At 42.0% G+C, this 144179-nt stretch overlaps 2 protein-coding genes across 2 annotated transcripts; both read left to right on the forward strand.

Annotated features, from left to right (window-relative positions):
- Positions 1–52315: 52315 nt before the first annotated feature.
- On the forward strand, positions 52316–96087 carry LOC147461024 (uncharacterized). Its single transcript, XM_086504597.1, has 2 exons — positions 52316–53099; positions 96023–96087. Exons 1-2 carry the CDS (start codon positions 52316–52318, stop codon positions 96085–96087), a joined length of 849 nt encoding a protein of 282 aa, XP_086360723.1.
- A 6379-nt stretch (positions 96088–102466) lies between these two features.
- On the forward strand, positions 102467–103641 carry LOC147461025 (uncharacterized). The gene has a single exon (XM_086499984.1). It carries the CDS (start codon positions 102566–102568, stop codon positions 103436–103438), a length of 873 nt encoding a protein of 290 aa, XP_086356110.1. The 5' UTR covers positions 102467–102565; the 3' UTR covers positions 103439–103641.
- Positions 103642–144179: the final 40538 nt, after the last annotated feature.

Below are 144179 nucleotides of genomic sequence, written 5' to 3' on the forward strand. Positions count from 1 at the left end.
CCATTTTGGCATACCTCTAGCCTGCTCATTTTCAGCCCTTTCCTCATCAAGTACATCATGTACATGTGCATCAGTAATAGGCTGTTCTAAAACATTTTCAAAAACCCCCAGAGGCTGTACATTTGCCTCATTGGAACTTACATTCGTATTTCCACCACTGAAAAGAGGCAACAAAGTGTGATAAATGTCCTGTGAGCTTACATTACTGTCTCTAGTACATGACAGCAAGGGCTGAACAGAGTCTTCCACAAACACTACATCCCGTGAAACCAGAATACGTTTTGTTTGCGGATGATACAACCTGTAACCTTTGCTTTCAGCACTATAACCAACAAAAATACATTTGACAGCCTTATCATCCAATTTTCTGCGCTGCACTTGTGGCACCAAAGCATATGCCAAACAACCAAAAACACGCATGTGCTCAATAGAAGGTTTTCTATCATGCCATGCTTTATATGGAGTAATAGACAGCAAAGCTTTCGTAGGACACCTGTTAAGTACATAAGTGGCACACATGATGGCCTCAAGCCAAAAAGAATGCGGCAAAGCTTGACTTTTGACCATACATCGTGCCATTTCCGTTAGTGACCTATTTTTCCTCTCAGCAACACCATTTTGCTGAGGTGTATAAGGCACTGTACATTGGTGTTTTATCCCACGACTAGCCAGAAATGCATTAAATTCATGAGACATATACTCCCCCCCTCGATCGGAACGGAGGGTGCCCATAGTACATTTTGAGATATTTTCAGCCATAGCCAAAAATTGTTTGAAGCACATAAAAACTTCGGACTTCGCTTTAAGCGGAAATACCCATGCATGCCTGGAGTAATCATCAATGAAAGTCACGAAGTACAGGTAATTGCCCAAGGACGGAGTTTGCATGGGCCCACAAACATCACTATGCACAAGCTGCAACCTGCATGTGGCCCTAACTGAACCATCCTTTGGAAACTTAGAACGCTGCATTTTACCCAGAATACAGCCTTCACAAACATGTTTGACAGGTGCTTCAAGAGGCGGCAAAGAAGCAACCATATCAGATTTCTACAAACACAGCAAACTGGCAAAATTCAGATGACCAAAACGTGCATGCCAAAGTTTTGCATATGAAATAGCCCTTGAATCTACAACAGCATTTGCAAAATTTTGTCCACACTTGTCATACAAAGTGAGCTTATACAGCCCACGGCACAAAAGCCCAGATGCAACAATTTCATCACCAAAACTGAGATCATGAACTGTTCATCTGTTATCCACAAATTTGACTACAAGTCCAAGTTTAGCAAGTGCGGATACAGACAAGAGATTCTTCTTGATCCCAGGTACATAAAGTGCATCAACAAGTGTGAAGGAACTGCCATTAGCAGCAGTGAGCACAATCTTTCCAACTCCCTGAACTGGATAAGAGGCGTTGTTGGCACAAGTGACTGAATTCCCATGAGGGACAGACTCGAGAGAGGTAAACAATTCACGATGTGAGGTAATGTGCTTTGTAGCACCACTGTCGAAATACCACACATGTGAATCTGCAGCAACTGACAAGCATGCATCATGGACAGCAGGATTGTAAGTGCACTCTGCGCTAAAAGCCCATTCTGCATCAACATCAGCATCACAATCTCCTTTCACAGAAGACTCAACAATGGCTGCATTTGTAGTGGAACCAGCATTTGCAGTGGAACCACCCTCTTTCTTCTTAGCCTCTTTGGCCTTCAACTTAGGACACGACTTGATCAAGTGATCATTGGCTTTACAATAATGGCAACGCATCTTCTTTTTGCCCTTATCACCAGAATTGCCAGACGAAGTGCTGCCAGCAGAAGCATTAGGAACAGAATTTTTGCCACTCGCAGCAGAACCATAAGAAGTGGCTGCATTACTGTTACCACCCTTTCTTTGAGAAGCAATAAAAGCCTGTTCAACTGCATGCTGCCTAGTCCTGTTTTTTCTAGAAAGTGACTCTTGCAACAGCAATGTGCATAATGCATCAAACTTGACAACATCAGGATTTCCTTGGGTCATCAGTCTCCAAGTACTAGCAAAAGTCTGGTAGGAATCTGGTAAGGCATCAAGAACAGTCTGCACAAGGGAACTGTCCAAAATGACTTCACCTGCAGAAATGAGTTGCTCATTGATATCCTTGACACTAGCAAGGAAAGTGTCCATATCATCTTCCTCATGCATAATCTTCGACTCTAGCTCTTTACGCAGCAAAGCAATTTTAGCCTCATTGCGGCTTGCATAAAGACCTGCTAGAATATCCCAAGCCTGTTTTGCAGATTTTGCTGAACGGATGTGAGGAATAATGGTGCGCTTCACAGACAATGAAATCAATGCATGAGCCTGCGCATCCTTAACATCCCAACGAGCTTGTTCTGCCGTAGGCAAAACAACTCTAACAGCTACAATCCTTGCAGCAAGACCTGCAACATCCTCAACATCGCCTACATCTTCAGAACCAGGACGTACATCAATGCCCTGCACAATGTTCCAGACACCTTTTGACACAAGAACATGTTGCATCATATAAGCCCACATAGGGTAGTTGTCCCCATCCAACCTGTCCTCAGCAGCAAACATCTTGAACACATCTGTGTTGTTGTTGTCAGCCATGGTAAATGCTGCACCTGATGTGAAAACTGCCCGAAAATAGGAGAAATGGAGCGGGAACAACTTGTGCTATATAGCACAAACCGTAGAAGACTATAAGGCACCTGTTATGCAGAAAACGGCACTGACAGAAAATCTGCACAAAATGACGAAATAGCTTGTGCAGTACTGCCCGTAGTGGAAATGGAGGCCGAAATGAGCCCAAATCAAAATTCTGAGCAGACCGAGCTCTTCGAGCAATCCCAAAATATTTGTCGACCTGCGAACGCTCGCCAAAGCTCACTGAAATCGGAGAAAGTGAGCAGGCGTGTGCTGGAGCAGCTGGCGACTAAGCCCATAAGGACGTGACCTGCTCTGATACCAATAGTTGGAATTAGGGTTGCAGAGAAACACACACAGCTTGGAGAAGACGAAGGAAGCTCGAGGCACAAAATAGAGAGTGTGTTACTTAGTGTGCAATGGAAAGATAGATAGCCCTAGAGTGATGGGCGTATATATAATGCACGAGGGAAAAAACCTCCTAAAGAGTGAAAAAATGCCCCGGCGGTCCTAGTGTGTTCACACACATCACTACCACATGTATATGGTAACAAGCCCCCGGAAAACAAGGGTTCCAATGAGCCTAAGGGGAAGGATAATGTCCAAAAGTCTCCTAAGGGCAACTCCAACAAAGCTAAAGAGAAGGGAGTTTACAAAGGTAAGAATAAACTCTCTCCTGAAGAGCTTGAGCGTTATCGTAAGGATAACCGGTGTTTCAAGTGCGGCGAACAAGGACATGCGTACCACGCTTGTCCCCAAAAGAACAACCGCCAAGATCCTCCTAGAGCTTCCTTGGTTGAAATCCAAGAGGAGGAGACTCACCAAACTCACCACAAAGGATCTCCTCTATGCCATGCTTGGGGAAAGGTAAGAGAACATGATGCTTTTATTCTCTTTGACCCTGGTTCTACTCACAATTTTATATCTATAGAGTTGGCCACCAAGCTAGGAATACAATCCTACGAGATGGGAGATGTCCTACCCGCAGACAGTGCCTTCAAGGGCAAGAAGCTTCAATCACTCTCTTAATCGGGAAATTGAGGCTTCATGTCCAAGGCTCTGTGGACAAAGAGGACTTCTTTATCTCTCCTCTCAAGCATGAGGATGTAATCCTAGGGGCACCATGGTTTGACCGCCTGGCTGCCGATGTTAAATTTCCTGAAAGGAGAATCTCCTTTAAGTTCAGGGAAAAAGACATGTATATAGATGCTAAGGAAATGGGTAACACCATCCCCATTGTACATACACTAGCTTTCAACAAGTCAATAAAGAGCTCTATTTTCGTGTACATGATTTTTGTTAAAGACTCTCAAAATGAACCTAATGCTTTAGCAAAAGAAAATAAAAGCAACCAAAAGGAATTAGAGTTATCCAATTTTCTCAAGGGGTTTCAAGATGTTTTTATTGACGACATCCCTTGTGAGCTAGCTCCTAAACGAGGTAATGATGACCATGCAATTGAACTTCTGAAGTTCACCGCCTAATAAACCTCCTTATAGAGTTTCTCAAGCTCAACAAGAGGAGATTATGTGGCAAGTGCATGAGTTAGTTGAGAATGGTATGGTTAGGCCAAGCTCATCTCCATTTTGCTCAACCTGTGCTATTAGTGCAAAAGAAAGACGGCACATATCGTATGTGTGTCAACTATAGAGCACTAAATAGGATCACTATCAAGAATAGGTTTCCCGTTCCACGGGTAGAAGACCTATTTGATAAGCTACAAGGATCGACCTACTTCAGTAGGGTTGACCTAAAAAGTGGCTATCATCAAATAAGGATAGTTGATCAAGACATTGTAAAGACCGCATTTCGTACTACATTTGGTCTTTACGAATACATTGTCATGCCTTTTGGCTTGACCAATGCACCAGCCACATTCAACCGCTTGATGGAGAAGCTGTTCAGGCCTCATCGAACCTTCACTGGAGTGTTCTTTGATGATATTATCATCTACTCTAATTCATTGGAGGAACACAAGCAACACCTCCAGGTAATATTTCAAGTTTTAAGTGAGAATAAACTTTATGTTAATCGAAAGAAAAGTGAATTTTTCTTGCAAGAGATTCAATATTTAGGTCACATTATCTCTCAAGATGGCATCCAAATGGATCCATCCAAGTTAGAGGTAATAAAAGGATGGCCTAAACCAAGGAATCTTCATGAACTGAGAAGCTTCATAGGTATGTGTGCATACTATAGACGCTTCATAGAAAAGTTCTCACAAATTGCGGGACCATTACATGACCTAACAAAGAAAAGCGTTAGGTATACATGGTCTACTAAGGAGAACAATGCTTTCAAAAATCTTAAAGAAAAGCTTATCTCTCAACCTGTGCTTACACTACCGGATCTCTCAAAATTATTTGAGGTCCAATGCAATGCTTGTGGTGATTGCCTTGGAGCTATTTTGCTCCAAGAAGGGCACGCCATAGGCTATGAGAGTCGAAGGCTCAACCCTGTTGAGCAACCTCTAGGCATATACGAAAAGGAACTCCTTGCAGTTCTACATGCCGTAGACTCATGGAAGCACTATTTATTGGGGACTCCTTTCATTCTGCGAACGGATCACCAAAGTCTTAAGTACTTCATGACGCAGACCAAGCTCTCCGACAAACAAATGAGGTGGGCAAATTTCCTTTCGCAATTTCATTTTCATATTGCTCACATTGCTGGCAAGCATAATCAAGTAGCTGATGCACTCTCAAGACGGCCGAGAGTGAATGCGGTTTCCATAGCAACTCACAATGATCTATCTTCAATGATAGATGAGTATGCTATTGATCCCGATTTTAGAGATGTGATTTCAGCCCTTGCATTAGGGAAGAAAGAAGAACCATTTACTTTACAAGATGGTTATCTTCTCTATGGCAATAGACTATGCGTTACTAACTCACTACGTGAGAAAGTAATGTATGAATCTCATGCTCCACCTTATGCGGGGCATAGAGGGATTCAGTCTACCTTAAAGGGAATTGAAACATATTTCTATTGGCCTACCATGAAAGTGAACATACAAGAGTATGTTTCCAAATGTGTGGTATTCCAAAAGACAAAATTTGATAGAGGGAAGCAACTTGGATTGCTTCAACCCTTGCCAATCCCTAATTCACCATGGGAGAGCATATCCATGGATTTTATCTTTGGATTGCCTAAGTCTATCCAGGGGAATACGGGAATATGGACGATAGTAGAAAGGTTTAGTAAACAAGCTTATTTTATACCTGTCAAAAACACTATCAAAGCCCATCAAATGGCAACCCTCTTTATTTCACAAATTTTCAAGTACCATGGCTTGCCCATGTCCATAGTGTCGGATAGAGATCCTAGAATGACCAGTAATTTCTGGAAGGGTCTCTTTGAGAATTTAGGAACAAGGCTAAACTTCTCTTCGGCCTATCATCCACAAACTGATGGCCAAAGTGAAATAGCTAACCTAACCATTCTCGATCTACTAAAAGCCTATGTAACGGAAGTAGATCAAAGATCCCAATGGGAGAAGTACTCACCCTTAGTGGAGTATGCTTACAATAACATTGTACATACTTCCACGGGAAAAGCACCTTTCGAGGTAATTGAGGGAAGATCAAAGAGTCCCTTGCTACTTAAGGTACATGGGAAGATCTTCGCTGCAGATGAGTATAGCTGAGACCTACAAGAATCTTTCCAAAAGATTAAGGATGCTATCTCTATCTCACAACAAAGGCAAAAGGCTGCTGTTGACAAGCACAGAAGAGCCCAAGCCTTTAAAGAAAACGATTGGGTCTTGTTAAAGTTTCCCAAGGCTTGATTAAGGTACACAACGGGCAAGAATCCTACGGGTCACCAAAAGTACTATGCTAAACTAGCAAAAAGGTACTATGGTCCCTTTCAGATTCTTACGCAAATCAATGAGATGGCCTATCAACTCAAGTTGCCCAATCATTGGCTCATACACAATGCTTTTCATGTGAGCCTATTAAAGCCTTACAAAGGAGAGCCACCTCAAGAACCAACTATTGAAGACCCACCGGAGATCGAGGACCAAGAAGAGGTGGTGCAGCCCGAGTCCATTCTCCGACATGAAGACAAGGTACTAAGAGGCGGTAAGACTATCCGACGATATCTTATTAAGTTTAAGAATTATCCTTTTGAAGATGCTAGATGGATGCAAGGCATACAATTAAAGGATAACCTAAACCTTGTAAATGCTTACAATGCTTCCCAAGAGTAAGCAAATGTACAAAATGTTAAAAATGATCAAATTTTTTGTCTTATAAGACTCTCTTTTTCTTTATTTGTGCACAAAACTGAAGTAGTATGCATGCTTAGATCAAGTTTGCGGAGACGACGTCTCCCAAACACCAAGTAGAGCTTGTCACTCTACTATGGAAGACTGATAGGACTAATGTGCAGACATGCTTGTGGCAGCCTCAGGCTCTCAAGCGCCAAATGGACTAGTCATCCATTGTGGAATGATGTCGTAGGGTAACATAGGGATCCTCTACCCGCTAAGAAAAGGACTCATGAACATGCTTTATCTTCTCTACACCATAGTCGAGGACGACTATGATTTCAAGAGAGAGGTAATGTCATAATAATCAATATCTAATTCTCCTAAATGATTTTCTCATATTAAACTGATCATTTAATGTGGGGAAGGCCAGGGGAGAAAAAGCTAGAATATTGGTTAAGCTAGCAGACCGGCCACAGTAGGGATCCAAAGGAGGGAAATTAGGGATCCAAAGGGGGGGTCATCTGCAAAAGAGCCATGTGCAACAATGGGCTAAAAAGACCCTAAGGTTCAGTCCATTAAGAATTCCAAAATGCTAAGGTTCCAAAATTCAAAGGTTGTGTCCAAAGGTCAGCCCTAGGGAAAATTGGATGCTTTGTGTGTGCCCTAAAAGTCTTTGCACATCCCTACATGGGAGGGGGCAAGCCCTAAAGGTAGGGGATGAGAGATAAAGCCACACACATACACACAGGCTCCCTTTACACAAAGGGAATGAGGGACACATGTCAGCTCCCTAGGCCAGATGCCCACAAGGTGTGCCCAATTTCTATTGGATGACCCTTGAAGTGGACCAATGAGAATTAAGCTAGAGTAAATCTAGTTTAATTAATTTAAAAACATTTAATAAAAGAAACCAATGAGAATTAAGTCTCTTAGAAGACTATTGGGCAGTCTCCCAAGGGGTCCAATGAGCATTCAGGAGCCCCATGGCTTGCCTGATTCCTATTGGCCAGGAGGCAAAGGGGTCCAATGAGAGTTTAGTTTAATTATTTAATTACCTAAAGCTCTCACAAAACATGAAAGGGGGACACATGTCAGAAGGCTATCACTTATGTTGCTTAATTGTAATTGGCTTGACTTGGGGAGGGCCAATGAGACTTCAGCAAGAGCAATTAGCAAGAGGGCTCACCCAAGAGAGAGAGGGGGCTGATTTTTGCAAGGCATTATCACACACACACACACACACACACACACACACACACACACACACACACACACACACACACACACACACACACACACACACTCAAACAAGCTCATGTGTGAAGAAAGAGAAGACTATCTCTACCAAGCTTTAAACGAGAACTCATCACCTACTCCAAGCTTGTGAGATAGAAGCCTACATCAACACTCTCTTGGCATGTGGATGCAAATCCAACCAAGATCCAAGCTTCAATGCATGCTCATCTCCTCTACCAAGCTAATTACTAAGCTAAGCTATGCTACATATGAGTGATTATGTGAGGAGATGTACATATTTCTCGTAAGATACTCCTTCTTCCTCTCAATCTACTCTCATACCCTGCTAGCTCTCACCATCTTCGAAGGTGTGTGAGGTCTTGGGTCTGAGAAAGAGGATAATTCAAGTTGTGTTTGTTAAGTGTTTTGCTTAGTGGATGAAGTTTCCATCTTCATTGCACTATCTAGTCTTGAAGGAACACAAAGAATTGTATTGTACAATGTCTCTCTTGATGGGAGAAACCATAATACAAAGCCTTTTGGAGGGGGGACCGGCTCCATGAAAATCCGGTCCTCAACTGTTGTCAATAGATTAATTTCTCTCTCTTTTGAAAGTATTGTCGATGCTATCTAACTAGGTGTTATGCTTTTTGTTGCTCTCTCCACCCAAGCACTCTTGTAATTCTCATTAGGAATCTATTCTAATGAAATGCCCACTATGTTTATGCTAATTTTGCTACACATAAGTTATTAGGCCATTAAATGTTACACGGACAACACCAAAACTTGTCAAATTTGAGACTATTTAGAAAACATTTGGTGATATATAGATTTGAGACTATTCACCATGAAACATCTGGCTCTATAAAGGACTATTTCCATATTTGGTACTGTCTTTAGGATTTGGGTATTATGTACAACGAATGGCCTATAGGAGAGTACCAAATTGAGTAGTTTACAGGGGTTTGAGTACTATACAAAGACCTGTGGTACAATGTTGGACCATTCCCATACAACAAAAAGTTAGATTTGGTACTGTCTTTTGCTCGACTCATAGTACTAGAACTCTATGCATGCATAAGAGTACCTACTACCGATATGGGTACTTTGCAAATGATTTGATGATAAACAAGAATGCTTTAGTGCTATACATGGAGTAGGTTTGGTAGTGCACCAAAACTTTGGTACTACACAATTATGATTTGGTACAATAGAGTGAGGCTTTGGTATTCTATAGATATAATATTTCCATATTTGGTATTGTCAATTTAGGCTTTTGGTACTATGTACAACCAATGGCATGCAGGAGAGTACCAAATTGGTTGTTTAGAGAGGCTTATGGACTATACAAAGACCTTTGGTATTATGAAGGACCATTGCCATAAAACAAAATGTAAGATTTGGTACTATCCTCTACTTTTGACTCATAGTAGAACTCCATGTAGAAGAGTACCCATATGGGTACTTTGCAAACTCTTTGGGGATAGACAAGTATGATTTGGTACTATACAGGGAGTAGGTTTGGTATTGCACAAAGACTTTGTTACCACACAATTAGGCTTTGAAAAGATAGAGTGAGGCTTTGGTACTCTATAGATAAAATATTATTTCCATATTTGGTACTCTATAGGCTTTGGTACTCTATAGATAAAATATTATTTCCATATTTGGTACTGTCATTAGGATTTTGGTACTATGTACAACCATTGGCATGCAAGAGAGTACCAAATTGGGTAATTTATAGAGGCTTGGGTACTAAACAAAGACCTTTGGTACTGTGGAGGACCATTTCCATATAACAAAAAGTCAGATTTGGTACTCTTTTTGTGTTTTTGACTCATTGTAGAACTCTATGCAGAAGAGTATTATATGGGTACTTTCCAAATGCTTTGGTGATTATCAAGAATGCTTTGGTACTATACATGGAGTAGGTAGGTACTGTACAAAGACTTTGGTACTATACATGGAGTAGGTAGGTACTGTACAAAGACTTTGGTTCTCCACAATTAGGCTTTGGTAAAATTGAGAGAGGCTTTAGTACTCTATAGATACGCTTTGGTGTCCCTAGGGAAGGAAAAGGTATTATACAAAGGCTTTGGTACTCTATAGATAGGCTGTGGAATTACTAGTAAACGATTGAACACCAAATTTGGTACTACACAGGGGCTTTGGTTCTATGCAGGACAGCTTTGGAACTACATAGGAATTAAGTGGTACTGTATATAACCTTTGTAAGGTACTGCACACACCCATTTCCATATAGTACACTACCAAATTTGGTACTGTGTTGACCAAATCAGCCATAAGTATTGTCAAACAAATTACAATTGCTAAGAGTTGTTGGTACCTGATAGTCATTGAGTAGATGCACAAGATGTTTGACAACACGTTTCCTTCCATTTCTGTTATTGCATATGTCCTTCTTGTTAGGTGAAACTCTGGTCTCTGATTTCCAAAAGGCATGCACCAAACCTCTTGTTTCATTGATGATAGTGGTTCCTTGAGGCAATTGTCTCTCACAAGCACTCAATGGAAACACTTCATCTTGATCTTTATTCTCCACCCAGCCTTGAACTTGCTGCAACTATATTCCTTCAATGGATACCTAAACACTAGCAAATTTAGGTTGGTTTATTGAGATCTTACCTGTACTGTTGTTCAAGATCATTGTCAAAGAGGTTCTCTTCACAAAAAGCTCGTTTGCTGAGTGCGAGACCTTAATTTGAGTCAAAGTGTCGTGCACACCCAACAGAATGGTGTCTTCGACATTGCTTTTTTTTTTTTTTGCACCTCAAAAAATGTCTGGTGGTGCAAGAGTTGATGGAAATCCTTGATAGACCTAGTGTTTGCTTGTGCTAGCATTGTGCCACCAGTGTGCAAATGTTCTTCCTTGTCCCTGGATTTTGGTAATCCAAGAGCAGAAGAAGGATGTCTTTCTTTGATTCTCTTCTCGCGTTTCTTTGCAACCCAATAATTACGAAGAAAATCTTGACTGAATGAAATTACTAATGGAATTGCTTTGTGTCTGTTCATTCGTGCTTGGACCACCTTCCAACTCATCGAAAGAGAGAAGTTGTGGATCACCCTGAGAGTAGTAATCTCCTGCAGTACTGTCCATTGGCAAGGAGAAAGTGCAAGAGGGAGAGAGACAAAGGGGGGAGGGGGAGAGGGAACAATCTGTGAAATGAGGCTTCACTGTGTAGAGAGAGAGAGAGAGAGAGAGAGAGAGAGAGAGAGAGAGAGAGAGAGAGAGAGAGAGAGAGAGAGAGAGAGAGAGAGAGAGAGAGAGAGAGAGAGAGAGAGAGAGCATGACAACTTTGGTGTCTATGGAGCAAGCAAGGTGCAGGATGCCAAACTCTATGTGTGTGTGTGTGTGTGTGTGTGTGTGTGTGTGTGAGTGAGTGAGTGAGTGAGAGAGAGAGAGAGAGAGAGAGAGAGAGAGAGGGAGAGAGGGCGTCAAAGCACCGAACCATAAACCCCCCTGGTCCTGCCCTCAACCCCCACCTCTTATCAAGAGTGGCCAATTTCAAAAGATAAAAACATCTTCAAAAACAAAGAAAAATAAATATATGGCCCCTCCCCAATTCCAATTAAAAGGTCCTCTCTTTGTACACACATGAACCACCAAGCCTATGTTGTGTCAAGGACAATCCTTTTTGTACCACCAAACCATGCTTTCAGTCATTGACAAAATAATGAAGTTTGAAAATGCGGCGGTTTTCAAGAGTGTAGTGATAAATGACTTTTTGCCATTTTGGCACGTTCGAGGGTCATCTTAAAATGCGGTGAGGTATTTGGAAGTCCGTAGAGAGGGCTCAGGGCTCTTGATTTTTAGACAACTTTGGAGCCAACGAGAGCACCAACAATTACAGGTTTTCTCGTAGCTCTCAACGAGGAGAGCAACATGGAAGTGAGCCCAAGAACTGTTTGAGCTGTTTTTTTGTGCTTGTCATGGTCACGCCGATGAAGCCAATGGTAGCAGGTTGTATGGTCATTGTAAGAGGAGTTTTTTCCATAATTGGAGCAAACTGTAATCAAATCTTGTGCTGTTTCTTCCCCCTTTTCCCCCTTCTCATCTTTGCTATGTTCCAAGTGATTGGTGCCAGTGTCGTGCAGCTCCGCTACCATGATAAGAAATATACCAGGAAAAGGCACGTCGAGCTTATTTGAAGCTTACTTGATTAATGGTCAGTGTTCAGTGCTTGCTAACAAGCTAGTTTACGATTAATGTACTCTAGATGCGGCTTTAAAGGGCCAACAAATGCCTTGATGATGCTAAAAATGAGTATGATTGAAGTGAGTATAGATAGGAGATTATGATCTAGAACTGTAGTGCTTGAAGTGCTCTACCGGCTTGCCTTTACGACTCATCGATTGGAGCTACGGTGAAGAGGTTATGGCAATTTGAAGTTTAAGTTGATTGCAGATCCGTATCGGATTGGGCAATTGCAGCTGAGGTGAAAGAATTGAAATGAATGGGATTAAAGTGCTCACTTTGTGGAGCACATCGGTCTTTTTAGATCAGCGACGATCGGAGTTCCGGTTGCCAAGTTATTGGCCGTTAAAGATTCACCGGGAGCCGGTTCCGTACCAGTCCGGTTGACTCGATCGAAGTGCCATCTGGGAATTTTTGAGCTTCATCCAGGTTTTGAAATGTGGGAGTAGTAAGTGCTTGAGGAGTATCATGTCCGGAATGTCGTCTCTTGGAATGCAATGATTGCAGGGAATGCCTAACACGACTGTTGGTAAGAAGCTTTGGGCTATTTTCATCGAATGCGAAGGGAATGATTTCCAAAAAATGGAGTCACTTATGTTTGCATCTTGATGGCCTGTGGCACTTTCCAAGACAAGGGCCGCTAAAAATTAAAGGATGTGCTATAGGTTTTTATGTACGCCAAATTTGGTGCCTACTGCATTGCCTTGGCCGGCATGTATGCCCAAATGTGGTGCCCTTACAAAGGCCAAGGGCATGGCCGCCCGCCTAAGCCAATTCAATGGCCGCCCAATTGTTAAAAAATAGGGCTTAAGTGTGGAGGAAAAGGAAAAAGGGGGGCATGGTGTCGTGCAACAGAAAATGACAGCGTGGAGGGAGACTCTTTTGCTCGCGACGGCCAGGGAACTACTTGGACAAACTCGGCCATGTGACAAAAACTCCTCAGCTTGCCATGGTGCACTGTTTTGGCATCAGCAGGGTCGAATTCCGTGCTAGCCATCATACCCGCTACCACATCATCACCCTCATTCCCATAACAATGGCGCCGTCGTTGTGAAAAAGAGGGGAAGCTAATAATAGGGAGATATATAGTGGGGCTCAGCAAGGTGAAGAAAACATAAGAAGAAGAAAGGGAATTGCATGCAAAGGAGGGTAGTTGTGTGGAACGTAGAGAAGGTATCAAGGGTTGTGAGCTCGGAGGAGGAAGGGGCAAAGAAATGTGCTCTCTCTCTCTTGAGCTTGCACCAGAAGCGTTCTCTCTCTCTCTCTCTCTCTCTCTCTCTCTCTCTCTCTCTCTCTCTCTCTCTCTCTCTCTCTCTCTCGGGTTAGAAAAGCAAAGCAAAGCCTTGGCAAAGGGGAGAGACGAGCAAGCAGTCGACTCGGCAAGCTTGCTCTCTCTCTTGTCCTTGGCTAACAAAGGAAAACAAATTCTCTCTCTCTCTCTCTCATGCTTGAGAAGGAGAGGATCTCGGAGTTGCTGCATGAAGGTGGCATGAGCTCGGAAGAGGAAAACACAAGGCAGGCCAAGCAAGTGTAGCGGCCAAGCAAGGGAGAAAGCCTCAGATAGCAATTAAAGAGCAGGAGGAAGTTAAAACTAGAGAGAAACAATTAAGCCAGTGCAAAGCATAAAGAGCAGGAAATTGCAGCACAGTTAGTAATAATTGAAGCATGATGATCGACAGAGTGATCTTACATGAGGTTTGCAGAATCTTGAAAGTAGAAGAAGTAGATAAAGCAATAGGAGGGAATTTCCATCACCGTCATCAACTAAAGATTGATTAAACATTATGTTAAGCCCCAGTGTCGTTAATGGCATGGTTAGTCCTGTAAAGTGGGAGCTTAAACTCCTAGTTAGCAGATGATCCTAGTGATGGTGCTATTAACAGCTTGCCTTGGCTAAGGATTAAATTGGACTCAAAGCATTAATCAATTAATTGAAGACTACGGTGATTGCCGAATCCATATGTATCTGTTTTTCTTGTTCTCTCGCACACCTCTCACAGCGAGAGGCCCGACGCATGCCCGACCCACATTTCGAATACGTATCCCCCGACATCTTTGGTGAACCCCACATGAAACGAGCCGGGGTGGGAGGTAAAGATGGAGAATTAGAGCAGATGATGAAGATGATTGCAGAGTTAAGTGCAAACGGTTTTGATGATAAGTGAATAGTTCCAGATTCTTTGAAGATGCTTCAATTGGTTCAAAGATCTCTGCTTAAAATGGAGACCATAAAGAAGAAAAATCAAATGGATGAATATTTGGATGCAGCTTTAGATGCGGTATATGACGAGAGACGAGTCTTTGATGGATATGCTCCAGAGGGCTACCTAGAGTGTTATGAGCTGGAAACCAAATTAAGAGGGATACCTGAAGAGTTAATGGTCAAATCTTTTGAGTAGTTAGTGAGTTCAGATTTGAAGGAACAGATTCAAGAGGTTACCAAAGCATGCAACGACGACTGGGAATATTTCAAAGAAGCTATTACATGTAAGTTATGAGCATTATGAAAGCTATCAAGAACAAAGTTCAAGTCTACCAAACTACACAGATATTCAAGGACAAGTACAATCAAAGTTAGAAGCTGTGTGATTGATGAGTGTATTGTACAAGATGCTACCTTCTTACATGCTAATGATGACAACATAGTTAAAGCTGTGTATGAAAAGTTGGGTTTTGCAGATGCCTTGCATGAAGTAGAAGTTGCCAACAAAGGGGATGATAATGAGGGCTCGTGACAGAAAGATAGTAGACACTTTCACCAAGGAGACTATTGCAGCAACCTTTGCTGATCTCATCCAAAAGCAAGTGGAAGAACCAGCACGGTTATATCATCAACACCTCCATTTTTTAGCAAAGAGACCGCCAAGGTACACAACACCTAATCATGCAGTTGCGACTACATTCACACAAGTGTTGAAGTCGACAACCAAGCAACCCATTGATCACGCGCAGTATGTGCTATCAATGATGAAGGGTATCAAGAAAGACGATAAGATCACGTATCTGGGTGCACCTGAGGTACTAACAAGAATAGCATACCATGCTATCGGCATGGCACACAATTTGCCACATGCCCCAAATCAAAACACATGGATTGTGTCAGCACAACCATCTCCTCGAACCACAAGGTCGACAAAAAGAGTTTATAAATCCGATGAAGAATCTGCTAAAAGCTCTCATGAAGCACATAGCAATAAAAGCTCAGATAACGAGGAAAGAAGAGCAAGAATAGAAGAGATGAAGAGAAAATCAGTGGCTGCACACCAAGAAGAGCCTCAACAGAAAAAGATGAGGTTTGAAAGAGAGAAGCACACTTACGAAAGAAGCCGCCAAGCTGCAGGAGAGGACCCGAAAAAGTGGGTTCCTAAAGAGATAAAGGGACCTAGAACAAAGAACCCTGCAAGGAAAGAAGCAGAGGACCCCACCGATTTTCTTGAAAGGATGTATGCAGAGGTAGAAGCACTAAAGCTAAAAGAAGCTCAAGAGGCTGAAAGAAAAGCACAAGAAGAGGCAGCGGAGCAACAAACTCAATTGCACAAAGCAAGGCACAACAGTATCAGGAGGAGATGTTTCCAAAGCCTACCTCACCTGCTATGGAACAACAAGATCACCTGATGCCAAGACCTCCATCTTCAACACTTAGACACACTGAGGGCGAGCAAGCCAGAGGAAAAGAGCCTGAACGAGAGGAGGCAGCAAATTTTGAGCAACCAAGAACAACTAAACAAAGAGATACCACACCTTCTACCACCACCCAACAGGAAACGGTAGAGGCATCCACAAAGCCTCAAGAAAATGAAGCAGCAGAGGCAACCGCACAGCCTCAAGGAGAGATACAAACCCCACTGCAACCGCTAGTAACTGCCAACAGAACCACCTAGAGACCTGCAAGCTGAAACTGTTGAAACTTCCACAGAGCCTTTAGAGCCTGAATTCTGAAAAACAAATGATGAAGTTATTCTACAAGTAAACAAATATTCCAAGCAGATGCAGGAGATGACAAAGAAAATGTGAACATCAGCACTTACCCACAGTGCTAAGGCTACAGAGCTGGAGATGGTCATCGACGCTCTCCAAGGAGGGCTAGAGGACAGAATGAATGTCATCTCAGATCTTCAAAGACAAATCCAAGATCTGAGAGCTGAAGCTAAACAACACCAACTAGCAAAAGAGAAACAACAAAAGGAAATGAAGGAACTGGGTGAACTTCTCGCAAAGTTATCAGATGCCTGCAAGACCAAAGACGAACAACTGATAGAGGTTACCAATGAGCTCTTAACTACAACTCTATCTGTACAAAAGATCCAAATACAGCTCGACATAGCGAATGCTTCACTGTAATACTCAGAGCAAAGGATCAACAATGAGGCAACCTTCTTGCGACAGATAAGGGAAAATCCCGCAATTGCCTCGATCAAAGGTACAGACGAAGTATATAAGGCACTAGAAAAGAAGAACAAGGATCTTGAACTCGAGCTAAAGCTAAATCAGTCACAACAACGCAGAGACCTTGCCATTGATACGGGTACAAAGAGAAGAACATCTGCTCAAGGAGATAGCAGAGCTCAAGCGAGTCAATCAGCTGCTGCAAGATGGCCAGCCAGAGATGCAAGAAGAAGCTGGTACCTCAGAGAAACCAAGCATTAAAATCCCCTCAGTCTCTTTCATTGAGATAGAAACACAGCCAGAAGAAGGTCTGGGACAAGAAGAAGATTTCCATGTACCACTAATAGATGTGGAGCAAGTGCCAATGGTCCAACTGTCAAAAGCTAAAGAAGATGCACTTAAGGAGCAGGTTGCTCAAGAGACATATGAACAATGGAAAGCAGCAATGGATTGGGAATTGAGAGTTCTCCATTCAGTCAACGTCACTCAACTCACTCCCAACCAAATCAATGCACAATGGCATCAACAATCATTGCCATATCCCTTGATCAAGGTAGAGCTTTTACAGGTCAAAGAAAGGTTATACAAAGACATCCAGGCAGAAGGCGCAAAGGAAGTCCAACCCAAGTGGAGAAAGAGCTGGCTGAACAAGAATCCCAGATACTTGATTCTATTTACAAAAGCACCTGCAGCACTGCAAAAAGACCCGACATTTTGTCTTGTACCAAGGGTAAGGACATGGCAAGCCCATGAATCAATGGCCTACCTAGCTCAACTATCCAAGATTTCCAGCTCCAAAAAAGGAAACGCCGATAGAGGAATACATGGTGAAAGGAATACATGGTGAAAACCCTAATGTGCGCCATGGCATTCTTCAAAAGTCTCCCTAATCTCTCATGTGCTATGCTCTACAAAATTTTCCGAATGCTGCTTACATGCATTGAAGCTTTTCACGAGCCAGAGCAAGCAAGAGCACAACGGATGTCATTCCGCGAGGGCAATAAAGGTAGTCAACCTTCCGAAGAAGTCCTTTATGGATTCTACGTCCGCTGCATATCCTTGCCATCTCACAATATGTTGGCATTTGAGGAAGCATTCTATACAGGGTTCTTCACTTGACGAACAAAGATTTTTGGGCCAGTGATCAACAACCTAACCTCCAGATTCGTAGGCTACTCAACCATCGAGCTCAAAAAACAAGGTCACCATGCAATTTTTGCAGGTTCCAGACAAATAAAGAAAGACCAGATATGAGAAAGCTTTACATGCACTTAAAGGCCACCTCGCTAGCAGTCGTCAACCCGAAGATTACTTCAGCCCATAAAGTTGTGTCAAGGGATGACAAAGACAAGGAGAGGGGGAATGTTAGGAGCAAGCTAACTCGGATACCATTTTTTAGAGCTCTCATTATAAAAACATTTATTACTTTGATGAATCGAGAATATTGTAACTCCTATTTCCGGATGAACTTTGTATTTGATGAGCCGAGGCTACAAGCTTTCAAATTGTATCAACCTATCTTTAGTTAGAGCCCTAGATTATTAGTTTTGACCACCAAAAACCTTGGCTAAGGTATAAAAGCCAATTTTGTAAAGTTTATTTATAAGTTCACAGCGTGAGCTAACGGCGCTCACTTCTCTCCTTCTCGCGCTTCCTGAGTCCCTCCGCAGTTGTCACATTGTAGTCGCGTTTGTTGCGTTGCAACCGCATATAAGAGCTCTATGCATTGACGTAAGCATTTCGCGATATTTCGTAGCTTTTGGCGTTGCCGATCCGCGGCCTAATTTCATCATAAGTTAGAATTTACGCTTTAAAATTAAAAAAACTAAGTATAGGCGGGGTATTCGGGCATCATTGCTAAGCAGTTAGATGCATTCTCGGTCGAAAACGACTAGGTCAAAAACTCATTGCTGTTAATAATCACAATTTTTGCACTTGACCTAAAGTGAGGTTTGAAATCATAAGCATGTGTGCTTAGGTTTTATAAACATGTCCTAGAAGTTTCATAACTTTTGGATGTCATTTGATGTTGTAACCAATGTGATTTGTTTGCCGATGCTCGATTAGCTTTTGGTGATTTCAGTCATTTGAGTGTAGCTTGAGTTAGATGTGAGTTGTTTGTTGTTTTCCAAGAGATTGACATTAGGGAAAATTTGGACTCACAAAGGGGCCTTATAAAGAGTTTGACTTCCTCTCTCATGTCCAAAATGAGCGTACAGTAAAAATTTTGCAAATCAACTCTAAACTTGGCGTAGATTCGACAGTTAGAATCTAATCTTCAAGCTCTTTCTATTGATATATAGCACACCACGAGATTCCTCATATTTTGAAAGATTCTATTTTTGAAAGTTTGACTAGCTTTTCAAATCTTATGGTTGGCAACTGTCTAGGAAAGCTCACAAATGCTTCAAGACTGGTTTGAGATGCTAGAAGGATGTCTACAAAGAAAAGGAATGGTTATCAAAAGAGCAGATGGTGATGCTACAATATCAAACCTCATAGGGGTGTGCGGAGTTGGTATGGAGGAAGATCCAAATTGTTCAGAATTTGCTTCAAAGCATTATTAGGGGCCATCATTTATTCCTTTCTATAGTTTGCAAGGACACTTATGACTCTAAAGGATCAATAGGCATAATGGACCCTCACCCGATCGGTGAGGTCAATAGCAGATGGAGGCTATCTTGGAATGACAACTAATGATCTTATAGATTCCAATGTGTATGGGGCTTTCCTCCATACATCACGCAGAGCATATTAATGTGGCTTATCACTCATCAAGGTTTAAGGTCAGGCTCCAAGGAAAAGAGATTAGGGATTTCTGATGGGACATGTAGCAGATGTAATGTGCATGAAGAGACCTTGGCTCATCTTTTCATAAATTGCAAGTATAATATTTTTTCAAGAAGAAGCTGCAGAATGTCGGCTCTGTTGATCAATCAAAGCTCACTTGGAGATCCATTTTATTAGGGAAATGTAGCGTTATTAATATCCCACTTTGGACCTCTTTAAGGGAGGCCTATTTATGGCAAATATGGCTAGAAAGAAACAAAGCTCTATTTGGATGTTGTTTCTCTTCATCTGCTTGTCCCCTCATTATAAGTTTTAGAGCTATTACGTTGGAATTTTCCAATCAAGTTTTTAAGGCATATCAAATTGGAGATAAGGATATGCAAAAACATTTGAGATGCAAAGATGGAGAGAGTCTATCTTGTCCCAATATGATTCCTTGAGATTGTACGCCATTGCTAATTATCTCTCCCTGTTTCACTCCTTTTGATGTATTCTTTGTTCCCAGGCTACTCCTCTACTTGCTAGGATGGCCCGTATCCTTCGTGAGGGGAACATGTAACTTCTTTCCTTTTCATTTGATATGATTCTGTTGTTTCTCAAAACAAAATGAACAATTCAACTAGGCGAATCAAAGTTTTTTTCAAAAGTGAAAGGACAGTTTAATGTCTTGTTAGGTTAACAGCCTAGTGGTATGGGACCTTGTAAAGTCCATAATGCCACAATTAAGTTAGAATTGACTGAATGAGCTTTTTGGAGAACTTTTGAAAGTCTTTGAAGAAATGACGTTTGTCACACCAACCCACAATTTAAATAAAACTATGCTCACGGCTTGAATGGAATAAGGAAAGGTGACCGAGAAAAGTATGCAATTAACAAATATAAAATGATAGTGTTGATTTTTTTACCAATGTTGGATGCAATATGTAGAATTGATAGATCCAAAGCTCTATTTTTCTTCTACCTTCTTGTAGTTTCCTTTAATGCTAATTTTTAAAAGAATTATGGTTTCAATTGACAAACGGTTTGATTAAACATAAAGAAATCCATCCAATCAAGGTATTTGAAATTTGAGGCTTTTGAAGAAGCAAACAAGAGAAACTTTCTCGCAATCACTCATTTAAAAGGTTTCTAGTCAACCAATCAGCCATAGTACTAGAAGTGACCAAGGCCCACTTAATTTATTATAGCTTTCCAAAAAGTTTTCTTTCCGGACGAAGACACTCTGAAGAATGGACTTTGGAGCATCCATAACTTGGCCCTATCCTATCAACGATGAAGTTTCTCTGGTGGGTTTCTTAGTAATTATTCAAGAAAGCAAAGAATTGATATATACGATAAGTAAAAGTCATGACTCGAATGATTGGATTTGGGCAACACAAGCCATTCGATCAAAGCTTTTATGGTTGTAAAGTCTGATGTAATATCCGTCTCTCAAGGCTCGATCTGGGCTTGAGATTGATCTATAATTTTCTGTTCTCTTTTTTATACAATCACTCACAATTGTGAGTTTTGCCAAAAAAAAAAAAAAAGAATGGACTCTGGAACAGTGTTCGGGAAAAATGTGTCTCAGCTTAATATCGTGTCGTTTTCAATTTCAAAAATGTCGGTTGAGGGCAAAGGGGAAAGGGAGAAATTCCGCCCCAAAATAGAAAAAAAAAGTGTAAAAACTCAAAGAAATTACCTAAATTTAAAATTTAATTTTCCTCTTTACAAATTCAAGGAAAGGAATTTTGCATGTTTGGAAAATTGAATTTTTCCGAGCACTGCTCTGGAGCAATGTCAGCCACATGCATGACGTCTATAATATCAACTTATTCTTGTAAATTATACTTTTTCACACTATATCACATAATAGAGTAAATACAACTATTTCAATAGAATATTCTGTTTGAAGAGCAATGAGTTTTTGACCTTAAAGGATGGCATAGGAAGAAAGAGAGATTTCCATCATAAACTTGCCATGTGGCACTATTCCCCCAAGGTTCAATGCTTTACTAAGGCCTTGTGTAGAAAGAGTAAAAAGCACAAAATTGAAAGAAAAAATCTAACCATGGACTTGGGCAAACGGCTTGTTCTCGATTGTGGATTCTGAGAGTGTTTGCGAAAGGTTTGCCTCAGCTTAACCTTGAGCCAGTTGAAAATCAAGAGTAGCCCGTCGTAAACCATATTAAAGGGAAGAAAAACCGGTAAGATTTACGTGAAAATAGTTCAAAAATTTTACAATTTTGAAAAATTCTTGACAAGGAGGAAACCCAACAGTCTATGGAATAGGACTTTGTCCGAACACTGTTGTGAAAGAACGAACCAAAGAAAATTTTAATTGTGATGTGCTTTTATGTAGTTTTTCTTCTTTCGAAACATAGCCATAAGTACACAAGAAGATTTAGAAATTTTCTCATGTAGAAAAACAGAGTCTTTTCCAGTGTTTTTCACACAATGAATACAATCATGAGCTTCTGCTCGAGAGGCACCGCATATCTAGCTAGGTACGATTGGGGGCAGGGGACCACCGCCCCCCCCACCGGGCCCTGCCCCCAATCGTACCTAGCTAGGTATGCGGTGCCTCCCTCACATAAGCTCATGATGTTGAGGTAAGTCACAATGTGGGAATTATTGTGCGAATTTGTCCAAAACTTCTTGTGGTAGTGATGAGTTTTCAAGGACTCAAGGAGGCTTCACTAACATAATACAATGAGGTAACAAATTCCACTTTATATTTAAAATCTCACAATATAATTCCCTTAGAGTTCTTAGCGATCTCATTTATCACGTAGCACAAAGCTTTCACGTAATTATTCTTTTGCCATACTCACAATTACAATTGTAAGTGGATGTGTTATATTAAACCAAGAAGGAATGTACACTCACCTCAAGCACGTCGGGTGCCTTGAGGGATCAACAGAGAGCTACAAGATAGATACATTTTGTGGATTGGATGATACCAAAATTGAAATCGCTTGAGTCCATTCTTCAGAGTTCTTGTGGTTTTCAATAGAGACGATCACTTCCCTACTTTCTTGAATAATCTCTTTGAAATTGTCCATTGAGTGGTTCTTTTCAAAGACACACCGGTTCCTAGATTTCCAAATGTGCTCGAAGTAGGAGAAGCGGACAATTTGTGTCCAAATCAGAATCGCTTGTTTTTTCCAAGTCTTTTCTCCCACGAGTAAATTGTTCTTGAAGAATAGAATCTTCCAAGCCTTTTGTATCCATCTACATAATTTACCCACGAGGATTGCACAGTGCAAGAACAGGTGTAGGGGATTCTTGCTATGAGTTTTGCATCATGAGCATCTATCAAAGCCAGTCCCTCTCGCTTTTATTTTGACCCCCCTAGGTATGCCCCCCCTAGAACCTTCCATATGAATATTTTCATATCTAAGGGCCAGTAAGGGTCCAAAATAAGTTTTTTCTACCAATGCCCATTTGGATTCTAGCCATTGCCTCCCCCATTGCTTGTAAAGTGGGGAGAACCAATCTGCTTTGAACATAAGTTTGCAGTAGATAGACTTGGTTTGTGGTTTGGTGAAGTTTTTGTGCTCATGCCACTGCCCATAGGCGTAATCATGTAAATCAATATGTTATCCTCTCCCAAGGAAAAACATAATTTTGTAATTAGAGAGAGAGAGAGAGAGAGAGGGAGAGAGATCATGCATGCTAATGAGTCACGACTTCAATTTTGTAGCACCGCCTTCAATTTACCATAATCATTGAAACATTTGCAAAGATAAATAACTAAGGAATTTCTTTTCTTTTTTGTTCATTGCCATCAGGTTTTCATGTGCCAATGGCACTTGAATATACCTATAAAGAATCTATGCCATATAGTACCAACTTGCATATGCATTGTTGTGATTGGATGCTAATGTATATTATTGTTATATCTTTCATACACGGCACAAAACATAGATACAGATACAATTGTTTGGGGAATCTAAAAAGCATAGTAGGTGGACGAACCAATTACCTTTGAGACACTCTTAGAAAAAAAACCCGGGGTCCACTCTATTTTAACCGACTGAAATCCTAAAATCCCGGTTAGATTTTGAGCATGCCTTGAAGAAAACCGGGTAATTTTCACAAGTTTTAGTGTAATTATCGACAAAAGCTTCAAATTTTGACCTAAAAACCGGGAGAATTCCAAGTGTGCCCTTATTTTTTTCGGTTAGGAAAAATGTTTTTTTCTAGCCCTTCAAGTTTGAGATACCAAAAGAAACCCAACTCATCGATTAGCCCTCATCTTTTGATATCTTGCTAACGTAGTTGATTCTTACCGCCAAGATTTGTAGCATTGTGATCCCAAGGTAGACCAAGGAGAGGATGACCTCTTTGATTATCACTTTCAATAATGCAATAAGATATATATATATATATATATATATGTATGTATAAAGCATTGATTATTTTATACCTGGGCGAGAAGATAGCATTATAAGAATATAAGTCGTGTATTTTTTGGCCACAGTAACGTGCGGGCCACATACTAGTCATAATAGAAACTCATGCTCACAAACTAATGGGTTATCAAATGTTCTATAAAAAAAACGTATAAACCGTATTTAATGCTTGTCCTATATTATCTTCACAAAAATAAAAGGGTACTTCACTTTTTATAGAAGTCATAAATCTAATTGGTAACCCGACAATTTGTAGCAACCTCTAACATGCATTCAAGCTTAGTGAAAATTTGTTGTTGTTTGTATTGCTGCAAGGATGATGCAAGTTAGAGCCAACCTTCCTTGAAGCTTGGATTCTGTTATTGAAATTCAGAAGGGACACAAATACCTTCTATATATCCAATCATTGAAGAATAAGTTTGTACGTATATTTCTCTATCTTTAATTAAGTGTATCTTAGACTTGTAAGTTTGTTTGTGGTATGTAGAATATTTTATACAGAGAAAAAAAAAACACACACACACACACACATAGATAATATTTTTTTATCATCTAGATATTATATGGCTCATCTATTGGCTTCATGGTAGATATCTTGTATGAGACAAAAATTACATTATCTAACCTTGTGAGCTACTAAGCCTAGTGTGTTGCTTTGTGAGCATTGGAATGTTATGCATTTAGTACACTTGCAAGCCTTCCATACAAGTAAAAGGCAAACTAGAGTGCTTCGTTAGGCTGTATAACCGGAAGTGGATAACAAACTGGTATAAAGGTACAAGCCTTCAAGGCGATTGCAATTAGAGAGAGGAAGCACTGAACAAGAGTATAGATCCGTAAAGAAGATTATAGAAATGAAAGGTGAGAGAGAGAGAGAGAGAAAGAGAGAGAGAGCACTTATTATTTGTTTTGCACAAATCTTCTTACGCCAAGTGAGTGTAAGTGACTGAAACGATTTGATGAAAATAGTATGCCAAAAAGTTGATGAATTAAGAACGGAACTTTGAATGTAACATGGAATGATTTCTTTACAATGAAATTGACAAATCTTCTGTGGAGAAGAGGAGGAGGACTATATTGGTAAGATGCTCTTCAAAGTTGCGCATGTGGGTAACTGGTTGATAGAGAAATAGCGCGAAACGAATTGTTTAGCTGACTGAAGGTGGTTGGGGACCACATTAGAGTAATTTAATTCTATAGTCTCGAGTAGGCCAAGCACGTCCGCAATCTGCACGAACAACATACAGTGGTGTTTTGTGGAGCAACTAGCCAGCACGGCGATGTCGATGGTGATTTGTCGACTGAGTGTATTCCAAGTGATGTAATGAGGATGCCATGGGATAGGTGGTTGAACTGGCCATGGAATGAACTCACTCCATTTATGCATGTAGTGTTTGAGCATCCGCTCTTGCAAATTTGGGTAAAGACAGTATTGCAACTTGTACATTGCAGTCTCAAATTTTGACTGTTGCTCAATCAGATCAGCTGGAATTGGCCTACCCATTCTAAACTGAAAAGAAAAAGCATTTAAATCAAAGCAGTTGATAAGTTGTCATGTTTGTCATAGTTTGAATGGAAACAAAAAGACATTGTTGTAGGCAATGACCAAAGTTATGTGAGAAAGACAGTGAGCAAAAAATGAAATAAAGACGGCAGTAGTTCGTAGCTATATTTTCTTGTGATTTTTAAAAAAATAATATATTCTCAACCTTGGTGGATGTCCGAAACAAACGTTATAACGTAATGCAGTTGTTGTTTTGTGTTGTTTAATATAGAAATGTTCTAAGTTTTTAGGATTATGTATATTGGTACTAGTTGCTAAAGTGGTAATTTCAAAATTGTCCACAAAAAGACATTGTTGTAGGCAATGATCAAAGTTATGTGACAAAGACAGTGAGCAAAACAATGAAATAAAGACGACAGTAGTTCGTAGCTATATTTTCTTGTGATTTTTCAAAAAATAATATATTCTCAACCTTGGTGGATGTCCGGAACAAACGTTATAACCTAATGGAGTTGTTGTCTTGTATTGTTTAATATAGAAATGTTCTAAGTTTCTAGCTTTATGTATATTGGTACTAGTTGCTAAAGTGGTAATTTCAAAATTGTCCTCGAAAGGAATATGTGTCTGCATGTCCGCTCGCATTCTCTTCGAAGGATTGCGCTTGTGCTGGCCAATGCGTTTATGGATGTTATTCGTAACTCCGATATATCTCCTATCGTTTTTCGTGCATCGTAGACTGTAGACTATGTATTCTTGCCGCGACGTTGCTTTTTCTGGGGTGGAAGGACGATGCTTGTCTCTGGTTGTTGATGAGTGTCTAAATCTGTAGTCCATACAGATTGGTTAGGTAAATAAAAAAATGACGGCGCTACGGAGAAATGAATGGAAGCTAGTGATACTTGTTATCCATACTTGCCTTGGTCTGTTGCAACTAGCTTTTATGGGGAGGCTGGTTGGCCGTAATTTACTACCTTGTGTTCATTGTAGTGCCATGCTACCTTCTGGATTGTGATAAGTGGATTAGTTACATTGTGCGTGTGGTTTGCCGAAATCATGAAATTTGTCAATATAGCGGCACATTTTTCTTGAGTAGCTTTTGAAAGTTCATCCAAATCAATGTTGTAACCAAACTGCAGCTGCTCCATCATTGCGTACAATGTAATTCCTTCAGTTTTTGCGTCGAGGAGTTGTTGTGCTTCAACATTACACAACATACTCTCATCATCCTCATACTGGATATCAAGCTCTTTAAGTATTTGCGTCATGAGACCTGCAGGATGTAGGAGCAAGTTGGTTAGCACAACAGATAGAAGGAATTATATTTTCCTTTTCTAATAGTACCTGTTTTCATCCTGTCTGTGTTTGGTGTGGCCATCGTTTGGGCTAGAGCTTTACATCTTGCGTCGCACTTATTCATGAAGTTGCGACTCTCTTGAAAAGTATGGAACCCCTCAATATACACATGGGGTTTCTCGCCTGCTGAGTTTGCCCATCTCATTTGCTTAGTCGTGAGGTAAAATCTCTTAGGTTATATCATTGGTTGTGTTTCCTTTGCGTTGTTCGTGATTGCTTGAAGAGCTGCACAGTAAGATGAGTGATTGATTCGCATGTGTATACACAGGCAGATGCAAGATCAGAGAAGCGTGCAAAATGTATCGTGTTGTGATCCATTGTTTGATTTAGTTTCCTGCATGTAAAAAAAATTATTTTGATGACTTCTTACAGTATTTTTGAAGCATAAGATCCGACAAACGGTTAAACACAAATGAATGAAGTGAGGAAAGCAAGAGTAGTAAATTTACAAAAGGTGGATCAGAGTGAGCAGGGGTGATAGGGAAGGTGTCTCAGCAGTGCAACATATTGAACATGACAAGTCGATAGAAGAGAAGATGAGCAGTTGAACAAAAATTCTTGCTTTGTGTAGAAGGCAGTTACAAGGTGATTCAATTTGTTTAATAGAAAGAGGAATTGATGCTGAAGAGGGGGAAGGAAACTTTCACGTTTAGATGGTCAAAAATCTAGATGGTGTGAACATCTCTGGCGTAGGGAGCTCTAGTAAATGTAGCCGGGTTCGCTCAGTGACGCGTGACAACATCACGTATAGAAGGTCAGGGGCGAAAACTTCTTTCACAATGAGCAAAACGTTGGTGTTGATTGTTGCGCCTTGGGACTTGTGTCTAGTCATAGCATAGGCAAGAGCTATTGGGAATGTGGATTTATGGTACCAGTTCCCATTGAATGTCCGCCTGCTATGCTTAGACCGTCGAAGTGTAAGTTCCTGTTTGGATGTTTTCAGTGTGACTTTGATTGCTTTGACGCCACCTTCTTCATCTTGGAGGATTTTGTCTATGCGACATATTGATCCATTGGCTGCTCCAATTGTTAAGTCTATGTTCTCTGTTATCAGTGCCTTTGCTCCGTCTATTATTCTGCCAATTTTGTGCAAGTCGGGATCTTCAAGCCATGCTTGGAGCTCAGGGACGTTGTGTGCATTCGTTTTGAGGCCCATTTGGATGATGTGACTATGCCGATGGAAGCGTTCCAAGAGAAGGTTATTATAATATCGAACGTCACTCTTGTGTGTGCAAATGATTGTCATATTCCTATCCATGTGTTGCTCTATTTGATCCTGCTTTATGATGCGGTCACCGAGCGCATCGTGGATCTCTTTCTTTGTGGGGAGCCTGACTCTTATTGTATTGAGGAACTCTATGAAAGAGATATCTTTTGCATGGTGCACTGAGCAAGACATAATGTACGTAGTAGCACTGGACCAATAAGTGGAGCTTGTGATGTGGCATGAGTGGCACTGATCACTTTTATGCTTGCATACTGGTGGCAATTGTGCGAAATCACCGAACAAGAAGACCTTTTTATCTTTGAATGGGTCTAGCAGTGTGCCATCAGTGACATTCACAATTTGTCGTACTATGAGATCAAAAGTTTGCTTTGTCAACATAGAAATATCTTCTATGATAATCGTGTCTGCCTCTTTAATACTGACGTATCTGTCATCATTTTCGGAGATTGACAGGGGATATTGTTGTGTGTGCACTGGTATCTTGAATTGGTAATGGACAGTTGTTTCCATGCTGCTTAACCTCGTGGCTGCTGCATGAGTCGAAGCAGCGACTGTGACAGTTTCCCTTGCATTATGAGTTGGCTAGTGATATATCTTATGAGGAAGCTTTTGCCACTCCCAGGAGTGCCTGTGATCACATGCAATCCACCCTTTGCCGCTTTGAGCTTCTTATAGATCTCTGCTTGTGAGTCAGATGTCAGTGACGCATTTCGGACGTTTTAAAGCTCGTTTAGAAGGGCAGAGATATGAGTTGATGTGTCCTATTGCTCGTAGTCTGTTTGCACATCTGGAGATTGAAATGAGGCAGCCTTTGTTGCGGATGTCTTCTGTAGTATCATGTTGTGAAATTGGTGTGTTTGGTCTGTCGTGAGCATATTTCGTTGTGTGTACTCTGTGATGTACATCTCAAGATCCTCATCTGGCAGTATCAAATTTGTAAGTTTGCACTCAAGATAGTATGACCTGGACGTGTTCTCTGGTGAGAGCATCTGGGATTCGTTTCTGAAGGTGATGCTCTTTAGAAGCATGTTGTAAAAGAAAGCCTCTGGATGATGCCCTGGGTGAAAGTCTGTGAAACGGACTAGTCGGTGTTGCCGCTGCCGCGATTGGCCGTAGGGATTCTCCTCTGAAATATTTTTTTTTCCTTTCTTTTCCCTTTGTTACTATGTAATTCTTGTGGAAGTCGTAGAATGTAAGCTTCTCCTGAGTTTGTGGTCGTGCGCAATACAGATCAACAGGGTGCATGACGACATCATCGTTGTGAGAAATGATTCGTTGTCGTAGGGCCGGGGGTGATGAGTCAATGTATTGGACGCTATCGCTCTTTGAAATGATTGGGATTTGCGAACAATTTAATGTCACTTCTATTGTTGAGATAGGTTTCGACAGTAAAGAGGCTGAGATCACTTTCAATTTTACAGTGTCAAGGCCACCTAGGCCTAAGCGCTCTGCATCTTCTGAGCGGATGTTGAGACGGCCCATTGGTTCAGTTTTGAGTGCATACTTCAAGAGGTAGTAGGACATCAATGAATTGGTGACCCGCTGTATATTCATATGTGCACCCCATAGCAAGAGCAGTGTAGGGTGGTACGGTACGACATTTTTGTCTTCATGCCGGGGCCTGAAGTATTGCCATCTATGATTTTGTTCGTTGAAGACTGGGTTTGGATTTGGCTGTGCATGAAATGGAAACCCGTGTTTACATACTCCATCTCTTTGACCATGGTAACAACTTGTACGACACTTGTGAAGTTGTTTCCTAAGTACGAGTTCTCGAAGCCTGCTTACTTCTGGTAAAACCACAGATATATGCAGCTATTTCAGCAGATAGTTGCTCTTTGTCTTCTTCATGGATCCACAATATGACATGATCATGCAATGATCCTCTATTTTGGACCTCATATCTAACCAAGTGGTCTTGCACACGGCCCAACACACCTTTCGCAAGTATATATCTAGACAGAAGCATTTGGAACTTAGAGTGGAAGGTGATGGCGCATTCAACTGGGCAGTCTGTCCAAGTGAAGGAGGCGTTCAACTAACGTGCAATTAGCTTGATTGTGTCAATCTCAGGCCATCTTGTGTCTGTGACCTAATCGGCAGTGAAAGTCAAGAAGAAATTAGGCATTCCCCATTCGTCCACCATTGCTATCAAGTCCTTTAGGTTCTTGGGTTGCCACGATCAGGAACCTGGCATGCTGGAAGGGGTGCTGTATCGAAGCACATGTCTCACAGTATCTTCGTCAGATGTTGTACGATTGGCCCTCTTGTAGTTGTCAATGTCCTTTTGCAACAAGCTCGTGTGTGTATTGTTAGCCAACATAAGTGCCTGCTTTAGTTGGTACATTATGAGCAGGTATGGCTTGTACAGGTTGTAAATGGAGAACAGAGTCGATGCATGTATCTTTACATATATACCGAAGTTGATTTTACCATCATACTGGCCTTTCCCGAAAGGGAACAGGAATGGAAACGCTGCGTCTCTATTGTGATGTCGTTCACAGAGCTTGATGCGGCAGGCATGCCATTGGGATTGAAAGTAATTGTTCTCTCAAGCAATTGTTGACGGCCACGGAGCTGGAGAGAAGCAAATTCGTAAGTATCGCTAGCGGTGAATGCTCTTCTCTTGGCTGGTTCAATGATGTTTTCGATGATACCAAACATCAAACTTGTGTCAAGCTGCGCCATCAGTGCAAACGGTGCATTGTCTTGTTGTTGCTGAATGATCTTGCTCACACTATCTTGACTTAGTATGCAGAGGCCAAGCTTCTTATTCGGTCGTTCACCCATCGACATGTACTTCTGTAGTACGAAGTTGTTCTCAAGATTGAATGCAAGTATGTCTTCCACTTGTGATGTAGCTAGGTCTTGCTCTGTGAAGGTTGTTCTATGCTCTTTACTCCATGATAGCAAAGGGTTATCTAATATTGAACGTCTGTCTAGTGTACCACATGCAATTGTTGTCACTGTTGAGATGGCATTGATAGATATGTCAATGATGCTCAGTAGTTGTATGTGAAGCTGATTTCCGTTAAGTATTCTTCTTGTGTAGTCTGGAAGTAACGGCACACAATATCTGCGACGTGCACTTGAGTTCTCACAAGTGGAGCACTGCACCCATTGTGTTTCTATGTGTATAGCCTCTAAGCTGGATACCAGTAGACTGCTAGCAAACATTGCAACCGATGTCTCTTCTGGAGCTCGAGTACAATCAAAAGAGGCATTTCTTTGGATGAAAACTACACCACAAACAAAGCATATGCTTAAAGGTCTGAATACCGCTGCAACGTCTGAACTCCATCGGTATACTAAATTGACTAAATCAATCCATGATTGTGAGCATGGTAGAAATCTAGCCTTCTTCTTGATTGAAGTGTGATGTCTCGCTTTCGATCTGCTGAGGTGTATCCTACGCTTTCGGTGATGGTCCATTGAAGCCTTAAGTCGGACTCAATCTTAATGATTCAATGTGATGAGAACCTTGTGATATTTACTTACTAGTCATGTCTAAGCAACGGACAGTTCAAGCGTTTGAAACAACCATGTACCTGGTGCTAGATTGCGCTGTTGTAGGGTTTTGACCTAGGAAGAGGCAAGCGGTAGCTGATTTCCTGAATGTCCCTTGCACAGAATAAGTACGAAGCGTTAGAAAAGTAATAGCACAATATTTAAGGTTCTGAGAGTAATCTAATTATTTGTATGTGTTCTTTACTTCTTATGTTATAGAAAAAAAAACGTGTTGGTCTCCATGCACGGGGGAGTTTGCACAGTCCTCCCCAATTTTTATAATACGAGGGAACGTGCCATTCCCACGGCAACATGCAATTTTCGGTATGTTCCTTTGACTGTGTCCTCAGCGTTCAAGATTAAAATGTGGCACTTTGTACCCACCGCACGCTGCAATATGTCGTCGTTGCAAATGAAGAGGAGATTTGTCCATGTTTTTCTTGATCTGTTCGTAGTGAAACACGGTAGGGTTAGGCCATAAAAAGTTGCACCTGCAGAAACGAGCTGAGTAAATTAGAACAAAAAAAAAAGTAAACTAGAACACCTTTAAAATCGGATGGTCGAGATCCCATGACCGGGTCTTCATTTTAGTCGTGAGACAATGCGATGGTTGCAGCTCCAGACGGTGCAACATTAACTAGCCTATAGACAGAGGCTAAGCTGGAGAGAGACCATCGACTCGTAGCGCATTTGAGAGAGAGAGAGAGAGAGAGAGAGAGAGAGAGAGAGAGAGAGAGAGAGAGAGAGAGAGAGAGAGAGAGAGAGAGAGAGAGAGAGAGAGAGAGAGAGAGAGAGAGAGAGAGAGAGAGAGAGGGAGAGAGAGAGAGCACTTGCAATGGCGGACATCGCTACTGTACTGGGATTAATCTCTTCAATCATCCAAATTTGTGAAGCTCTCCAGTGTGCTTAACGCAGAACCATGAACGACTCTCAGCTATCACAAAAGCTTGAGAAAGTATGGCAGTATGCAAACTGGGTGCAAAAACTGCTAGACGAAAAACTCCAAAATGCACACGCCTCGGTGAAGAGGCATCAGGTATTGCCGTAAGTCTGCAATCTGTGAAGCAAACTCTACAAACCATTCATCCAGCGAATTCGACTTGGTCCCGTGTCTCATTCCCTTTCTATGGCCTTCTACACAATCACAGTCTTAATAAGGAGCTTGACGCTGTAGTCGCCGAGCTAAACTCTCTTGTAAATCGTATCACACTTATTTTTGCCTCCCTTTCCAAGCTCCCCTCTGATGCTATGTTCACTGATGAAGCTCCCATCACCAAAATAGGCTTGGATTGAGCTAGCGAGGTTTTGGAATTTATCACAGGATCAGCCAGTTATAGGGCACCACGGCTCTGTCTAGTGGGTATAGTGGGCCAAGGTGGGCTCGGAAAAGAGACGCTCTTGGCTCACATTTTAGAAGACCTGCAACAATTGCAATGTGCATTCAATCGTGTGGCACATGTGGAATTTGTGAATGAAAGCCCTGATAGTATGGGGATTAGAGAGACGCAATCATCCCTGCTGTGGCAATTAGGAGGTCAAGCCACAGACTTCCAAAGTGTGCTGGCAGGAAAGGAAAATTGAAAGAAAGGCTAGAAACTCTACAAACATTAGGAGCATATGCATGCATCACCATCGACAATGTCTGGAGAGCACAAGACTTGGAAGATCTGCTTCCTGCAAGATTTGCAACTCTTCTGCCATCACTCCATATTTGCATCATAATCACATCATGAGCGACGAGTACAGTGGACACGCTGAGTTCTCACTGTGGGGGAAATCCTCAGGTTCTAACATTCAAGCCACCACTTCTAACCGAGCCGGCTTCATGAGAGTTCCTTATGGCATATGCCAACCGGAGGGTGTACGACCCAGTAAAGCCACATGAATTGCCGCTTGTGGTGCTTCAGCCAGCGCGCACAGACCTGGCGCCAGCTCTGATGCGGAGAATGACGGTAATGGTGCCAAGAGGGAGGACGAGCTAGTAGTTATGGGCATGACAGAGACAGCTCTCCTCTTGGGATTTGACGTGAGGAAGATAGGAAGGCGCAGACGACAACTGGACATGGAGGGAAGCATGGTCACCATATGAAGCATGGTCACCATATGTAGATAAGGGAGAGAGAGAGAGAGAGAGAGAGAGAGAGAGAGAGAGAGAGAGAGAGAGAGAGAGAGAGAGAGAGAGAGAGAGAGAGAGAGAGAGAGAGAGAGAGAGAGAGAGAGAGAGAGAGAGAGAGAGAGAGAGAGAGAGAGAGAGAGGAGAGAGAGAGAGAGAGAGAGAGAGAGAGAGAGAGAACCTGAAGCTGCGTTGATTACAGATAACGCAGGGACTGAAGGTGATGTTGTTATTGAGAAGCCCAAGCGAACTGTGAAGTTGTTGTCAACCTGCGAACTGTGAAGCTGCTGCCTGTGGAGAAGATCGACGGAACTCCGAACTGCTCCGCTGTTTTTATTACTTCGTGCTTTTAACGGCTCGTGCTTTTGACAGCGCAGCTGTTGGCGGCTCATGCTTTTAGCTCAATAAAGCGTTGCCACGTGGTGAATGAGAGGAGAGGATGTGAAATTGCTTCCTACGCTAACGAAGTAAAGACTCGATCATTGACGCTAAGTATTCAATCTTTGGCCCTCAAGAATGACATAGTAGCTTTTTGGCCTAAGAAAGGCCATAGGGTTTGGGCTGCAAAGTTGTTGCAATTTTCTGGCCGTTCGATATATTCACTGGATCAGGGCCACGTGGCCCTAGGTTCACTAAAGGTTGTTTGAGACAACCTGCGACGTCTTTTCCTGCTGCGGCCTGCTCTTGGCAGGTCTCGTCGGTTTTTGCCCTGCTCCTAGCGGAGAAGGCGACGCGTGTAGGAGGTGTCGTCCTCCCGTGAAGGTGGCGCACAGCAGATACATGTGTTTTCGTGCTGCTCCTGCCAGAGGACGTGTGCAGTGGTGGGCGGTCTTTCACACGGTAGTGCGGTGTGTTCAATGCTGAAGGCGGGCGCTGTCTGGATGCTTTTCGAGGTTGTGGATTTGTGTGATTTTAGGGGCGCTTGCATTCAATGGTGTCAGCAAGTGTGGCCACAGGTGCTGAATGGCGTTCGTCTTCATTCTCTGTGCTTGAGAGCACGTGTTGGGATGGAATGCTTAGAATATATTAATCCAGATTCTCATTGTAGCTTGTATAAAAGATGAGAAAAATGCAGTGTCGTAAGAAGCCGTTTTGTACATGTAGCAAGAATTCTCAAGTTTCTTTTACTATTCGGGCTTTTGAGCTATCTATCTAGTGGAAAATTCTCTCTGTCCTGCCTCTGTAAATATGCCAGGAAGTCTTTTCTAAATATGCCAGCAAGTCTTTTTGTAGATGTAGCAACAAGTCTCAAGTCTTTTTTACTGCTTCAGATTTTGATGTATCTATCTACTGGAGGATTCTGTGTGTCCTGCTTTTGTAAATATGCCAGGAAGTGCTTCAATGTTTAAGCCTTGAGCTATCACTATTTGGTGGAAGATTCTCTTTTCGCTGTCTAGTTTCTATGTGCTGATATGCTAGAATTCCAAATTTCAGTTCACTTGAGTCACCATATGTGAACAAACATTTTCTTTTGCCGAATTCTGTTGAAGAGGTTGCTGTTGGTCGTGAGCAGTAGAACTTTGTCGAGCATCTGCTGCGGATTGGTTTGAGGGTTGTGTGTTTTGCTTAAAGTATCTGGATCCTTTATTATCATGGCATCGGATGTTGGTATTGCTGGTGGCGGTGAAGGGAGTGCAAGCAATGCCTCGCCTAGCGGTGGTGAGCATGGACTTCTCCGGAGGTTTGTTTCCCTGCTTGCTCAATGGTTTTGTGTACGCTTATGTATGCCGATAATTGTTGATTTGCTTGTGCTATGCTGGTGTCAATTTTGACTGTAAGTCCTGGTTTCTTTTCGCTTGCGAGCGATGCACTCGAAGTGTTTCTTGTGCTGGTGTTGTTGCTAGTCCTACTTTCTTTCGGCTTGGTGCACCTGATGAGGCAATTGAGCATGACATGACGAGCCTAATTCTTGGCCTTAGCTGCACTGCGAGTTTCAAGTCCTCAATAGACCAAAATATATTGCTTGCCTGTACTTGTTATTAATAAAAGTAGTTATGCTACCCTTGTTCCCTAAGCCCTGCAGTATACTGTCGATCTCAGTCTTGGCCGGATCTTGGCTATATGGAATCTTGCAATGAGCGAGAGAGAGAGAGAGAGAGAGAAGGAGAGAGAGAGAGAGAGAGAGAGAGAGAGAGAGAGAGAGAGAGAGGAGAGAGAGAGAGAGAGAGAGAGAGAGAGAGAGAAGAGAGAGAGAGAGAGAGAGAGAGAGAGAGAAGAGAGAGAGAAGAGATGGAATAATAATCATCTGGCACATCATCTGTTGCTGCTCTTTGTCATGCCCACTGAAACTGTTTCGAGATTATGTGAAGTTACGTATGCCGACAATTGTTGATTTGCTTGTGCTATGCTGATGTTGATTTTGACTGTCGGTCCTGGTTTCTTTTCGCTTGCGAGCGATGCACTCGAAGTGTTTCTTGTGCTGGTATTCTTGTTGGTCTTGCTTTCTTTTGGCTTGGTGCACCCGATGAGGCAACTGAGCATGACATGACGAGCCTAATTCTCGGCCTTAGCTGCACTGCGAGTTTCAAGTCCTCAATAGAACAAAATTATTACTTGCCTGTACTTGTTATTAATAAAAGTAGTTATGCTACCCTTGTTAAGTCCTGCAGTATACTGTCGATCTCAGTCTTGGCCGCATTAGGAAATTTCGAAGGTCATTTGGAGGGCCATATGAAGAGAGAGAAAAATAGAGCGCGTCCAATGAGCATGAAGGCTACGTTACGTAGGAAAGTACCTGGAAAGACTCAAAAAATAGGAAAATAGCATAAAACTTTCACGAAACTAGGATTGTAGCATAGTAATTTCCTTCCTTTTACCGAGCTTTTAGGTGCTTGCGTGTGGTCCCACTTCTGATATTCTCTCATGGTCATTAACGTACTGGAGGGTGACCATTAAGCCCGCACAAGATATTGGAATTTTAAAACACTTTCCCTCCATTAGAATGCTTTCAAAGTGAATCTCCCTCCACTAAAGCTTTCTCTGAGAGTTATGGCATCCACGTCTTCTCGCCCAAGAGCCTCAAGGTGTTTACTGTCTCTCACACCAACAAACAACAACGGCACTTTGCCTAGAAGGCCAAGTAGTAGCATATCCTCAATTACAATACCAGCTTCAATAAGTGCAGACAACCAATGGGTTGGACAAAGGATAAACAAAGGTTCATGGGTCCTCATGCAACCAAGAAGACCCAAGAGGTCTAGTGGTATCAACGTTTACCGCTCAGCATGGAAGGCCAGGGTGTTGGATTTCAAAGTTGAGATCGGCAAAAAGATCTGTAAAGGAAGTTCTTGTTCAGCATGTGTTTACCCATCCAGAGGTGATAGCAAACGGTGGAAATGTATCAGATATACATCAACCACGTTGCAATTGTAAGTACTCTTGACATGTGAACTTACTGATACTCTCATTATAACTTTTCTTATATATTTTGCAATGTTTCTCTCCCTTGTTATGAGTAATGTCTCTACTCTTCACAACTCAATTACATTAGATTTGTCATTTGTACTTATTGATACTCTTAGTTTAACTCTTCTTATATATTTGCAGATGTTTATCCCTCTTCTTATGAGCAATGGGAGCCTGTGGAGTGCATAATAGGCCTCTTCCATGTTGTACATGCCCATATTGGTTCTCTACAGTACTCAGAGAGGAGCAGCAAAAGATTGGCTGATGAGGAATCTTTTTTTTATGACTACTTTACCAACTCAGCTCAGGGAATAAGAATGGCATGTTGGTGAAACTGCCTCTACCAACCGATTGGAACACTGTGGACTGGCCAGTTCCCGAGGAAACAATGGTGGAGGCAATGCGAAGTAAGCTCTACAAGGATATACAAAGGTCTCTACGTAGCTCTATTCCTACCAAACTAGTTAGAATTGCAAACTTTTTCCTGTTGCACTCTTCATAGAGCTGTTTCATAGCTACAACATCAGAGTTACAAAAACTATGTTCATGTGCAAGTCATTTCAGCAGTCATCCTGTGACAAACTTCTTGACAAAGGATGGTATGCAAAGGAAGAGATTGGTTTACGGTGCGAGGTGGCGCTTGATACTCTAGTTGTCAAGTACATGATTGCAAGCCAATCACTGTTACTCTCATTTTGGTATATGCGATCACAAATGCTAAACGGTAAGTACATTCCTATGGACCAGGTTTCTGCAGGTTTGGAAGATAATCCTACTGTGGATGTGGAAGTGATTGATAAAGAGCATGGCCTGCTATTGGTGGTTACAATAAGGGAGCTATGCAGTCTTCAGCATTTGCGAAATGAAATCATTGAAGAGTCAATGGACAAGGAACTATCAGATTTTTCCTTTTTCTTAGCTGGCCGTAAGGTGATGCGGCGAAGAGAAAAAGATATTTTGTGCAAAGAGTTGGATGGTCGGGTTGAGTAGTGTCATTGTAACAGATATTCTTGTAAACCCCAAATGTTTACATTGACTTTCAAGACATGAAGTTTATTGATCTCATTTTCAATTGTGCCCTGTGAAAAAGTGTGCTGAAATACATTTCTTACCACGTCAAATCTCTCTCTCTACTCTCTCTTTTCTCTATATATTTATATTATTATATATATATATATATATATAGAGAGAGAGAGAGAGAGAGAGAGAAAGATATTTTGTGCAAAGAGTTGGATGGTCGGGTTAAGTAGTGTCAATGTAACAGATATTCTTGTAAACCCAAGTGTATACAAATGACTTTCAAGACATGAAGTTTATTGATCTCATTTTTCAATTGTGCCCTATGAAAAAGTGTGCTTGAAATACATTTCTTTACCACGTCAAATCTCTCTCTCTCTCTCTCTCTCTCTCCTCTCTCTCTCTCTATATATATATATATATATATTATATATATATTATATATATATATGTTAGACAAGGACAAGACAGATAGAAGAATCATCTTAATTCATTAGAAAGTACAAACTCGTCCGTGAACAATGGACTGAGATACAATTTCTGTAAGTATGGAATCAGAATTGTCTTCAAGGTAAAAATCGAAGGAATGCCCCTCGAAAGAAGGTGGTGAGATAGTTGTTCCCGGCGGATTTAGTTCTCCCTTTTCAGGAGTATCATCAATTAGTAGTGTATTAGTTGCATCAAAGGGTACACCGATTTGGCTAAACGGTTTGTACAAAAGAGGTAATCCTGGTTTTTTAGGGTGGTAGTGGCCCTCAACGGTAACGCATTTTCTTTGATCATACAAAAAGGCAAAATCTGACGTGTGAGCTTGGCATACACTGCAAACTATTGCAACTAGTGGCGATAAGTTTTGCCTTTGCATTGAAGACCATATGCCAACTCTGAAGCGCGGAAGAAGAAAATCAATAAAATTCCTTGGTTCCTGGACGAACCACGACTCGACAAGTTCCCATCCGAAACGTTTGCAAATCCTCAAAGGGTCCTCTGTCACCGAGAGGCACCCGCATCAGCAGCAATCCATTGACGTCCAAGATAATCAACCTCTGTAAAAGTTGACAAGTACATATAAGTAGTTAGAAGCTGAACATATTTTGCCATACTTGAATAGACATTACCGGAACAACCGTATCTACAGGTAGCAAGGGTCCATACTGGGTCTCTGTAGTGTTCATGTCGTTGTTGCTCTCCTCCGCTTTATCTTCATAGTCATCATTCAAATCTTCATCAGGGGTCTCCCCCATGGCCCTTTCTGCCTGAATCAAGGTTGATCGGCTTGCCTCATACATATCATTTTGCTCATCCCTAGGCCTGCTTTTCCTCATCCATATCCTTTTGCTCATCTATAGGCCTGCTTTCCTCATCTTGGGTTTCAGCCATAGGCTCTTTTGGCTCTTCACTGGCTGACTTGGCTCTTTCATTGTCTCCTCCGGTTGAACCTTAGCAGCTTCCATATGCTCATTTGTCCTTTCCTCATCCTCGACTCTTTGATCTTCTGCTGATATGACACCCTCGACCCGATTGCGATTCCACTGTATCGGATGTAGGGGTTTGTCGTGGTGGCACGTCATGTTTTGTAAGATCAATAGTGCGCTCATCCAAGCCGCTATCTTCAAGCTCTCTAGGGCTAGACATAGTAAGCAGGTGTTGTATTAAACTTACCCGGTATCTTTGTAAATAATCATATGTGTAGTTTTTTAAAGCACTCTGCAAAATTGAAAGACCACATGATGAGAAATTCTTTTATAGACTAAACCAAAACTAACTGAATGCATTGCCAAATGGGTACCTTAGTCATGAAAGGTTTTCATGCAAAGTAGCTTTGCAGGACATATTCTGCATGAGAGACATCTCCAGCCGCAAGAATTCCCATCGGTTTGATTTGGGACAAGTACTTCTTTGATTGGGGCCTTGTATAGTTCATACCTTCCACATAGCTTGCCATAGGCAAGCAACAACCTCTTTATACAACTGCACAAAGCAATGTCAAGATGTTAGCATGAGGCTTCAAATTTACATGTATATCTATAATAACACTTTCTGATACAAAACACTTACAGCCTAATTTCAGGGTGGGTTCCTTTTATTGAATGAACACCCACACTGCTGGTTGGTCAACATCAAGGCATATGAAACTCCAGTGATGGTTGTTCTCATATGGGAAGATGATCACAGTAACTTCCAGCATAGCACAGTGGAGAAACCAGCTCTCAAAGGTCCCAGATGGACTATTATTTTGTCTAATAATTACAGACATTTGTGGATCAAGGAGAAACACCTCTGTGTGAGTGTGCAATGGGAGTTGACTTTTGATCAGGCTGCAGAGACTCTACCTGAGTTAGCAAACCTATTATCTGAGTTTTCAAAGCTAGCAAGATAGTAACACTTACTTAAGACAAGCATAGATATTTGTGTCTGAAATCTGAGCATGTGGATTCTGCAATAAATCAATGTCCACCTTTTCCAGAGCTAGCTTTCTGGTTCCATCTACAAATGGTATCTCTACAAGCAAACCATTCTTCATTGAAAGTAGAGTTTCTTGATTCATTGCCTCTATAGACAGGGTCACATTGCACTCTGTTTGTTTCTGGGACTCCACTGTACTTTTGCTTTCTCCTTAAGCTCTGCTTCCCTCATTTCCTCTGTTTGGCGAGCAATAGTGTCTGCCTTGCCCTTGTATTCACATCATGTGTGACATCTACAACTGTGAGCTGTGGCACTAGCTCCGGGGGGTATAACAAAATTTCCCTCATTTTCTTATCCTTGCAGACATTGGGGACCAGCAGTTTGTCATACCTCCACCTTATTCTTTTCAATGTCTCACTATCTTTGTCCATTATAGTAACCTGTGGGCATGGGCTGCAACAATGGTCATGTCATTGAAGTACTCCAGTAGGAAGTCCTCTGCTGCTTCCTGTAGAGCCATTAATGCCACCACCTTCCACCTTTTGGTGCCCCAGGTAGCTTCATCACATATGGACCTCACCATCCTCTGGAAGGGCAGCTTTGGTATGCATAAATCTACACATTTCTGTGCCTTTCTGATTTTCTCTGAAAAGTCCCATGCAAGATTGCAGCTTCTTCATCCTTGGCCCTTTCAGAATTTTATTTGGTTTTCCAAGTCTTTTCTTTGGGGTTGCAGATCTACCACTTGCTTTCGATGCTAATCCTGGACCCTTGCCTGCCTTCCTTGCAGTGGCTTTTGTTCTAGCCATCTTACTGTACACCAAAAGAAGAGTCTCAATCCCCTTCTCTCTTTCTATGAATCTCTCTATCTCTCTCTCTCTCTCTCTTACTCTCTCTCTCTCTCTCTCTCTCTCTCTCTCTCTCTCTCTCTCTCTCTTCTATAGCTTAGCATATATAACTAGAGAGAGAGAGAGAGAGAGAGAGAGAGAGAGAGAGAGAGAGAGAGAGAGAGAGATAAAGAGAGAATCCACATTACTAAAGGCGCGCACGGACCACTTTTTTAACCTCAACAAGCACGTCCGCGCGCCGTTAGTATAGGTAAAATAAACACACCATACTCTCTCTCTCTCTACTCAATGGACAGTACTAACGGCGCGCATAGACACATGCACTACGGGTATGGCTCTCTACGCGCGCCTTTGGTATAGAGAGAGAGAGAGAGAGAGAGAGATGTGTGTGTGTGTGATTTTTAAGATGTGTGTCTGTGTGTAAGTGTGTGTGTTTGTGAGTGTGTGTGTGTGTGTGTGTGTTGTTTGTGAGTGTGTGTGTGTGTGTGTGTGTGTGTGTGTCTGTGTTTGTGAGTGTGTGGGTGTGTATGTGTGTGTCTGTGTCTGTGTGTGTTTGTATTTTAAAGATGTGTGTCTGTGTGTTTGTGTGTGGGTGACAGAAACAGAGATAGAGAGATTTAGGCAAAGGCAGAGGGAGAAGCAGACCTTCGTTATGTCGCTGCGTGGCCTTGCTGTCGGAGACGCAGGCGATGCTCTTGCACACTCTCTCTCTCACTCTCTCACTCACTCACTCTCTTTCACGAGGTGTGTTTTTTCTCTCTCTTGACCGCTTTATATGGCGTACAAAAAGTATACGGTCTCAATAATGACCACACGTGCGACAGCATGCAAATATATTTTAATTTATAGTGACACGTGGGGCGCCGCCGTGTGTATCCGTTATAAGTGTGATTTTGAGAGAGAGAAAGAGAGAGAACAATAGAGAGAGAGAGAGAGAGAGAGAGAGAGAGAGAGAGAGAGAGAGAGAGAGAGAGAGAGAGAGAGAGAGAGAGAGGAGAGAGAGAGAGAGAGAGAGAGAGAGAGAGAGAGAGAGAGAGAGAGAGAGAGAGAGAGAGAGAGAGAGAGAGAGAGAGAGAGAGAGAGAGAGAGAGAGAGAGAGAGTCTCAGAGAGACAGGGAGAGAGAAAGCGTGATCAGATTGTCACAGAGATAGGGAGAGGGAGAGACACAGATTGAGAGAGAGATAGAAAGAGGGAGTCCTTACTCTCAGAGAGAGAGAGAGAGAGAGAGAGAGAGAGAGAGAGAGAGAGGGAGGGAGAAAGACAGAGTCCGCTTGACACAGAGAAAAGCAATGGAGGAGACACCTCCCTTTGAGTTCCTGCAAACCCCACCAAAAAAAGGTGATCTCTCACTCTTTCTCTCTGTATTTCCAGCAGTTGGTACAAATTGTGTGTGTGTGTGTGTGTGTGTGTGTGTGTGTTGTTCAACACACACACACCTCAATACCCATAGTTCCATAGACAGAGACACAGACACAGCCTCTCTCTCTCTCTCTCCTCTCTCTCTCTCTCTCTCTCTCTCTCTCTCTCTCTCTCTCTCTCTTCTCTCTCTCTCTCTCTCTTTGCATTTGTCTATTGGACTAAAGGCGCGCGAGGAAGGGAAAGTGCCTTTTGCAACTCTCTCCGCGCGCCGTTAGTATTGTTATTGCTCTCTCAGTTGTACTTAAGGCGCGCGGAGAGGTTTGGAAAAGGCACTTTTCCTTCCTCGCGCGCCTTTAGTCCAATAGACAAATGCAAAGAGAGAGAGAGAGAGAGAGAGAGAGAGAGAGAGAGAGAGAGAGAGAGAGAGAGAGAGAGAGAGAGAGAGAGAGAGAGAGAGAGGAGAGAGAGAGACTAGGTGTGTTTCTGTTTGTGCTTTGGTGGGAGACAGATATATATATATATATATATATATATATATATATATATATATATATATATAGATATATTTATATCTATCAGGAGAGAGAGAGAGATCATGATGGTTTGGGTTTTGCAGAATTGTCATGTTTCCTCATGGTTTTGACTTGTTATGTTTCTTGATGAATAGGATTAAGGTCCAGTAGGCAGAAGAGGTTGAAACCAGATCCAGAGCTTGTGCCAGGATTTCAAACCTTGCAGGCTCAGTTGCTTAATGTATCTGCCAAAAGAACTGTTGACTTTTGTCAGGACATATCTGAGGAAAAGCCGCTTGGTGAAGATCAATCAGAGAGGTCACCAGGGCAAGAAGATCTCTCACCCTACAAGGGTGTGGTGCCCTGTAAAGTACTTCTCAAGAAAAATACAAGAAAGAGAAATATAGACTTCTCAGATGATGCAGATGTGCTAGAAAGTACAAAATGTAAAGAAAAGGAGGATGTGTCTTCTCTGGAAGACCCAGCTGCAACTGATGAGAGGCTGTTTGATTTTGCAGCATCTTGTGGTGCTGGGGACAAGTATGATCTAGTTCATTCTATGTTTAATCCAAAGTTTGACATTGAAGACCTGTTAGCTCAGCACAATAATTTCTTGCAGTCCTACAGAGATAAGTTTGAAGTGATGGTGCAGGTAGGAAGGGTTGTTCTGCCTACTATGACTCTTGTGCATTTAAATGACTGTGGTGGAAAGGGATGGAGTGAATAAGTATAGGGAATTACCACCCTCTTGCCGACATTCAGTCTGCCCTTTGCCACCAAAAAGAATGCAAACTCATTCAGGAAGCCTTTGGCTTTATGATTTACCTCAACAGCCTGTTTGGATTCCTCATGCAGAATCCTGATGAGGTGTTAGAGGAGCAGGATGCAGCACCAGATGAGGAATGCGAGGAGACAACTCATATGCAAGAAGTCGAGGAGGTTGAAGACACAGTCGACCTTGAGGTTGAGGCAATTGAAGTACAAAGAAGTAAGATGCTCCCTGTGAAAACCACAGAAATCAAACTTCCCTTGGATGTTAGTAACTTCACTGAGAAGCATGCTCAGATGATGTTGCCAGCTGTGCCTGAATTCAGGATTGGAGACAGGACCTATATCTTCTTACATGATGTGCAAAGTGTGTTTTATTTAAGGGAGGATTTCTCCCTAGCTATTATTTCCAGAGTCCAAGAGGAGAGGAGTGGATTTGTTTCAGAGGATAGTAGTGATGATGAGGCAATGGAAACATCCAGCAATCCAATGGAATGCCTTCGAAGATGCTTTGAGAAAGCTGAAAAATACAAGGAGACACTACCTGATGAAGCCACCTTCCAAGCAATAAGACAAAGCCTAAGACCATAGAAAAGTAACAAAGAAGTGGAGGATTGGTTTAACCATTCAGGTCAGGGGTCAACTACATCTGTAGACCTGTGGCAAGAAAACCTCTTTCTGCAGGATGAGAGCTTCATGGTAACTCTCTCTCTCTCTCTCTCTCTCTCTCTCTCTCTCTCTCTCTCTCTCTCTCTGTTTGTGTCATTTCTGACATTGTATGTGCAGTCTTGGATTGCTGACAAGGATGACTTCCTTCGGCGCCGGACAAGAGAGTATCGAGGAAGGGATGCGGCCCTAGCACAGTACCTTTCAAAGCTCTGCGAGTCGCCGATAGTAGTTTTTCACAATTCCATGTCACAAGAGGGTTCAATAGCAACTTACACATTCAAGACACTATCACGCTTCTTGGGTGGACCGGTGTTGCCCAAAAGTGCAGATAAAGTCATTCTTGTGGACAAAGTGTTTGCTAGAGATTGTTTTGGTTACTGCCCAGGCTATACAGGTGGTCGGGCAGCGTATTACTACACCTACACAGCAATGGCACTAGCTCTTGGTAGACAAAACCCAGATGAACTTTTAGAGTATGGCAAACATCTCATGATTCGTTACAAGGGTGACGTGCCAAAAAACAAAATTGAACCTGCAAAATCTTGATACACTTCAAGTACCAATTGTATAAGATCATGTATTACATAAATTTTGTACAATGTCATCCACTCAGAGTATCTTTCTCCACTTGTGATTCACATACACCATTGTCTCTCTCCACCTTCGTTGACTTCCGAGCTCCGGAGTTGTTGTATGCCATTGATCTTTTAGCTTTTTGTTGTTGTAAATGTCTGATGGCTTGTGCTGTTGCTGAATTTGCCAAGACTTCTTTTGCCTGCATTCGATGAATGATTCTACGATAGAACCATTCAAATAGTTCTCTCAAACTGTTAGCCTTGATTCGAGAGCCACCATGTCGTGTGTGCCTGAAATAAGCATTTCTCGCCATGTAATGAGACTTTTCCATCCCTTGGGTATTCCATATTGCCGGGTTCCCATACTTCTGTATAAAATATGGAAAATGATTGAAGATGATGTGCTGGATATGAAAACAGATTAGTTAGAATGTTTTACAGTCACATATTTGCACATAAGAGAGAAAGAATACATTATAATACCATGTAGTGAGTAATCTGGGTGTCTGTCCATGCTGTCTTGAATGATTTTTTCAGAAGGTTGAGATTTTCCTTGAACTTGTTCATATCACCTTGTGACCAGTCATCTTTGTCGCACATCAAAAATAGGATGTCTATTGATCGCCAAACCTCAGCCTTCGCGTTACGAGTAGTTGGTTCGTGGTCTTTGACTGCAATATGTAGCTTTTTCCAGCTCTGATACTCTACCTTGCTAACATAAGATGTGTTATATATTTTTCCATGTTTTGTTAGCTTTGGATCTCTTGTACCTTGGGGCTTAGATAAAAACCTCCGTGCCTTCACCCCACCGATGGATGGTTTGCATGGGACATCCTTCTCAGCAGTTGATCTCTTTTCATCCCGCTGGATTTTCACATTGCCACCATGAAGCCCCATATCCGACAGTACCATTTCTAAGCACTGCAAGGCTACTTGTCGTTCTGCAGAGTTCTTAATCTTCCAAGCAAACCCGATGTATAAGTAGACCAATTTCTCTACAATTCTACAAAGGGCATGCATTGTACAAATGTGGACATTCACAAGTGGTATTTTCAAAACTGGTCGAAAAGCAGGATCCTCAATGTGACGTGTTGGAGCTTTTCTCCACCACTTTGGGTCCATGAACTTTGCAGGCTCCATGCAGAACAAACACGGTGACTTTGCCATTGCACCCATTCCACAATTATACATGCACTTTAATGTTTTAAGGTCACCTGCAAGATGCCACTGAACTTGAAAGTCTCCCCTTCCATCTAGACGTAGTACCTCTCCCTGGTTAGTCTGTCGATCAATCAGCTCCGGAATATTAGTTCGATGGAACACCCAATATAGAATCTCATGATCTTCTTTCTTTACCTGCAACACAAAATAAATGAGACTTAAGTAGATCTGAACATTTGAGCTTACTTGAGAATATCGCTTACCTCAAACGCACCAAGCCACCATATGTTAGATTCTGATTGAACACTAAAATATAAAGGATCATCACTGGGACACTTTGAGAGGGCTCTATTCATTAAAGTAATAGTAACACGCTCTAGCTTTTTCTCTTTAACAAGCTCACACTCATCCAGTTTTAACACAAAATATAATAGTCCACGTGACTCTTCAAATGTGATGTTGTAAAACTCCACCATTCTCTTCTGTAGTATCCACAGGTCCATAAAAATATTGTTGAACTCATCATATGCCATGTTCGCTCCATGGCCACTATAAGTTGCTTTAATATGAAAGGGCTGTCCAAGATAGTCTCCCTGTGCCTCGTTAAGCTGAAGCCTCTCTTTCCAAACACTTGAGGCTGATGGTAGAAGTTTGGATTTTATACCCTTCCTAACAAAGATGGATGAGACAGACTTTTGGATAGCCGAATATCCTCTTTTGCTTACACCAAGTGAATCAAGTGTGCCTTGTATCTCTTTTGTAGGCACTGAGTTCTCTGAAATAAAGCGGTCCACTACATTTCTTTGTAGAACCTTAAACTTCTTGTCATGTACTATATCTGCTGCCAGGCTTCTACTTATAAGTGGCTTCAATCTCTTTCCTATATTGGCTTTGGGGTCAATGTTTTCCTTGTCAGGATAGATTGAATCTCTACATGAAGACAATGCATAAGTAAATAACAGAAAATTTGCTTCAGTAACACTATTTAGGCACATGAAAACAATGCATAACAAGAAAAAACAAAGAGATTACTTAACTAAGACAATGTAGCCAACCAAGAAGCATCACCTTAATGCTCGGATTCTTTTCTTGAGACCTCCTGATGCAACCTGGAATGTTTCAAGATTGCGCAATTTCTTCTTTCGGATACGACCACCCAAGATGGTGTCCTTCATTTGACAACTTCGCACCTTTCCTTTCAGTTCTTGTACCTCTGTTTTATGTTGCAAAATGGTAACCTGATCTGTAGAATGTAAATGTGAAAGGCGAACAATCTCACATTGTTGAGCTTGGAGAATGCTCTTGTAAGTTTCAGCTTCTCTTGTAAGTGATTTACAATAACCCAGAAGGCCGTTTTCTCCATCACCAGCAAAGGTCAATAAGCTTGTAGGATTGACAAACGGTGGAGACGCATTAGTTATTGGATTCTTAGGGTAGAGAGAGCCTCTCGTCCAGATATCTATGTGTTTAGCTCCTTGAGCTCTGAGCGTGTCTATGGAGGTGGGAGGTATATGTGTGTTTGTTTTACTGCGCTTAATCAATGGTTGGTACTCATTGTCCAAATCAATGTGAAGGTGATATTTGGCTCGTTTCTGGGTAACATTTGTGCCATTTGAGGAGTGCGCCATTAGCCAAATGTGCAGGTTTAATGGAAAGTGAATAGCGGCTGCGGATTCGTCCCTCCATGTTAGCCTCATTCCCTCCGTATTGACGTTGTTCATTCAATGCAACTGAAAAGAGGATTATCCCTCAATCACTACGAACGAATGTTCAGAGGAGTAAGGAATCTACTTAAAGTACACTTTTTGAAGTTTTACTATGAAAGACCCAGCTCTTTTATTTGCCATTTTTTTCTAGAGAGAGAGTGCAAAAAATACATTTTCTTAGAAGGCCCTCCAAATGACCTCCGAAATTTCCTAATGGCTCTTGGTTATATGGAATCTTGCAATGAGAGAGAGAGAGAGAGAGAGAGAGAGAGAGAGAGAGAGAGAGAGAGAGAGAGAGAGAGAGAGAGAAAGAGAGAGAGAGAGAGCTGGACTAATAATCATCTGGCACACCATCTATTGCTGCTCTTTGTCATGCCCACTGAAACTGTTTTGAGATTATGGGAAGTTCCTTCAGTCCTTTACCACGGCAGCAGGAGACAACAAAATTTCCAGCGCTTCGGCAATGGCCGAGTGGCGGCTGCCAACGACAGCTGGCAGGACACGTTGCATTATTGTTCCCGCCATTTCAACAGTGATGCCCAGCTCATCCACCACTGCAATTACACATTCAACCTCGGAATCAACCTCGTATTCGGGAGCCTGAAGCTTGACTTTGACTATGAACTACAACCTGGTGGCGTTTATAACCATCATTCTGCGCAAGGCCGGTGCAATTACACTATAGGGAACATCGGCAACTAAAGTTGTGAGTAGCATGAGGAGTGAACTAGTCACATGTACATCGACTTTTCCCCCCACTACTCAGCCGCGTCAACTCCTCGACTAAACGATTAGTCATTGTTTCCATGTGCAGACCTTTTGCATGACGCACCCACGGATGTTGCAGTTCCAAAACTAGAACCCTGCTTCTTGCTAGCGATTGCTTTGCTTTCTCCTCCCTGCTTGATCTGAAGCTCCTGCAAATTGAGAACATATTTTCTATTCTGTAAGTATTGCATGGCTCAGCAAATGACACCGATGCATCCTGTTCCAGGACAGCATGCTCCGGCATTGTCATTGTGTATCGCAGTGAGTAAGAGAGTGAGGGAGAGAGAGTGTGTGTGTGTCTTACGTCTAAAGCACTGCTAGATCTTGTTTTTTAGGGTCCATTCAAATAGATAATCAGAATCAATGTCCAAAATAAGGTGTTTAGAACTATATTGCCCAAATTTTGACCTTGGAAATCAAAGGTTGGATTAAATTGAAACCGGGAAATCTACGCTTCAAACTGGGATATGTGAGCATTGATTAACTTGAGTAATGGGGCTCGGTCGGTAAAGGATGGCCTTCATATTTTCCCTATTTCTGTTGGGATGGGATGGGTGCAAGCAATGTAGACTCCTGGTCAGCATGGAGACCATTGCAAGGCTGTAGTCATTCACACACCTAACTCCTTGTTGCCATACCATACATGTCATGTGTAGTGTATCACAAGAAGCACAAGAATCCTCACAGCGTGACTTGCCTCAACATCATGAGCTTCTGTGAGGGGGGCACCGTATACCTAGCAGGGTACGATTCGGGGCAAGGGGCTTAGCAGTAGCATCATGCGCACGCAACGGCTGTCTCGTATCCCACAGCCCCACTCTTCTTATGCTCCGGTTATACCTTTTCCGAGTTGTCTCTACATGCAACAACTCACAAGCCTCAGCAAGGCCAGGCTCGGGCATCAGTCCTTCATTAGCTTTTCACTTATGATCTCTACACATGCTTGCATCTCTCGCCCGCCTGAGGGGAGTGAATCAAGAGGCTCCACCTGATGCTCTTTATGTTCATGCTTTCTTGAGTAACTTGCAATGTTGCTTCCTGGCTCGGAGGCCTCCATATACGTTGCCTCTCGAGCAGAGGCTCATGATGTTATACATTGTATGAAAAACATTGAGAGACTCTCTTTTCCTGGATGAGAAAATTTGTAAATCTTCTTGTGTATGCAACCTGGTGAGGGATTTGAAACGTGACATTTTCCGAGATTAAATAGCTTGTTTGCTTGCTCACCCAAAAAGAAATCATATTCCGTGCAAGTTTGTTCGCATCCTTTCAATAAGTTCGTTTCCGTGCCTCATTCTTCCTTTGCTTTTGCGAGTGTGCTGCTTGTAGGATCTTTTTTACTCTCTCTTTGCTTTCCTCAACTAGTCAATGCTATGGTTAATTGGATTCTTGCTTTTCTTTTCCTCTTGCAGAACTGCGTAGGTTCGTTGAGTCTCCTCCATGTCTTGCAGGCAAACGTTCATCGCAACGGGTGGTGTCAAGCTCTGTCGGGTCGCCGCCAGATCCGGCCTTCGAGGAAACCGCAACTGGGAAGAGGTGTAGGCATGCGTTGCTTCAAGGAAGCCCTTCTACCGATCCCGTTGGCAGTGCAGGTATCGCCGATGGGCACAATCATTCTTTGTGGAACAGCCTTAACGTGTCTACGGTGTTCTTCGCTACAGTGCATTCTTGAGTGTCGAGTTGCGTTAAGATGGTGCTCTGCTTTTTTTTTGCAGGCAAAGGATACTCTCCACTAGGAGAGGAGTGCGCACAAGCACCGTCTTCTTCTCAAAAACAACTTCCTTGCGCATCTCGAGAATTAGGGAAAGCTGCAGTCTCATTTTTTGAAGTTGGCCAATCTTCGGCTGCTCAGAATGTCTTGGACAGTGCCAAGCTACTGGACAAAGGGAAAATCTTGTTAGTCAAGGAAACCTTGCCGCTATTCATGATCAGTGATATAGATGAGGATAGTAAACCTTTTTCCATAGAGGGGAAATCTTGAATTGGTATGGCACATACCGTTCCATCTCGTCTGGGCAAAAGAAAAATGCATGTTACTTCAAGTTCGACATCGTCGATGCCGAGTGCATCGACACGATCACGGTCGTCGTTGTGGATCCCTTTATTGAGACCTACACCAGGGAGCTCAAGATCGGCTTGTTCATCAGGCTTGACTGTCCTCTTGTGAGAGCTAAAAACCATAACGATGCTGGGTCAGCTTTGTTCTCCTTGCATGTCAATGCGTCGACAACCATTAGACCTTGTGACCCATTCCCTGTTACTTTAGCTTTCTATCCTGAGACCAAGATAAGCACATTTCTTGCCGACGCTGCAATTTCCGAGACTACTAGCCCACGTCCGCCCTTAGCGACACTGGCGTTTGTTGTCTTGCAAAGTCGTAATTTCCATCAAAGAATTGGTACTACATTTGGGGATTTGGTTGTTGCTGATGGCTCGACCCCAAATGACAAAGCAGTTGTACGTATCAGAAGCATTGGCTCCAGCGTTTCTTTCTTTTGATATTGACAAATCTTTTGTCATATGTAGGTCAGCTTTGTCAACTCTCGAAAGCAAGACTACGATAGGGTCATGGACCAGATGGCTAGGGAGGACATTGTTATGTTTGTGGCTAGGAATATTGGCCTCTTTGTTGGCAAGGTGCGCACATTGTCTGTTCTGGATGTCACAACTTTGGCCCCCGTGCGAGGATCACGTTTGAAGGAAGAATTGACCATAGCATTTCATAGACAGTGTGAGACTCTCGGCTACAATAGAGAGGTGACTTTGCATGGTTTGCACTCAACCGGATGAAGACACTTGCATTCCCATTGCCAGTTTGTGACTCGCCGAAGGTGAAGAAGGTTGAAGGCCGACTATGTTGTTCTCTTTGCGATAAAGATCACGTCATCAACACGACGCTCAGACTAGAGGCACAGATTCGAAGTAGCATTGACAGACGTGTTGTGGCGGTTCAAGTGTCAGGATCTATGGTGGATCTTCTTTTGGGCTTGCCAAGGAGCTTCAAGGAGGTGTACATGGAGAGCATTCCAGAGGCGAGGGATATTTTATCGACATCTGTTGTCGAGGGTGTGTTCAAAATTGGCACAAATGGGTCTATGATATCTTTCACTCCTCTGTTGGAAACCTAGATGCTTTGAGAGCATGTATTTGAATAGCTTTTAACCTTTCACCACGAATAACTATCCTTCCTTACCTAGATCCCTCTACAATCGATGGACTAAATTTTGGCTTGTCCATTGTATATCCCGTTTCAGAAGAAAGTCCGTGGTGTCTCTCCATAACTCGCTCTCTACTCTTCCTTCCTCTCCATCTTTTCAACCTTCCAAAGCACAGACTTTCTCTCTCTCTCTCTCTCTCTCTCTCTCTCTCTCTCTCTCTCTCTCTCTCTCTCTCTCTCTCTCTCTCTCTCTCTCTCTCTCTCTCTCTCTCTCTCTCTCTCTCTCTCTCTCTCTCTCTCCAACACACGTACACAAACAAACACACAAGCTGACTTAATGTTTACAATCTTTGCGTGTCTTTCCAATGACTCTCTTGGCCGAACACGATGTCGATACTGTTTTCGCAGCGCAGTTTCGGAACAATTCAGACATCTTCCTCGTGCTACACCATCTCCAAAACTCAATAGGTGCACCGCATGACCTTAGATCAAATTTTCTCAACGACTTGTTTGAGAGCTTCTTGCATGACAGACATGCTGTCCTGGGTGCATGCCTCTTCTTCCGTAATGATGGGGCCACTAGCGCAATGACAGTCACAAAATTCTCGTCTTTGTATTCAACATCCACCAACTCACTTGCCCTTAGCCTCGACATATTAACGGCCTTCGCTCGCTCTGTGACTTGTAGGTTAAAAGTGTATTTGAAAATAAATGGAAGCATGAGAACAATCATCTTGGGGATGCCATCGAAACCATTTCTTGCAAAGGGCATTCTGCTCTCCGAAACAAGCAACGGCATCACATACCTTCCCACCTTCACAACGTGCTCAAACCGTGCACGTGTTCAATGGGAAGAAGATGAGGTGGCCACTTTGCATCAACTATCCTTGTTGCATGAGGCTTTGCCAGATATTGAGGTCGTCCGCATGTTCGAAGCCAAACACCCACACACGTTGCACACAACCCAGGCCGTGAAGTGCAAGCTTTCACGCCTGAAGAACGAGAAGGGCCTGGTCACCGGTGCTCAGATACGACGCACCCATGCCAGGCTGAGCAAGGAGATTAAGAGATACAACAAAAGCATCAAGGACAAGCCCATTACACCCTGCGAAAAATGTGGACGCTTGCTGTTCCGCCGCCAGCTAACACGTCAGCTTCTAGATTCAGTTGCGGAATCCACTTCAAGGAAGCGCGGGACACGTCCAGATCTACGCACAATAGGTGGCTCAGGCTCAGCAACAACCTGTGGTTCCACTCTATCCTGTCCTTGCTCCTCTGGAGCCCTGACATTTTGTCTTGCACGTGCAGGTCCATCTTCTTGGAAGACAACTCTTCTAATCTCCTCAACCCTCTCTGGTTTATAATGATATTTGGATTCATTAAAGTGAACATCATTGCTGCGGACAACCTTTCTGGATTCGGGATCCCAAAGTCTGTACCCCATCTCACCAGAATTACCATAGCCTAGAAAGATGCACTTTCTACTCTTTGGCTCAAGTTTGTTCCTAAATTCCTTTGGAACGTGAGTATATGCCTCACAGCCAAAGACTCTGAGATGCTTGTATGAGGGAATTTTGCCTGACCATACCATCTCTGGCACTGAATCCTTCTGCAAAACCTTGCTAGGAGATCTATTTACAAGATGAACAGCTGTTGATACAGCTTCAGCCCAAAACGCATTTGGTAGCTGTGCATTAGACAACATACTTCTGACCTTCTCTTGTATGGTCCTATTCATCCTCTCAACAACACCATTTTGAGGAGGATTGTAAGGAGCAGTAAGTTCACGTTTTATACCTTTTGACTCACAAAAGTCCTGAAAGGCCTTTGAAACATACTCTCCACCATTGTCAGTGCGTAAGAATTTAAGCTTCTTGCCACTCTGATTCTCCACAAGTGTCACAAACGTTTTGAAAATACTAAACTCTTCATCCTTGTGCTTGAGAAAGTAAACCCATACTTTCCTCGAGTAATCATCTATAAATGTCATAAAGTAAGAAGCTCCCCCTAGAGATAGGTTAGGCATAGGTCCACACAAATCACTATGAACAAGTGCCAACTGTGTATCTCTTCTACTGCTTCTATGCTTATGTGGCTGCTGTGTTTGCTTACCATACAGACAATGTTCACAGAATTCAAAATCATTAAATGAAAAGCCAGGCAAATAACCAGAACGAGACAAGATTTCCATTCCCTTCTTGGACATATGTCCTAACCGGCTATGCCACAAAGAAACGTTCGGCTGCTCGGTTACATTGATTACATTTTTAGAGACATTTGATACATAAATCATGTAAAGTCCTCCAGACTTTACTCCATGTGCTACTGTCATAGAACCCTTGGATATCTTCCACATGTTCTGTCCAAAAGTGGTGACGTAGCCAGCATCATCAAGTAAACCTGTGCTGATCAAGCTCTTTGTAATTGCGGGAACATGTCTCACATTCTTCAGCGTGAAAGAAGAGCCATTCTGAAACTTCAATTGAACATCTCCAACACCTAAGATCTCACATGTCTGCCCATTTCCTAGCCGAACATGATCTTTAGTGGTCACATAAGAGGTAAACCACTCCTTGTTTGGAGACACATGAAGTGATGCCCCTGAGTCTATAATCCAGTCACTCAGTGCATTTCCATCAGATGCTGTAAGAAGAGCTGAGTCCATTGTATTCTTCAAAAAGTAGATGTCTCTTGACACTAGACTGTCATCCTCTGCAACAGTGTTTGTCACATTTATTTCTTGAATCTTCACTAAGGACTTGTTCTTCTCACCATGGTCTTCAGCTTTCTCTTTGCCTTTTTCTGCTTTCCATTCTCTGCAGTCTCTTTTCATGTGACCCTTCTTGCCACAATGGTAGCATTCTATGTCACTCTTGCCTTTAGCACTGCGGGACTTGCTATGAGACTGATTCCTCTTTCGACCTTTGTACTTTTCTTTGGTCCTTCCCTTGACAACTAAGGCTGTTCCTTTGCCTTTGTCCATTGTCTTTCTATTGGTTTCTTCAGTAAGCAGACTTCCTTCTACAACTGCTATGTTCAAACCATCTGGAGGTACATAATTACTCAAAGCTGTGCGAAAAGTGTCCCAAATTTCTAGCAATGTGATCAACAGGAACATAGCTCTAACAGGTTCATCAAATTTGACACCTTGAGCTGACAACTGACTGTAGATTGTGTTGAATTCATTCAGATGATTGGACATAGGTGTCCCTTCTTTCATCTTCAAGTCAACAAGATTCTTAAGCCAGTATACCTGTGAAGCTGCACTCTGCTTCTCATAAAGATCACTCAGATTTAACCATCCGTGATAAGCCGACATCTCCTCTGCTACATTGAAGTAAACGCTTTCTGCCATAGTCAGCATAATGGTAGAAAGTGCCAATTCATCCATTTCGCTCCATTCATCTTCGTCCATATCTTCTAGTTTTATCCCCTTGAGCTTTATAGGTTTTATCTGCTTCTTTTGTACCAACACGTGCCAAATCTGCTTCTTCCACAATGGGAAATTGGTTCCATCCAGCTTCTTGATATTGTAAAGAGCAGTGTCCTGCGATCCATCCATAGCTACGCTTCACAGTAGTTTACTTTCCTGGGAAAAATTCGGCAGAGTTTCCCCTGTAAACTGACCTCTGAACCAATATCAACCTGTCAAATGAACCAAGAAAGCTTCAGATTTTGCATAAATTTTGGCAGAGTCTCCTTTGTAAAATGGCTCTGGTGTACTCAAAAACAAACCAGAAAACAGCTCAAAAAACACCTTCTCTCTGACACTGTAAGTTGCGGGTAAACCTGTCCTGCACCTGTACTGTCTCTGACTGTCCTGTCACTGTCCTGTAAGCACAAACTGTGACAATGCCTCAACGGCAGTAAAGCAAAGATGCAATCCCAACTGTCTAACTCACAGTCAATACATCCTAGCTGCCTATCTAAGGGTGCTCGAGGGATCGCTCCAAGACCTGTATCACCGAAAGGATCTCAACATTCGAGAATCCCCCAGCTCAATAAAACCTCACTCGACCCTCAACAAAGGCTGCAGTAAATCTGACAGTACATAGACTTCCCACAAAGTCATACATCCACAAATTTCCCAATGTATGTTGTAACCGCTGCGGCGGTTCTTTGGTGCGTGACGCACAGCCAGCAAACCCTCAACAGACATACATCATCTCTGACAATACATCCCATGTCGAAGTACCTGCAATGTCAGGATGAAATCTGGAATATCAAGCAGCAAACACAAGCTACCTGATGAACTAGTGGATGTCGCCTACAGTCTGCGTGTAGATGTGCCCGTGTCGTATGTGACACGCCTCCAAGAACTGTGAGCCGTGCTTCGATGTGTAGACAACCACAAATCAGCACTCTGGGAGTGTCGATATCCTCAGCACCTGTAGTCGTAGGCCGAAAACCCCAAATTTGCAGAGTCGGATCTGCACCCACTGAGACCACGTAGTCGAAAATGGCTTGCGCAGAACTTTGTCGAAGCCGAACGATAACCTAGATGACCTCATAATGAAATTCTGAGCACACCGAGTCCTTCGGGCTCGTCCACAGGATTTGGGGCCGTGTCTTCGCCTGTCGAATTTTACTCCAATCTGAGCTGGTGACTCTAGCCTCCTGCAGTGCTGCCCCGAGCCTCGATCTGAGCTCTGATACCAGTTGAAGGAGTACGAACGGAAGTGCGACGCGAGAGAGTGCGAGAAGAAGAGCACGACGATATGGTGAACTCGCTCTACTGTAATGTATAGAGCATAGTGAGTTCTTATTAGGTTTTAACAAAAGAATATGTGTACATACCTGGCGGCCCGCCCACTTACCTGGGCGACCACATTGGGCTTTATACCCCAACACCATCACTCACAACACACTCAGATCAAGATATTGTATTATTTCTAGATACCCACATTAGCACAGATAGATCCATCTTGCCTAATGACCTTTCTAAAGCTTACAAGCACAAGCATCATAAGACTTGCCAAAAGAAGAGCAAAAGTTGCCGTTTTGGATTTCCACGTTTTCCCATGCCATTCACAACTATTATGCGACAAGTAATACTTGACGCAAACATAGCTAGACAAGGCAAGATTTACTTGCAACAAATCGAAAAACAACTCGGCCAAATTGATTTACAAAAAGCCCCTACGTTTGAAGAATGGCTAGAACAAGTACAACTCTCCATGGAACAGTACTTGCTTGCATTGCAAGCAACTATCTCAACACCCACTATTTTCCTCAAGCGCAAACCAAGCGATATATTCACAAACAACTTCAAAAAATCAATAGCTTCACTTTGGAATGCAAATACAGATATAGAGTTCGTGCTAAATGCGCATGGAGCTGCGAGCTATTGCACCTCATACATGACAAAAATGGACAATACATTAATAGGAGCAATCAAGTCACAAGTTGATCACTGTGTCGCAAACAATGCAACAACGTTGGAGAGACTACGAAAAGTTGGTAGCACAATCCTTAAGACACTGAAAATTAGTTAATAGCAAGCTGCTTACATATGTCTCTCGCTTCCATTGCATAGCTCCTCTAGAGAATTCATATACATAAATACTAACCGACCTGAAGAGCGTGCTCTCGTTCTCAAAAAGAAGAACGCCCTACAAAAAATGCACCCCGACACAACAAAAATCTTCTCTGCCTCCATCATTGACAAATATGCCTCCATACCACACTCGTTCTTTGCCATGTGCTTGGCCCAGTTCGCTTCCACAACCAAAAATCCCTCTAGGCCTGACAAGTTGCTGCAAAGGGCATGCATCGTATGATACGATAGATACAATAAAGCCAAAGACCCTGACAACCACTATAGAGAACAATGCCTTCTCTTCTTGCCGTGGTCAAGGCACAAGAATGAGCACCTACCCGAAGGTTCATCTTGGATCGATGTCTACACTTCGAACATTGAGACAGTAAAAAACAATGAATCACAGTTCGTTGTCTTACCAGCTCCACTTGATAGACTCGCAACAGCTATCACAACCTCACGCAGCACGAGAAGTGTAAGTTCCTTGAACGATTCCAACAATGCCAGTGTGATGATCAACACCCCATCAAACCAACCGACGAAGAAACCATTTCCTTTGCATTTTTCCAAACATATTGGCATGACCAATGAGGATTTCCACACATCAATAAAGAAACTAAACCCACAACAGCGACTCATCCTCGATGATGTCATGCTTAAAAAACGCATAGCACCAATCGAAAAGATACATCTCTTCCTCGTAGGTGGAGCAAGCACTGGGAAAACATTCACGCTGCTCTTGCTGGTCGAAGCCCTCATTCGTTTCTACACGCATAAGTCGGGCCACAATCTTGACTTTCCTAAGGCACTCCTGATGGCATATACAAGCAAGGCAGCATTCAACATTGGTGGTACAACTATACACTCAGCTTTACATTTGCCTTTGATAACTACGACACACACAAGCCTCAGAGCAGAAAAGCTAGATGCATTGTCCTTACTTTATCAAGATTTGGAGCTTGTAGTGTTTGATAAAGTCTCCTTGATAGGATCAAGTGTCTTCTCATTGGCCGACTCACGTCTTCGTACCATCAAGAGAAAACACGACCAACCTTTTTGGTGGCCTAGATGTCATACTTTGTGGTGACCTCTACCAAGCTAACCCAGTCAAAGACTCTTGGATATTCACAACCAAGCAGCCTCTTCTCGAGGCGGTTGCACCTTCGTACTGGCATAAATTCCTTAAGTGCTACGAATTAACGATGACAATGAGACAAACCGATAGACAGTTTATAGAGGTGCTCAACCGAATGAGAACTGGCTCACACACCAGCAGCAACCTTGCATACATTAACAACTCCTTCCACAGAGAGCTGCCTGCTGACATAACCATATCACACCTATTCTACTCTAGCAAGGCAAAGGATGAACACAATGAAAAGGTCTTCGCACAATTTCCCGGTGAGCCACACATATTCAAAGCAATTGACAAGCGTGCCGCCTCTTGCAGCAAAACAATAGCAACTCCATTGGATGCGAGACGAACTGCGGGTCTCCAAGCAACATTGTGTCTGAAGCCGGGCCTAGTCGTCGAGCTATGCGCTGGAAATCTGGACATTCCTGACGGCCTTGTCAACGGTGCAGAAGGCGTCTACAAGCTCTACACTACATTCTCCGACACGACATGCCCTTGGATTCATTTCACCAACCCTAGCATAGGGCAAAAACAAAGGTACGACCACCGTCATCTTCGCAACCCACTCACATTGCCTAGTTGGACGCCAATTCTCCGTATCACACGCGAATTCCAAATTGGCAAGAACTACTTCAACACCCTCACACGTAAGCAATTCCCAGTTCAGCCTGCTGCGGCCCGCACGATTCACCAATCATAAGGGCTTACACTCAACACACTAGCTTTCAACCCCAAAGGGATTAGGTCTCACGGCCTCGCATACACTGCTCTCACACGGATTCGTGACACTGCAAATCTATATTTGATGGAGAGCTTGCTGCCCTGCAACATTCACACTGACGCGTCAGTCCTCAAAGAGCTCCACAGGTTGAGAACAGAAGCAACTTATTTCCCCGTCCAAAAGCAACTACAGCTCCACCAAGATACAGATTACATTGTCCAATCACTGAACGTCGTCTCCCTTGCAAATCATGCAAACGATATCATCCACGACAAAAGCCTAATGGCCTCCGATGTCCTCTGCCTACAAGAGACTCGACAACATGCGACAACCATTCCAGGCTTCCGCAACATATCCTCAATACAACTACACGGCATCTCCATTCTGCATAAAGACAACCTAATACCTACAAAAATACACATCTGCATCAATCAAACACTTGAAACGATCCATGCAACTTTCCACTGCGCCAACAAGTGCCTAGCGACAGTCATTTCACTCTACAGGGCACCGACATCATCGCTCCCACGGTTCCTACATAGCATCTCCAACCTTCTTGATTCAACCCGCACCATGCGACCACTAATCATAATGGGAGATTTCAACATTAACGCACTTGAGGAAACCAGCACATATAGAACCCTTTCCAACCTCATTCTCCAGCACGGTCTCCACCAATTGATACACCATCCAACCACAGTACACAACTCTATGCTGGACCACGTATGGGTTAGCAATGACCTGTCACAAACCATGTCCGGCACTAACTACAACTATTGGTCCGACCACTCCACTACATACCTCCTCATCGCCAAAAACTAACCTTCCCTTGCTTTCTGCAAGCCACTGTGAGTTCTCACCTTGTTTCTCTAGTGCATCTTGATGGGTTGGAGTCAGTGTCCGGGAAAAGTGTGTCTCAGCTTAGCCTTGAGCCGGTTGCAAAATCAAAGTAGCCGGTTGAGGGTAGCGCAATAAGGAGAAAATTCTGCTTAAAATACATGAAAAATAGTGTATATTTGCAAAAATATTGGCTAGAATTATAAAATTTCCGGTTCAGATTTGTCTTGGAGGGATTTTTGTATGTTTGTGAAAATGGTTTTTCCCGAACACTGGAACTTGGAGTCTTTCACATGGAAGTAGATGGAAAGACATTGGCAATAGGCAATATGGATAGGGGAGGGAGAAATAAAAATATTTTATTAACATATTTGAAAGGCCACTTGGGCCTATAAGATAAATAGTATATTATTAGATCCATGTACAGCATCATGCATGAACCAAAAAGAAAAGTAGACTCCAGAATGGAAACACTGAACAATTGGTGATAGGGCATCTATAATTTTTGGAAAACTATCTCTTTGTTGTAGCATGCCATGTGTGTCTCCACCACTAGGCAATGAATGTCTTGGAAACCTTGCAAGCTCTATCAATGATCTTGTCTTTGTCTGGGCGTGATGGCTAATTTTACTATGTCAGAATATCAAGAGTTCCGATCTGGACGAAAGGAGAAGCCAATCTACTCATCCCTTTGATTCAATGAATAGCCCATTGTCTAAAACAGTGCCGCAATCACCATGGGATGAGCATGAAACTCAGCTTGTACTATGTCCCGTCCTCATAGCAAAATAACCATAGGCCTCTCCATCTATCTCCTATCCTCCTATGACATTCCATGTTGAAGTTGCATACATAAGAGCTGGACTAACCAACGCATCAAATAGCCAACCCTTGGTGATAGGATCCAAAAAATGGGACTAATGAAGATGTCTCTTTAATGTAGCTAATTGAGCCAAAAAAAAAGGACATGCTCTCAATGTTAAGAGCTTTTTTTGTTTGTTTGCAATACCTCCACCAACCACTCGAGGTTAAGGTGTAGGGAATGGTCGTGTAGTGACCATTCCCTGAAATAATGGGCGACCACATGGCGACCAGCGGAGGCCGAGAGCCATGGTGGGAGCACGTTATTTCAGGGAATGGTCTTTGTAGGACCATTCCCGGTCGTCACAAGTCGGGGGGAGGGGGCCAGCTACCCTGTTCCAGCTGTTGAGGTGGCAAGATTGTAGAGCAACCGACAGTGCAGACAGCAACAGATATTTCGTGCAGACAGTGTAGACAGTTTTATAGTTGAACCGTTTATAGCAAAAATTCCAGATGCTGACGTGTTTACAGCTGGTTGCATTACGTACGCTGACCTGGAGTGGCACGATTGGCTTGCATTGTACTGGTTCCGGGAGCTGACGTGGTGGCCATCTGTGAACTGCTTGCTGGAATTCCTGCTCAGAATCGACAGGAGATGGAGGGTGCAGATCTGCTGCCCCCCAATCCCCGACTGTGACGGATAAACTAAAACTAAAAAAATTACATAAGAATCTCATGTAGAGGATCTACCATGAGAGCCATGAGACCACAAGTTTACCATGAAAATCATAGCAGCTCGAGCAAGGGAGGCAAGCCCGGATTAAAATAAATCCCAATGGTGCCACCTTGGTCCTTGAGTCTTACCACCCATTCCCATTTTCCCCACTTACATGCCACCATTCTTAGTTATTAGCATGTCAAATTATGATGGACATACTAAGCTTTCACCGGAGTTCACAATTACAATACTACATTTAGAAACAAAGATTCATCACGTTTTTGACATTTTTTTAAAGGACGTAGTCTAGTTAGTTTTTAACCAAGTTTATGTCTCAAAAGAGGGCAGCATTCCTATGTAAGATTAGGACATATGCCCTTGATGCCGTGTGTGTTCGTGTGTGTCACGTGTGTGTGTGTCTTGTATACATATACACCGAAGAACATAACATTCAAAAGAAAACTAGCTTTAGATAACTTGGACAGAGTTTTGTACAAAAATGACTCAATCTTAGATTTGTTTTTGTATAATATTATAATAATGAGGCATTATTTCAATGATCTTATACAAAAAGCTATTGGGTTGTGGTGGTCCACCAAGAAGAGGAATCTCGGTTCTTCAGTGACAGACAACAGTTAAGCCAAAAAATTCCTAAGTAAAGATAGAACTCTTACTTGCATTTATATAAGCAAGACAACAAACTCGTTAGCCTTGAATACGTAATATAGGTGTCAACAAACCTATCAGTTGTTTATCAATGTCCTACTTAAAAAACTTTTCAACTAAAACCTACTATCATTTTCAAAGCATCAAATAGTGCAAAGCATTTAGGAGACAAATAACCCTTCCAAAAGTAGGTAGATAAACCTAAATAAGTGTATTTCCACATGTGTTCACTGTGATCATAAGGCCACCACCCCTTCTAATCCAAGTGTCAAAATATCCCCTTTTATTTTAAAGTGTACTAGTATAAAACGGCGCCGCCTTCGGCAGCAGCATGGCCCCTCTTACCCTCAAACCCCTTGCTTCCACTGCCTATTCAAAGAGGGTTTTGGACCACTCGCCAAAGTTATGAGATACCAGGATCAAAGATGCCTTGGACTATTTTCAATGGAGCTGCACAAACATAGGGAGAGCCTCTCTAGGAGACGAGACAGTATGAGACACTCACAGAGAGAGATCACTGATTTCTTTAGACTACATACGTGACATTCAAATGAGCAGACATCACAACAGACTTCAGAGTCCACCTATACCAGCGGTACACTGACTGACAGGGCCATTGGAGATCCAGACGCCCACGACTGCGAGGGTCATTGAGACATCGGTGGAAGCTGCATCAGAGGGTCCGGACTATTCTGGCACAACATGGGAGATGCCCAATATGAGTACTCACTGAGGAAGACATTGATGAGCTTCGCCAAAGACCGATGTTGGATATCATAAGATAGGATCTTAATTCTAGCATCTCAGCCTTTCATTTCATCCCATTTCATTTTGTTCCATTTCACTTTAGCTCAGTTTAGTTTCAGTTTTTTAGTTTTTAGTTTTTTGTCTTTTACACAGACATTGTATTGGATAGACCATTTGTAAACTCTTTTGTCTCATAGGTTACTTTGCCTTTTTGCAGACAGATCTACTGCAGGCAACCTTGTTTGCATAAGCATCATGTTGATAGCGGCCTCTTCAACCCTGGGACAGGGTACCTTATAAAGAGATGGTGAGACATGCATGGTTTTTTTTTTTTTTTTAAAGAGAGAGAGAGAGAGAGAGAGAGAGAGAGAGAGAGAGAGAGAGAGAGAGAGAGAGAGAGAGAGAGATGGTGGGTGTGGCACCAAGCCCTGCACACCACAACCACAAAACGAAGTCGAGTAACCGAGCAAAGAAATAGCGATGAGCTTCACCTTTTCAGCACCGTTGGTGCTCTTGGGTTGGGGGGCTACTTTTAAAGCTCGAGGCTCTGCTGTCAATGCGCACTCAACTCAAGGCGAATGGGCGTGCACCATGACCATAGCTCGGAGTTGTGGGAGTAGTACAACTGGTATCGAGAGTTGCAGGGGTCGTCACGGGAGAGACCAGCTCCACAGGTATTGGGAGGGGGTTGGAGTCAGCTACTGCATGCGAAGGACCCACATTACCGTTAGGTGCATCCACCTTATCTATTAATCCTTTGGGAAATCATAAGGCTAAATCTCTTTATGGTACTCCTCCTGTTATATTTTCTGGTTTTATGCAAAAGAAGGAGGTTGGAAGAGTCCTCCAAGTGAATCTCAATGGAAGATGGAAGGTCAATTGGAGCAGGAAGCAATGGAGCTACAAATTTAAGTGCTTGTGGGTTTTTCCTACACTAATCAGTCATAGCCTTTCCCTTTGGTTCATTTTACATAATGGACTATGGATATGAACAAAGGCCAACCTAATTAGAAGGAGCAAGGAACTTTGCCAAAGACTTCATCAAGACGAAGAATCTCTCATGGACCTTTTCTTCAATCATCCTAAGAACAAGAAAATGTTACAGGTTCTATAATGATGATGGAGTTGCACCTATGTACCCAAAATCCTTCACCTAGGAAGAAATTTTTTTGGGGACCAGTTCAAGAATGGATATATGTTTATGGAATCAATGTAGGGGATCATATACATGGCATATTTGGATCAGCAAAAATAAATGTCTTTTTGGCAAAGCAGATGATGTATCCTATGTCCTTTTGTTTGGCATGAAAAGAACTGTCAAAGAGATTCCCTCCGAAGCTATTATTTAGCCTTCATTTAGATTGGTTGTTTTTCACCAGTTTTTTCCATGATGTAATCTACTATTCTGCTTTTGGGTCTGTTCTTAGCCCATCTTTGAAGACTTTTATTTTTCCTTTCTTTAATTGTTAATAAATTTTCACTTCTCTCTTTTTTTGTAAATTAAGGTCAACTAGGAAGTTAAAAAATGTATTCAGAATTACTCATGATAGGTCAAAATGATGCATGTTCTTGCTGGATTGTTAAATTCATTGCACTAAACAAGTTTACTTGGTCAAAAGTTGATTATTCTCATTTCAAAATCTTGAGTTGAAATTGCATGCCCTTCTGATTTTGATTACATCTGATTGAGTTAATAGTGATTAGAATATTCTAGATTCCATGTTTTTGTAGTTGTAGTAAGGGACCCCTAACCTAAATGAAGATGATTGTATTGTGATGCACCAAGAATTGATATTTAATTTATCATACTACCATACCGTGTCTATTCTAGCAAAAACACTATCGCAAAGATCTCGCCGCATCTAACGCTAAACCACTTTGTTTTCTACCTCTCACTCCACCATATATGTTCCCCACCTTAGTTTGCATCAGAACCTCCTCCCCACTTTAGCAAGCCGATGCATAGCCAACCTGTAAAATACACAACATAAATACCTCAATGAAGACCATGTGATCGAAAGACATGAGAGCATGAGAGCCAAAATTGAGGCGGTCCGGGGCGGGCAACAAGAGAGGCGACCTCTAAACACCCCTCAAGGCTCCCGTGCTGCTCAATTGGGGCTGGGGCAACCACAAGCACAACACAACAACAAACCCACAGCCAAACCCAAACAAGATAGGGGCACCACCTAGTTATGGTATGCGAACTAGGACGCAAGAAAGATTTTGGCACAACCAAGAAGATGCACCACACAACGCACACAAACAACCTCACACCAAGACACACACAAACTGGACCAGAGAGATCTAGAGCAAAGGGAAGAGAGAGAGAAAAGGATCTTGCATAATACCGTATTTGTGACTTGCAAATGGAGATGGTTCGTTATGATGCTATCGTAGAACTTGTATAAACTCACTCAATGCTTAGTGATTGCTAAACATTGCCAAAACACACACACACTGTCTTAGGGTGTGGGAGACCTCTCACCACAATACCCTCTTACAATGGACACAAAACTGGCAATGAAAAACACACTAAAACACTTTCTAAAATCAAGATCAACCGATAAAAACTCAAATACACAAGTCACCTTGAATTCTCCAAACCGTATTGCACAAATGGAAGGACGAAGATTTGAACGTCGAATCACGCCTTTGATGCACCAAACCTCAATTTATTGATGATGAAGGAGCATATACAATAGTGGTTTTGAGGTTTGTGGAACTCACGCTCTCTCACTTGCAATGTGTAGCTTGAAGGCTTCTCTCACACCAAGAGTGAAGCTCACAAGTGGTTGCTACACCTAAGTCTCTCCTCACGCATAGAGTGTTGGGGTGCTATGTGAGATGTTGGAGGTTGTTTTACAAGAAGGAGACGGGCCTATTTATAGGTTGGAGACCCCTCATTAAGATTATTGGAAATCCTAATTTACAAGCTAACAAATCAGGATTATGATTTTTTTGAATATCAAAACATTGCGGGCCTTCTTTGTCTGCTTGAGTCATGGGTGTGGGCTCAAAAGAGAGCATTATTGATGGTAGATAAGGTGAAAGTAAGTTTTAAGGAAGAGAGAGAGAGAGAGAGAGAGAGAGAGAGAGAGAGAGAGAGAGAGAGAGAGAGAGAGAGAGAGAGTTACTATACATGTCTTGAGGTGAGGTGTCTTTTATGGTTAGGTCAATGCTATTTTGTGTTAGTATGTTAGTCGTTAGTAATCACTAGAAAGTTAATGTAACATTTACAATGGGTAGAGTGAGTTGATTTGATGAAGGAAGAGGGGTGAATTAAAAGAGAATCATTGAGATGGTGAAGCTTTGAAGAAGCTTGAACTCACCCTTGTGTAGATTGTGGAAAAAATGACCGCTGGTCTTCTTCTTCTTCTTCGCTTCTTTACGGCGCCGCCACGGTTGACCACCACGATGAAAAGAGGATTTGTTGATGAAAAATCCTCAATTTGCAGAAGTTATCATGGTTAAGATGCTGAATTTTAGATATTTTAGGAGAGGTAAATGAAATTGTAACATAGAAGCAATAGAGGAGACATGGAGAGGGTGTATGTATGTAGAGGTTCATAAAAGAACTATAGGGATGAGAGAGAAGGGTAATGGTGAAGAGGGTGGGAGAAGCCATGGAAATTGCAGGTTTGAGTGAGGAAAGGAGAGGGAGGGATGTGTAAGAGTGAGTAGGTGTGTGGAAGGGTGAGAGAAGACTAAGGGCTACTTGTGAGAAAAGTGGGCAGACTGGGGTCCACTCAAAAAATCATAGCTCACCGCCGGTAGCTCCAAAAATCATGAAAAAATTTGAGGTGATTATTCAGAGTGTGGGCTACATTTTCTCTTTTGACCACCGCTCCAAATTCGGAGTGGAGATAGGTGCCAAAATTCTCACCAAAAAGCTTGTTTTTTATGCCTGCAAAAGTCTTTTAGTGGCCCCCTCCTTTGTTGAATTTGTACAATGCATCCAAGAGTGAGCCCCTCCTTTGTCATATTATAATACAAAGCATTCAAGTTGCCCTTGACCCATGCATGGAGGAGGATTATTGGTGAAATAAGAAATATATACATGGTGGGACTGGTGTATGGACTATTCATGGACTTTAGCTCAATGAGCACATGGTGTTAGAATAATGAGTAAAAATAATAATAAAAATATGGAGGAGTTATGGATATGGAAAGATATTGGAATCATATGATATGGTCCCTCCTCGAATTATTTTGGGTGAAAGAGGAAAAGGTATGCAAGTAAATAATATAATAAAAGTAACCAATGAGTAGAAATCAATTTTTTGTTTTCACGAGGGTGAGGGTGAAAATGTGGGAGTGATTTGTATAAAAGAAAAATATGAGGTTAGAGTATGTACATATTGGCAAAAAATATAATTATGGTGTAAGAGGATGAAAGAAGGTGTACATAGGTTTAATAAAACACACACCTAAGTAGAAATATTTAAATAAAATATCAAAATAATTATAAAAAATCCCTATATTTAGGCCATATATACAATGAAATATTTACACACAAAGAGGCCATAATATACTTTTTTTTTAAATTATTTTTTTATTTTTTGGCTCAACTAGCCCAGTGACTAGCTAGCTGAGGGTTTTTTTAAGAAGATATGGGAAAAGCCCCCTAACTCACACACGCCTATGTACAATGAAATGGTAGGGATAGCCATAGCGTTTGGGTGAATTTGGTAGGGTGGAGTAACTTAGTATAGCAATTATGGAGAGCCGAAAAACGGCTATCATTAGCCCTCCCCCAGGATGATGGTATATTCATGTACCATCATAGAGCATCTTTTCCAAAGAGAGTGCTTTAGAGTCCTTGACGAGATCTTCATTGTTTGGCCCCTCAGAATTTTGGCTGGAGTTACACTCATGCTTCATGTAACAATACTTACATGAGACAGCGGCCTTTGGACAGATCTTTGGTAGATCCTTTGGTAGAAGGCGACTCAAATAGGGCTTCAAGCGATACCCGTTTACCTTCCTGGAGTGCTCTTTACCATTCAAGTCCATAAGCTGATAGTAACTAGAATTGAAAGCCTTCTTGACTATGTATGGACCTTGCCATCTAGTTTCAAACTTGGCATCAAAACGATTGTCAAGTCGTTTGTCATACCTTAGCACAAGCTCTCCTTCCTTGATGCCTTTGTCCTTCCGTTTCTTGTCGTGCGTTTCTTTCGCTTGTGTGGCTTTCCTCTTGTAGCACTCGTATGCTGCTTCTCTTTTCCACTCAAGCTCCACTAACGTAAGAAGTCGATCCATCCATACCTCTTGATCATCTTGTGCTCCTTTGCCATGAAGTCGCATTGTTGGAATGTTGAGCTCGATAGGCTGCAAAGCCTCTTGACCATAGACCAAGTGAAATGGTGTGAACTCCGTGGCTTCCCTATATGTGGTTCGATATGCCCACAAGGCACCATCCAAGAAGTCATCCCATAATTTTGTCTTGTTTTGCACCATCTTTCTAATGATTCCTGTAATGACACCATTAGCCTTCTCCACCAAACCATTTGATTGTGGGTAGTATGGTGTGCTATGACGATGTAGAATGTGAAGCTCTTCACAAACTTCTGTGAGCAAGCCCTTCCTAAACCCTGGACCATTATCAGAAACAATCTCCAAAGGTGTGCCAAATCTGCAACAAATGTGAGTGTACACAAACTTGCTAACTGTCCTCTCATTCACTCTTGCCACACTTTGAGCTTCCACCCACCTAGTCATATAGTCTACAGCCACTAGAATGTAGAGTTTGCCATTTTTTGTCCTAGGCAGAGGACCCATAGCATCAATGCCCCACTTTTCAAAGGGTCCATTTGCAAGCACTATTTGCCTCGGGCCATGCACCAACCTTCTATTTCCATTTATCTGACAATTGTGACAGCTTTTACACCAATGTTGAACATCCACATGCAAGCTTGGCCAAACATACCCCGCAAGCAAAATCTTCTTCACAATTGATTCTTGGGAAAAATGACCACCACATGCCTCTTCATGCAAACCTTTTAGAATGGCTGGAATTTCCTCGATAGTTGGTACTCTCCTGCACACTTGATCCTTCCCTTTTTGATAGAGGGAGCCTTCTAGGAAGAGATAGAAACTTGCCTTCTTCATGAGTCTCCTCTTCTGAGCCTTCGTGAAGTCTTGTGGAAACTCACCCTCCAAAATGTAGCCGATAATGGGAGCCAATGACTCCAATCCCTGGTATCTCGGTTGTTTGATAGCTGCTGCCACCATGATGACCTGCACTTCTCTCTCAACACATGTAATTGCTTGTTGTGCAAGTAAATCGGCATCTTCATTTTGTTTCCTCGGAATATGATATAGTTGCACTTCTTCAAACTGATTAAACATCCTACGAATGGCATGAACTTTTGTCCTTAAGCTTTCATTCTTGCATGCCCAAATGCCTAAAATCTGTTTAACAATGAGAAGTGCATCTCCTTTTACCATGAGACGTTTTATCCCTTGGCCAATGCACATCTTCAAACCATGAAGTAGTGTGTCGTATTCTGCTTCATTGTTGCTAGTTGAACCTGGTAGATTGACCTTCTCTTTCGTGACCACCTCTCCACTTGGGTTGAGCAACACTAGCCCTCCCCCTGCTTTCCCTGTGGCTCGTCGAAAAGCTCCATCAAAGAACAAGGTAAAAGCATTGGGAATACTTTTTGGTGGTGGCAATGGTAGGGTCTTTACTTGAGGCACCTTAATTTCCTTCTCATGTACCCTATAAGTGAGAATCCCTGCCAATTGTGCACGCACACTATCTTCTACCTTGAAAGAGTATTGGAACTCTTGCAACTCCATAATCCACTTTGAGATCCTAGTACTAAGATTCATTTGAGATGACACCCAAGGGAACAAATTTTCTGCAGTGAGAATTACAAAAGGTTTTGGTAGTAGGTAGGATCTAAACTTTCTCACCGCAAACATGAGAGAAAGCATCATGAGTTCTGCTTCTGTGTAGTCTCTCTCCAAAGCATTCATGACCCTACTAGCAAAGTAGATGGGTCGCATCCTTGTACTGTGGGGATCTTGTTGTAGCAACACAGCACCAATTGTTTCCCTTCCAACACTAGAGCTAACAAAGAATGTGTACTCCCAACAAGGAGGCATGAGTGTTGGTAGCTCTGACAAAATGACTTTAATGTTACAAAAATACTCTTCAAGCTCATCAGACCATGAAAATTCTACTTGTTGTGTCAACTTTTGCAAAGGATGAAGCAACTCCGAGGCTAAGTGAATGAAGCGTGACATATACTTCACCTTCTGAATGAAAGAGATGACCTCCTTAAGACTCTTCGGTGATGGGAGCTCAATAAGAGCCTTTGCCTTTGAAGGATCCACCTCAATGCCTTTATAGAAAACCTTGTGACCGAGCAAGATCACTTCATCCTCACCTATGTGGCACTTGTCGGGGTTGAGTTGACCTCCCATGTCATAGAGCTTCTTTAAACCTTCTTCTACCCTTTGTAGATGCAATGATTCTGAGCTATAAATGCAAAAATCATCAATGAACACCCTAATTGACTTTCCAAAGAATGCTTGAAACACCATGTTCATGAAACGTTGGAATGTTGCAGGAGCATTTGTCAGACCAAATGGCATGACTCTAAAAGCATAACAACCCCAAGGAGTGATAAAGGTTGTTTTCAATTGATCTTCCAATGCGATACCTATTTGAAAGTAGCCTGAGTAGCCATCACACACAGTGTACTTCTCATGACTAGCTACCTCATTTAGTATCTCATCCTGAAATGGGAGGGGAAAGTGATCTCTTTTTGTTGCCTCATTGAGTGGACGGTAATCCACACACACCCTCCACTTTCCGTTTTTCTTAGGAGTGACAACAACAGGAGAGACCCACTCTGAATTCTCCACTGGATAAATGAAACCTGCTGCTAGAAGCTTTCTTACCTCCTTGAGTAGAGCCTGCTCCTTTATAACTCCTAGCCTTCGTAGCTTCTGAGCCTTAGGTGTGGCCTCTGGCTTCAACTCAATCTTGTGTTGAACAACATCTACCCCACGCACGTCGGTGTAGTCTTTAGCGAAAAGCCTAGGAAACTTCCTTAGCACACATTTGAACTCCTCTCTTTCATCCTTTGTAAGTGTTGTTGATAGCATACCTTCCAGCATCCCTTCATCTTGAACACCTTCGTTCTCTTGAGGACCTACCTCTTCCAAGCCTTGACAAGAGGTCTCTTGGTTGCTTGGCTTAAACCTTAGCCCCATGACTTCGATGGAAGACTCCTCTTCAGTAATGCTGCTGCTACTTTCTTCTTCTGAAGTGCTATCGGTCCAACCTTCTTCCGTCTCACTTTGAGATGATTCTTCATGGAGCTCCTCTTGGCGTTGCTCCTTCATGTCAAAGACAACCTTCTTATGATTGTCATTCCTGCAAATTAATTTCCCACTCTCCCAATCCTGCAAAGCTCGCATTTTCATTAGCCATGGTCTTCCTAGGATAAATGGATAACCACTTCCCTTGGTCGACATAACATAAAAATCCACCGCTTTCTTAATGCCAAAGGCCTCTACAAAGACATTTTTACAAATGCCTACACACCTAGCCTTGCTATTGTTTGCCATCTTGACTTTGATTTCAGGTGTCTCATGGATGTGCATGCCTAGTCTTTGCATGAGTCCCTCTGTCATGATGCAAATTTGTGCACCCCCATCCACTAGACCTTTCCTAACCAATCTCCCTTTGATGTAACAGTCTAGCACCGGTGTAATGTCCTCATTCATTTCAGCTTGTGCAATTTTTACAACAGGCACACTCTCTTTTACCTTTCTCCTAGTGCTAACTGCCCTTGTTAAATCCCTCCTAACTTGTGGACATAATGCAAGAAATTGAGGCCATGAAATATCAGGACCCTTACCTCTCATGTCTTCCAACAAGTTGTACGGAGCCATACCATGTCCAAGAGGGAAGTCTTGGAGGTTGATACGACGTCGAGTCCTCTTGGTTTCCTTGGTTTCCTTTGCCTTCTTGCCTTGTCCATGGTCACTCTGTGATGTGACTCCTTCTTTCTCTTTACCTTTTCGTCGGCCACGCTTAATGCCATTGGCTTCCATGTCAACCTCATTTGAATTTGTCACCTCTACCACATGCACATTTGGATCTGGCAAAGGTGGAACTCCTTCTACCCCTTGTGGAGGTGGTCTTGGTCCATTTGGCCTTTGTAGAAGCCTTGGTTGTTGACCAGCTCCTTCTCCTGCATTCATCACTGGGTAATTCAAGTTAGGTCTCCCTGGCTCTCCACGGGGCCAAGGACAATTATACATCCCATGTCCAGACTCTCCGCAATTCCAACATTGCAAGACTCTCCTAGGTCGTGGATCTCGCTCTTCAGACTTCTTTGCTTGTCCCTTTGGACCTACAGCTTGTGCAAGGTGAATTGACAGGCTGCTTAAAGATTCGTTTAACTTCTCAATTACTTCCGCCGTTACCTCAGGAAGCTCCCTCGATATTGATGCTTGTGACTTACCTTTGGGTCTAAGACCTTCTATTGGAACCTCTCCCCTTAAGCACTTGAGTTTCACCCGCCTCAACTTTTACCTTAAGGTGAGGAAAGAGTCCGGCTATGAACCTCTCCTTCTTTAGAAATTCTGCACCATCACCAGGGTTAGCAACATTTCGTATCCATAGAGCCCAAAGACGTAGAAACTCTTGCTTGTACAAGTAGTAGTCATCTAAGTCTTTTTGCTTATGAGAAACAATGTCTTGCCATAATTTCTGAGTGTTTTGGGGATCAAAGAAGTATTTCTTGAAACGATTCAAAACTTCCGTGTAATTCCCTTTAAATTCCTCAGGCAAAGAGTCAAACCAAGTGCTAGCATCTTTCCTAAGGACCACCTCAAACATTTCTACACGTTCTTGATCAGTTACTATCCTCTTGATACGGCAAGACATCTTGAAATTCGCTAGAAATAATTCTGCATCCTCTCCAGGCTCTCCAAAGAAAAGAGGATATCCAGACATTTGGCGTTGGCTCTCCATTGAATTGATTTCAAAGTGACGCGTTTTTTTTTTCTTTAAAAGATTTACACAATAATATTTTCTAAATTGCAATCTATTCTACAACAAAATAAAAATATTCACATCAAATGACCTATGATAATCAATAAGAGGTAGAATGACAGGGTTTGGTGATGCGAGAATTTCTCCTACTCTTTGGGCACCAAACATGAATACCATACGTTGTTGAAAATGGATTTTTCTACTAATTGCAATGTTTATTCTAATGTGTGGAGTGAAATGGAAGGGGAAAACCTCTATTCCTGGGCCATTATCCATGGTCTATGCATGACCTAATACTCAAAACAAAACAAAAATATAGACGTCCAAACTAAGGTCGTACCTAATCAGAGGCAAAATAAAAGGGTTTACTGAAGCGTTTATCTCGGCCAACCTAAGAGGACCTAAAATCCTACGAATTACTCGCTGAAATTGCAACTTAGTACTAACAATTATGTGTACCTTTTGCCTTGCAATGGGAATGAAAGGATCATACAAATTCTCGTGATTCATGCAACCTACTTGACTATGCTAAAGGTTGAACCTACACAAAAAGATACACAAGCCTTTCCTCAGTGGGGGCACCAAAATTGAGGCGGTCCGGGGCGGGCAACAAGAGAGGCGACCTCTAAACACCCCTCAAGGCTCCCGTGCTGCTCAATTGGGGCTGGGGCAACCACAAGCACAACACAACAACAAACCCACAGCCAAACCCAAACAAGATAGGGGCACCACCTAGTTATGGTATGCGAACTAGGACGCAAGAAAGATTTTGGCACAACCAAGAAGATGCACCACACAACGCACACAAACAACCTCACACCAAGACACACACAAACTGGACCAGAGAGATCTAGAGCAAAGGGAAGAGAGAGAGAAAAGGATCTTGCATAATACCGTATTTGTGACTTGCAAATGGAGATGGTTCGTTATGATGCTATCGTAGAACTTGTATAAACTCACTCAATGCTTAGTGATTGCTAAACATTGCCAAAACACACACACACTGTCTTAGGGTGTGGGAGACCTCTCACCACAATACCCTCTTACAATGGACACAAAACTGGCAATGAAAAACACACTAAAACACTTTCTAAAATCAAGATCAACCGATAAAAACTCAAATACACAAGTCACCTTGAATTCTCCAAACCGTATTGCACAAATGGAAGGACGAAGATATGAACGTCGAATCACGCCTTTGATGCACCAAACCTCAATTTATTGATGATGAAGGAGCATATACAATAGTGGTTTTGAGGTTTGTGGAACTCACGCTCTCTCACTTGCAATGTGTAGCTTGAAGGCTTCTCTCACACCAAGAGTGAAGCTCACAAGTGGTTGCTACACCTAAGTCTCTCCTCACGCATAGAGTGTTGGGGTGCTATGTGAGATGTTGGAGGTTGTTTTACAAGAAGGAGACGGGCCTATTTATAGGTTGGAGACCCCTCATTAAGATTATTGGAAATCCTAATTTACAAGCTAACAAATCAGGATTATGATTTTTTTGAATATCAAAACATTGCGGGCCTTCTTTGTCTGCTTGAGTCATGGGTGTGGGCTCAAAAGAGAGCATTATTGATGGTAGATAAGGTGAAAGTAAGTTTTAAGGAAGGGAGAGAGAGAGAGAGAGAGAGAGAGAGAGAGAGAGAGAGAGAGAGAGTTACTATACATGTCTTGAGGTGAGGTGTCTTTTATGGTTAGGTCAATGCTATTTTGTGTTAGTATGTTAGTCGTTAGTAATCACTAGAAAGTTAATGTTACATTTACAATGGGTAGAGTGAGTTGATTTGATGAAGGAAGAGGGGTGAATTAAAAGAGAATCATTGAGATGGTGAAGCTTTGAAGAAGCTTGAACTCACCCTTGTGTAGATTGTGGAAAAAATGACCGCTGGTCTTCTTCTTCTTCTTCGCTTCTTTACGGCGCCGCCACGGTTGACCACCACGATGAAAAGAGGATTTGTTGATGAAAAATCCTCAATTTGCAGAAGTTATCATGGTTAAGATGCTGAATTTTAGATATTTTAGGAGAGGTAAATGAAATTGTAACATAGAAGCAATAGAGGAGACATGGAGAGGGTGTATGTATGTAGAGGTTCATAAAAGAACTATAGGGATGAGAGAGAAGGGTAATGGTGAAGAGGGTGGGAGAAGCCATGGAAATTGCAGGTTTGAGTGAGGAAAGGAGAGGGAGGGATGTGTAAGAGTGAGTAGGTGTGTGGAAGGGTGAGAGAAGACTAAGGGCTACTTGTGAGAAAAGTGGGCAGACTGGGGTCCACTCAAAAAATCATAGCTCACCGCCGGAGTTACACTCATGCTTCATGTAACAATACTTACATGAGACAGCGGCCTTTGGACAGATCTTTGGTAGATCCTTTGGTAGAAGGCGACTCAAATAGGGCTTCAAGCGATACCCGTTTACCTTCCTGGAGTGCTCTTTACCATTCAAGTCCATAAGCTGATAGTAACTAGAATTGAAAGCCTTCTTGACTATGTATGGACCTTGCCATCTAGTTTCAAACTTGGCATCAAAATGATTGTCAAGTCGATTGTCATACCTTAGCACAAGCTCTCCTTCCTTGATGCCTTTGTCCTTCCGTTTCTTGTCGTGCGTTTCTTTCGCTTGTGTGGCTTTCCTCTTGTAGCACTCGTATGCTGCTTCTCTTTTCCACTCAAGCTCCACTAACGTAAGAAGTCGATCCATACATACCTCTTGATCATCTTGTGCTCCTTTGCCATGAAGTCGCATTGTTGGAATGTTGGACCTACAGCTTGTGCAAGGTGAATTGACAGGCTGCTTAAAGATTCGTTTAACTTCTCAATTACTTCCGCCGTTACCTCAGGAAGCTCCCTCGATATTGATGCTTGTGACTTACCTTTGGGTCTAAGACCTTCTATTGGAACCTCTCCCCTTAAGCACTTGAGTTTCACCTCTACCACATGCACATTTGGATCTGGCAAAGGTGGAACTCCTTCTACCCCTTGTGGAGGTGGTCTTGGTCCATTTGGCCTTTGTAGAAGCCTTGGTTGTTGACCAGCTCCTTCTCCTGCATTCATCACTGGGTAATTCAAGTTAGGTCTCCCTGGCTCTCCACGGGGCCAAGGACAATTATACATCCCATGTCCAGACTCTCCGCAATTCCAACATTGCAAGACTCTCCTAGGTCGTGGGTCTCGCTCTTCAGACTTCTTTGCTTGTCCCTTTGGACCTACAGCTTGTGCAAGGTGAATTGACAGGCTGCTTAAGGATTCGTTTAACTTCTCAATCACTTCAACCGTTACCTCAGGAAGCTCCTTAGATGTTGATGCTTGTGACTTACCTTTGGGTCTAAGACCTTCTATTGGAACCTCCCCCCTTAAGCACTTGAGTTTCCTATATTTCTCAGCAGCCCTAGTTTCAGCTGCATCAAAGGTAGCAGGTGCACCCGCCTCAACTTTTACCTTAAGGTCAGGAAAGAGTCCGGCTATGAACCTCTCCTTCTTTAGAAATTCTGCACCATCACCAGGGTTAGCAACATTTCGTATCCATAGAGCCCAAAGACGTAGGAACTCTTGCTTGTACAAGTAGTAGTCATCTAAGTCTTTTTGCTTATGAGAAACAATGTCTTGCCATAGCTTTTGAGTGTTTTGGGGATCAAAGAAGTATCTCTTGAAATGATTGACAACTTCCATGTAATTCTCTTTAACTTCCTCAGGCAAAGAGTCAAACCAAGTGCTAGCATCTTTCCTAAGGACTACCTCAAACATTTCTACACGTTCTTGATCAGTTACTATCCTCTTGATACGACAAGACATCTTGAAATTTGCCAAAAATAATTCTGCATCCTCTCCAGGCTCTCCAAAGAAAAGAGGATATCCAGACATTTGGCGTTGATTCTCCATTGAATTGATTTCAAAGTGACGCGTTTTGTTTTTTCTTTCTTTAAAAGATCTACACAATAATATTCTCTAAATTGCAATCTATTCTACAACAAAATAAAAATATTCACATCAAATGACCTATGATAATCAATGAGAGGTAGGATGACAGGGTTTGGTGACGCGAGAATTTCTCCTACTCTTTGGGCACCAAACATGAACACCATACGTTGTTGAAAATGGATTTTTCTACTAATTGCAATGTTTATTCTAATGTGTGGAGTGAAATGAAAGGGGAAAACCTCTATTCTTGGGCCATTATCCATTGTCTTTGCATGACCTTATGCTTAAAACAAAACAAAAATATAGACGTCCAAACTAAGGTCGTACCTAATGAGAGGCAAAATAAAAGGATTTGCTGATGCGTTTATCTCTGCCAACCTAAGAGGACCTAAAATTCTACGAATTACACGTTGAAATTGCAACTTAGTACTAACAATTATGTGTACCTTTTGCCTTGCAATGGGAATGAAGGGATCATACAAATTCTCGTGATTCATGCAAGCTACTTGATTATGCTAAAGGTTGAGCCTACACAAAACATACACAAGCCTTTCCTCCGTGGGGGCACCAAAATTGAGGCGGTCCGGGGCGGGCAACAAGAGAGGCGACCTCCAAACACCCCTCAAGGCTCCCGTGCTGCTCAATTGGGCCTGGGGCAACCACAAGCACAACACAACAACAAACCCACAGCCAAACCCAAACAAGATAGGGGCACCACCTAGTTATGGTATGCGAACTAGGACGCAAGAGAGATTTTGGCACAACCAAGAAGGTGCACCACACAACACACACAAGCAACCTCACACCAAGACACACACAAAATGGACCAGAGAGAGCTAGAGCAAAGGGAAGAGAGAGAGAGAAAAGGATCTTGCGTAAGACCTTATTTGTGACTTGCAAATGGAGATGGTTCGTTATGATGCTATCGTAGAACTTGTACAAAACTCACTCAATGCTTAGTGATTGCTAAACATTGCCAAAACACACACACACACACTGTCTTAGGGTGTGGGAGACCTCTCACCACAATACCCTCTTACAATGGACACAAAATTGGCAATGAAAAACACACTAAAACACTTCCTAAAATCAAGATCAACCGATAAAAACTCAAAATACACAAGTCACCTTGAATTCACCAAACCGTATTGCACAAATAGAAGGACGAAGATTTGAACGTCGAATCACGCCTTTGATGCACCAAACCTCAATTTATTGATGATGAAGGAGCATATACAATAGTGGTTTTGAGATTTGTGGAACTCAACGCTCTCTCACTTGCAATGTGTAGCTTGAAGGCTTCTCTCACACCAAGAGTGAAGCTCACAAGTGGTTGCTACACCTAAGTCTCTCCTCGCGCATAGAGTGTTGGGGTGCTATGTGAGATATTGGAGGTTGTTTTGCAAGAAGGAGAGGGGCCTATTTATAGGTTGGAGACCCCTCATTAGGATTATTGGAAATCCTAATTTACAAGCTAACAAATCAAGATTATGATTTTTTTGAATATCAAAACATTGTGGGCCTTCTTTGTCTGCTTGAGTCATGGGTGTGGGCTCAAAAGAGAGCATTATTGATGGTAGATAAGGTGAAAGTAAGTAAGGAGAGGGAGAGAGAGAGAGAGAGAGAGAGAGTTACTATACACATGTTTTGAGGTGAGGTGTCTTTTATGGTTAGGTCAATGGCTATTTTGTGTTAGTATGTTAGTGGTTAGTGTTAGTAATCACTAGAAAGTTAATGATATATTTACAATGGGTAGAATGGGTGGGATGGTTGGAGTAAGATGGTTGAATGAAGTGAACAAATCCTTGTGATGGTGAAGCTTGAAGAAGTTTTGGACTTACTTGTGTAGGTTCTTAAATGACCATCGATCTTCTTCTTCGTCTTCTCTTCTTTACGCCACCGCTGCCAAGGTTGATCATCGTGATGAAAATGGTAATTCCGTTGATGAGATCTTTTGATTTGCAGAGGTTAAGCATGGTACACATGCTGAATTTATGTATATATATAAGGAGTAAGATGGAATTGTACTTTGGAGATAATAGAGAGAGGCATAGAGATGGTGTATGTACATGGAGAGCTCATATGAGAGCTATGGGAGTAAGTGGGGAGGTTAATGGTGAAGAAGGTGAGAGAAACCATTGAAGGTGCAGGTTTGAGTGAGGGATTGAGAGAAATGTGTGTGTGTGTGTGTGTGTGTGTGTGTGTGTGTAGAATTTTGGCCCCTCAGAATTTTGGCTGGAGTTACACTCATGCTTCATGTAACAATACTTACATGAGACAGCGGCCTTTGGACAGATCTTTGGTAGATCCTTTGGTAGAAGGCGACTCAAATAGGGCTTCAAGCGATACCCGTTTACCTTCCTGGAGTGCTCTTTACCATTCATGTCCATAAGCTGATAGTAACTAGAATTGAAAGCCTTCTTGACTATGTATGGCCCTTGCCATCTAGTTTCAAACTTGGCATCAAAACGATTGTCAAGTCGATTGTCATACCTTAGCACAAGCTCTCCTTCCTTGATGCCTTTGTCCTTCAGTTTCTTGTCGTGCGTTTCTTTCGCTTGTGTGGCTTTCCTCTTGTAGCACTCGTATGCTGCTTCTCTTTTCCACTCAAGCTCCACTAACGTAAGAAGTCGATCCATCCATACCTCTTGATCATCTTGTGCTCCTTTGCCATGAAGTCGCATTGTTGGAATGTTGAGCTCGATAGGCTGCAAAGCCTCTTGACCATAGACCAAGTGAAATGGTGTGAACTCCGTGGCTTCCCTATATGTGGTTCGATATGCCCACAAGGCACCATCCAAGAAGTCATCCCATAATTTTGTCTTGTTTTGCACCATCTTTCTAATGATTCCTGCAATGACGCCATTAGCCTTCTCCACCAAACCATTTGACTGTGGGTAGTATGGTGTGCTATGACGATGTAGAATGTGAAGCTCTTCACAAACTTCTGTGAGCAAGCCCTTCCTAAACCCTGGACCATTATCAGAAACAATCTCCAAAGGTGTGCCAAATCTGCAACAAATGTGAGTGTACACAAACTTGCTAACCGTCCTCTCATTCACTCTTGCCACACTTTGAGCTTCCACCCACCTAGTCATATAGTCTACAGCCACTAGAATGTAGAGTTTACCATTTTTTGTCCTAGGCAAAGGACCCATAGCATCAATGCCCCACTTTTCAAAGGGTCCATTTGCAAGCACTATTTGCCTCGGGCCATGCACCAACCTTCTATTTCCATTTATCTGACAATTGTGAAAGCTTTTACACCAATGTTGAACATCCACATGCAAGCTTGGCCAAACATACCCCGCAAGCAAAATCTTCTTCACAGTTGATTCTTGGGCAAAATGACCACCACATGCCTCTTCATGCAAACCTTTTAGAATGGCTGGAATTTCCTCAATAGTTGGTACTCTTCTGCATACTTGATCCTTCCCTTTTTGATAGAGGGAGCCTTCTAGGAAGAGATATACGCTTGCCTTCTTCATGAGTCTCCTCTTCTGAGCTTTTGTGAAGTCTAGTGGAAACTCACCCTCCAAAATGTAGCCAATGATGGGAGCCAATGACTCCAATCCCTGGTACCTCGGTTGCTTCACAGCAGCCGCCACCATGATGACCTGCACTTCTTTCTTTACACATGCAACGGCTTGTTGTGCAAGTAAATCAGCATCTTCATTCTGTTTCCTAGGAATATGATATAGTTGCACTTCTTCAAATTGATTAAACAATCTACGAATGGCATGAACTTTTGTCCGTAAGCTCTCATTCTTGCATGCCCAAATGCCTAAAATCTGTTTAACAATGAGAAGTGCATCTTCCTTTACCATGAGGCGTTGTATCCCTTGGCCAATGCACATCTTCAAACCATGAAGTAGTGTGTCATATTCTGCTTCATTGTTGCTAGTTGAACCTGGTAGATTGACCTTCTCTTTCGTGACCACCTCTCCACTTGGGTTGAGCAACACTAGCCCTCCCCCTGCTTTTCCTGTGGCTCGTCGAAAAGCTCCATCAAAGAACAAGGTAAAAGCATTGGGAATACTTTTTGGTGGTGGCAATGGTAGGGTCTTTACTTGAGGCACCTTAATTTCCTTCTCATGTACCCTATAAGTGAGAATCCCTGCCAATTGTGCACGCACACTATCTTCTACCTTGAAAGAGTATTGGAACTCTTGCAACTCCATAATCCACTTTGAGATCCTAGTACTAAGATTCATTTGAGATGACACCCAAGGGAACAAATTTTCTGCAGTGAGAATTACAAAAGGTTTTGGTAGTAGGTAGGATCTAAACTTTCTCACCGCAAACATGAGAGAAAGCATCATGAGTTCTGCTTCTGTGTAGTCTCTCTCCAAAGCATTCATGACCCTACTAGCAAAGTAGATGGGTCGCATCCTTGTACTGTGGGGATCTTGTTGTAGCAACACAGCACCAATTGTTTCCCTTCCAACACTAGAGCTAACAAAGAATGTGTACTCCCAACAAGGAGGCATGAGTGTTGGTAGCTCTGACAAAATGACTTTAATGTTACAAAAATACTCTTCAAGCTCATCAGACCATGCAAATTCTACTTGTTGTGTCAACTTTTGCAAAGGATGAAGCAACTCCGAGGCTAAGTGAATGAAGCGTGACATATACTTCACCTTCTGAATGAAAGAGATGACCTCCTTAAGACTCTTGGGTGATGGTAGCTCAATAAGAGCCTTTGCCTTCGAAGGATCCACTTCAATGCCTTTGTAAGAAACTTTATGACCAAGCAAGATTACTTCATCCTCACCTATATGGCACTTGTCGGGGTTGAGTTGACCTCCCATGTCGTAGAGCTTCTTTAAACCTTGTTCTACCCTTTGTAGATGCAATGATTTTGAGCTATAAATACAGAAATCATCAATGAACACCCTAATTGACTTTCCAAAGAATGCTTGAAACACCATATTCATGAAACGTTGGAATGTTGCAGGAGCATTTGTCAGACCAAATGGCATGACTCTAAAAGCATAACAACCCCAAGGAGTGATAAAGGTTGTTTTCAATTGATCCTCCAGTGCAATCCCTATTTGAAAGTAACCTGAGTAACCATCGCACACAGTGTACTTCTCATGACCAGCTACCTCATTTAGTATCTCATCCTGGAATGGGAGGGGAAAGCGATCTCTCTTTGTTGCCTCATTGAGGGGACGGTAATCCACACACACCCTCCACTTGCCGTTCTTCTTAGGAGTGACAACAACAGGAGAGACCCACTCTGAATTCTCCACTGGATAAATGAACCCTGCTGCTAGAAGCTTTCTTACCTCCTTGAGTAAAGCCTGCTCCTTGATGACTCCTAGCCTTCGTAGCTTCTGAGCCTTAGGTGTGGCCTCTGGCTTCAACTCAATTTTGTGTTGAACAGGATCTACTCCACGCACATCGGTGTAGTCTTTAGCAAAAAGCCTAGGAAACTTCCTTAGCACACATTTGAACTCCTCTCTTTCATTCTTTGTAAGTGTTGTTGATAGCATACCTTCCAGCATCCCTTCATCTTGATCACCTTCGTTCTCTTGAGGACCTACCTCCTCCAAGCCTTGACAAGAGGTCTCTTGGTTGCTTGGCTTAAACCTTACCCCCATGACTTTGATGGAAGACTCCTCTTCAGTAATGCAACTGCTACTTTCTTCTTCTGAAGTGCTATCGGTCCAACCTTCTTCCGTCTCACTTTGAGATGATTCTTCATGGAGCTCCTCTTGGCGTTGCTCCTTCATGTCAAAGACAACCTTCTTATGATTGTCATTCCTGCAAATTAATTTCCCACTCTCCCAATCCTGCAAAGCTCGCATTTTCATTAGCCATGGTCTTCCTAGGATAAATGGATAACCACTTCCCTTGGTCGACATAACATAAAAATCCACCGCTTTCTTAATGCCAAAGGCCTCTACAAAGACATTTTTACAAATGCCTACACACCTAGCCTTGCTATTGTTTGCCATCTTGACTTTGATTTCAGGTGTCTCATGGATGTGCATGCCTAGTCTTTGCATGAGTCCCTCTGTCATGATGCAAATTTGTGCACCCCCATCCACTAGACCTTTCCTAACCAATCTCCCTTTGATGTAACAGTCTAGCACCGGTGTAATGTCCTCATTCATTTCAGCTTGTGCAATTTTTACAACAGGCACACTCTCTTTTACCTTTCTCCTAGTGCTAACTGCCCTTGTTAAATCCCTCCTAACTTGTGGACATAATGCAAGAAATTGAGGCCATGAAATATCAGGACCCTTACCTCTCATGTCTTCCAACAAGTTGTACGGAGCCATACCATGTCCAAGAGGGAAGTCTTGGAGGTTGATACGACGTCGAGTCCTCTTGGTTTCCTTGGTTTCCTTTGCCTTCTTGCCTTGTCCATGGTCACTCTGTGATGTGACTCCTTCTTTCTCTTTACCTTTTCGTCGGCCACGCTTAATTCCATTGGCTTCCATGTCAAACTCATTTGAATTTGTCACCTCTACCACATGCACATTTGGATCTGGCAAAGGTGGAACTCCTTCTACCCCTTGTGGAGGTGGTCTTGGTCCATTTGGCCTTTGTAGAAGCCTTGGTTGTTGACTAGCTCCTTCTCCTGCATTCATCACTGGGTAATTCAAGTTAGGTCTCCCTGGCTCTCCACGGGGCCAAGGACAATTATACATCCCATGTCCAGACTCTCCGCAATTCCAACATTGCAAGACTCTCCTAGGTCGTGGGTCTCGCTCTTCAGACTTCTTTGCTTGTCCCTTTGGACCTACGGCTTGTGCAAGGTGAATTGACAGGCTGCTTAAGGATTCATTTAACTTCTCAATCACTTCAACCGTTACCTCAGGAAGCTCCTTAGATGTTGATGCTTGTGACTTACCTTTGGGTCTAAGACCTTCTATTGGAACCTCCCCCCTTAAGCACTTGAGTTTCCTATATTTCTCAGCAGCCCTAGTTTCAGCTGCATCAAAGGTAGCAGGTGCACCCGCCTCAACTTTTACCTTAAGGTCAGGAAAGAGTCCGGCTATGAACCACTCCTTCTTTAGAAATTCTGCACCATCACCAGGGTTAGCAACATTTCGTATCCATAGAGCCCAAAGACGTAGGAACTCTTGCTTGTACAAGTAGTAGTCATCTAAGTCTTTTTGCTTATGAGAAACAATGTCTTGCCATAGCTTTTGAGTGTTTTGGGGATCAAAGAAGTATCTCTTGAAATGATTGACAACTTCCATGTAATTCTCTTTAACTTCCTCAGGCAAAGAGTCAAACCAAGTGCTAGCATCTTTCCTAAGGACTACCTCAAACATTTCTACACGTTCTTGATCAGTTACTATCCTCTTGATACGACAAGACATCTTGAAATTTGCCAAAAATAATTCTGCATCCTCTCCAGGCTCTCCAAAGAAAAGAGGATATCCAGACATTTGGCGTTGATTCTCCATTGAATTGATTTCAAAGTGACGCGTTTTGTTTTTTCTTTCTTTAAAAGATCTACACAATAATATTCTCTAAATTGCAATCTATTCTACAACAAAATAAAAATATTCACATCAAATGACCTATGATAATCAATGAGAGGTAGGATGACAGGGTTTGGTGACGCGAGAATTTCTCCTACTCTTTGGGCACCAAACATGAACACCATACGTTGTTGAAAATGGATTTTTCTACTAATTGCAATGTTTATTCTAATGTGTGGAGTGAAATGAAAGGGGAAAACCTCTATTCTTGGGCCATTATCCATTGTCTTTGCATGACCTTATGCTTAAAACAAAACAAAAATATAGACGTCCAAACTAAGGTCGTACCTAATGAGAGGCAAAATAAAAGGATTTGCTGATGCGTTTATCTCTGCCAACCTAAGAGGACCTAAAATTCTACGAATTACACGTTGAAATTGCAACTTAGTACTAACAATTATGTGTACCTTTTGCCTTGCAATGGGAATGAAGGGATCATATAAATTCTCGTGATTCATGCAAGCTACTTGATTATGCTAAAGGTTGAGCCTACACAAAACATACACAAGCCTTTCCTCCGTGGGGGCACCAAAATTGAGGCGGTCCGGGGCGGGCAACAAGAGAGGCGACCTCCAAACACCCCTCAAGGCTCCCGTGCTGCTCAATTGGGCCTGGGGCAACCACAAGCACAACACAACAACAAACCCACAGCCAAACCCAAACAAGATAGGGGCACCACCTAGTTATGGTATGCGAACTAGGACGCAAGAGAGATTTTGGCACAACCAAGAAGATGCACCACACAACACACACAAGCAACCTCACACCAAGACACACACAAAATGGACCAGAGAGAGCTAGAGCAAAGGGAAGAGAGAGAGAGAAAAGGATCTTGCGTAATACCTTATTTGTGACTTGCAAATGGAGATGGTTCGTTATGATGCTATCGTAGAACTTGTACAAAACTCACTCAATGCTTAGTGATTGCTAAACATTGCCAAAACACACACACACACACTGTCTTAGGGTGTGGGAGACCTCTCACCACAATACCCTCTTACAATGGACACAAAATTGGCAATGAAAAACACACTAAAACACTTCCTAAAATCAAGATCAACCGATAAAAACTCAAAATACACAAGTCACCTTGAATTCACCAAACCGTATTGCACAAATAGAAGGACGAAGATTTGAACGTCGAATCACGCCTTTGATGCACCAAACCTCAATTTATTGATGATGAAGGAGCATATACAATAGTGGTTTTGAGATTTGTGGAACTCAACGCTCTCTCACTTGCAATGTGTAGCTTGAAGGCTTCTCTCACACCAAGAGTGAAGCTCACAAGTGGTTGCTACACCTAAGTCTCTCCTCGCGCATAGAGTGTTGGGGTGCTATGTGAGATATTGGAGGTTGTTTTGCAAGAAGGAGAGGGGCCTATTTATAGGTTGGAGACCCCTCATTAGGATTATTGGAAATCCTAATTTACAAGCTAACAAATCAAGATTATGATTTTTTTGAATATCAAAACATTGTGGGCCTTCTTTGTCTGCTTGAGTCATGGGTGTGGGCTCAAAAGAGAGCATTATTGATGGTAGATAAGGTGAAAGTAAGTAAGGAGAGGGAGAGAGAGAGAGAGAGAGAGAGAGAGAGAGAGAGAGAGAGAGAGTTACTATACACATGTTTTGAGGTGAGGTGTCTTTTATGGTTAGGTCAATGGCTATTTTGTGTTAGTATGTTAGTGGTTAGTGTTAGTAATCACTAGAAAGTTAATGATATATTTACAATGGGTAGAATGGGTGGGATGGTTGGAGTAAGATGGTTGAATGAAGTGAACAAATCCTTGTGATGGTGAAGCTTGAAGAAGTTTTGGACTTACTTGTGTAGGTTCTTAAATGACCATCGATCTTCTTCTTCGTCTTCTCTTCTTTACGCCACCGCTGCCAAGGTTGATCATCGTGATGAAAATGGTAATTCCGTTGATGAGATCTTTTGATTTGCAGAGGTTAAGCATGGTACACATGCTGAATTTATGTATATATATAAGGAGTAAGATGGAATTGTACTTTGGAGATAATAGAGAGAGGCATAGAGATGGTGTATGTACATGGAGAGCTCATATGAGAGCTATGGGAGTAAGTGGGGAGGTTAATGGTGAAGAAGGTGAGAGAAACCATTGAAGGTGCAGGTTTGAGTGAGGGATTGAGAGAAATGTGTGTGTGTGTGTGTGTGTAGAAGTGTGGAAAGAGGTGAGAGAAGACTATGGGCTACTTGTGAAAAAAGTGGGCAGACTGGGGTCCACTCAAAAAATCATAGCTCACCGCTGGTAGCTCCAAAAATCATGAAAAAATTTGAGGTGATTATTCAGAGCGTGGGCTACATTTTCTCTTTTGACCACTGCTCCAAATTCGGAGTGGAGATAGGTGCCAAAATTCTCACCAAAAAGCCTGTTTTTATGCTTGCAAAAGTCTTTTAGTGGACCCCTCCTTTGTTGAATTTGTACAATGCATCCAAGAGTGAGCCCCTCCTTTGTCATATCATAATACAAAGCATCCAAGTTGCCCTTGACACATGCATGGAGGAGGATTATTGGTGAATAAAGAAATATATACATGGTGGGACTAGTGTATGGACTATTCATGGACTTTAGCTCAATGAGCACATGGTGTTAGAATAATGAGTAAAAATAATAATAAAAATATGGAGGAGTTATGGATATGGAAAGATATTGGAATCATATGATATGGTCCCTCCTTGAATTATTTTGGGTGAAAGAGGAAAATGTATGCAAGTAAATAATATAATAAAAGTAACCAATGAGTAGAAATCAATTTTTTGTTTTCACGAGGGTGAGGGTGAAAATGTGGAAGTGATTTGTATAAAGGAAAAATATGAGGTTAGAGTATGTACATATTGGCAAAAAAATAAAATTATGGTGTAAGAGGATGAAAGAAGGTGTACATAGGTTTAATAAAACACACACCTAAGTAGAAATATTTAAATAAAATACCAAAATAATTATAAAAAATCCCTATATTTAGGCCATATATACAATGAAATATTTACACACAAAGAGGCCATAATATACTTTTATTTTTTTATTTTTTTTATTTTTTTTGGCTCACCTAGCCTAGTGACTAGCTAGCTGAGGGTTTTTAAGAAGATATGGGAAAAGCCCCCTAACTCACACACGCCTATGTACAATGAAATGGTAGGGATAGCCATAGCGTTTGGGTGAATTTGGTAGGGTGGAGTAACTTAGTATAGCAATTATGGAGAGCCGAAAAACGGCTATCAGTAGCTCTGACAAAATGACTTTAATGTTACAAAAATACTCTTCAAGCTCATCAGACCATGCAAATTCTACTTGTTGTGTCAACTTTTGCAAAGGATGAAGCAACTCCGAGGCTAAGTGAATGAAGCGTGACATATACTTCACCTTCTGAATGAAAGAGATGACCTCCTTAAGACTCTTCGGTGATGGGAGCTCAATAAGAGCCTTTGCCTTTGAAGGATCCACCTCAATGCCTTTATAGGAAACCTTGTGACCGAGCAAGATCACTTCATCCTCACCTATGTGGCACTTGTCGGGGTTGAGTTGACCTCCCATGTCGTAGAGCTTCTTTAAACCTTCTTCTACCCTTTGTAGATGCAATGATTCTGAGCTATAAATGCAAAAATCATCAATGAACACCCTAATTGACTTTCCAAAGAATGCTTGAAACACCATGTTCATGAAACGTTGGAATGTTGCAGGAGCATTTGTCAGACCAAATGGCATGACTCTAAAAGCATAACAACCCCAAGGAGTGATAAAGGTTGTTTTCAATTGATCTTCCAATGCGATACCTATTTGAATGTAGCCTGAGTAGCCATCACACACAGTGTACTTCTCATGACTAGCTACCTCATTTAGTATCTCATCCTGAAATGGGAGGGGAAAGTGATCTCTTTTTGTTGCCTCATTGAGTGGACGGTAATCCACACACACCCTCCACTTTCCGTTTTTCTTAGGAGTGACAACAACAGGAGAGACCCACTCTGAATTCTCCACTGGATAAATGAAACCTGCTGCTAGAAGCTTTCTTACCTCCTTAAGTAGAGCCTGCTCCTTTATAACTCCTAGCCTTCGTAGCTTCTGAGCTTTAGGTGTGGCCTCAGGCTTTAACTCAATCTTGTGTTGAACAACATCTACCCCACGCACGTCGGTGTAGTCTTTAGGGAAAAGCCTAGGAAACTTCCTTAGCACACATTTGAACTCCTCTCTTTCATCCTTTGTAAGTGTTGTTGATAGCATACCTTCCAGCATCCCTTCATCTTGAACACCTTCGTTCTCTTGAGGACCTACCTCCTCCAAGCCTTGACAAGAGGTCTCTTGGTTGCTTGGCTTAAACCTTACCCCCATGACTTCGATGGAAAACTCCTCTTCAGTAATGCTGCTGCTACTTTCTTCTTCTGAAGTGCTATCGGTCCAACCTTCTTCCGTCTCACTTTGAGATGATTCTTCATGGAGCTCCTCTTGGCGTTGCTCCTTCATGTCAAAGATAACCTTCTTGTGATTGTCATTCCTGCAAATTAATTTCCCACTCTCCCAATCCTGCAAAGCTCGCATTTTCATTAGCCATGGTCTTCCTAGGATAAATGGATAACCACTTCCCTTGGTCGACATAACATAAAAATCCACCGCTTTCTTAATGCCAAAGGCCTCTACAAAGAGATTTTTACAAATGCCTACACACCTAGCCTTGCTATTGTTTGCCATTTTCATTTTGATTTCAGGTGTCTCATGGATGTGCATGCCTAGTCTTTGCATGAGTCCCTCTGTCATGATGCAAATTTGTGCACCCCCATCCACTAGACCTTTCCTAACCAATCTCCCTTTGATGTAACAGTCTAGCACCGGTGTAATGTCCTCATTCATTTCAGCTTGTGCAATTTTTACAACAGGCACACTCTCTTTTACCTTTCTCCTAGTGCTAACTGCCCTTGTTAAATCCCTCCTAACTTGTGGACATAATGCAAGAAATTGAGGCCATGAAATATCAGGACCCTTACCTCTCATGTCTTCCAACAAGTTGTACGGAGCCATACCATGTCCAAGAGGGAAGTCTTGGAGGTTGATATGACGTCGAGTCCTCTTGGTTTTCTTGGTTTCCTTTGCCTTCTTGCCTTGTCCATGGTCACTCTGTGATGTGACTCCTTCTTTCTCTTTACCTTTTCGTCGGCCACGCTTAATGCCATTGGCTTCCATGTCAACCTCATTTGAATTTGTCACCTCTACCACATGCACATTTGGATCTGGCAAAGGTGGAACTCCTTCTACCCCTTGTGGAGGTGGTCTTGGTCCATTTGGCCTTTGTAGAAGCCTTGGTTGTTGACCAGCTCCTTCTCCTGCATTCATCACTGGGTAATTCAAGTTAGGTCTCCCTGGCTCTCCACGGGGCCAAGGACAATTATACATCCCATGTCCAGACTCTCCGCAATTCCAACATTGCAAGACTCTCCTAGGTCGTGGATCTCGCTCTTCAGACTTCTTTGCTTGTCCCTTTGGACCTACAGCTTGTGCAAGGTGAATTGACAGGCTGCTTAAAGATTCGTTTAACTTCTCAATTACTTCCGCCGTTACCTCAGGAAGCTCCCTCGATATTGATGCTTGTGACTTACCTTTGGGTCTAAGACCTTCTATTGGAACCTCTCCCCTTAAGCACTTGAGTTTCACCCGCCTCAACTTTTACCTTAAGGTCAGGAAAGAGTCCGGCTATGAACCTCTCCTTCTTTAGAAATTCTGCACCATCACCAGGGTTAGCAACATTTCGTATCCATAGAGCCCAAAGACGTAGAAACTCTTGCTTGTACAAGTAGTAGTCATCTAAGTCTTTTTGCTTATGAGAAACAATGTCTTGCCATAATTTCTGAGTGTTTTGGGGATCAAAGAAGTATTTCTTGAAACGATTCAAAACTTCCGTGTAATTCCCTTTAAATTCCTCAGGCAAAGAGTCAAACCAAGTGCTAGCATCTTTCCTAAGGACCACCTCAAACATTTCTACACGTTCTTGATCAGTTACTATCCTCTTGATACGGCAAGACATCTTGAAATTCGCTAGAAATAATTCTGCATCCTCTCCAGGCTCTCCAAAGAAAAGAGGATATCCAGACATTTGGCGTTGGCTCTCCATTGAATTGATTTCAAAGTGACACGTTTTTTTTTTCTTTAAAAGATTTACACAATAATATTTTCTAAATTGCAATCTATTCTACAACAAAATAAAAATATTCACATCAAATGACCTATGATAATCAATAAGAGGTAGAATGACAGGGTTTGGTGATGCGAGAATTTCTCCTACTCTTTGGGCACCAAACATGAATACCATACGTTGTTGAAAATGGATTTTTCTACTAATTGCAATGTTTATTCTAATGTGTGGAGTGAAATGGAAGGGGAAAACCTCTATTCCTGGGCCATTATCCATGGTCTATGCATGACCTAATACTCAAAACAAAACAAAAATATAGACGTCCAAACTAAGGTCGTACCTAATCAGAGGCAAAATAAAAGGGTTTACTGAAGCGTTTATCTCGGCCAACCTAAGAGGACCTAAAATCCTACGAATTACTCGCTGAAATTGCAACTTAGTACTAACAATTATGTGTACCTTTTGCCTTGCAATGGGAATGAAAGGATCATACAAACTCTCGTGATTCATGCAACCTACTTGACTATGCTAAAGGTTGAACCTACACAAAAAGATACACAAGCCTTTCCTCAGTGGGGGCACCAAAATTGAGGCGGTCCGGGGCGGGCAACAAGAGAGGCGACCTCTAAACACCCCTCAAGGCTCCCGTGCTGCTCAATTGGGGCTGGGGCAACCACAAGCACAACACAACAACAAACCCACAGCCAAACCCAAACAAGATAGGGGCACCACCTAGTTATGGTATGCGAACTAGGACGCAAGAAAGATTTTGGCACAACCAAGAAGATGCACCACACAACGCACACAAACAACCTCACACCAAGACACACACAAACTGGACCAGAGAGATCTAGAGCAAAGGGAAGAGAGAGAGAAAAGGATCTTGCATAATACCGTATTTGTGACTTGCAAATGGAGATGGTTCGTTATGATGCTATCGTAGAACTTGTATAAACTCACTCAATGCTTAGTGATTGCTAAACATTGCCAAAACACACACACACTGTCTTAGGGTGTGGGAGACCTCTCACCACAATACCCTCTTACAATGGACACAAAACTGGCAATGAAAAACACACTAAAACACTTTCTAAAATCAAGATCAACCGATAAAAACTCAAATACACAAGTCACCTTGAATTCTCCAAACCGTATTGCACAAATGGAAGGACGAAGATATGAACGTCGAATCACGCCTTTGATGCACCAAACCTCAATTTATTGATGATGAAGGAGCATATACAATAGTGGTTTTGAGGTTTGTGGAACTCACGCTCTCTCACTTGCAATGTGTAGCTTGAAGGCTTCTCTCACACCAAGAGTGAAGCTCACAAGTGGTTGCTACACCTAAGTCTCTCCTCACGCATAGAGTGTTGGGGTGCTATGTGAGATGTTGGAGGTTGTTTTACAAGAAGGAGACGGGCCTATTTATAGGTTGGAGACCCCTCATTAAGATTATTGGAAATCCTAATTTACAAGCTAACAAATCAGGATTATGATTTTTTTGAATATCAAAACATTGCGGGCCTTCTTTGTCTGCTTGAGTCATGGGTGTGGGCTCAAAAGAGAGCATTATTGATGGTAGATAAGGTGAAAGTAAGTTTTAAGGAAGGGAGAGAGAGAGAGAGAGAGAGAGAGAGAGAGAGAGAGAGAGAGAGAGAGAGAGAGAGAGAGTTACTATACATGTCTTGAGGTGAGGTGTCTTTTATGGTTAGGTCAATGCTATTTTGTGTTAGTATGTTAGTCGTTAGTAATCACTAGAAAGTTAATGTTACATTTACAATGGGTAGAGTGAGTTGATTTGATGAAGGAAGAGGGGTGAATTAAAAGAGAATCATTGAGATGGTGAAGCTTTGAAGAAGCTTGAACTCACCCTTGTGTAGATTGTGGAAAAAATGACCGCTGGTCTTCTTCTTCTTCTTCGCTTCTTTACGGCGCCGCCACGGTTGACCACCACGATGAAAAGAGGATTTGTTGATGAAAAATCCTCAATTTGCAGAAGTTATCATGGTTAAGATGCTGAATTTTAGATATTTTAGGAGAGGTAAATGAAATTGTAACATAGAAGCAATAGAGAGAGACATGGAGAGGGTGTATGTATGTAGAGGTTCATAAAAGAACTATAGGGATGAGAGAGAAGGGTAATGGTGAAGAGGGTGGGAGAAGCCATGGAAATTGCAGGTTTGAGTGAGGAAAGGAGAGGGAGGGATGTGTAAGAGTGAGTAGGTGTGTGGAAGGGTGAGAGAAGACTAAGGGCTACTTGTGAGAAAAGTGGGCAGACTGGGGTCCACTCAAAAAATCATAGCTCACCGCCGGTAGCTCCAAAAATCATGAAAAAATTTGAGGTGATTATTCAGAGTGTGGGCTACATTTTCTCTTTTGACCACCGCTCCAAATTCGGAGTGGAGATAGGTGCCAAAATTCTCACCAAAAAGCTTGTTTTTTATGCCTGCAAAAGTCTTTTAGTGGCCCCCTCCTTTGTTGAATTTGTACAATGCATCCAAGAGTGAGCCCCTCCTTTGTCATATTATAATACAAAGCATTCAAGTTGCCCTTGACCCATGCATGGAGGAGGATTATTGGTGAAATAAGAAATATATACATGGTGGGATTGGTGTATGGACTATTCATGGACTTTAGCTCAATGAGCACATGGTGTTAGAATATGAGTAAAAATAATAATAAAAATATGGAGGAGTTATGGATATGGAAAGATATTGGAATCATATGATATGGTCCCTCCTTGAATTATTTTGGGTGAAAGAGGAAAAGGTATGCAAGTAAATAATATAATAAAAGTAACCAATGAGTAGAAATCAATTTTTTGTTTTCACGAGGGTGAGGGTGAAAATGTGGGAGTGATTTGTATAAAAGAAAAATATGAGGTTAGAGTATGTACATATTGGCAAAAAATATAATTATGGTGTAAGAGGATGAAAGAAGGTGTACATAGGTTTAATAAAACACACACCTAAGTAGAAATATTTAAATAAAATATCAAAATAATTATAAAAAATCCCTATATTTAGGCCATATATACAATGAAATATTTACACACAAAGAGGCCATAATATAATTTTATTTTTTATTTATTTTTTATTTTTTTGGCTCAACTAGCCCAGTGACTAGCTAGCTGAGGGTTTTTTTAAGAAGATATGGGAAAAGCCCCCTAACTCACACACGCCTATGTACAATGAAATGGTAGGGATAGCCATAGCGTTTGGGTGAATTTGGTAGGGTGGAGTAACTTAGTATAGCAATTATGGAGAGCCGAAAAATGGCTATCAGTATATATGCACCTCTTAGAATAGAGTGCTATGCATGCATAGAAGAAGTGGTAGGGAATGGTCCCTTGCTGACCGTTCCTTGGAATCCAGGCGACTGCATGGCGACCGGCGGAGATTGGGAGCCATGCGGGAGCGTGGACTCCGGGTGAATGGTCTCCAAGGGACCATTCTCGGTCGTCCAGTGTCGGGGGGAGGGGGGCCAACACACCCAGTTTCTCTTGCGTTAAGAGCTGAGCAGAGACTACAACATTGAACTAGACGCACATTGCAAAGATTGTCTGCGATTCTAGGTGTAATGTGTCAGCACCTCATCAGGTTCTGTGTGCTGAGTTGGAGGTCCCTCATTGCTTGCAATTCCGTATGTGTCATGAAATTCCATGCGCTGAGCTGGAGTGTTTTCATTGCCTGCAAACTCCATGAATTTCCTGTGTTGACATGGTGTGCATCTAACCTCTGCAACAACAGTCCATTCCGCTCAGGAATGTCGAGTGGATGGACGGCACTGATTGCCTGCCCCTGACTCCCGACCTTGACGGAAAAGGAGGGAGGAGAAGATCCAATTCGCACACTACCTAAAGTGGTGAATATGCGTACATATGACCAATGAGTGACCATTAGACTAAGCATGGTATAAGCTACAACAGATTCACTAGGGTAAAGGGGCCAGATTAAGAACCTTTAAAGAGGGGGCATAATCCAAAGCACAAGGTTTATGGTGTGGTGCAAAAGATGATATCTATTGTGATCGCTATATCATCGCCTTTATGTGGCAATAAGAAAAAATTAGTTTGCAGGCTTCTTAGCCCTTTGTTTTTGCCTTTTTTTATTTTCTTGAGTAACGTTTTTTGGTATCACTACTGGTACCCTACCCACCCCTGCCACTTGCCATAAAGTAACCCCTTCTTATCTTGAGGGTACCCAATAACTTCCAACCACTCATGACTGATGAGAATCCAAGGCCTCATATTACTATACCCATTCTCCACTTGTTGGATGAATCAACCTCTACTTTAGCTCGCTATGTAGCTCTCGTTTAGACTGCACTCACTGAAGCTTCCCCTCATCAACTCCTCCTGCACGAGGTCCAAAAATCGTGAGCGTATTCAGTAGCGGGTTGCTCTGAAGTCTTCACGATCTTGCCGCCCCAACCCAACTTTCTAATGGATGGTCGTGCATGACCCTTTGTCTTTGCTAGATTTGCAGTCACATGCAAATACAGCTGGTGCCAGGAGACTCGGCGGGCACTGTTACTGCCTATTATGTATGCTCTATTTCACATGTTGTGCTTGCATTGTCCCTCTGGTGCATGTGATCGCTTGATATAATTCTGATGGATGATATTTTATGCAGTTGTCCTTAGAATCTGCAAATCACTACGAGTTGGACTTTGAGTCGGCCCAATCTGCAAATCAACCCTCGAGTTCGCCCAATCTGCAAGTCGTGAATGAGCTGGACTTCGAGTTTGCAAATTAGACCAATCTGTTGCCTCAACCTTCACTCACGACCTTGCTTGCTGTAGTTGTTGCTTCAATGTGCAATGGGACTTGCTGTCCTCTCTGCTGCAATGCAAAATTTTCGCGTGAAGCTTTGCTCTTTCAGGTGAGGCCACTTCCTCACTCAGCAATCATAACAAGATTCATTGGTTATGTAATGTGTTTTATAATTCATGGTTTGCCCCTTCAGTAGAATCAAAGCGAAAGTTTCATATGGAAACATGATTTACATTAGAAAGTTACAACAACTATTTACTTTGGAAAGTTATAACTAGTCAACTTGATTGATTAGCTCCTCTAACGAATAAATCAGTACATGATTTGCTCAAACATACTTAAATATGAAGTTCAACTGTGTATAGTAAGATATAACTTTTACACAAAATGGCCATACAAAATTGTTGCTTCTCACTTCTACTCTATTGAGGCTTATCACATCTAGCCAAGAAGAGACTATTGTCCTACAAGTTCTGGTTGTGGATCATGATGAAAACTGGGTACAGTTAGTGCATGTGTTTATAGCTTTTGGATGTGCATGCAGAAGAGGAGAAGAAAGAGTTTCAACTGATAGATTGTGGGAGAAGAGATGTACTACTTCTAGATTGAAGGTTAAATAGTAAAGCTGTATTTCAAGTACATAACAGCCAATTCAATACAGGTAGTTGATGGATGCGTGAAATGTAAGCATGTAAGAATCTAACATGCAACACCATAAACCCAGTTTATGATATTGTTCGCTGTCGAGATCTTCTGAGCTTTTCCAAGCGCATCTTCCTTGTGAATGGTTGGTGTGGCTGATCCTTGTGGAGGGGTTTGAGGAAGAGACCTTCAAGAGAGCCCTTCTCCCAAAGTACAGATCTCACCCGTTTCTCAAAATTTTGTTGTTGCAAGTCCCATTCTCTTTTAGAGTGCCTAGCTATGGCTGCATCTTCCTTTCCTTTTCGGCGCTCATCCTTCTCAGGAATAGATTGCAACCATCTTTTATCCTTTTCTAATTTTCGCTCTTCCCTGGCTTTAGCTATGTCCTCTTCCTTTGCATTTTTTGCCTTCATGCTTTCAACATATTGAGAAGATGTTATAATTAAACTATTTGTGTAATCCACAAAAGCTTCTCGTGGTGCCTGCCTCACACAAACCTCCATTATAGGCACTCGCAAGAGATCAACAATTCGGCTTTGCTCATCTACTGGGTGTCTTTGCTCTCTACTTGAGGTTGGAGGATTGTTCTCTTGCTCTCTTCGCTCATCTGCAGTGTGTCTTTGCTCTCTACTTGAGGTTGGAGGATTGTTCTCTTGCCCAAGATGTTGTACTTCAATTCTTACTTGAGTAGACTAATTTAGTGACATGACTGGGTTGTTGCCTCCTTCTTGTGCCTCTTGCATGATGTCGTTGCTTGGATATCCAGCTTCAGAAAAAAACAAAAATCCATCTCCATTGATGGGTTCATCTAAGTTAGCCAACTCATGATGTGTAAGATTCAACATAACTTCTACATTTGTTGTTTCAATCATAGTAGGAACTTCCAACGGAATGCCTTTTGCCATGGTCTTCAAAGCTTGAACTGCTGCACCTTCCATAGCTGGCAAGTCTCCTTCTGTAGATGGCAAGTGACTTTATAAAGATGGTGTTGCACCTTCAATGGCCGTTGTAGATTGTTCTAGGATTATTGTGGACTGTGTTGCACATTGAATTGCATCTTCCATAGATGTAGCATATTTTGTTGCACCTTTCATAGCTTGCAAATCACCTTGCGTGAATCGTGAGTCACCATCCATTGTGGCTGCAGATGGTGTTGTGTCTTCCATTGCTTGAATATCTTGTGTATCAGCACCAACATATGAATTGGGTGGAGTGTTTGGTACTTGAGATTCGTTATCATGAAAATGATTGCTGTTCTCCTCAACTATTGACATATGATTGCATGGCATACCTTCAAATTTCACAGCATTTGCATTATGTGGCCAAATTCATGTAGCCCTGAAGCCTGCTTTGATGTTTTCTTTTGAGAAAGACAATGTAAAGCTTTTGATGCAATTGAGGCCAATTCACTTTTACTAGCTTGAGAGCTCGTTGTCCTTTGTTGCCATATGGCTCTCTCTTTGCGAAAATGTGTCTTGAGAGATTTGAAAACTGACACATCTAAAGGTTGTAGCTTATGGGATGTATGTGCTGGCAAAGTTACAATGTCAATTCCTGAATCATAGGCACTTGTGACTACCTCTAAAGAGACATGGCTTCCATGTCCATCAAGGACCAATAAATGTCTGTTCTGAAAACCCATGTCTTGGCTTATTGCCTTTTTGAAGTGATCCATCCATGCCTGGAATAGTTCGCCCGTCATCCATGCCTTACGCTGCATGGCCATTGCTGCACCTGGCTCACAGTGTTGAACGTAATTGCTCTTGAATTTGCTACCTTTGAAAATATAATATGATGGAATAGAATGACCAGCAGCATTTACACAACATAAAACACTCATCCACTCTCGTGAATCACATGTTATTCCATAAACTGACTTTGTCCCATTTCTTGCCAGAATTTTAATGCCTTTGTCTCTGGATCCTTGGAATCCTGTCTCATCTGCATTCCAAATATTTGTAGGTGGATAACTGTTTTCAGCATAAAGCTTGGCCAAGTTGTCATGTAATGTCTTCACAATCTCTGGCTGAAATCTCACAGCTCTTGATTGATCTAACCCTTCAGAGACTCGAAAGACTAATCCTGGATGGCGCTTTCGAAAGGCAAGCCACCAGCTTTTCCCAGGGATACCATTGGTGAAAAGTGTGTGCCTCGTTTGACAGATTTTAGCAACCTTCAGTTTCACATCTATGACTTAAACTCCATGCCCAGAATCACATTTGAGAAATATCCACTTTAATAAAGCTTCCTCTTCTTTTGATGAAAGCATGGTCTCAGGACCTCGTCTTTTCTTGCATGTTCTTCCTTCCTCCCAGTTTGCAATAGTAGATTTACTGATGCCAAACTGAATTGAGCATTTTTGTAAAGAAAGTCCTTCTTCGCGAGCAGCAAGAGCCTTGGTCATATCCTCTTCTGTCCATGGTAGTGAACTTCGCTTCAATGGTTTCTTTCTGTGCTTTCTTGCTTTATCTTCATCATTCGTAGAAAGCTCTCCAGTCTGCGCAATCGACTCTTGAATCACCAATTTTGGAAATCTGACTCTTGCTTCTTGTGCAAGAGGAGCTGTTGTTTTTGAGGCCTTTGTGCATCTTCGATTTTTGCTTTTCTGATTAACTCTCAAGGACGATGAAGTGGACGGATTTTTTGTCGAAGACAAGGTTTTGCCTTTAGTATTCTTGTCACTCTCTTTGCCATGACCTATTCAAATATCAGATTGTTAGCAACACAATCAATTTGTAAAGATTGTATTAAGAATGGCCTAAATGTAAGAAAAAGAATCAGAAACTACTAATGACTATGAAGATGAAAGAGCATAAAACATAAACTTACATACAAAAATGAAGAGAAAAGGAAGCATGAAACTACGTATGGCTGTGAAGATCAAAGAGTAAACCATAAAACTTACAAACAAAAGGGAAGAGAAAAGGGTACGAAATAAAAAACTTACACATGCACTCTACGAAGAAAAGACTCTATGAAGAAAAGAAGGAGAAGACTTACACTGGAAATGTGAGATTTGTCTCCTCAATAAAAACTTGTTGACTTATTCTTGATAATCTTGAAGAAGGTTTTCGTACTCTTTCATTGAAAATTTCTTTTTGGTAACCCGAGGAGGAATTGTTTCAGGGCTAGTAGCTTGCTTTTTCTCTGACTGAGCTGATGATTGGGTTTTTGGAGATATGAAGGGGGCTTTCTTTCTAGGAATAGTGCAGAGAAATGAGGGCTTTCCATGCACACGTCCGCAACAACAAACTCGGCCGCCGCTCCGATGAACCAAAGTGGAAGTGCAAAGGAAGTTTGCAAGTTCTGGGTGTCTTTCTATCAAGCAACTTTTGCACTCACATGGAGCTAAGGAGGCCATCAAGAGTGCATAGTATTATCTTTGATTGTTGTTGTGGCTATGATGATCTGAAGCTTCAATGTGGTCTTGATAAGGGAAACGTGCTTTGATGATTGTGCTGGTGATTGCAGCAGCTGCAATATGCTCAGTTCATGGTATGTAGGTGTAGGTTTTGACTACTTCTGAATGATCCATGCCTCTAACATGGTTGTGACATGACAGGGAAGAAAGTAAGTGTGTGCGCATGATGTTGTAGAGGTAGTCTAAAGACTCACAAGCAGAGAAAATACATTGTTGATTTTCCTCAATCATGAATGGCTGGGATAAGAGAAGTGCAGCAGAGAGCTTGATGGTGATGAGGTTGATAAGAGAAGTGTAACAGAGAGAAGAATTGCTGATTTTGCTTCATCTTTTATGGTTTCCCCATATCTAGGGGAGCCACGCAACTTCTTGGCGCCAATACTTTTGTTTGAATGCGCTGAATTATGTTTGATAATGTAAAAAACGTAATGAACAACGGCATTCAGTTTAATGAACAGTCTGTATTTAATGAACATAATTGCTTGAATTCATGAGAGAGGAGGTGTCAGTTCTTGAGAGAGGTAGTGGGAATCTAAGTGTCATTGTCATGATTGCTGAGATGTTTTGTCTTGTTATTCATGCATGAACGGCACTAGTTGCTGGGAGAGAGAGCTTGTTTTTTGGTTCCAAAAGGTCTCTAGTTGCTACTCGCAAGACCACGTTTATTTTTTTTACTTTAATCTGTTGTGATGAGTCCTTAAATTGGACCCCGGCAAATTTTTACTTTTGGCTTTAATCTGGGCCATCCAACAAATGGCCCCTTTACCCTACTAATTAGACTTTAAAATTCTTTGGGTAGAGAAATACTTAGGATTATGATATTCATTGAGCCAAAAAATTTAAGTAGATATTGCACAATAATATGAAAATATACCATATACTAGGTGCACTTTTCTATACACTTGCCTTGGCGGTTACAATATAACCCAAAGAATTAGCAAGGTAACATATGGTGTATAGTTTTTGAAACACTATTCAAACATAACCATCTCTTCTTACAGCTATGAACCCCCTAATGACTATCAAAAGAAGCGTTATTGATGCCACATGCACAAGACAATGAATTGCTCTTGAACAAACCATTTGAAAATGCTTTGAAAAAAAACTTGAATAAAAGAATTGAGGGCATGAGACCGAGTACATGTGCACCTCCTACAAGGGACTGCAGCTACACATGCACGGAAGAGGGAAGCATAGAGAGGAGACGATCACACTAGTAGGGCAAAGACTACTCTCCCTCACATACGGGGTCCCTCCATGAACTCATGTGAGCCTATTTATAAATTGAGAGAGGGAGCTGCAAAATGGAAGAGGGGCGGGGGTTTGGGGGGGGAGAGAGAGAGAGACGCCATATATACATGAAAGTCACAAAATTGAACCAAAAAAAGCGCCTGTTTCATTCAATGATAAGAAATGACAAAAATGGGCATGAATGCCTATGCTATAAGGTTTTCACTTATAACAAAAACTCTCTCAGATGTCTGCTTGGGTGGGATGAGTTGTGGCTTTTGGGATTGCTTGTGGCACTCATGCACTATGGATTCAATGCCTTCTATGCACTCCCGAGCAGGGTACCCTTGCCCTTCAAATTTCACATATTTTAGAGTTTTCTTGAGGCTTTAAGTGTATTTTTTTAAAGGTAGCTAGTAAAAATATGGGAATATTACCCAAAAAACATGTAAAATGCCTGCCAAAGAGCAATCTTGGGACTCATACCCCTCGCATATGAATCGCCACAGTAACACTATCTTGCACTTTTTCCAATGTGGCATCTCACCATACACAAGAAGATTTAGAAATTTTCTCATGTAGGAAAACGGAGTCTTTCTCAGTGTTTTTCATACAATGCATAACATCATGAGCTTCTGCTCGAGAGGCACCGCATACCTAGCTAGGTACGATTGGGGGCAGGGGACCACTGGCCCCCCCACTGGGCCAACGGTCCCCTGCCCCCAATCGTACCTAGATAGGTATGCAGTGCCTCCCTCACAGAAGCTCATGATGTTGAGGTAAGTCAGAATGTGGGAATTATCGTGAGAATTTGTCCAAAACTTCTTGTGATAGTCTCTCCATCATGTGCGTCTAACTTCAACCATGGTGACTCATGTGCAAATGCTTTCACAAGGGCTCTTCATTGTACACAAGTTGAGTAGGACTTAGAGCCAATTCACATGTGTGGCGGATTGCAAACTTGTTTGCAACTAGCAACCAATGAGCAACATGTTCACGTGGGATGTAAATCGGCAACCCAGTCAACTCTCTGCAATTTTGTAGTGCACATCGCTTCATGTTGATTGGGCAAAAGGGTGGGCATTGCATTATCTCCCTTCGTCTTTTCTGTAGTTGCGAGCATGCTCCTCCCCACACACATGAAGCCCAGTGGCAACTTGCCAACCAATTCTCAAAATCTTTGTGAAAACCTCTCATGGGAACAAAAAAGGTTCAATGTTGGTTGGCAACCAATTGCAAAAAGAGTCCCCATGTGAACTAGCTCTTATGAGGGCTAGGCTCTAGTGACGAACAAGTCAACTCAATTGCAAACGGAGTCCCCATGTGAACTAGCTCTTATGCGGGCTAGGGCCTAGGCTGTAGGGAGAAACAAGTCAAAGACAAAGGCGTGTATGAAGTTTGAAAGCAAGAACGTTAAGGCGCTAAATGTAGAGGCGGTTTCTAAACTTAGTTAGCTATACACGTTAAGGCGCTAAATGTAGAGGCGGTTTCTAAACTTAGTTAGCTATACGCGCAAACTGTGTTGACTTGAAGTGTACCAAAGTCCTAGTCCATATGCGTTTAATAAACTCTCCTATTTTTTTAAATTTAAAGGACTCGTGCGTTGATCTTGTTTACTACAACGTGGTCTCTTTCTGCCCATCATCATCTTATATAACACAGAGAGAGCTTTATCTGCAGTTGTGTGAGTGAGTGTGAGTGTGAGTGTGTGTGTGTGTGTGTGTGTGTATGTGGCGCGGATAGCTCTCTTAACCACTATTCTAGCTCAATATACTGCTAATACTCCTTGTGAATATGGCCCCTGTAGGACAGTCCCCGCCAAGCTCTTCTGCTTCCACAAGCAGCAGCAGCAGCAGCAGCCATGGCGGCAGCTTGGAGCTCTCTTCTTCCTCCCACCCCATAGCCAAGAAAAAGCAGCCCATTATCAGAGTGGTGCATGTCTTTGCTCCCACGCTCATCAAGACAGACCCTGCGAATTTTAGAGCTCTTGTGCAGAGGCTTACTGGAAACAAGGCCCCCAAACATGCAGCAAAGGATATGGGTCCGGATCACAATTCTGTTAATCATTTCGATGAGCCCAATTATGTTAGTGATTACCATAAACATGCCGCTAATCGTGAAGAAATCAGAGTTCTCGAGTCATCGAAGCAAGCCAAGAAGAAGATTAACCGCGTCAGAAAATCATCATTCTCTGCCACTAATGGGAGGAAGACTTTGCAGTTTCTTCAAGACCCAACGCTGCAAACTGGGCTTGATTTTGTAATCAGCAGTGATTACAACAGATTAGCAAGAATTGATGAGGACGGTGGGGGTGATAACATGGGATTAGCAAACATTAACGACTCTGACGGCGATGCAAATCTGCCTAATCAATTTGATTTGGCAAGACCCGCAGTGGAAGGCATAATAGATGGGTACTTTGCTTGCGATGCAGATGCTTATACAGACTATAATGGCAGCTCTCCAAGCTCTAACTTGGGAGGCAGCACGTATAGCTCATGGAACACAGAGAGCCCAAGGTCTAATTTTGAAGAAACACAATATGCCTTTGATGATGAAGGATTGGAGGTAATGGGAAGCTTTCATCGTCAGTATGTCAGTGCTTCTCATCACTTGATGGAACTTGATCACTACTATCATATTTTACTAAATCCTTCCTCATGGTAAGCACAAACTCTCTCCACTTTAGGTGGGACAATCAATGCTGAGCACCTTCTTTGATCCTCCCGAATACATATCCCGGCCTCGATCTCATGTCGGAGGTCTGAATATACAATTTATGCAGATCAAGAGTGTTTGGACCTAGTTTTGAACTTCCTCATCTGTATAAATTTCCAAATATACAAGAACCAAATCATGTACAAAAAGGACTGAAAATAGTAGGACTCTTATCTTTTGACTGCACATTGTACATTTACATTTCAGTGACCCTCTTCTCTTTCATCACATTTGAGTGACCCTGCTTCTCTTTCATGGCCACCTTTGCGCTTTGAGGTGGCCATTTCATTAAAAAATGGCTCGCATGTGTGACTAAAACTTCCTCATGGAGAGATTGGTTGCATTCTCGATAAGTTAAAACCCATGGCCTTCATTTAGCCATGAGCGATAGCATGGTTAGTTTGACCAAAATCATATAGTCTTGAAAATTGAATGTTCAATTACAAAATGAGGTGTGTGTGTCATTTCCAATAAGTACATATATGGCTAAAGAAAAAACTACTATATGTGTGCATCTTAGTACGCTACTGCCACTATGACAACTCTTCCCGTCATAGCTAGAGATCCAGTGGGTTCTCTAAGTCAAAAAGAGATAACAAACAAACTTTAGTCGAAAACGACAATGAATGCAAAGAACAAAGTAACGCCAATGTATATTGTGCTCATATTTAGAATAGTTTATTGATCTAGTTTGTGATCGCAACTTTTTGACCAATGGATAGAGACCTTTCTTTGTGTCATATCTCCTCTCAAGCGAAGATAGTTTTCTTAGAGTGATAGTGATACGCTAGAAGCATTCAACACAACATAAAGATTAAAACAAGTATTTTCAAAGCTGACAAATTTTAACCAATCAAAATAATGTAGCAACACTTATGGAATCCTTCTTAAATGTTGTCCAACCATTGCTCCTGAGATAATATGAACTCCCTACTTCCACTCGTTGTCGTGCCGCTCCGCTTCCATGATGGAAAAAAGAACAAAAGGATGAAGATTAGGCTGAATTGAAGCCTATATGCTTATTGAGCAGTGATCAGGTCTCAATAACGAGCACGACCAATGCTAAATGTGTGCCAGATGTGGCTTTAAGAGGCTAGAAACTATGGTTTTGAAGCTAAAATGGGTATGTTTGAAGTGATCATAAATGGAAGTTTACAGATTATAACTATAGTACTCAAAGAGCTCCACAGGTATGTCTTTACGGCTCGTCAATTGCAGCTACGGTGAGGAAGCTATGATAGTTTGAAGTTGGGATCAGGGATTTCATTGACGTGATCACGATCGTGTGATTACGTTAATAACTCTAGTAATTACACACAAAAAACACGTGATCACATTAATTGTTAACGTGACTTTGATGATGACCTACAGAAACCCATAGAGCCAGTTAGCCCGTCGGGTACAAAAATATTCCCTGTGGGGCGCGTCGGGTGTTTTTATTTTCCCGACGGGCCTGTCAAGAAAAATGCCTGCTGGGAAAACCCTCAAGAGGTACTCTCGACCTCACGCTGATATAGCGCGGCCTTACCTTGCCGGCTTGTCTTTGCCTTTGATGATGAGGGCCTTCCTTGGCTCCTACCTCGCTGCTGCTGCTGCTGGTTGGAGGGGGCTATCTAGCCTGACCTCGAGAGAGTCCCACTGGACTACATGCTGGGGGTGACATCTCGTTGTCCCCTCACGGTGAAGAAGCCTTGGCTCTACTCCTTTGCTCTGACTGCGCCGAAGCAGGCCTTGGTCATCTTAAGATAAACTCTGGCTGTTGGCTGGCTGCTTTGTGTTGTCTTACGTCAAGTCACCGCGTCTCTGAACTGCGCCCAACACAATCCAGGAGATACTTAGAAGGATGAGCAACCCCGTCCCATCCCGGGTGCTTTGTAGCTCGCGGCTTCGTTGTGTCCTTTGTCGTTTGATACATTTTGTGGTAGCATCCTTGTACCTGTGCCTACTTCCTCTGAAGTGGCCTCAAGCCAGTCCTTAGGTTCCTGCCCCAAATATGCATGAGGGTGGAGTATTCCTAGCATGCCCTCCATCCACGGCGCTATTGTTCCGATTTCTCACGGGGGCTTGCCCAGGTGATTCTGGTGAGAGCTACACTTAGCTCCGCTGCTATGACGGCTAGGTTCCCAGGCCTTGGCCGCTGAACTGCTTTGCTTTTCTTTCCACCTGTGATGTCTTGAGCTGGAGATGCCGTCCAAGCTTGATTGCTATTTGGGCTCAAAGCCCTTGTAGACAACTGCGCTTGCCGTCGATGTTCATGTCAAGGATCACACTCCCTGTACGTCTTCATTCCTTGTACCCTTTAGCTCGATGATGCTGGGTTTGCATGTTCTGAACGAGGGACAGCCTGTCACGCTGCCCGTGACCCTGCCACAGGGGTCTAAGTGCATATGCTGCATTCTGAAGTTGAGCCACTACCACTGTGACTCTGAGCCCGTGCCACACAGGCTTGAAGTGCCAATGCTAATTCACCTCGCTGCCCTTGTTGACAAGTGAGGCTGTATCTGAATGAGTCGGTCCCTTGCCTTGGGCCGCTCTGCCAAGCCTTACCAATACCAGGTTGAAGCTCAATGTCTGATAGCCACGATTGACTCCGGGTCCGCTTACCTCTTCACAAGGTGCTGGTCAACTCCTGACGAGCCTGACTGATGAGAAGTTGCATATCTTGAGGGCCGATCCAACTGGAGGCCGATTGTAGGTGAAAGCTGAGGGGGTACACTTAGCATTGTGTCCCCGCGGCTGCCCAATGACTGGCCGCTGCTTTGTTAGCATGGAGGGTCTCTTCACCTAGAGCCCCCGCCGAAGAAAATTTGGAGCCGACGTATCCTGACGACTCGAAGTACCCCTGCTGGGCATGTCTTCTATGTATTCCTTGAGCCACGGTTGGGCAGGCCTGCTGGGAAAATAAAAAAACCCGAAGGACGTAATTATATAAAGTAAGTAGCGTGCTTACCGTTGCGCTTTGACTAGGAAAATCCCTGGGGAGTGTATCCGAGTGCCACCTAAGGTTACAGAGTCACAGGTCCTTTACTTTGGGTTGAACGTGATTCTTAATTCGGTAACCACTTCTAAAAATATTTCATTCCTTTATCGAACATAAAGGTACGAAACCAAAACAATTAAAAAATTGAAAAGTCATGCTCATTGCGAAGAAGCCATTGGTCCAAATGAGGACTATAATTGGTTTTAGAAGAAGAGCATATGCAAATGTTCAGTCAATAATCAAGGGTTGGATTGTTAGAAAATAAGACGTAGCTAAATAGATATTTGAGTAGATTACTTAATGGAGAGAGATAGATTTCACACACAAGAGATTATAGAGTAGAGAGAGAGAGAGAGAGAGTATACACGATATACGTGGTTCACCCAATGTGGGCTACGTCCACGGAAAAGCAGTCACTCAATGGCTTTAGTACTTCAAAAAAAGAAGTAGTTTACAAAGGGATTATACCCTTAATGGAGCTCCCGCCTTGCTTCACTCTCACCACCTCACACTCACCTTGTTGCATCAACTTCACACTATGAAATGTGTGTAGAAATGGCCTCCTTTTATAGGCCAAAAGGGCTGCCCTCTCTTATGAGAGGCAGCCATGTGTAGCCGCCCTTGTGCGAATAAGTCCAAATCGGACCCTCCAATCCGCCCATGTGTGGCCGTCCTTGAGAAGACAAGTCCGCTTTTGAATTCGGCCACCGGCCATTGACTTCCGACCACCGGCAAACTGACCGGTTGTTTTTCGACCACTTTCCGGCCGCCGTCCGGCCATAATATTCCGGCAAAAAGGAATATTCTGGCGAGGGGGGGGGGGGGGGGGGGGGGGAAGTCTCGGGGGCCTCCGTCCCCGAGGCCCCTAAAGTTGCCCCTGATTCTTGTCCGTGAAATTTTTGGTTTTCGGTGAGTGATTTTCCTTCATGCACGATGGCTTCTCCTCATAATGGGGGCCTTACAAACGTGCGCTTTTACCATAGAAGATTACAAGGGTAAATCAGGCTCCATACTTAACAATCTCCCACTTGGAGACTGATCTCCAAACCAAACCTCTGAGTGCTTTCCATCCTGGCTTCTTATCCTTGAATGCCGATTGAAGATGAGCAAAAGCTCAACTTCTCCTTGTTGACCACCTTTGTAAACATGTCTGCAGGATTTTCAATTGTACGCACCTTTCCTAGCTTTAGTTGTCCCTCTTCCAAAAGAGTGCGTATGAAGTGATATCTCACCTCAATGTGCTTTGTCCTTGAATGAAAGGCTGAGTTCTTCGCAAGATGGATAGCGCTTTGGCTATCACTATACAAGACACAATTGTCTTGTTTGAATCCAAGCTCTTCTAAGAATCTGTGAAGCCACAGAATTTCTTTGCTTGCCTCCGTCATTGCTACATACTCTGCTTCCGTGGTAGAAAGTGAAACCACTTTCTGCATCTTTGAAGCCCAGCTTACTGTTGTGCCTCCAACCATGAACACATAGCCAGTAGTGCTCCTTCGAGTATCTTTGAAGCTCAGCTTACTGTTGTGCCTCCAACCATGAACACATAGCCAGTAGTGCTCCTTCGAGTATCTTTGTCGCCTGCCATATCTGCATCAGCATACCCTTCTAAAAAAATATCAGTTCCTCCAAAATACAAAGCATTTTTTGTTGTCCCTTTTAGATACCTAAGTATCCACTTCATAGCTTGCCAATGCTCTTTACCTGGGTTGTCCATGAACCTACTCACAACTCCCACTGCATGTGCAATGTCTGGCCTTGTCCAGACCATAGCATACATTAGAGAACCTACCGCTGCAGCATATGGAACTTTAGACATATAGGCTATCTCCTCTTGTGTCTTTGGACACATATCCTTCGTTAGTTTAAAGTGACCTGCCAAAGGTGTAGAAACTGGTTTTGCATTTTGCATTGCAAACCTTTCTAGTACCTTCTTGATGTAATCTTCTTGAGATAGCTTTATTGTCTTCTTCGTTCTATCCCTTGATATTTTCATACCAAGTATCCTCTTTGCAGCACCTAAATCTTTCATTGAAAAAGATTTAGACAGCTCCTCTTTTAGGTTTTTGGTGTCCTGCATGTTAGCACTTGCAATCAACATGTCATCAACATATAACATTAGGATGATGAATTTCCCATCTCCCAAATTCTTCGTGTAAACGCAATGATCCGAGTTGCATCTTGTGAATCCATGATCCAACATCCATCGATCAAACTTCAAGTACCATTGTCTTGATGCTTGCTTTAAACCATACAAGCTCTTCTTTAATCTGCAAACCATTTTCTCCTTACCTTTTACTTCATACCCCTTTGGTTGAAGCATGTAGATTTCCTCCTCTAAGTCACCATGAGGGAATGCCGTATTTATATCCATTTGGTCAAGATTTAGATCATGAGCAGCCACAAGGCTTAAGACAAGCATAATTGAGTTCATTTTTACAACAGGTGAAAATATTTCATTGAAGTCAATACCTTTCTTTTGAGAAAACCCTTTTACCACAAGCCTAGACTTGTACCTTTTCTTCCCACCTTCTTCTTCCTTCACCTTGTACACCCGTTTGTTTTGAAGTGCCCGCTTACCTTTAGGCAACTCAACCAACTCCCATGTTTGGTTGCGATGTAGTGAGTCCATCTCCACTTGCATGCTCTTCGTCCATTCTTCTTTGAATTCATGTTGCATAGCTTCTTCGTATGATTCCGGCTCTCCAGAATCTGAGATCAAGAGATGGTTGAAGGAAGGAACAAACCTTTCTGGAGGTCTACTTGCTCTTGTAGATCTTCGGGGAATAGGTTGAGGCTCCTCATTTGGTTGACGTTGTTGCACATTGTCACTGTTTGCAGTCCTTGAGTCTTCACCATCCTCAAGCTCCATGTACACATCACATGTTTCTTTTGTTTGTTTTCTTTCCAAGTAATCTTTGTACATATTTTGTTCGTTAAAAATTACATCCCTACTCCTTAAGATTTTACCATCTTCAGGATTCCATAGGCGATACCCAAAGTCACCTTCTCCATAGCCAATGAAGAAACACTTTTTGGACTTTGCATCTAGCTTTGATCTTAGGCTTCTATCTATGTGCATGAAAGCCTCACACCCAAACACTTTGAGAAATGCATAATTCATCGGTTTACCTATCCATGCGTCTTCTGGAACTCCCCCATCCAATGCCGTTGAGGGTGACCGGTTGATTAAGTACACAGACGTACTTAAAGCTTCCGCCCAAAGCTCAAGCGGTAGGCCTCCATGTAGCCGCATGCTTCGTGCTCGCTCCATGATTGTCCTGTTCATCCTTTCCAAAATCCCATTTTGTTGAGGTGTCCTTGGGGTTGTCCTTTGCCTCCGAATGCCATTGCTAGCACAAAAGCTTTCAAAAGCTTGGCTGCAATATTCACCTCCATTGTCGAATCTGAGGCATTTAACCTTGGTACCTATTTCATTCTCCACAAAGGCTTTCCACCTTTGAAATATGGAAAATACATCGGATTTATTCTTCATGACATAAACCCATGTTTTTCTAGTCGCATCGTCTATGAATGTTACATAGTACAATGAGCCACCAAGTGATGGTGTACTTGCAGGACCCCAAACATCCGAATGAACCAACTCAAGTTTTTTATTTTTTCTTTCATTTCTTGATTTTTGAAATTTTACCCTCTTTTGTTTACCATAAACACAATCTTCACAGAACTCTAAGTCCACTTATTTCAAACCTGGTAGAAGCTTCTTTGTTTGAAGGATTTTCATTCCTTTGGCACTCATATGCCCAAGTCGATAGTGCCACACCGCACTGTCAACTTCTGTAGTTGTTGCACAAGCTGAAGGTTTCATGCTAACAGTACACAAGTAAAGTGTACCGACCTTTTCTCCCTTGGCAACCACCAAAGATCCCTTTGAGATCTTCCACTGTTTATTTCCGAATGCAATGTTGTAACCTTCATCGTTCGATTGTCCTGTAGAGATCAAATTTTTTGCGAAGAGAAGGAACATGCCTAACATCTTTAAACTTCCATTCATTTCCGTTAGCAATTTTGACAGAAACTGTACCTTTGTCGACAATCTCACAAGCTTCATCATCTCCCAAGTATACATACCCAAAATTACCTTTGGTGTAATCTTGGAAATGTTACTTGTGTGGTGTCGCATGGAATGAAGCCCCGAATCTACTATCCAGGAATTAGACACATTGTCTAATTAATGAGATAATTAGAGCATCTTGCTCTACTTTACCTGCCACATTGGCCTCCGATGTTGGCTTGTTGTCTTGAGACTCAGTCTCCTTCTTCTTCTTGGACCAGCAATCCTTCTTGACGTGGCCCTTCTTGCCGCAGTTCCAACATTCAAGAACTGACTTTGTGCGTGACTTGCTCCACCTTGAGCGATCACGACTCTTTTGGTTTTTGAACCTCTCCTTAAGCCTTCCTCTTTTTTCCATTGACAATGCAGCACTTGATGATTCTTCTCTGCTTCTCCTTCCTATTTCCTCGCTTAGGAGAACACCCACAACATCATCAAACTTAAGAGTATTTGTACCAGAGATAGAATTACTTACAGTCATCACAAGGCTGTCCCAACTATCCGATAGAGATGATAGTATAAGGAGAGCTCACACTTCGTCATCGAAATTGATTTTCACCGATCGAAGTTGACTAATGTTTTTGTTAAAGTCATTTAGGTGTTCTGCAACTGAACCATTCTCTTCCATCTTTAGATTGAACAAGCGCTTCATAAGAAATACCTTATTGGATGGTGAGGGTTTCTCGTAGAAGTCGTCAAGTGACTTCATCAAGTCCTCCGTGGTCTTCATCTCCGAAACATTGAAGGCCACCGTTGACGCCAAGCTTAACCGGATTGTTCCCAGTGCCTTTCAATCAAGGACAATCCATGCTTCATCTGCCATTGTTGCGGGCTTCTTCGCAAGACCGCCTAGTGGCAAATAGAGGTCCTTCTGGTAGAGATAGTCTTCAATCTGCATCTTCCAATGTTGGTAGTTTTTGCCGTTGAACTTCTCAATCTTGAGCTTCCCTTCCTCCGCCATAACTCCCACTCAATTCAAGGAATCCTTTCCTTGAGATAATTTAGCTACGAGCAAACCTTGCTCTGATACCAATTGTTAGGAAATAAGACGTAGCTAAATAGATATTTGAGTAGATTACTTAATAGAGAGAGATAGATTTCACACACAAGAGATTATAGAGTAGAGAGAGAGAGAGAGAGTACACATGATATACGTGGTTCACCCAATGTGGGCTACGTCCACGGGAAAGCAGCCACTCAATGGCTTTAGTACTTCAAAACAAAAAGTAGTTTACAAAGGGATTATACCCTTAATGGAGCTCCCCCCTTGCTTCACTCTCACCACCTCACACTCACCTTGTTGCATCAACTTCACACTATGAAATGTGTGTAGAAATGGCCTCCTTTTATAGGCCAAAAGGGCTACCTTCTCTTATGAGAGGCAGCCATGTGTAGCCGCCCTTGTGCAAATAAGTCCAAAGCGGACCCTCCAATCCGCCCATGTGTGGCCGCCCTTGAGAAGACAAGTCCGCTTTTGAATTCGGCTACCAGCCATTGAATTCGGCCACCGGCCACACCGGCCATTGACTTCCGACCACAGGCCACCGGCCATTGACTGTCGGCCACCGGCCAACCGACCGGTTGTTTTCCGACCACTTTCCGGCCATAATATTCTGGCGAAAAGGAATATTCCGGCGAGGGGAAAAAAAAGTCTCGGGGGCGGAGGCCCCTAAAGTTGCCCCTGATTCTTGTCCGTGAAATTTTTGGTTTCTGGTGAGTGATTTTCCTTCAGGCACGATGGCTTCGCCTCATAATGGGGGCCTTACAAATGTGCGCTTTTACCACAGAAAATTACAAGGGTAAATCAGGCTCCATACTTAACATGGATGTCTTGTACTAGTGTAATCAGCATATAAGGATCCTTAAAGTCTTGCATTTTTCACCATCATAGATTTGACATTGTGACTGCACAATATAAGAGCTATAATCCTTAATTGGGTAAAAATAGCTTTTATATATTGAATTGGTTGCATAAGGGGACTACAATCCTTGATTGTGTACAAGTAGTCCTCAATTGTCTGATTATATTGAAGATTTCTTTGTGTTATTTCATGCATTGGTTTATATAGAGATAATTGCATTATGTATTATGTATTATGAAATATTATTAGTGTATGACATGACCAATTATAGATTTTATTGCTTTCGTGTGTGTTTTGTAAACAACTGACATCGTTCAGTTTAGAAGTTGATTATTCTTTGTAGTGTTTGAAATTAGATGTTTCTTATTGTTTGCAAATCAAAGAAGACGTATAAATAATCATCATAATAATAATTGCATTGAGAAATTCATAGCATTGTTGTATTTATTATGCCGTGCAGAGAGTGCATTGCAATGTGTACGTTTGCTCACAGCATAGGTGAATGATATGTGAAATTGACTAGCGTGCGTTGCAAATCTCATATCGTGCAGATTTGATTACTTTCCTAGTGAATGATAAAATTTAATATATATTGAAAAGAAGAAAAATGTTTTAAAACCTAAACATCTAGTTCTTTTGTCTTCAATTATAATTTAAAAGCAATGGAGCAAAATGTCGGCACAAGTGGTACGAAGAAGCCAAAGAATAAAAAAGCTCATGGTAAGGAGTGAGATTATGCTCACAACATATGCGATCGATATATGGAGTGGCAATGTAAATTTTGTCTCACAACAAAATCAGGTGGTGCACCTCGTATCAGGGACCATTTTCTGGGTAGCGTTAAAAAGAATTATAAGAGATGTGAACATCCTCAGGTATCTGCAATTGCAAAGCGTTTGAGAGAAGAGCTCACCAAAAAAGGTGACAAGAGACAACAGATATATAGTATGGATGCAAGTCAAGAGCAGTCAGAGCCAAATATTAACTCTGTTGATCCTGTGGTGGTGACACCAACTAACCTTGGAGAACACCTGCGTAGGGAGAGGAAATGTCAAGCAGCATTCTTTTTAAGCGTCACAATGAAGGTGGACTTGGTCAAATGCGTCAAAAATCATTGAATCAAAGCTTTTGGATGCAGTCTCTAGAAGAAGCACAAACTGCACTCGCCAAAGCAGTATTCTTCACTGAAAGTGCTATGGTCATGGGAGACAGTAATCATTGGAAGGCCGCTTGGAAAAAAATTGGTGAATTTGACCCAAGATTTTTAGCTCCCTCTTATCACACAATACGAAATGTTCTCTTGGACAAATGTTACATCGAAGTCAAAGAGCGTGTTTGCAAAATAATACTTGGAAATTTTTTGCTTTCAGGATGCATAATTGTGAGTGATGGTTGGTCAAATGTTCAAAGAAGACCACTGATAATGTAATGCTGGTTTGTCCAAGGGGAGAAACGTTCATAAAGGCGATTAATAGTTCTGGTGTAATTAAAAGTGGCAAATATGTTTTTGAGGTCTTGATTAATATAATTAAAGAAATTGGTGATGAACGTGTCGTTCAAGTAGTCATGGACAACGCAAATAATTATAAAAATGCTAGTAAATTAATAAAGAAATTATTTCCACACAATTTCGCCAATGATTGTAATACGTACAAATTAAACTTGGTGCTGAAGGATCGGTACACTAGTGAAGAAACCACATGGTTCGCCAAAATAATTGACACAGCACGGCAGGTTGTGAAATTTACCTTGAAACGACAAAGAGTGCTCGATTTGTATGGAATGTGAATGGCAGTGATGTTGAAAATTCCTAGTGAAACTCGGTTTTGCACGCATTTTTATACATTGGAATCACTTCTCCGTAATAAGTGCGTTGTGATTGACACTTTCAATCGCATGGTCTTTGATGAAAGGCAGCTTGAGCAGAAAGAAAAAGTGAAAGAGAAAATTACATGTCTGCGTGGCAAAATAAACAAGGCTGCTTCGTGGAGGAGTGTAATGAATACATACCATGTAATGGTGCTCATTATGTGTTCGCGATTCGCAACCTTTATCGAAAGGCACCAAATATGGGCAAAGTGTGGATGACATGGTGGTCAGTCCAACAAAGTCTTGAAAATCCTGAGGAGCTGAAAGAGTCTAAAGTAGAGAAGGAGTGGCGACTACCATTCTATGGCAAACAACGAAGAATTTTGGCCAAGTATTTTTACGCAAGATGGAAGAGTGCTCATAGTCCACTCCATAGTGTGGCTTACATGCTCGATCCGAAGTATTGGAATTTAGACCTGATGTCCAATACAAAGGTGGTTATTGATTTCTATCACGTGGTCAACACGTTCTATCCACTGTTTAGGATCGAATTGATTGTATCAAAGAAATGAGTGCATTTAGATTAAAAGAGGATCCTTTTGCAAATGATTTTGTACATTCAATGGGAAAAGAGCAACTTGCGTGGAAGTGGTGGATGATGAATGGTGGAGAGCATTACGTCCCCTTGCAACGAAATTATTCGCACAATGTGCAACAAACTCAAGTTTAGAGAGAAACTAGAGTATGTACAAGTATGTTCATAGCACTATTCACAATAGACTATTAGCACACAGAGAAAAAATTAGTGTATATATTTTTCAATGAAAAGATATTGCATCACATTGAAAGTACTGGCTACGAGGAGAAAATGCCAACCTGGCTGTATGATTTTCAAAACAAAGACAAAGAAGAGTTCAATGTCAGTGTATCTCAATGCACTATAGAAAAAATAGAAGAGAACCTAGTAATAGATGTGGAAACAAACTTACAAGGAGACCCACAACACTCAGACTTAGAACCAGATAACAACTTCACAGATTCAATATAGCTTGAGAGTAGAATGAAGATTTTGTCAAAACCATTATGAAAGATCTTGTATTCAATGTGTTTTGATCATATACAATGCTTCATATTTTTTATTATACATAGTTTTTTAATCTTAATTGTTATGCTCAGAACCAGCATCTTGATCACCAAACAGATTTCTAATTGTGTTAGGGGTATCTTGGTGGGCTTGCTTGAATTTATACTCCAAACATAACATATATTCCTTGTGGAATATATTGTGAACAGATGGCGCATCAGCTACTATTTTGCATCAAACAAATAAGACAGACAAAGTGATAATAATGACCACATATCAATGTATAGTATCCACTCCATCCATCAAAATTCTTATAGCAAACTGGACATTGGGATGATGAAGATGCATCTGAAGTAGATGAGGACCACATCTAGATGTAGGTTAAGGTGGCTGATGCGTGTCCCTTGTACTGGTGGAGAATTCACTCGCTGTGTCAGATTCTGAACGTCTTGGCTTAAGCGGTGAATACTTTTCTCTATCCGGACCTGTGAGGGTTGGGGTGTTTGGGTGGCTATAGAAACCGTGTTATTTCTGCATCTTTCTCTACCAGGTGTGTCGTGTAAATATCTTTCTCTCTCTTTAATTGTAGGTCGGTGCCTTTAATTATCAATGCTATCTCATCTCGGGTGAAAGTGACACAACTTTCCCTGATATCATGGGTGGCAACAGTTGTCTCCCTCATCAAAAATTATATTGGTCGCTGTTGCACAAAATGAACATATAACATTTTTACAAGATATACCGCACAATCTGCATTGTGCAGTGGATGACCATAAACTTCCAAGTAGATCCTTTCAGTGTTTTCTTTGATCGCTTTGTTGAGGCACTTCAATATCTTTCACCTTCCTTTATTTATCTCCGCGTCCTCGCATGCCCATATTGTTTTGATCATGTCCTTGGTCACTTCTTTATTGATCTCTTTTCATTGCATGTGGTGCATATCGCTTACGTCTGTGCCGACATACCGTGCACGCGCTAGAGACTTCATGCGCTAAAATGCATTAACAGCCGCTTGTTGCTGATCATCAGGCATTGATTGGGTGCCACAAACTTGTTCTTCATCGTCTATTTTATCTTAGAGCTCTAATGGACAAATAGACAAATATATATTTTCATGATTCAGCAATCTCACAAATACACAAAGTAGATATGTCTCGTCCACTACTGATGCAACTAAACAAAATCACAACTAATAAACCCAATTGAACCACAAGACAAATTTGAAATGACTAAAGATAATTGATTAGATTAATATACAAGACAATTGATCTGACTGAAATACAAGACATGACTCAATGAGGTGAACCACCCCAAACCAAATAATACACGTACATCAATACAAATGAAATACCCCGAACAAGACAAATGTATATCACAAAAATACTTAGGTCGAGTAAAAATATGGCACAAGTTCAACAAGCGATCGTTGGACACGATTACGGTCTGTCTTTAAATGTTCTTTGAAAAATATTTGAACATTAGATGCATTTCTTCTAGTTTCTTGCTCTCTTAACTTCATCCAACAATCTACTTTAATCTGAATGGCCCTCATAACATCTTGGTCGGGGTGGTAAAATACTTCTTTTGGAAAATCAACTTTCCTGGCTGCACTCCAAAAATCTATTAGCATGTCAAATAGATAACCGAATGCATAAATATCACTCGATTTTGTGTACGTATCTACGTGTAACATTTAATGGCCTAAAAACTTGTGTGTAGCGGAAATTAGCATGAACATAGTGGGCATTTCATTAGAATAGATTCCTAATGAGAATTACAAGAGTGCTTGGGTGGAGAGAGCAACAAAAAGTATAACACCTAGTTAGATAGCATGAACAATACTTTCAAAAGAGAGAGAAATTAAGCTATCGACAACAGTTGAGGACCAAATTTGCATGGTGCCGGTCCCCCCTCCAAAAGGCTTTGTATTATGGTTTCTCCCATCAAGAGAGAGACATTGTACAATACAATTCTTTGTGTTCCTTCAAGACTAGCTAGTGCAATGAAGATGAAAGCTTCATGCACTAAGCAAAACACTCAGAAAACACAAAATCAATTATCTCCGGTCTCAGACCCAAGACCTCACACACCTTCAAAGATGGTGAGAGCTAGTAGGGTATGAGAGTAGATTGAGAGGAAGAAGGAGTATTCTTATGAGAAAGATGTACATCTCCTCACATAATCACTCATATTAGCATAGCTTAGCTTAGTAATTAGCATGGTAGAGGAGATGAGCATGCATTGAAGCTTGGCTCTTGGTTGGATTTGCATCACAAAGCCAAGAGTTGTTGGTGTAGGCCTCCCATCTCACAAGCTTAGAGTAGGTGATAAGCTTTCCATTAAAGCTTGAGAAGGAGAGAGAGATTCTTACTTTCTTCACACATGAGATTGTGTGAGTGTGTGTGTGTGTGTGATAATGCCTTGCAAAAATCAGCCCCCTCTCTCTCTTGGTCGACCCCTCTTGCTATTTGCTCATGCTACCCTCTCATTGGACCTCCCTAGGGCTAGCCAATGACAATTAAGCAGCATAAGTGATAGCCTTCTGACATGTGTCCCCCTTTCCCCTTTTGTGAGAGCTTTAGGTAATTTAATAATTCAACTAAACTCTCATTGGACCCCTTTGCCTCCTGGCCAATAAGAATCAGGCAAGCCATTGGGCTGTTGAATGCTCATTGGACCCCTTGGGAGACTGTCCAATAGTCTTCTAGAGGGCTTAATTCTCATTGGTTCTTTTATTAAGTGTTTTTAAACTAATTAAACTAGATTTACTCTATCCTAATTCTCATTGGTCCACCTCCAAGGCCATCCAATAGGAAGTGGGTACACCTTGTGGGAATCTGGGCTAGGGAGCTGACATGTGTCCCTCATTCCCTTTGTGTAAAGGGAGCTTGTGTGTGTGTGTGTGTGTGTGACTTTCTCTCTCATCCCCTACAAGCAAGGCTCGCCCCCTCCTATGTAGGGATTTGTAATGACTTTTGGGACACACACAAAGCATCCAATTCCCCCCATGCACTACAAGAGGCTATTCATATTAGCGACGCTCACACAGCGACGCTCAAATTTTATTTTCCCGGCGTCGCTATGAGCGTCGCAAATTTACAAAGAAATTTGCGACGCTCATAGCGGCGCCGGCTGGGCTAGAAAAATAACTGAGCGCGCCCAAAAACTCAGATCTCAGATCTGAGTTTTTCGGCGCCCTCAAGCAAGGAGCAGGTAACGCTCTCCCTCACTCTCTCTCTCTCTCTCTCTCTCTTTTTCTTCTCCACACACACACACACACACACACGAAGAGAGGAAGGAGAGCCTGGTATGCTCCTTCCCTCTTCTCATTCTCATGTTCCCTTCCCCTCTTTCTCTCTCCCTCTCTCTCTCTCTCACACACACACATACACACACACACACACATAGTGTTTTTGAGAGAGAGAGAGAGAGAGAGAGAGAGAGAGAGAGAGAGAGAGAGAGAGAGAGAGAGTACAAACAAAAACAAAAACGCACACACACATACATAAACAAAGAATGCACACACACATTGAGAGAGAAAAAGAGAGAGAGAGCATGCATAAACAAAAAACGCACGCATTGAGAGAGGAAAAGAGAGAGAACATGCATAAACAAAAAACGCACACATTGAGAGAGGAAAAGAGAGAGAAAACATGCATACGATCCAAAAAAACGCACACACATTGAGAGAGAAAGAGAGAAACTAATTTAACGTCGTAGGAAACTAATTAAAATTAAAAGACCTAAAGATCTAGCCGACGAGGAGTTGAACTCAAGACCTATTATTCAAGAGGGAAATGGCATAATCAATCTATCATACTTGGCATGGGTGATAGAAAGGTTATACCATTTATCTCTTTTTATTGGCACACACATCCACACACGCGCACACACACAAGAAGAAGAGAGTTATAACGTCGTAGGAAACTATCTTAAAAGACGTTAAAGATTAGGTTATATGTAGACTTACATTAAATTAGATTTAGGTTTATTTTTAACTAGATTTACGTTTATTTACGCTAGATTTAGATTTACGTTATATTAGATTAGATTTAGGTCTCCATAGACTGCGATGCCTGCATGAAGCGGGTGAAGAAAGCCCTCAATGGAATATAGGGTATTGCTGCCTTCACTCATGGTGGGCTCCGTCGATCCAAAAGTACTGGTGAAATGTCTTCAGAAGATAGGGAAGAAGGTGGATCTTCAGGGCGACAAGAGTCACTACATCCCCGACACAATGACCATCTAGACAACCTCTAGTCATTCAACAACAACTTCAAAGCTAGTAACAAGAGCAAGAACGGTCTAAAGGGCCAATTGCTGTCGTCAGATGTGGATGGAGATGAGGCAGCATCACCGCCGGAAGTTAACTCTCCCATCTTTAGTGATGAGAATGCCAACTCTTGCCGAGTTATGTGAAAAATTATGTGTTAAATCAGTTTTAAGGTTCTTATAACCCCTGTTAGTTTAGTTCTTTGTTTTTAATATAACATAATTTACGTTAGATTTAGATTTATGTTATATTAGATTAGACTTAGGCTTATTTAGGTTTACCCACACACACACACACACACACACAAGAAGAAGAGAGTTTTAACGTCGTAGGAGACTATCCCAAAAGACGTTAAAGATTAGGTTAGATGTAGACTTACGTTAAATTAGATTTAGGTTTATTTTTAGTTAGATTTACGTTTATTTAGATTTATGCTTATTTACGTTAGATCGAGTCCACACAAGAATTACTTACGGTTTAGGGTTTAGAGTTAGACGAACAGTGAAAAGATCTACTGTGAAAAGATGTTAAGATGCTGTGAAGTGCTACAGCTAGAGAAGAGGCAAAGGGGTTTTTTCCACTACATGCAGTATCATGTAGACGTGGGTGTGTAGATTTCTTGTACCCACAAATATAGGTATTGACCAATAAAGACGAGATTATAACCCGGTGGTTCTGATCTCCGTGCACCTCTAGACCGAGGTGTGCGGGGATTGGACATGACTAGAGAATGTGAGGTAAAGAGAGAGAGAGAGAGAGAGAGAGAGAGAGAGAGAGAGAGAGAGAGAGAGAGAGAGAGAGAGAGAGAGAGAGAGAGAGAGAGAGATAAGACGAAGAATGCTAATAGAATATTAAATTTGTTGTCCAGGTTATAAGTTTTTTATCCTCATTATGAGTAGCGACGAGGATGTGGGACCGTCCAACCGAAACACCTATCTCTCAACGAGGGTCTTATGTCCTTGTAATCAATGCAAGCATGCTGTGCGACGGACAAGACATGTTTCTTTGCAGCACGTTCGCGAATTTGGCGAGTTCGATCCATCTATTATAGATCGAGTTGTTGCCAATTATAACTCGTCGGACTCTGACGCTGGCCAACAAGCAGCAATCTTGCAACCCAATAGACGTGTTCGCAGGCGCTTTGGTCAAGCAGCATATGTGAGGCCACAAGATGTAGCCTCTGACAGCTCGGGGGATGATCATGCAGAGCACATTCCCAATGAGGCAATGTTTGAGCCCGAGATTGATGAAATGATCGAGACGATCATGGATTCAGAAAGGCTTATCTATGATGATATGAAAAGTGAAGCCGATACGCCATTGTATAATGGAGCACGTATGTCTAGATTGAAAGCACTCCTGGTTCTTCTCAACATGCAGGCAAAGTTTGGATGGAGTGACACTAGCGTCACAGTGCTTTTCAGGTGATCTATTACAATTAGTTTACTTTAATAAAACTCTAAATGTATAATGATCTGATAGATTTTTACACGACTGTATCATATTTTTATGTTGTGTAGATTGCTGAAAGAGCACATACTACCAGCTGACAATGTGATGCCAGATTCCCGAGATGAAGCAAGAAAGATTTTGCGAAACTTGGGGATGGATTACAATTCTATCCACGCTTGTCCTAATGACTGCATTCTTTTCAAAGGGGAATACATGGACATGGAGAAGTGTCCGAAATGTGATTCCGAAAGATATCAAGTAGATCTCCACAGGACAAAAATTCCACAAAAGGTTTTGCGACATTTCCCTCTGCTTCCTCGCATCAAGCATTTCTTCGAATGTAAGTCCATGGCCGCCCTAGCATCATGGCATGAGGAGAATAAATCTTCGGATGGTGTGTTACGAATTCCTGCAGATTGCGTAGCGTGGAAACATATAGATGGAACATGGTCGGATTTCGCCAGGGAAGCTCGAAATTTGCGCTTAGGCCTGGCTATGGATGGCGTAAATCCATTTGGTCAAAGATCAACATCTTACAATGTATGGCCCGTTGTCATCGTCAACTACAACATTCCCCCGTGGTTGACTACGAAGAAGGGGCACCTATGGCTAAGCTTGATTGTGCCAGGGCGATATAAAGTGGGGAATATGGATGTGTATCTTCGTCCACTATTGGAAGAGCTACAACAATTGTGGATTGGCATAGAGGTGGTGGATATGAGCCGACACACAGGACAACGGAATGCTTTGATCAGAGGCATTCTAATGTGGACCATGCATGACTATCCCGGGCTAACAGAATGCTCAGGTGATCTATTGACACTCCTCACTCAGAAACTGTAAATCTTGTTTTTTCCCATAGTTGATCTATTATCATGTGTATACATGCAGGGATTCAAACAAACGGATACAGAGCATGTGTCACATGTGGACCTAGACTGAATGCACGTAGGGCACCCTCACTGAAGAAGCAAATCTACGAAGGTCATCAAGCGTATCTTCCAGAGAATCATGTGTTACGCGACGGCTTTTTGGGAAGAGAGCCACCAAGGATGTCTGCACAAGCATGGTTAGAGCAGAAGGAGATGTGCGATGACGGATTGCCTCCAGGGATGAAGAGACAATCTCTATGGTACGAGTTACCATACTGGCCCCGACTCATGATCAATCACTTGCTCGATCCAATGCACATATTCAAGAATGTGGGTAATCTACTGTGGGACCATCTGACCGGCAAGAAAGATACTTTGGGAGCGAGAGTTGACCTTAGAAATGTGGATCGTATGGAGCAATATTGGCCACAAACAGCGTTATGTGCTTGAAAGCTCTCATGTAAGTTATGTGGCTCTGGCAGGTAATATTTCATCCTACAAAGTCTACATCAAACTGGTGGTACGTCATAGAGGTAGCCCCTCGTAGTGCAAGGACGTATGAAGGCTACCATGTGCCAATCACAACGGCATCAATGGAGGAGATCAGAGAAGATGCTCAATCAGAAGCCGCTGCGGTGGTGTCAGACGAGCATCAAGATGCTACTACTCTATATGGGGTGCATACAGAGGAGCTACAAAATGAAACAGAGGATATGTGTTTAAACGGAGAGCTCTATATAGATATAGGAAGTTATGCTGAGTTATGCGAGGATGAGAGAGAGATCTCTTAAAGCCACAAATATTGTATTTGAACAATTTTGCTCCGTGTTGTAAAAGCTCTGGCTCTCTAAGTACCTTCCATGGTGTATAACGCTCTTTTCTACTCGCGCTCACATCTTTTGATTGAAAATTCTGAGTTTTCGACTTGCCTCTTCTATCACTCAATTCATTGCGTCATTGTATTTATATGCGTCATTACGTCATTGTATTTAATGGTCTTTGCGTCATTGTATTTATATGCGTCATTACGTCATTGTATTTAATGGTCTTTGCGTCATTGTATTTATATGCGTCATTACGTCATTGTATTTAATGGTCTTTGCGTCATTGTCTACTCTATTCATTCAATATTAAGTTTAAATATTCGTGTGTTTAATGCAGGTATGGATGATGAGGAGTTTCTTTCTTCTTTGTCACCGCAGCAGAGACAGTGGTATGTGGAGCGTCATCGCTCTGGCGCATCATCGCGCGTTCCTACTCCATCCGCATCTCCCTCTCTTTCGGAGCATTCGGCGCGCTCCGAAGCTTCGGCGTCGACGAGACGAGCTTCACACTCGTCTAGACACTGGCGCTCTAGTGGTGGCAGTGGCGGTTGTTGTGGGGATTCTGCCACCGATGCCTCCACACCGCCTCGTGTTCGACGAGGCTCTTTACCCTCCCCTTCTTTGCCCGCCCCCACACCAGCCACAGCATCGCCATCTACGCCAGGTTTTGCACGACTGACTGTTCCTAGAAGCTACACACCTCTACCTACTCCGCCAGGAGCCACCCCACTCGACACTCCTCGCTTCGGGGCCCAGACGCCAGTGGAGACACCTGACGTCCGTACCCCCATCGACACGCCGCTAGAGACCCCTGCCAGGACACCCAGGTTCACGCGTCACCGGCCAGAGGGCTTGTCTTACTCCATCGACTTCAGCGACGGCATCATCATGGATGATGACGGCAAGAAGGTGATCTCGCGCATGCGTGGTCTTTGCTCTCAGTTGTTTAGACACTACATACTAAACAAATGGAGTGAAGTACCAAGTGATTTAAAAAACAGAGTCATCAGCATACTTCATGATGAGTTTCCCATTCCAACACGGGATCAACGCTTCAATGAAGACCTGATGAAGATTCGAATGCGCGAATACTGCAAACACAAGCGTTCCGAAGTGCAAAAAGCAATCAAGAATGGGTGGAACAGGCCAGATTGGCTGGCCAAAGAAGATTGGAAGAATGCGAAGAAAGCAGCGCGCGAGAATCCCGACAAGTGGAAGCAACAAAAGGATGCAGCCAGAGCACGAGTAGAGGCAGGGAGCTCGCACCACTTGGGGAGCGGTGGATGGGCATCATTTGAGGCCGATTTTGTAAGTGTTTTCACATTGCTCTTTATGTTCGATAGTTTAGGGTTTATGAGTTTTTTAATTCTAACATAATGAAATCTTTGTATGTTTTGACAGTGGTCGATGACAGGACGTGATCCCACACCGTACGAGCGCGAGTACGCAGGCAGGAAGGGCTTAAACGCCCTGATGGACATTCTCAGTTCTCGCGGCGGCATGGTTAGTATTAGGGTTTACTCTTTTTTATTTTTTGTATTGTTTTATAAATGTCGTTATATGTTTATACTTACTGAAAGCTGTCTTATTGTCTTTTTTTGCAGAATCCGACAGATACGCCGCTTGGACGCGATGAGACGTCTGACTAGACGACGTCAGTTTAGCCGTAGCTAGACAGCATTAGTTTAGGGTTTCTCATAGCTTATGTATCATGAGACGGATTTTATACGTCTTTTTGAACCATGTATATTATTACATTTGTCACCGCAGTTCCTTTTGCCAATCAATTCTTTATGCCTATGATGTTGTACAATTGTCATTATTACATTTGCCAATCAATTCATTTTGCCTATGATGTGTACAATTGTCAATTTTGCAAACAATGCGTCTTGTGGGTGACTATTTTGGGTCTATTGTCTACCCTTGCACTTTTTTAAAAAAGTGAATCAAGTACAATATGGTTGATGGATGCCCTGCCACCAAATTTTTTTTCTCTCGGGCGTCGCTATAACCGTCGCTATTTATGGCTCTGTAGCGTCGCTATGAGCGTCGCTATAGTCTGCAGTGTAACGTCGCTATAACCGTCGCTATAACCGTCGCTATGAGCGTCTCTATATAGCGACGCATATAGCGACGCCCATAGCGACGGTCATAGCGACGGTTATAGCGACGCTCTCGTAGCGACGCTATTAGCGACGGTTTTAGCAACGCCGGGGGTTATAAAAAACCAATGTATTTCCGTCGCTAACAGCGTCACAAGAGCACACAACCTCTTGTAGTGATGGTTGACCTTTGGACACAAACTTTGAATTTTGGAACCTTAGCATTTTGAAAGTCTTAATGGGCTGAACCTTAGGGTCTTTGTAGCCCATTGTTGCACATGGCTCTTTTGCAGATGGCCCCCCCTTTGGATCCCTATTGTGGTTGGTCTGCTAGCTTAACCAATATTCTAGCTTTTTCTCCCCTAGCACTTCCCCATATTAAATGATCAGTTTAACATGAGAAAATCATTTAGGAGAATTAGATATTGATTATGACATTGCCTCTCTCTTGAAATCATAGTCGTCCTCGACTATGGTGTAGAGAAGATAAAGCATATTCATGAGTCCTTTTCTTAGCGGGTAGAGGATCCTATGTTACCCTACGACATCATTCCACAATGGATGACTAGTCCATTTGGCGCTTGAGAGCCTAAGGCTGCCGCAAGCATGTCTGCACATTAGTCCTATCAATCTTCCATAGTAGAGTGACAAGCTCTACTTGGTGTTTGGGAGACGTCGTCTCCGCAAACTTGATCTAAGCATGCATACTGCTTCATTTTTGTGCACAATAAAGAAAAAGAGAGTCTTATAAGACAAAAAAATTGTTCATTTTTAACATTTTGTACATTTGCTTACTCTTGGGAAACATTGTAAGCATTGACAAGGTTTAGGTTATCCTTTAAGTGTATGCCTTGCATCCATCTAGCATTTTCAACAGGATAATTCTTAAACTTAATAAGATATCATCGGATAGTCTTACCGCCTCTTAGTACCTTGTCTTCATGTCGGAGAATGGAATCGGGCTGCAGCACCTCTTCTTGGTCCTCGATCTCCGGTGGGGTGGGTCTTCAGTAGTTGGTTCTTGAGGTGGATCTCCTTTGTAAGGATTTAATAGGCTCACATGGAAAGCATTGTGTATGATCCAATGATTGGGAAACTTGAGTTGATAGGACATCTCATTGATTGGCCTAAGAATCTGGAAGGGACCATAGTACCTTTTTGCTAGTTTAGCATAGTACTTTTGGTGTCCCATAGGATTCTTGCCCATCGTGTGCCTTAATCGAGCCTTGGGAAATTCTAATAAGACCCAATCGTTTTCTTTAAAGGCTTGGGCTCTTCTGTGCTTGTCAGCAGCAACCTTTTGCCTTTGTTGTGAGATAGAGATAGCATCCTTAATCTTTTCAGAAAAGATTCTTGTAGGTCTCGGCTATACTCATCTGCAGCGAAGATCTTCCCATGTACCTTAAGTAGAAAGGGACTTTTTTATCTTCCCTCAATTACCTCGAAAGGTGCTTTTCCTGTGGAAGTATGTACAGTGTTATTGTAAGCATACCCCACTAAGGGTAAGTACTTCTCCCCTTGGGATCTTTGATCTACTTCCGTTACATAGGCTTTTAATAGATCGAGAATTATTGTTAGGTTAGCTATTTCACTTTGGCTATCCGTTTGTGGATGATAGGCTGAAGAGAAGTTTAGCCTTGTCCCTAAGTTCTCAAAGAGACCCTTCCAGAAATTATTGGTCATTCTAGGATCTCTATCCGACACTATGGACATTGGCAAGCCATGGTACTTGAAAATTTGTGAAATGAAGAGGGTTGCCATTTGATGGGCTTTGATAGTCTTTTTGACGGGTATAAAATGAGCTTCTTTACTAAACCTGTCAACTATCGTCCATATTTCTGTATTCCAATGGATAGACTTAGGCAATCCAAAGATAAAATCCATGGATATGCTCTCCCATGGTGAATTAGGGATTGGCAAAGGTTGAAGCAATCCAGGTTGCTTCCCTCTATCAAATTTTGTCTTTTGGCATACTACACATTTAGAAACATACTCTTGTACGTTCACTTTCATGGTAGGCCAATAGAAATATGTTTCAATTCCCTTTAAGGTAGACTGAATCCCTCTATGCCCCGCATAAGGAGGAGCATGAGATTCATACATTACTTTCTCACATAGTGAGTTAGTAACGCATAGTCTATTGCCATAGAGAAGATAACCATCTTGTAAAGTAAGTGGTTCTTGTTTCTTCCCTAATGCAAGGGCTGAAATCACAACTCTAAAATAGGGATCAATAGCATACTCATCTATCATTGAAGATAGATCATTGTGAGTTGCTATGGAGACCGCATTCACTCTCGGCCGTCTTGAGAGTGCATCAGCTAATTGATTATGCTTGCCAGAAATGTGAGCAATATGAAAATGAAATTGTGAAAGGAAATTTTCCCACCTCGTTTGTTTGTCGGAGAGCTTGGTCTGCGTCATGAAGTACTTAAGACTTTGGTGATCCGTTCGCAGAATGAAAGGAGTCCCCAATAAATAGTGCTTCCATGAGTCTAAGGCATGTAGAATTGCAAGGAGTTCCTTTTCATATATGCCTAGAGCTTGCTCAACAAGGTCGAGCCTTCGACTTTCATAGCCTATGGCGTGCCCTTCTTGAAGCAAAACAGCTCCAAGGCAATCCTACACAAGCATCATATTGGACCTCAAATGGTTTTGAGAATTCCGGTAGTGTAAGCACGGGTTGAGAGATAAGCTTTTTGAAAGCATTGTTCTCCTTAGCAGACCATGTATACCTAACACTTTTCTTTGTTAGGTCATGTAATGGTCCCGCAATTTGTGAGAACTTTTCTATGAAGCGTCTATAGTATGCACACATACCTATAAATCTTCTTAGTTCATGAAGATTATTTGGTTTAGGCCATCCTTTTATTACCTCTAACTTTGATGGATCCATTTGGATGCCATCTTGAGAGATAATGTGACCTAAATACTGAATTTCTTGCAAGAAAAATTCACTTTTCTTTCGATTAACATAAAGTTTATTCTCTCTTAAAACTTGAAATATTACCTGGAGGTGTTTCTTGTGTTCGTCTAATGAATTAGAGTAGATTATAATATCATCAAAGAACACTCCAGTGAAGGTTCGATGAGGCCTGAACAGCTTCTCCATCAAGCAGTTGAATGTGGCTGGTGCATTGGTCAAGCCAAAAGGCATGACAATGTATTCGTACAGACCAAATGTGGTGCGAAATGCGGTCTTTACAATATCTTGATCAACTATCCTTATTTGATGATAGCCACTTTTTAGGTCAATCCTACTCAAGTAGGTTGATCCTTGTAGCTTATCAAATAGGTCTTCTACGCGTGGAACGGGAAACCTATTCTTGATAGTGATCCTATTTAGTGCTCTATAGTCGACACACATACGATATGTGTCGTCTTTCTTTTGCACTAATACTACAGGTGAGCAAAATGGAGATGAGCTAGGCCTAACCATGCCCTTCTCAACTAACTCATGCATCTGCCGCATAATCTCCTCTTGTTGAGCTTGAGAAACTCTATAAGGAGGTTTGTTAGGCGGTGAACTTTCTGGAAGAAGTTCAATTGCATGGTCATCATTACCTCGTTTGGGAGGTAGCTCACAAGGGATGTCGTTAATAAAGACATCTTGAAATCCCTTGAGAAAATTGGATAACTCTAATTCTTTTTGGTTTCTTTTATTTTCTTTTGCTAAAGCATTATGTTCATTTTGAGAATCTTTAACAAAAATCATGTACACGGAAATAGAGCTCTTTATTGACTTGTTGAAAGCTGGTATATGTACAATGGGGATAGTGTTACTCTTTTCCTTAGCATCTGTATACATGTCTTTTTCCCTGAACTTAAAGGAGATTCTCCTTTCATGGAATTTAACATTGGCAGCCAGGCGATCAAACCATGGTGCCCCTAGGATTACATCCTCATGCTTGAGAGGGGAGATAAAGAAGTCCTCTTTATCCACATAGCTTTGGACATGAAGCCTCAATTTCCCGATTAAGGGAGTGATTGAAGCTTCTTGCCCCTTGAAAGCACTGTCTGCGGTGGCGGGTAGAACATCTCCCATCTCATAGGCTTGTATGCCTAGCTTGGTGGACAACTCTATAGATATAAAATTGTGAGTAGAACCAATGTCAAAGAGAATAAAAGCATCATGTTCTCTTACCTTTCCCCAAGCATGGCATAGAGGAGATCCTTTGTGGTAAGTTTGGTGAGTCTCCTCCTCTTGGATTTCAACCAAGGTAGCTCTAGGAGGATCTTGGAGGTCGTTCTTTTGGGGACAAGCGCGGTATGCATGCTCTTGTTCGCCGCACTTGAAACACCGGTTATCCTTGCGATAACGCTCAAGCTCTTCAGGAGAGAGTTTGTGTTTACCTTTGTAAACTCCCTTCTCTTTAGCTTTATTGGAGTTGCCCTTAGGAGACTTTTGGACATTGTCCTTTCCCTTAGGCTCATTGGAAACCTTGTTTTCCGTGGGCTTATTATTTCTTTTAGCCCCCTTTTGGAAATTGATTAGAGAGGCCACCATAGTATGGTGTATTACCGCTAATATGGTACGTGGCCTTTGGGAGTTGACATACTCCGCCATTTCTTCGATTAAGCCCGCACAAAATTGTTGTTTTTGCTCTCCAAAATCCAACTTTTTGAAGATAGTGTCTTTGAGTTGTAGGTCCCAAAACTTGTCTACATCTTTGTGGATGGATTCATAGAGAGAGAGCTTTAAGCTTCGCCATTCGGTGAGTACTCTGTATTTGGCATCGGTGGCCAAAAACTGCTTCATAATGGAAGCTCTTAAAGCTTTCCATGTTCGTGGAGCTTCACCATTGGCTCGTAGGCTAGACCACCATTGCCTGGCGGACTTTTGAAAGTGCATAGCTACATGGTGTAGCTTAGAGGACTCCGTGAAGCCCTCATCTCCGAACGCCGCATCAAATTGTTGGATAAAGGCCAAGACTTTGTCCGTAGCACCAAAGGTGCCACATAGGTAAGGAAAGAGAGAGAGCTTTAAGATTCGCCATTCGGTGAGTACTCTGTATTTGGCATCGGTGGCCAAAAACTGCTTCATAATGGAAGCTCTTAAAGCTTTCCATGTTCGTGGAGCTTCACCATTGGCTCGTAGGCTAGACCACCATTGCCTGGCGGACTTTTGAAAGTGCATAGCTACATGGTGTAGCTTAGAGGACTCCGTGAAGCCCTCATCTTCGAACGCCGCATCAAATTGTTGGATAAAGGCCAAGACTTTGTCCGTAGCACCAAAGGTGCCATCATAGGTAAGGAAAGAGATGCTCTTCCCTCCCTCTTTGAACTTCTTGAGCTTGGACGACCTCTTCCACGCGGCATAGGATTTCTTATGGCCTCTTCTTTTGATGGTTCAAAGGTTGCACCATCACTTTCTTCAGAAGGTGAATAATTTGAGGAAGGTGGAGAAGAGGGTGACCGGTGTCCTCTTTCTCGCCTTTTTCTTCTCTTGATTTTTATCATCCCTCTTTGAATTATGGTGTGGAGAAGGGTGCGATGATCTTCTCCGCTTGGTGGTGATGGAGAGCGTTTAGCCCGCCGTCTTCGTGGAGCCATCTCCGCCGAGGTGGTGGGAGACTCACTTCTTTCTCGTTCCTTCGGTGGAGGCTCTTGAGTTCTCCTTTGAGAAGGAGATGCATCATCAAGAAGTAAATTTTTGAGCCCTTCGTATGGATTCTCTTCTTCTTCCCGAATCAGAGAGAAACCTCTTTTGGAAGTCTCACAAGGAGGCTTCCTAGGTGTTCTCTCGTCATGGTGGTGAGCTTGGAGAATCCCATGAGCACGGAGTTGCCGTTGCACTTCACTTTGGAGAGATGGATTGCCCATGGCTTGCTAAAGCCTAGAAACAAGATAGTTAACAAGCATCGGGGCATCATTAGTAGATTGCTCATTAGCAAAATCAAATTTATCAACATTAATTTCACTCTCTTTACTATTGTCAGCCATTATAACAACTTTTAGGTGGAAACTTTTTAGGTGTACTTTGGCACTTCAAGCCCTAGTTGCTACTCCTCTTTACCCCTTTAGAAAAATCACTCAAGCTATTGTACCCATGGCTCGAATACCATTAATTGCAAGGAATAGAAGAGAGGGTCGTTCAACACCCAAAACAGCACCGGCTCGTGTCAAGCTTCTAATAGCCCAATAGTGGTTAAGCCGTAGGCGAGCCCCATAGGACTCCACTATTAAGACCATAGCTCTCGACGGTGATGCCCTGTTAACCGCATAAAGACAGGCGCATTGCAAGGCTGAAAAATCCCTATTCTACTTACTCACAAGCAATTAATAATACCAACCATTTATAGCTAGCTTGAGGACCTCCCTTCTTGAGCAAGAAAAGAGAAACCTTGTGCTCTGATACCAATGTAACATTTAATGGCCTAAAAACTTGTGTGTAGCGGAAATTAACATGAACATAGTGGGCATTTCATTAGAATAGATTCCTAATGAGAATTACAAGAGTGCTTGGGTGGAGAGAGCAACAAAAAGCATAACACCTAGTTAGATAGCATGAACAATACTTTCAAAAGAGAGAGAAATTAAGCCATCGACAACAATTGAGGACCAAATTTGCATGGAGCCGGTCCCCCATCCAAAAGGTTTTGTATTATGGTTTCTCCCATCAAGAGAGAGACATTGTACAATACAATTCTTTGTGTTCCTTCAAGACTAGCTAGTGCAATGAAGATGAAAGCTTCATGCACTAAGCAAAACACTTAGCAAACACAACATCAATTATCTTCGGTCTCAGACCCAAGACGTCACACACCTTCAAAGATGGTGAGAGCTAGCAAGGTATGAGAGTAGATTGAGAGGAAGAAGGAGTATTCTTACGAGAAAGATGTACATCTCCTCACATAATCACTCATATTAGCATAGCTTAGCTTAGTAATTAGCATGGTAGAGGAGATGAGCATGCATTGAATCTTGGCTCTTGGTTGGATTTGCATCACAAAGCCAAGAGTTGTTGGTGTAGGCCTCCCTTCTCACAAGCTTGGAGTAGGTGATAAGCTTTCCATTAAAGCTTGAGAAGGAGAGAGAGTCTTCTTTTCTTCACACATGAGATTGTGTGAGTGTGTGTGTGATAATGCCTTGCAAAAATCATCCCCCTCTCTCTCTTGGTCGACCCCTCTTGCTATTTTCTCATGTTACCCTCTCATTGGACCTCCCTAGGGCTAGCCAATGACAACTAAGCAGCAGAAGTGATAGCCTTCTGACATGTGTCCCCCTTTCCCCTTTTGTGAGAGCTTTAGGTAATTTAATAATTCAACTAAACTCTCATTGTACCCCTTTGCCTCCTGGCCAATAAGAATCAGGCAAGCCATTGGGTTGTTGAATGCTCTTTGGACCCCTTGGGAGACTGTCCAATAGTCTTCTAGAGGGCTTAATTCTCATTGGGCCTAGGGAGTTGACATGTGTCCCTCATTCCCTTTGTGTAAAGGGAGCTTGTGTGTGTGTGTCTGACTTTCTCTCTCATCCCCTACAAGCAAGGCTCGCCCCCTCCTATGTAGGGATTTGTAAAGACTTTTGGGACACACACAAAGCATCCAATTCCCCCCATGGTTGACCTTTGGACACAACCTTTGAATTTTGGAATCTTAGCATTTTGGAAGTCACAATGGGCTGAACCTTAGGGTCTTTTTAGCCCAATTTTTCACATGGCTCTTTTGCAGATGGCCCCCCCCCCCCTTTGGATCCCTATTTTCCCTCCTTTGGATCCCTATTGTGGCCTGTCTGCTAGCTTAACCAATATTCTAGCTTGTTCTCCCCTGGAACTTCCCCATATTAAATGATCAATTTAACATGAGAAAATCATTTAGGAGAATTAGATATTGATTAATATGACATTACGCACCGTGGATTGTATAGTTCTCGAGCAATACATGGTCGCTTTGCAATCTCTGCTTCCCCTACTTTTTGTGCCTCCAAAACTGCAGGGTCAGACTGTCCGCTTGGATGCATATAATTAATTGACACACGCTTAGCTGGAGTCCTGAGCATCATTCCCCAGTCAATGATGCCAACATGGGGTTTATTTGCACGAGTAAAGTCCAACATTATGTTGAATGGGTGTAGATCGTTGTGCACTATACCAGTTGAGTGAGCAGCTTCAACGCCATCAATTAAGGCATGATAGATTGTTGGCATCTTCTCAATCACTGCTTTGATTTGTGTTGTCTCTATCTCTGGTAAGTGCTAATTTGTTGGTGGCAATGACCTGCAGCCGTACTGTAGCATGTGCATGTGGCGTCTGAACACTCCATGGGAGAATGGCAAGTGGCACATCATGTCGCCCAAGGTGCCCCCATTGTAGTATGGAGATATTGTGATCTAGGGGGCTTCAGTGGTAAATCCAATGCATCTTACAATAGAGGGGTGAAGCGTTTGCATTTGCTCTGTCTGGATGCTGTCAAATTTTGCCTCACTCTCTCCCTTATAGCATTTTCCCACGTATGTAATGTGGCTTGGAAAGAAAGAGACGCCTTTGATGGCGTACAATGTGCACACACCAAATGAGCCTGCTCCAAACCTTGTACCTTCTACCAAGGCCTCATGGGGAATGCCAATTAGATGAGCGCACTTGGCATTCAAAGCCGAATCTTTTGTCTGTATCTGCACTTGCTAGACTTGGACTTATAGTCAAGTTTGTGGGGGAATTTCAAACTCCGAGCAAACCTTTCCGAGCAATCATAAAAGCGAGCAAAACCCAACAAGATACATATAGAACTTAAATCATAAAAGGAAACATTTAGCATCAAATTACATATTATCTATCTATCATTGTTCCTCCTCTAGCATTCCTCATGGAAACTTCAATCATCCACCCTTATATTAACTCCTTGATTATCCAAGGTTATGCTCCCTTCCTCGAAGCATGGCTGATGGTCATAGGTAGTCAAGCCTTGGTAGTTTCTTGAGAGAGAGAGAGAGAGAGAGAGAGAGAGAGAGAGAGAGAGAGAGAGAGAGAGAGAGAGAGAGAGAGAGAGAGAGAGAGAGAGAGAGAGAGAGAGAGTGCATGCATGTGTACGCTTTGTTGTGGAGGGGGGTTTATCAATACATAATATTATGGCAAGTGCTTGACAGGAGAGAGGGTTGTTTCAAAAAGAAAATGTTGTCAAGAAATGCCTAATTTAGGGAAGCTATAGAAGAGGTAGAGTTGGTAGAGTTTATTTGCAGGTTGGAGTCAATATGAGCAATGTGTGTTTGTAGTCTCTGGTTCTAGATTGTATCTTATTGAAACTATAGATAAATGTTTTTCATGGGTGACTCCATTTTTTCTAGCTCCCAGAATGGATGTCTCAAATTACAATAATGACACTTGAGAAAAAAAGAGAAAAAGAAAAATTTCCTCCACATACTTGAAAAGAATGGTGTGAAAACATTAAAGAAATTATTAAATTTTCAAGACTTTTATAAATGTCATTGAAAGGAACTTTGTATTTTCAAGAAAGACTTTTTAATTGGTCACTTAGTTGTAGTCAAACCCCTTTTGAACAGATGTAATAGCAGCCAAAAGGTATATACAATTTGCAGAGAATCTCACAAATCTAAGTGCACATAGGTAAAGCAATTGTTTCCTATATAGACAAAATGGAATGTACTAGTGAATTTGCACAGTGTTGGTTACATTTTTAAGTTCTCCTTGGCTTGTTCTTACAACATTTAAACTTTTCATCTTCTCCCCTTGTATCCCTCTCTATTTCTCTCTCTCGGGCTTTGACTAATTTAGAAAAAAACTATCCTATTGTAGGTGACTGCCTTATCATTCCATCTACAATGCACGTAGTCTTCAATGGCCCAACCTAAAGATATGAAAGAGTACCACATTTTCTATGAATGCCACATAAAGGTTTTGATATACTACAAAAGTGAACAATGAGTTGGGTGCAACAACATCCACAATAACTCGATCGACAAATTCAGCCTTGTTAGCATCTCTACCTTTTCGGTCGGAGGATAATGTACCATGCCCAGACGGCTTCAACATATTTCTCTCTTCTTTTAAGACTCTTACAAGGTCGTGTCACCCAGGATATGCAACACCTTGGCTCCAGTCCTGTGGCTCCCTTTGACATGTCCGTTGTCCTCATGTTAGAGCCTCTTGACGTCCTTTGGAGTTGTCCCACCTACCCTAATATGCAATGCTCTATTTTGTAGAATGTGAACAAAGTGAAATACAAGTGTGCACCTACCTTATCACCCCACAAGGTATCCACCTCCAAGGGGTGACTGGGTTGTTGTTTGCTACAACTAACAACATTGTGCCACTTTGGAAAAGGCAAATATCGGGGTTCCTAGACATTAGGGGAATTTTGAGGTCACTTTTGTGCCCTGTAAGAATATGTAGAGAGAGAATATATACTTTATTCTAAAAATAGTGAAATGTTTGTAAAAAGGTGAGTTTGCGTCCTTTTGACCTCCACCGAAACATGTCATTGTCAAATCTTTCTAGGATCTTTCGTATTCTAAAAAATACTCCCTCCAAAACTAACGAAAAGGTCAGTTCTGGCCCAAAATTCAAAATTTCCAAAAGCTGAAACAAACCTTTTCTGTGTCGTCTTCTTCCTCGTATCTGCACAGCTTTTTCCTATAGTACTATCTCTAACAAATACTGTTAACAGACTTTCATGAGGAAGAGAAGAAGCTTATACCATCTACACATTGAGCTAAATGAAGAATATTGTCCAGTGCGCAAGAGAAACAAATGTGTAGAGGTGTCCTCGTCCATATTTGAAGTAATGCGGCAAGATCAAAAAAATCACATTGATCTCTGGACTGATGGAAGATTGTATCCAGTGGACCCAATGACAAAGAGCACTCCCCCATTCTCAAATTGTTCATCTTTGATAAAATTTGTGGGTGATGGTCAAAGAGGGTTGCTGGGTTATACACAGAGTCTTGCGGCAGAGAGAGATATTCTTAAGTTAGAAGATCATTTGACCAAACAAATGATAAATACTCTTAAACAACAACTTGAGGAATGTAAAGAGAGCAATGAAAAGCTACAAACTCAGCTCAAACAAGCTAGAAGCAAGAATACAATGTTAGGAAACAGACAAAGAGAAAAGAAGTTAAAGAACATTGAAGCCTTGAGACGTGGTGGAGGAGGTTGCAGCAGGAGAATTAGAGCAGCAAGGTATTGTTATTTTATATGATTCTGCTTATGTTAGGTTGTTAATCTTTTTGTTAGGTTGTTATGCTTATTTTATATGATTCTGCTTATGTTAGGTTGTTAATCTTTTTGTTAAGTTGTATTGTGATTCTTTTTGTTAAGTTGTATTGTGATTCTGCTTATGTTAGGTTGTTAATCTTTTTGTTAAGTTGTATTGTGTTAATCTTTTTGTTAAGTTGTATTGTGATTCTGCTTATGTTATTGTTATTATGCTATTGTTCTTTATTAAATGATTAATATTCAGTTAACTTTAATTTAGTTTGTTTATTTTGTTGGTGTCATTTGGACAATAATCAGTTAATTTTGTACCTTTTGATTTAGGACTTTGCTACAACCAAACTCTGCATCAAACATGGAAATGGCAGCTAAACAGTATTGTGATGGTTTACCTCTCAAGGTTGCCAAAAAGATTTTCACAGAGAAGAAGTTTAAAAAGGCAAAGGAGCAGTGCATTGAGGGATTTTTGCAGAGCTCTTGCTTGGACAAGGAGGATGTGCAATATACTATGGATAAGGTAGGCATTAGAAAAGATGGTTATAGCAAGCTGTTCAGAAATATGAAGTCAAGGTTAAAGCAATGTAAGGTCAGGTCCTCTTTGCTTCCAAAGCCATCCATTGTGCAGCAGGCAAGGAAAAAGATCAATGAGAGGATAATGGAGATGTTGGGTGAGCCTCACCACATTCATGGTACCTATCATGGTAAAAAGAGGGATCTTCAATTTGACGAGTTCAATAATATTTTCCTTGACTTGAAGACACTTCAGAAGGAAATGATCAGATTCTATGAGCTGGAGCATACAGAAGCAAATGGTGTTGTCAGTTTTGTGATAAAGCTTGATGAATGTGAGATTGTTAAGAACAGAAAAATTGAGAGGATTTCCATAACTTTAATGAATAGAGCATTGAAACCGAAGGATACCAAGTACTTCAGCGTGCAATCGGAGAAGAATGTCTAGTGGCTAGGTGCTTTTGAAGTAGAGAGTGAAGACTTTGATGTTCTGGATTGGGTTTTCCATCAAACAACAATACCCGAAGTCATTAATGCACAAGAATTAGGGGAAGAGCTTGAAGTTGAAGGGTTTGGAAGTTACAGGGTGGAATGGCACATGGGAGGAGACCTTAAACCCTTAAATGTATGTACAATGTCTCCAAAGGAGCTATGGCAAAGAGCCCTTGTCTGTATTGTATGGCATCAGCAAAAGAATGTAATCCTGCAAATTGGAACAAAGCACCCAATAGGCATACTCAAGATCCAAACTTCAAAGCAGTTTTAAATATTCCACTTGCTAATGTCCACATATGCACTCTGCATGCTCTTTGCAGAATTGTGGAGAAAATTGTACATCTCTATATGGGGTTTGCTTGGAAGTTACAGCCAAAAGCAGCTAGAGATGCTGCAATCAAATGTATTGAAACGGTTTTATCAGAAATTGGCCTTCACAGTGGTAAGGTTAAGATTGAAACAGACCTGAAGAGGTCTTCAAATGGAAACAATGTGCCTAGAAAAGTATCTATTGGTGGTGTGAAGGCCAGAGCTTTCCTAGGGTTTCATGGAAAACTAGGAAAGGTAAATGCCAAGAAGGGTTCATCCAATGTGAAGTATAACCAGTGGAAATCTCTCCACAATGCCATCAAAGATCATGATCTTGAAGGTACATCAAGAAACAAAAAGGCAGAGGTATGGGAATCACTAGACAAAGTATTTTCCTACTGTGATAAGACATCCTGGGGAAAAAATGATATGCCAAATTTCAAGAAAGTGCTCAATAACTTCAGAAGTGCAATGAAAGATGCTTGGGATCAGGAATTCACACATTACATGGTAAGTTTTTTATTCCTTTTTAATATGTACATACTTTTAGTTTGGAAGCATATGATTAATCTCATACTTACTAATTATTGACACACTTTTACTTTGCCAGCATATAATTTACAATCACACTCCCTGGTTTGTAAAGAGATGGGGCTCCCTATCCATATGGTCTACACAAGGCATGGAGAAATCCCATTATCAAGCAAGAACCAAGTTTTTCAAGCATACAAGACATGGAGGAGTTGCAGTGAAGGCAAACAGCTTGCTTGAGGTTTTCCAATGGTTCTATAGACAAATATGGCATAGAACCAGATCAAAAATGACAAAGAAAGCACTATTGAACTCAGATTTAGCAAATGCCTTACACAGGAACAAGCAGAAAAAACAAAATTCATATAATAGTTTATCTGCAAATGAAAAATTCTTACAATGGCTAGCTACAAGAGAGAGACAAGGTAGAAAGTGGGCCAAAGTACAGGTATGAGCAAAGTCAGTCTTTTGATGAAGGTACATCAACTTCACCCCTAAACTTCAGAAACTTCTGCTTATTGTAGCCTATCATTTGTCTCTTGAGGTCCCCAGAGTGGGCAAGCACATAGGATGCCATTGTTGCAAAATAACCAGCTCTAGAACCAGTAAGGCCAGGGAAGAATCCAAAAATTCTGATGGCTTCCTCCTTTTCCACCAATATTAACTTCTCTAACCCTGGAGGAAGCTGATATGAACCAACAACCTTTGTAAGTGCTTTAATTGCAAGCATTGGCAGCAATGGTTCTCTTGTAAACTTGTTATGGAATATAATTACAGTCTCTTTGTTGAGCTTCCCAATAAAGTGTCCCAAGCTCTGGTTCCTTCCTAAATTTAAGGGTCTGGAACCCTTCCCCCTGCCAAGGAATTTGTCTGTGTCCAGTATTTCAATCTGCAAAAATATGTCTTGGTTAATTGTTCAGCACATTAATAAGACAGGGCAAAATGGTCATTAACATACCTTAGGAGACTCATCCTCCTCAAACAAGGCAGGTTCCCATATATCAATGGATCTAGTTGGCCTTACTTCATAATCTCTGGTCTTTTCCTCTCCCATATGCTCTATTTTGAGCCTTTTCTGGATCTCATTGAACTCCTCTTCAGAAGGTACACCCTGTTGCTCATATCTCAGAACAATGTCCTGCACATGCTTTCCAACACTTGAGCTGTCAATAAAATTTTCTGCCTCTGTGTCCAAGACTGCTAAGGGGCAAGGTGAGTAATCAATAAATCCTATGTCATTAGATCCCCACTCAGCCAAAACTGCCAAAGCATAATCTTCCCTTAGATCAAAAAGATGCTGAATGTCATTCAGCAAAACATATTCCTTTTTGTTAACTTTGTATGTGGGAAATGTTGTTGTGCAATGCAAAGGATCAACATCTTCATCCTCAATGTCAACATTCTCCACTTTAGTGATGTTTTCTGCTTTAAATTTTGCAATGTCCAGCATCTCAGTGCTTTGTAGCTTCTCTTCCTCTTCATGGAACTCCATCTCTATCTCCTCTTTCTCCTGGTCCTCCTCAGCCTGGGAAATCTGCTTTGGAATCTCTTTGCCCTCTGGTGTTGGGAGTACACTGAAGAAAATGATAAGTCCAAGGTCATAATCTACCAACTGGCAATGCATATTACCATGAAATTTGCAAGGCTTTATGATCTTTTGCCAGTCTGGATGAAGGCTTGACCACTTCTTTGCAATACCTGTCCTTGACAAGCTACCGGCTTTGCATATATCAACAAAATGAACAAGATTGTCAAGCCTGTGATCTCTGATCAATTCTGTATATATCTCTTTCAAGTCACTAATTTGTGTAGAGAAGCCATCCACAAGTGCTTGAAGATCAAAGGCAGCATTAAAAATCTGTTTGGCACTTTGAAATCTTGTAAGTTCATTAACTTTGTAAAGAAAAGACATCAGCCTATCATTAGCGGTCTCTTGTATATCCTCTGTATCCATTATGACAATCCACAAATGCTAAGTTGAAAAAGAGAAAAGAGAAGTCTATCAAGACATTAACCACCCTTCTTTATATCAAGTCTACAAACAAATTAAAAGCATAAAATTGTCAAGCAAATTAGGAGCACAAATTAAGCGCAAGCAAAAAAGAATTACATAAAATTGTGACATGCTATGTTTGTCACTTGCTATGCGAACTTTGAGAAGTTAAGAGAAACTCGTCACTCACTAACAACGCGCACAATATGACACTTGGTACGCGTTTTCCTATTGCTAGGAAGAGGTTGACGTCCACCAAAATCGCGCACGGGTGTCGCGGTGTGTCGCTTGGAGGGTTGGAGGCTTAAATTCGTGAATGACAATAAGCGAATCAACGGGTTGGGTAGGTTCCTTTTATGGGCAAAAACGCCGCCTCGGGAAGTGTGCAAATCCATTGCCGCCTCGAAGTTTGGTCCAACGGCTAGTTTTTAGGCGCCTAGGGACTTGCGCCATGCACCCTATATAAACATCCTTAAAGCCCAAACTAAGCTCATTTTGAATAAGGTTTTGAAGGAGTTCCACAACCCAAAATTTCGAGCGCTTTGAGCGTACACCGTGCGCGATATTCGTAAGTGAGAAGACTTTGCCTCTTTTATCATTTCGCGTACCGAGTTTCAAAGCAATGTGTTCTACTATGTCCACATATGTGATCATGTTTACGATGTGTACCTTAATGTGTACCGCAAGAGGTTTTCACCGCTTGGTTTTCCCATCACCCCGTGCGCGAATTTGGTAAGTGGGAGGACTTTGCTCCCTTCGAAATTTCGCGTACGAAGTGTCACCGTTTCTGTGTAATGCTCCGTCACATCATGCGCGATCACCGTTAGTGTAAGGACTTTGGTCCCTTTGTGATTTCGCGTACGGGGTGTCATCGCAATGTGTTCCACTATGTACGGAAATGTGTGCCACTAAATATACATTTTGAAGGACATTTTGTCATTTCGCTTACAGAGTTTCAAGGCAATGTGTTCCACTATGTCCACATATGTGATCATGTTTACGATGTGAACCTCATATGTGCCATTATTTTCACCATGCGTACAACATGTGTCTCAAGATGTTTAAGAGGTTATCACCGCTTGGGACTCCCGTCACCCCGTGCGCGAATTCGGTAAGTGGAAAGACTGTGCTACTTTCGCAATTTCGCGTACGAAGTGTCACCATATTTTGTAATGCTCCATCATGCCGTGCGCGACCACCGTTAGTGTGAGGACATTGGTCCCTTTGTGATTTCGCCTATGGGGTGTCATTGCAATGTGTTCCACTATGTACGGAAATGTGTGCCACTAAATATACATCGTTTACTTTTTTTACTAATGTTTGTTGTGTTCCACTATGTACGGAAATCCCTTTTGAAGATGGCAAGGACCAAGAAGACTGCAAGGAAGGTTGATAAGCCAGTTGATAAGCCTCTATCCGAAGATGAAGAAGAAGCTCGCCCTAGCAAAGCTTTAGCTGGTACTTCAAAACCAAAGGAGAGCACATCTCAGAGGAAGGACCCTAAACCAAGTACACCTGACCCTCAACCAAGCTAAAGAAAGACTACACATCAGAGGAAAGCTTTCAAGCCAGTGCAGCTTAAGCCTCTCCTTACAAAGAGAAAGTTCAAGCAGGGGGTCAAATGTCTAAGAGAGATAAGGAAGGCCATAAAGGCCATCAATCTTGCAATTCCCAAACTGCCCTTCCAAAGACTATGCAGACAAGTTGCAGAGGAGTACAAGATTGACATGAGGTGGACTAGAACTGCATTAGCATGTATCCAAGAGGCTTCTGAGGACTTTATGATTGAGCTTTTCCAAGATGCCTATATCTGTGCAGCTCATGCCCATAGGGTTACTTTGATGGACAAAGACATGATCACCCTCAGGAGGCTGAGATACAGGTTTTCAAGAATGTTGGAGCCTGTCCCTATGCATGATATTAAGGCCTTTAATATTCTCAACATTCCTCCATGGAGGAAGCCCAAGGAGCCTGAAGTAGGAGTAGTTGATATTACTGAAGAAGAGGAAAAGGAAAGGAAAAAGAGAACAAAGGAAGACAAGGAAATTGCAGAGAGAAAGGAGCTTGACCTGTTGGAACCTCAACTAGTGCCCCTCTTGAGGAGTGTCAATCCTACTGGTTTTGTTGTCGCTCTATTCAGTGAGGAGGATCCTAGGGAGGATTACAATTCACTTGACTCTGAGACCTTGCAAATTCTCAAGGACTGGACCAAGGAGATCAATTCTCCACTCCTTATCACATGCCTCAGGTTGCTTTTGTTTTCCTATGTATTTTTGTTTATAGCAAGAACTCTTTATATAACAATATCTTGTACCAGGTTAATGATGCATACATATGAGCCAGACCTTCAAAAAAAGGTGGAATTTTTAGACCCTTCTATCTCCCACTTTCTCAGGACAGAGACAAATATTAGAGAGCTCACAAAGTGGTTGATTCATGTGGACTTGGAAATCTGTGAAATTTTCTTGATTCCCTATCATGAGAGGTAAGTTTCCTACCTACACCTTGTGAAGAGAATTTACTAATTCATGTTAGAAGGCTAACTGAGGCTTGTTTTTATAGCTCACATTGGAGTTTAATTGCAATTGATATTGTGAAAAGAAAATGCTACTTTGTCAATTCTCTTGCTGGAGTACATGGTCAAGCAAAATTGTAAGTATAGTAGCAGACACATTTTGTAAACCACAAGCAGAACCTCAAGCACATACTTTTAATAAAGAATTTTGGACAGTGTTGCTACAAGATTTATAGAGACACTGGAGAATTGTCCACCCATGCCAAAGATGCTGACTGAAATCCAATTTTCAGTTGTGAAGGTTGGAATTCTTTATGCTTTGTTCACTTCAATGGATTATCCTCAAATATTTTTTCCCATAAATACATGTAATGAGTTGCAGGTTCCAATCCAGCCTGAAAGCCATTCATGTGGATGGAGGGTAGTGACAAATGCCAAGCTCCTCTTGGACTTCATATACTGCAATGACAATCAGAATATAGAAGTATAGCATATTTCATATTTGCTAGCTGTATTTTTTCTCATTTTATTGTTCCTAAAACTTTCTTTCTATTGCCTTGTATAGATCAACAGAGAGTGCTATAGTGAGAACCATGTATGGTTGACAAGAGCAAAGATTATCAAGTATATGATTGAAGCAAATGGACGACTGCAAGAGGTATTTAAAGATGATGATGTTGAAGAGCTAGAAAAGGCAAAGGGGAAAGCAAAACTAGAAAAGGCAAAGGGGAAAGCAAAACTAGAAGAGGCAAAGGGGAAAGCAAAGCTAGAAAAGGCAAAGGGGAAAGCAAAACTAGAAGAGGAAAAGGGAAGTGAAGAGGGAGAAGAGAGTGGTGAGCAGGAAAAGGCAAGTGAAGAGATGGATGATAAGAGAAAGAGGAAGCAACCCTCAAGCCCTACTGCCAAAGAGCCCACAAGAAAATCTCCCAGGACAAAAGAGCCCACTGCAAAAGCACCAACCCCTAGGGACAGGAAAACTCCTGGCAGAAAACTATTCTAGCTTTTTGTAGCCCACTTGTATCAAGCTTCCCACTTGTATCCAATTGTCTATTCTATAGCCCTTTGTATCAAGCTTGTATCAAGCTTGTATCAAGCTTTTTGCAGCCCACTTGTATCAAGCTTCCCACTTGTATCCAATTGTCTATTCTATAGCCCACTTGTATCCAATTGTCTATGTAATTGCAAATATTTGAAATTGAATACATTTTGATCACCTTGTTTTAAGACTCTGTTACAAAATCAAATCATTGATGTTTGGAAAAGTTGCATTTCAATAACAAAATAAAGATCCTTTTAGATCTTTATTTCAATAAGATCCTTGCAGGTCATGTGATACAAAACAAGATCCTTGCAGGTCATGGGTTACAAAATTGCCTTAAAGGATGTTCAAGGCACCAAATGTACAATGCCATCCAAGATGTCCTTGCAATGTAGCCTCTTTTCATTCCTTTTTGATACCTACAAAAACAGCCCAAGTTAAATAAAGAACCAATAAGAGAACAAGAGACTTTTAGTGATAACAGTTACCTTTCCACCATTTATTTGAAAGCAGAATGTTGTGGGCAGTTCAATTTCATCATTTTGCAGGTCCAATCTCAATTGATGTAAGCTACACATGCCTCTTATCTTTACAATTGACAGATGCTCATTGTTTACCCATATATCAATGTCTTCTATTGGGCTGTCAATGAAGTCCTCCATGTCTTGATCAAGTGGAGTTAGCTGACCACCAACATAGTGCCATCTTCTGTAATAAAATGACATAATGAAGTTTTGTGTCCCTATCATGTATTTGCAAGCAATTGAGCCAGCTTGCACATTACAAGTGATTCCATTCACT

The sequence above is a fragment of the Adiantum capillus-veneris genome, chromosome 3, assembly GCF_014529385.1.
Source record: "Adiantum capillus-veneris isolate H3 chromosome 3, ASM1452938v2, whole genome shotgun sequence".
In the NCBI taxonomy this organism is placed as follows: Eukaryota; Viridiplantae; Streptophyta; class Polypodiopsida; order Polypodiales; family Pteridaceae; genus Adiantum; species Adiantum capillus-veneris.

Bases quoted from the DNA above. Each gene is read 5' to 3' on its own strand.
- LOC147461024 (XM_086504597.1), top strand. From the start codon at position 52,316: ATGACTCTCTTGGCCGAACACGATGTCGATACTGTTTTCGCAGCGCAG. The intron at 53,100-96,022 runs GTCAGCTTCTAG...ATGTGCATGCAG, and splicing joins GTTCCGCCGCCAGCTAACAC to AAGAGGAGAAGAAAGAGTTT.
- LOC147461025 (XM_086499984.1), top strand. From the start codon at position 102,566: ATGGCCCCTGTAGGACAGTCCCCGCCAAGCTCTTCTGCTTCCACAAGC.